The following is a 144,179-nucleotide window of genomic DNA, read 5'->3' as shown; positions in this document are numbered from 1 at the left end:
GTAAACAGAAGAAAGAAAGAAGGTCCAAGTGTGGAGGAAGTTAGGCCGGAGAGAAGGAGGAGAAGTAAAGGGGAAAAGCTGAAGGAAAAAATGTACTCGAGACGAAGGGTGAGGGAAAGGAAGAACGAGGATGGAAGAAGAAAGAATGAGATTAACAAAAATGATAGAAGTCTGTAACTAGAATTAGAAGAGAAAGGGAAGAAGACAAGAAACCCAGTCATAAGAGTCTTACTGATAAAGGAAGGAGAAAGACGACTGGAAGGAAAAGAGAATAATGCTAAATGGAGAGGCGTGGGAAGATAAAGAGGGAGGAGACAGATTGGACAAACTAGAGGAACGTCAACTTTCACTTCACACTAATGTGAGGAAGCACGACAGGTGTATTATGTCATTAGATGCGCGCGCGCGTGTGCGTGTGTGTGTGTGTGTGTGTGTGTGTGTGTGTGTGTGTGTGTGTGTGTGTGTGTGCATGTGCTTGTGTGTGTGTGTGTGTGTGTGTGTGTTTGTGTGTAGTAGTAATGGAGGTCTGGTGGAGTCTGAGGAAGGTCAGGTCGTGTTAAGTGAAAACTGAAATGATGGCGTGCCGCTTCCTCTCATGGCAATATCTGCTGCCTGTGAGACTGGGCATTTCGGCTAATTTCTGATGGGAACCTTTAAAGATGTCATAAATACAGCTTCGTTTCTGCATAATACAACTGCGTGTGCTAATTAGGAAGCATAATTTGAAGCATAAAAAAAAAATGATGAAAGCCAATCGACAACACGAGAATCTCTAAGGTAATCAGTTTTTTGCCAAGTCTCAAACTTCTCCCACGAGGCAATTCGCAATAGTGGGTCTTTAACTAGGACGACAGACAGATCTAAGTGAAGAAGAAAAATAAAGCGCAAAATTTAAAGTGGAAAACACTGCAGCGAAGGTTGATCAAATGAAGGTCAAACGGCCAGTTTTGTAAAACTCATTTGCACAAATTCACTTACACCCACATACACCTAGCAGAAATCACACATGCCCATCATCATAAACGTACACACACACACACACACACACACACACACACACACACACACACACACACACACACACACACACACCAGCATCAATACTCAAATACACCCAGCAATACGAAGATACAACCGAAGACATCATATAATATACAGACAACACAACATTCAGGCACGCGTAGCAACACCCAGACACACATAACAACATCCAGGCACCTCCAGCAAAACCCAGGCACATCCAGCATCACCGAGGAACATTCGCCAACACAGACACACCAAACAACACCCAGCAACACCTAGACACAATCAGCAATCAAACATACCCAGAAACACTCAGACATACCAAACAACACCTAGATAATTCTGTTAACATCCAGACGTCATCCACCAACACTCAACACCAGACTAACACACCCACCAACACTCAAATACAGTCAGCAACATTCAGATACACACCCATTAACAGTAAGGAACACAAACTTCCACTGCCAAATACACTCCTTCCAGTAACACCTTGTCCGAAACACAAGCCAAGTCCCTAATGTCACCCGAGAAACTGCTCAAACAAGAGAAATTTTGACGGACATTTGTTATCCCCGACCCGCCTCCTGCCGTAATTGCCAAAGTTACAGTGTTGTCTAAAACAGCGTAAGTCGTTTCAGGGAACGGGTCTCGTTTCTGCCGAGTAAATCATTGAAATGGCCGGCTGGTACCGAGTCGTAAGTCTCTCTCCCCCCAGCATCCCCTCAGCCAGAGAATCTAATCCACACAGTTGTACCCAACCCACCCCCAACACTATCTCAGTTCTGACTAACCATCTTTAAATTCATGCATATACTTTATAATACTGTCGCTTATGTCCAGGGGAACCAGTCTTATTTTTCCCATCAGCAACCACACCTAGGACCTCTAATCCACATTCTGTTATCAAGCCCTCCCCAACTTTATTTTAAACCTGACTAGCCAACTTTATATCCATGCATATACTCTATAATATTAAGGCCAGCGTCTCGCATAGACAGTCTTGTGTCCCATCAACAACCCTAACCAGACTCAGCAACATATCCTTTTCCAACCCTCACCCAATTTTATCCCATCCCTGACTAACCAATTTTATCTCCATGCATGTACCTATAGAGTCGGTGTCTTGCATAACCAGTCTTGTATCTCCCCTCAACACCCTGTGCCAGACTAATCCACATACCTGAGCCCAACCCACTCCTCACTTTACTTCTACCTCATCCACCACCAATATCATGTCCCTGCATATCCTGCATAATTATAGCACGTTATTCTTCTGAACTTAGGATATTCTTCATTATGTTTTATACTCCAACCCCCACCAGTGTTTCTCCCCCACAGACCCGTACGCAAGCCACCGCTAACTGCATCTCGTCCCCTTCACCACCACCTTTATATAACCGAATATATACGAGTATGTATGGTCCTGGATATATATTATTGACTATTCAAACCGTACCTTCTAAACTCCACCCCAGCCGGCCTATCTACTCTAAAGCCCCATTTTCAAATCTCACCTACTCTCAGCCTTGTTCTATTACCGTATGCTTTTGGACTTGTTTGATCTTTCCCAACCAGCCTTACCCTCCCAGCCCACGCCACCTCATCTTATATACTCAAGCGAAAGTGTATATTTTTTGTGGAGCCTTCACCAGATACACGAGATAGTTTTTTTTTTTTTTTTTTTAAAGTTAGTTTCGTACAATTGAGTTATCACGAAACTGCCCACATCCCTCTTCTACATTCCATCAAGCCAGCCAACCTTAACCTCAAATCCCTGCATATTTAATTCTAATCTACTATCTGACACTCTGTTTTCCTCCCTCCTCCTGGAGACAGCTGTCTTTGTAATTCTGCTTTGAAGTTTCATTCAGCTTTACTGGTTCCGCCTTAAAAGGTTCATTTGTTTGAAAGTTCGCCACCATATACATTGTGCAGGTATCATTTATATGTGACATTCCTATATTATATATCCGAGGCTCGCAGAATAGTTTCCTTCGCATAACTGTGATTTTTTTACTAGATATACAAGCTCGTGTATTAGTAGGTTTCATTTAACCCAGTCGTATATCTTCCCCAGACAATTTACACTCCCATTTCACCCCCCACCCTCCACCCTCCACCCTCCAACTTATTTCCCTGCATATGTCATTCCAGTCCATGGTTTGAAACTCTCTCTATCCCCCTGTTGGCTGAGTTTGTTGTGTATTTTAGCTGTGAAGTTTGTGCCAGGTGAAATACACTGGCTTATATGTTAGTTCTATTAATTTATATGTGCATTTTATATCAGACAAACATACAAGACTATTGGTTTGACTAACCTAAATGTGAATTTGTACTGGATATACAGGTTCGCTTCTTACAAAGTTTCACTGGGCCAAGTCGCACTTCTCTCCCCAGTCGCATCCCCTTCACTCCTTTCCCACCATGCAGTCTCTTTTCCTGCACGGTGTATCTCTGTTCCAGTTCCATGATTAAACACTCATTTCAATCTTATTGCAGGTTCAGTTCTCTGTGCATTTTTTTTTTCTGTGAATTTCGGGTCAGATATATTGCCTCACCTCTTAGTTTCTTTTACCTAAGTGTTCCCCAACTAGTAGCCACCTCCCCTCACCCCCGTCACTCTTGGAGTCTCCCTGCGTAAGGCATCCCAGTCAGTGATTCCACTCTCTCTCTCTATCCTCCTACATGCTTAATTGATTGTGTAATTTAGCTGTGAAGTTCATGCCAGATACTGACATATCTGTTCTCTTTTAGCTTTGGATTTCAGTTTGTAATACAGGATCGCGCTGGTTTCATTTATCTATTTCTTACCAGATGTACACACTTGGCTTACTAACTGTTTCATTTAGCTGTGAAGTTCGTGTCTGATATGGCTATACACATCTTCAGTTAGTCGAGTGGCAAGTCTCCGCCAGCAGTCCATTCAAACCCTCACCCTCTCATCCCCCACACATACTCAGGCTCTCTCAATGCATAAGTAACTCCTGTCCAGAATATAACTTTCTCTTCCTTCTCCTGTAGTTTCAGTTTGAGTGCTTTAGCTGTGAAGTCTGTGTCATATACACAGGCTGGCGTCATAATAAGTTTCATTTATCTGAGTCGTAAGTTTCCCCAAACCAGTCTTACTCTCCCCTCACTCCCTCCCCCCCCAACAGCTTAATCTCACTGCATATATCATGGTCCCACACACTCTCTCTGCCCTTCTGCTGACTCATTTCTTAGTCTGTGTATTTTGTTGGCAATGTATGTAAAGTCGCGGCTTTATACTGAACACCTGATGCATCCGAGGTAGGGCATGTGGCTGCCATTCTACCCCTTCTGGAATACAGGTTACTTATCCAATTACCCCGTATATGTAAAGTAGCGATGGTCTAATTACGGCAGTAAATGACTTTATATTTCTTTTATCATTAGGACGGAACGGATATTATCCACTTTTGGTGAACCAGATGTAACTGTACCAGAAAACATGTTTGCATTTTAATGGTTTGCCGTAGTTGTGGATTTCGTACCAGAACAGGCTAGCACTGTAGCTCTCCCATTACACTGAAAATCTGGATGCTGATGTACATGTTTATGGTTTCATTTAGCTGTGGAATTTGTACGATACCTAGTTTAGAGGACAGCATTTTTTATGAACAGAGTTAGCTGTGGATTTTCTCAAGATCTTCGATAGACTTTCATATAGTTGTGGCTGTTAATAAACCTACGCCTTGCCCTCCCTGCTTATTATTTTCTTATTCTTTCATTAGTGTGCATGACCAAGTTTTATATTTTCCCTGCACTAATGTTTATACCGCTATAATTAAGGTTTATGTGGATGTTCATATCCTCTGTGATGGCATTCTCTTTTCCAAACTGCCCAAAGTCTGCATTATGAGGTAAACAAATGGCTAACCCCTCCCTAGTAGAGAGGCTTTGTCCTGCAGTATACCAGACATGGACTGATGCCGCGTCTGACACGACAGCAGAATTAAATCTTAATCACTCTAATTTTTCTTCACTTAACTCGATGTTACTGTGTCTGTTTGCAGTTTCCCTCTACTTGCTTTACGCAGTTACTTAATCAGTATCATAGGACTGGATCCATTAAGACGGTCGAAATGAGCAACAGTGTGCGTAGGTCGATGTACTAGTGTAGGCAAATCATTAATTTGTTTTAATTTTATGGGCGAGTTTGGTTGAGTGGTGCACCAGATGGTTTGCAGTACTCTGATGCAGCGTACCGCCAGCTCATTAGTCATACGCGCTAATTAAGTTTGAAATCAGTGGTAATTTGCCAACTGGTAGGTCATGTGCAGACATTCTCTTGCTGAGTGTTCAGTTCGACGCCGATTACAGTTAATAAAAACGGTATCAGTGCACATTTGGGGAAAAACATTTTGATACCATTGACGATGGTTACTGGAAAATGCTTTGCCACTTTTCCCCACACTGTTAAAAAGACTGGTATAAGCATATCATAAATCGCCTGCTCTGACACTTTCTAGTCGTTGTTGCTTGCGTGTTTACACGATAACTGACGAGACATCAAGAGCTATTATGATCATGGCTGACAATTTTGATCAACTGTGTAGCCAGGTGCAAAAATTCGTCTAGCATTTCTCTTTTTCTCATTATCACTTCCCTCTACTGCCTAAAATATCTAAGTTGAGAGAGGCCTTTTTTTTTTTTTTTTTTTTTTTTAATCATCCATAGATGGGTCTTTCTAATATGATGTGTTAGTGAGGATAGTGACAATTATGCCTTATGTGCGTGAAGTAGACGAAGTGGGATAGTGGGTGAGGCTTTATCTCTGAGTGTAGTGACGTACGAGTAATACTGTTGTTTTCCCTTCGAAGACAGAAAGAAAATAATATTGTTAAGGTGGACATCTGGTTCCTGGATTGCATGTTTATCTGAATTTTGAACCTGGTTAGATGGTCACTACTTTACCTTTCATTTTCACTTTATTTTATGCAATGAAAAGTGTGAAGTTGTTTACCCATCAAAGGACATGAAACAAGAAAGGCTAACCTGTCAACGTCTCTCTCTCTCTCTCTCTCTCTCTCTCTCTCTCTCTCTCTCTCTCTTATTCCTATCACTACAAGATTATTTTTTGTTTAGTTTTATATGAATATTCTACTTGGAGGTTTAGATAAAAACTTCATCTACCACTTCATTAAGATAGGCCTTTCCTAATATGAACATCGTGGGAAAAAAGTAACAAAAGTACATATAAATTATACTTTATTGAAAGGCTTAATTCATAATATCTACATAAACTACATTTGAGAGATAATTACAGATATTTCAGATGTAATTATTGTTCCACATTTCCTAGTTTAAGTCGTTGTTGCTTTTTTTTTTTTTAACCGGATTGTGAGTTTTATAAGGTTTCTAACTCCCTGTCTCTGTTAAGAAAGTGAGAAAGATGAACCTCCGTCTGAATGTTACAGTTGTGGGATACAGCAGAGAATTTAGGAGACGGGGTGATGGTGAGTAAACTTACCACTCATTTCACAATGCACTCATTTACAACTTTTCATGCTCCTCTGTGCGTGTGTGTGTGTGTGTGTGTGTGTGTGTGTGTGTGTGTGTGTGTGTGTGTGTGTGTTTAACCTATTTTTGGATCGCGCGTGCACATGAAGTATTCTTTATTATAATCTGAATAATATGTGTTTTTACCCTCTGCCTGACAAAGTTAGAGGAAGGAGTTGTTATCATTGGGATTAGTAGGGTCCGTCCGTAGAGCTGGACGGCAAGGCAGCTGGCCGGGAGTAGAGATTTCGTTTCCGGGCCAGAACTCGGAAAGTATTCGCTATAGAGTCATGAAATTTCAAAGTTTTGTGTCATATAGTGAACTGGTGCATCCTGGTAGGCATAATGCTGTGTCTTAAGTAGTTTTTCTTTTTTTTTAAACAATGAAAAATAAAAGAAATATATTTTCTCCAGATATTTCAATGCGGCCTGCACAAGGAGTCTGAATAATCCAGGTTATGCGTCCTCAATGCGTTCTCCTTACGCCCACTTTTTAAAGAAAAGATTGGGGAGTGGGGTGAGGACCGTTTTGTACTTAGGTGTGCAGGGGGGTGGGGGGTATGTGCTTGGTCAGTTGGAGGGTTGCAACAGCATAGCGTTGCCTGTTTGATATTATTGGTAGCATAGAATTTATGAAAAAATCATCATGAACGGTAGGACACGAAAGGCCACGGACAGATACTTAAACATTCTCATCTATTAAATTTATGCAAAGTGTTTGCTGACATTAGGAAAATCTTAGAACTACGCAAGGTAATAGTAAAGAATAACATAGATAATTGAGAAGGAAGAGGCGCTTAGGAGCCTCCCAAGGCAATTAGAACATGCAATAACCAAGTTGTTTGCGCCTCCACCAAGCCAAGGATACATTATTCAACCCTTTGATGACGCCGAGGTCAATATGTCATTCATTCTAATTACTACCAGCTTAGTATATTCATTTGAAGTACAAAATGAATATCTCTTGAAGACAAGTGAACTCAATAACATTTTACTGCAACCGTGGCCAGATGACTATGTTTATTAAAGTTAAGTACTCAATCCAAGAAAGCTAAAACGTTTCTTGGCTGACCCCTTTATTGGACAGTTGAAATACAATAGCATTTACGTCTAGCTACTGCAGGACGATTTTCTTCATCTGAAAGCAGGACCTACACGACATAGTGTTCAAATTAATCTCCCATAACCTCTTCAGAAAATATGGAACGCATAGTATAACACTTCAGCAGGTGCAGACGATATCATTCATCTAAACATAGACAACGCTACACTGTTGCAACCCTTCACCTGACCAAACATATTCCCCCCACCTCCCTGCACACCTAACCAAAAGCATAACGACCCTCACCCCCTCCTCCTCTGTATAACACAGAGACATGAAAACTTCAAAATTTCAATAATTTATCTATGGCAGTAATGAAGTTATGAGGGGGAGACGGTGGCTCAATCGGTAGAGAGGTGGCGTGGGGTCCTAACGGACCCAGGTTCAAATCCCGGCTGGGGCAGGGAACAGTTTAAGGATTTGAATTTCATTAAATCAGGCTTTACTGATCTACCAGAAGACCCGCCGACATGTCGTAAAAATACCCCCGCTAATACCAATACACAAGTCCTGTATGAGACAGCCCTAGCATATATTCAATATGGACGGTGGGTGTTAGCGCCGAAGTGGTGACATGGAGAGGTGTATGGTATGTAGGAGGATTACTGGGCCTTGATAGCAGGCTGTGAAGCCTATGCCCAGAGTCGGACACATAAAAAAAAAGAAAAAAAGATACGATGAATTATGACTCGTGCTTTTATCATTTGGGCAGCCAGTTTTTTACGGTTATATGGTATAGTAGGTACTGTCAAGAAACTTTATACATAATTAGTTTTACATATAATCATTTATCATGAACAATTTCTGCCTCCTAGATGAAATTTGGCAAAGTTTTAATAGAGAAATGCATTTAAATATCAGCTTTATGTATTTTTACCATTTCATGTACAGGTGTATGATATGCAGGAGGACTACTGGGCCTTGGGAACAGGCTGTGAAGCCTATGCCCAGAGTAGGGCACATAAAATGTGGATAGATAGATATAGATATAGATATAGATATAGATATAGATATAGATAGATATATAGATAAATATATAAAATCTCACAGCATTCTAACTACCAAAAAGCACCAGGAGACATTTTAACACATATTCCTGGAGAGTTTGAAACCTGTTCCTGTATTAGTTTCTGAGTCCTAGCCCGGAATCGAAAAATTACTTTTAACTTTTTCATTATAAAAAAAACTACTTAAGACACAACATTCTACCAATCAAAAGGCATCAGTTCACCACAAGATATATAACTGAAAATTTCATGACTCTATAATAAGTATTTTTTGAGTTCTGGCCCGAAAACGAAATCTCTACTCCCGGCCCTGCCGCCCAACTCAATGCACGGACACCTATTGATATCAGCGATAACAACACCCTCTTCTGACTTTGTCAGGTTTAAAAAAAAAAAAAAAATGCCTATTTATCAATATTTAAGTTTCTATTCGCTTACCCTTTCAGAACATGGACATTATAGGTTTTTATTTTAGCTCCGTACAAACTTTTATTCATCCAAGAGCAACACCAAAATGCCAGGGCCAGACGGTTAAACCCAGCCCAGCGGACTTTAGATCCAGCCCCACCAAAGTTGTGCGTAAGTTAGTAGCGGCCCAGATGCACCAGGAGTCCACCCCACAATATTCTCGCCATAGCTCGCCCCAAACTTTGCCACCAGCTTAGGCATTCATTTCCTTGGCAATGACCCCCTACCCGCCCCCTGGCTTAGTCCTCCTCTGAGACGATTCATTTCACTACGTTCTTGGAAGACTGAGAAGTGGGATTTCGCAGGATTACTCTGGCCATCAATAATCTTCTTCTAGGAACAGTGATGAGAAATAGGAATGTAAGATTGAGAGTGTAGAAGGTACTGCATGGCAGTATATTAGTTCCAACATTGCCAGCAGTGAAGCGTGGATGATGCTTGAGGGATATAATTTCACGATGAGAGATGATGAAAGAAGATGTCATCAAGCGTGCCTGTTAGCGAAATAGAGGGATAGATAGACTAATGAAAAGATTCATGAAGTGTCAGGAGGTCGTGGACGAACTGTTGGAGAGTCGGTCTGCTGTTTTAATGGAAGCAAGTTTGATACCAGACCTGGGCAGAGAACAGTGTAAAAAAACCAGACTTTACGTCCCTACTGTAATACTCACCGCCATGTCGTAAAAATACCCCCGCTAATACCAGTGTTCCAGTCCTGTATGAGACAACCCTAGTGTGCATTCAATATGGACGGTGGGTGTTTGCTCCGAAGTGGCGAAATGTAGGCGTGTATGGTACGCAGGAGAACTGTTGGGCCTCAGGAAACGGGCTTATAAGCTCATGCCCAGAGTTGGAAACATAGAAAAAAAAGAATGATGTGGGAAAATTGACAGATACGCTGATGTGGCTTGGCCATATGGAATAAATGGAAAGTGAGTGATTGACGAGGAGAGTAGATGGGAAGAGAAGGAAAATGAGGGCGGAGAGATTGAGAATGTATGATAGTAAAGGACTGTGTCGTGGAAAAATTAGTTGTTATTGAACTGGAGGAGAAATGCCTGAAAATACTTTAGTTGAGGGCACCGTCAGAAGAATGTTGCATTAAATGATTGCTAGGCAGGTAGATTTTTTTTTTTTTAAGTAATGGGTGATCTAATGGCTTGGTTAGATTTTTTTTTAATAGAACAAAATGTATGAGGAAGGTTTGGCTGTTGACCATTGTACAGCAGGGACAGAAACACCCAGATGTTTTTATTTAATAGACCACGTTTCACAGCCTTCAGCCACAGTAAAGTGATAGATAAAGACAGAGAGGTAGGTAAGAAGTCAGATAGACAGATAGATAGATAGATAGACAGATAGATACAGATACAGGTAGAAAGAGACCAATAGCTATATTACTAGAGGGGCACTCTGTGGAACGCATCTCTCCGACAAACCCACTCTTCATAATGGGTTAGCTTTTCTCATCACTGATGAGGGTTTCGCAGAAAGTGCTTTCCGGACCCAGAATCTGTAATACTATCCGGATCGGTCCCAAAAGTTAATCTATTCCCTGGGACAATTTTTTTTTAGTAATCCTGTTAACAGACTAACAAACAAACAAACAAGCGTGAAAATATACTCTCCTCGTCGGAGAGAATAAATTCATGTATATACACCCACCATCGGCTGGTGTGATGATAAAACGTTATCCGAGTCGAAATTAACCCAATATTTTTATGAAAGACCGATAATATGGGCATAGAAATATTGGAAAAACTAAAATATTATTCGGCTTTACTGCGGATATTTCTAACCCATAGTTCCAATGAAGAGAAGACTTGAAATCAGCTTATTATTGTAAGGATTCTATAAAAAGTTTTACAGGTGAATTTGCTACGATAATGATAAAGATAACTTTAGAAAAGCATGATTCCTTAAGTACGATTATGCTCATATTTAAGGGAACACACGCACACACACACACACACACACACACACACACACACACACACACACACACAAATTAACGTTTCGAATTATGTCGCTTCTTCAGATTATACGTGAAGAAGTTGTAACAGGCAAATCGATGAATAAATCCTGAGTTCATTCTCTGCATTAGGTGATTTTCCTTCAAGCGATTACAGTTCTCTCTTCTTCAGCGACTTATTTTTTTTTTTTACCACCACACATCTTTATTCAGTTTATCATACGTAGGATTAATAATGTTACTGTTGTGAAGTGGGAAATAAATGTGTGGGAATGAGTGTTACTGTAGTGAGGTGCAGAGTGAGGAACTATGTGTAGAACCGTGTGAGGGTATGTGAAGATTACTCGTAGGTGCAAATAAAGTGTTAACTAAGGAGAGAGTCAGGGTAAAGTAAGTGAAAGGAATGGAGTGAAAGCGAGATAATAGTGGAACATGAGTTGCTTCGAGTGTGCAAGTGGTGCGGATAATGTGTACCGGTGCGGCGGGGCAGTAGTGGTGGGGAACGAAGGTAGAAAAGCAGTGGAAAGATAGAGGAGAGAGGCTTAGGTCCAATTTGACAGTGCTTTTGTACACCCTCCCAAAAAGTATCGGCCCCTTAGGGTACGATGGTTGTGAAAATGAGCGAGTTCTGCGGACACTCAAATCTATAAATCTGGTGTCTCAAAACATATACTACCAAGTGTGTGATATTTTTTTGGTGTGTGTGATTTCGAGTTATAATCATTACCAAAGATAATTTTTTCGTTAATAATCACAGGATCACCATATAGCACAATGCTTCCGTGTTTCAGAATGATACATGCCGTTAGAGGGCCGATACGTTTTTTGGGGGGTGTACATGGCGTAATCGTACCAATCCTCTGCATTGTTGGCACAGATGCAGACCAATCCCTCGATTTCGGAGTCTTTATCTACATATTTACTTGCTTATTGATATTATTTTTTTTTACAGCTTTCTAATCTTGATCGAAAGCATAATTATGGTAACGTCGTCTGCCAGTAGCTGTGCAGAAAACTATTGTGACAGCCTAACTTGAGAAGATAGTAGGCATCAGTAGGTGTCAGAATGAACAGCAACGACTATGAAATCCACCTCTTACACTGGGATTGGGGCAAACGAGTGATGTGTAAGGGCAACAGGAGAGGGTGGGTGAAGAGGCAAACATTACTACTGTTTTTTTTTTTTTTTTTTTTTTTATGTGTCCGACTCTGGGCATAGGCTTCACAGCCTGCTATCAAGGCCCAGCAGTCCTCTTACATACAATACACCTCTACATGTCACCACTTCGGCGCTAACACCCACCATACATATTGAATACATGCTAGGGCTGTTTCATACAGGACTGGTGTATTGGTATTAGTGGGAGTATTTTTACGACATGTCGGCAGGTCTTCTGGTAGATCAGTAAAGCCTGATTTAATGAAATTCAAATCCTTAAATTGTTCACTGCCCCAGCCGGGATTCGAACCTGTTTACTTAAAATGTGCCAAATTGAAAGCAAATCCTTGATTTCTGACGATAATTTATGAAACACGACGAGGCTAGAATAAAGCTAGCTTTTTTTTTTTTACATCACTGCCTGCTGCATTCTGAAATGCGAGACGTAGACTTATCAAATCCACAAATGTCCTTCAAAACAGAGGAAGTACCCCCCACCCCATCCTTCCACTATTAAAGTTTTCAGCATACCGCTTTTAGTCTGGAACAGAGCTGGCGTAAAGTTTAATGGGTTAGGCGAACAACAGAGGGATGGAAAACTAGTAGAATAGAAGTTAGGTAAGAGAGGATTGGGAGTTGTTGTGGAGTGATGCTAAAGTGAAGTCCAGTGTGTGTATGTGGTGGGACGATAGCGGAGCGAAGTTAGAGAGGGTGTAGGATGACAAGGGAATAAATTTAATCAATTTTCGTGGATAGTATGGACTGGGACAGGAGAAAGACTGCAGTGGAAACATGGTGGAAGGAATGTTGAAGGAAAAATAAGTAGAATAAGAGTGGGACTGTGAGTATGATAGTCTGGAACTGAACGACAAATCAACAGAACAAAAAATTTGGTGGGAGGGACACTGATGGACAAATAACTGAGATGGGGAGTGGGATGGTTGAGGAATGAGAGTCTGGAGTAGAATGTGAGTTGTTTACAGTGAAAATGTAGTGAAAGGAGGTTGGTAGAAGAGTGAGTAGGATATGGTGGTATGGTGTATTGGATGCGATGGTAAAAGAATGAGAGGTAATTTGAAGTGGAGAGAGAGCAGCGTATAGGGAAATGAGATGGAAGGGGAATGGATGGGACGATGACTGGGATAGTGAGTGGGAATTGGTTTGAAGGGGGACGGGTGATAACTTCCTGCTAAAATTTGATGGAAGGAGGGGAGTTGGTCGGAAAATGGGTGTGACAGGTAGATGAATGGGAGGGATCAGCGCAAAGGATGAAAAGAAAAAAAAATGGTTTATAGCGCTATTCATGAGAATAAGGTACCATTCGGGCTGGTGAAGTGGGGTACCGTAGTACTAAAAATGTGAGAAGACAGATGGTGAAAAAAACGAGTGAGATAGGACAGGGAGAGTAAATAAAATGACGATATTATGTACTGTAGAGTGGAAAAAGACACTGAAATGAGAGAATTTGGTGGAAGGGGAACTGGTATGGAAATCAGATGAATAAAAGAATGGGGTTGTAAGTTCCTGTCAGTTTGAGGAGGAACAGGAGCTAATGTACTGATAAAATGTGGTGAAAGAGGAAGGGCTCGTGGAAAAATGAATATAAAATTAATGAGTGTGATAATGGGAGGGGACAAAGGGGAGAGAGAGTGGTAGAAAAAAAAAAACACAGCAGCTGGGATGCGAATGAGTTACAGTACAGAGGGTGGGGTGGCTTGTGGTGGGGGCGGTGGCAATATCGTGGGAAGGAAATTATGGGAAAACAAGTGTGGCATTAGTGGGACGAGAATGGGAGTGGTTAAGGGACAGAGGGTAGAACAGGGAAAAATAAGCTCAGTTCGGTTGGTACGAATATGAGAATGGGGTAGCGTGGGGTAGCAACAAAAAATGTGGTAGGAACCGAGTACGATATTGGTGGGACGAGAATGGGAGGGGACAGGGCCGTGGACATAGCCTAGATAAAAAGCTTCACTGTGGATGGGATGAGAATGAGTTACCTTACGACTGGGTGGGATGAAGTGTGGTAGGGTTAGTACCAAAAATGTGGTAAGGGTGTTTATTGGAAAACGAATGTGATGTCTAAGGCATGAGAATGGAAGGGGCAGTGGAAAGAGTGTAGTAGAAACACACACACACACACACACACACACACACACACACACACACACACACACACACACACACACACACACACACACACACACACACACACACACACACACACAAAAGGTTCACTAGGGCTGGCATGAATGTGAAAATGAGTCTAAGTTTGATTGGTTGTGATGGGGTAGTAATAAAAAATGTAGGAATGAGAGTGATGCGTAAATGAGTGTAATTTTAGTGATACAAAGAGTGGGAGAGGGCAGAGGACTAAAGGAAAAGAATGGTGAAGGAAAATAGATTCACTTCAGCAGATATACGTGCGAAAATGGGCCGCTGTTGGATGGACTGTAGTAGGAGGGGTGCGAAAAATGTGAGGAGTTGAAAGTAAAGTGAGTGTAATATTAGTGATACGGGAATGGAAGGGAACAGAGGAGAGATGGTACAGTAGAGAAAATAGATTCACCTCGATTGGTATGAGTGTGAGGTGCGGAGCGGTGCAAGTGCGGGATGGGTAGTAGGACATGCTGTCAATGAAGGGTTCGTAGGAGGAATGGAGGGGGAGGGGGGCAGTTTACTACAACAGAACGGGGGAAATATCACTTCGCTTGATATGATTATGGGAATGAGTTTAGGTGGGGTGTCGTGTGGTAGAGATGGGATCGGGAGGGATGGGGATGGGGTGGAGACTGGTAGGAGTAGTCGGCGGTCAGTTAGGGGTTTGAGGGGAAGGGGAGATGGAGGTAAGAGGGGTCACTATGGCAAACTGACTCACTATAAGCCGTAAAACCAGCTATAAAAGTCATCTGGCGGTACTCATAGGCCTGGAGGGGTCATAAGCTGGGCACATCTGAGGTAGGCGGCGAGGTCATTTTGCCGCAAGCCGTCCAATTGAAATATACGGTAATGAGGGGGCTATTGACCAGATTTCGATAGTGTTTATGCAAATGTGTCAATAGAATGCACGTTTGGGGACCCCGGTGTCTCTGTATTACCCTTCTCTCCCCCATCTCGTCCCACACCACTCTAACCCCTACCCCTACCAGCCCACTTTCGACACCATTGCAGTTCGTCCGCTTTAACTTGGGCGGATATTTTCGTCCTTTTGCAAGTTTATTTCATTTTGTTCAGTGAAGGAGTATGACAGTGCTACGGCTCTACCTCTATCCATGGTATTTCTTTATGGCCAGCATCGTTTTCTAGTGCAAATCCCTTGTTCTGTTCAGCACATCAGATGGAGAGACAGAAAATTTAGGCTATATTATAGTCGACAGCGTACATTCCCGTTGCCAGAGGGTCCGGACATAAAACCGTGATATAGCCTCTCCCGGGCTCAATACTGGACCCTGGTTAAACGGCGATTTGCATATGGTGACCGAACGGATAATTCTCGCTGAGTGTTACTTTTATTTTCACTCCTTTTAGTGTTTGTGTGTTGATGGCTTGTCTGTGAGCAGGAGCTGAGAATATCGGTAGGTTCCGTTCTCTTTAGATGGAATGAATGATGATGATGATGATGATGATGATATTTTAAAATAATTTTTTGCTGTATAGCTCATGTCTTACACAAAATTAGCAGAAACTGGGACATTATAATGCCTTTGTGTGTGTGTGTGTGTGTGTGGGGGGGGGGGGGATCGATAGATGGATAAACATACAGATATAGACATGCACGGACCCCCACACCCACAAACAAATGAAGTGGAAAGACCATGTCCTTATGTTTGTGGGTGGGGGGGTGGGGGTTGTGGCTCATTTGTGCCCATAAAACGTACGAAGCCTTTTTTTTTTTTTTTCTAAAGATTTACTTAAATTTTTAATAAGTAATGCAAAACTTAAGCTCACACATCAATGACGCCTTTCTCAAAATATCACCGGGTAATTTTTTAAAACAACATATAGGTTATTGTGCATATGCTGGTGCTTTCTAATTGTACCAACAGTTTCTCTTTTATGTAATTTACGACTGTCAGCTGCAAATATTTATACGTCCAGTTGATGAGGATGTGTAAAAAACAGCAACTCTCTCTCTCTCTCTCTCTCTCTCTCTCTCTCTGTTCTCTTCTCTCTTCTTCTCTTCTCTTCATTTACCACCTTATCCCTTATCACGCCCTGCCATAGCCCCGTCATTAACTTCCCACAAGCCGGAATCTAATTTCGGCCTATCGTGAAGAATCAGACACAGGATCCATCTCGGCTTCCTACTCCCGTTGTCGGTTGGCGCAAGTCTAGGCCAACCACACCATCACGACCTCCCCCCCCCCCTCCCCGCAATAAAATTGATAAATAATAATATATAAATAAAAATAAGGCGGATGTTTTTCGTAACTAAGACAAAGCTTGTAAACATATTTTTCTCGTCACTAATATTTGTTTTTACAGGTTTCGAATCATTGTACCTCTACGGATCAAGATCCTGGTTTTAGTTTAGTAAAAAATAAATGAAATGGGAGAGGGGGGACCATTTTCTTTCGTCAAATATACCATATGAAACTGTTTCCACATTTAGTACAGTTATCTTTTATATATCTTTTATCCTTCGGTATGATGGCTTTGCAATTGTATTCCTACCATCGACAAATCGTATACTCGGTTCTGAAAGGTTTTTCAATTTCTCGAGGTTAGATATTACCTTCTGTAATCCCATTAGTATCAAAGGTTTTCCCTAAGATGAACAATATCAGGCGACCACATGAATAAATTAGAAAATAGTCAGAGAGCACATACCTCCTCCAATGCTATTGCCATTCAAAAGGATCCGGATCGGATCCTCCACGATATTTAATCAATTCATTCTTGGCCCATGGCCCACCCTTCCACAAAATTTAACTGAAATTAACTAAGAACTTTTGGAGATACCGTGCGGGATACTCCGGATCCGGATCCGGATCCTCCCCCAAATTTAATCACTTCTTCCATGTCCCATGGCCCACCCTTACACAAGATTTCATTGAAATTCATTGACAAATTTGGAGATATCGCCTGGACAAAAAGACAGACATACAAACAAAGGTGAATACATGACCTCCTCCAACTTCGTTGGCGGAGGTAGGTATAACATAAAGTCGTATTACTGGCAGGTTTTAATGAAGCCTGTTTCTCCATTTTGATATGATGTCGAATCCACATAAAAATGTGTAGATCTAAGACATATAGTGCCATATTTGCAAGTAGGCTTATGAATTCTCGGTCCCCATTGTATAAACGCATATATTTTCACTACGAATCATCTCACATTTTCATGCAATAGCGCCGTGCACTATGAAGTGAGTCAGGCCCATTTACATTTATAATTCGGAAAAAGGTTGGAATAACCGTAATGGCGCTGTGTGCTGATGGTGATATTTGTGGAGATGGTCATGATAGTGGGGATGATGACGATAAATTCGTATAATAATGATAATGATCCTGTTGATGATGATTATACTGATGATTCTGATGATCATGAAAAATAGAAATGATAATAATGATGATACTGATGATGATAAGAAGGGTAATATTGAAAATGATAACGATAATGTCAGTGTTGTTGATAATGATAGATAATATTGATAATGAACCTGATAAAGACGACAACATAATCTATACCTACAAAGGGCAAGCCAGGGATTATATAAAAGAAACACACACACACACACACACACACACACACACACACACACACACACTTTTATTAATACAGTATATGAGCAACGAAGCACGATAACTCTATTAACAAGGTGTCAGTGGCAGTGGGAGGTGCGTGTGATGAGAGTAACTAGGTGTGACACTGTTTTCAGAGTAGTGATATTAGGGCAGGCAGCAGTGTGACATGTTATAATATTCCCTCCCCCTCTCTGACTGACGTGACTTGGCTGTTGTGATAATTTCATCTAGTCTCTCTGCCTCTCTCATTCTATCTCTCTGTCTCTGTGTTTATCTCTAGCCTTTTTATATGACCTCTGATTAACCTGCTAGCATTTTATTCAGTTTTCCATCTCTCTCTCTCTCTCTCTCTCTCTCTCTCTCTCTCTCTCTCTCTCTCGTGTATTTCCATCTCCCTGTATGCTATCATTTTTCTAAATCCCCCCCCTTTTTTTTTTTTCATCTCTCCTCTCGTTCTCTTCTTTTTCTCTCTCCTGTCCCATTCCTCTCAACCCCTACTCCTTTTCTCCCTCTCCTGTCATTTCCTCTCACTCCTATCGCATCTTCTCCCCTGTCTCTTAATAGCATCTTCGCTCCTACTCTCAATCTCTTCTACCCTTTCTCTCACCTATCCCACTTCTTTCAACCCCTACCCCTTTTCTCTCACTTCACCTATCCCCTCTCACTGCTACCTCATCTTCCCCCCCGTCTCTTATTAGTTTCTTCTCCCCTAAGCCCTCCACCATTAAGATGGGACGACCTAGAACACAAACTGATACAGATGCAATGATGGGTTTAAATTAATGTTCATGGTAATGGGTAATGGTAATGATGGTTGTGGTAGAGATAATGGGAATGAAGACGGAAGAGAGAGAGAGAGGAACCGTGTCTATGTGTTAGCTTATGGTCTTTTACCTAACGCTGCTTTCTACGAGGAGAGAATCCCAACGAAAAGCCTACTCCTAAGATTATATATGCTTACTTGGTATCGACCATCTCCTTGCTACGACGCACTTTCCTATTTCCTTGTTCCATCATATGTTATTCATTAACCCAAGCAACAATGATATCCTTAGCTGTTTTTCGTTTCTTCGTCCGTCTAGTCTGACTCTTGTATACACCCCTTTGTTCTTCGTATGTTGAGGAGAGTGAAAAGCAAAAACCAAGCACCAAACACTTCCTTGTGTAGAGGCCGTCATTAGTCCCTTTCCTGCGTTTCGAAACTTCCAAAGCCGAATCTGATCTTGCAAAGCTACTCTGCAACAGTCAAATGGATTGGAATCGCGCTTAATTAGTTCTTAACCTTACTCTGCGAGATTTTTTTTGTTCAGACTACATCCACACGATGAATCTTTAAAACAAACCCCATGCACTGAACCCTGTGCGGAAGTCGAACATGGCAACTTTCTTTTCAGTCCCTCCCACAACTTAGCGTCTGGTGCCTCATTATAGCACGAGTACTTTAACCTGACAAAGACTTTTACTGTAATTCCTAGCTCAGTTGGTGACCAAATGAAGCCAAGAGGACTGATGTAAATGGCAACCAAGAAGACTCATTCCTTCTTTTTAACTAAGGTTCATCGTGTTTTATGTAGCCTAATCACGCCATAGTATTCAAGTTTGAGAGGCCCAGTCCCGTCAGGTGAAAATAAACCAACTTTTATGCACAGCTTTCATGTACAAACTGGCCTACTAACAGGACTTATGGGAGAATGTATGTTCTTCGTCTCTCCAACTGTCTTTCTTGTCACCTATAATTAAGCTGGTTTCGTGAATCTATGAGTTTCATATCGATAGATCTATGAAGAAAGCGATATCTTAGTGTGGATGCTCATTAGCCTACCTATCCATCTACTTGACCCCTTTTACCGATACACAGATGCTGCAGTTGGAGGTGCATTCGAAGTCTGTTTATAATTATTCATCTTCGTTAGTGTTGTGTGTCTTCAATACTCAGTTCAATATTTGTTTATTAACTGTTTCTCATACATATGCTGTTAGAGTTAAAAGAAATTATTTCCAAAATTGTTTGAAATGGTAATTATCTCAGAGGATGAAATAAAAGTTATCCACTCCTGATAGCGAAGCGTAGAAACACAAGTTACAGTGAGATGGAGTATATTCATAGTATAAACCCGAATGTTCAGAATTATCACGTTGTCTAAAATGATATCTCACAAAACACAGTATTTGCTGGAATACCCATGGGTGTTAACCACGACAGCTATTAATGTTCTCTGATATTATAGACTCCCTCCAGATTGACAGAGAAATGACGCTAAAAGTAATTAGGCTTATGTGTAATGGTATTCTTACTGTTGATGTATGACAGTGTTGTTTTTCCTGTTTTATGTGCAGTATTCACTGCCATTGCCTGACGCTGCTTCTTGTGGAAGATCCTGAGACCTTCAGATATCTATGTTCCTGACCAAGATGCCTGACAAACTGAATTTCAGTTGATGGCCAAATATAGTCAGACTGAAAGGTAGATGTGACTACTAATAGAAGAGACGTTCATACTTAATAGACAGGGCTCATCTAATATCACGCAACCTCGATTTATTATTCAGTTTTAAGAGCAGCCCCGATCCGTCAGGTGAAAACAAACTGACTCTAGTCAGCAAGAACCCCATTATCCCCGACACACCACCCTCACTCACGTAGGTACTCTCGCACCTTATCTCCTCATCCTATTCTCGGTCTCTCATTCTAACTAGGCACTAATTGTAGCGAATTCTGTGGATGTGATGATACTGTTGACATCATTACTTTTTTGCTCTTTCCGAGGAAAAACCTCTTATGCTGAAGGTTAATCAACGTTATATACGCTCCCCTTAATTCGTTAGATCTCTCATAGCCTAAAAAAAAATATACATACATACATATATATATATATATATATATATATATATATATATATATATATATATATATATTGTCTGGACAAGAGACGCCTAGGACTGAGTGAGCTAAGCAAATTATATTTACATAATGAAATTACGTTCATTGTGTGTGTGTGTGTGTGTGTGTGTGTGTGTGTGTGTGTAATTCATCCACATGAATAGTATCTGCCACTGTGAAGCAAAACACATAGGTACTGAATTTCCTGGTCTGATAATTTTATGTAGGAAATAAAAAGCCTGTTTATGTTTTTTCCCTTCATACCAATTAACACGTGTTTTTCTTTTAACAGAGGTGAGTGGGAGTTTTGCGCCGAGTCTGGGTAACCCTGAAAAATAAGCATTGGTGCGTACAGTATATGCATGTTTTTCTCGATCACACCAGGCATTAATACCAGCACCTGTTACATATACCAGTTAGAGTCACATTACATCACAAAGCAAGCACACACACACACACACACACACACACACACACACACACACACACACACACACAGAAAAGCTAACACATATACAGTATATTCAGACATACATTTATACACACGAGAGTCATATTTTTCATATAGTGGATTAAGTTTTCAGCGTCACTTTTATAGGGTCGTATCGTTCGTTGTATACGTATAATTCATTTTTGTTTATCCATTTTTGGCACACTGATTCTTTATTCGCTGTGAGAGTGTTATAGATAGATGTAGTCCTAATATTTGTTTCAGTGATTCATTCCTCTATGTTTGCCGAAAATTTTAAACCGAGTAAAGTACAGTTACCGTCATAAATGTCAATCCACCTTCATACTCTAAACAGTAGTGCTGTGTAGAATGCCTTTTCAAACCTACTGAACCTTCGGACCGGCACAACTTATCGGAATAGGGTGCACACGATCGTAACTCTTGAAATAAAAATGGGCTCATATATTTTTTCACAAACATACTTTCACAACAAAGACCGAAACATACACTTTTAGGCCCGTTGACATTTTAACCTTACTTAATCCTACCTCACCCACCATAATGTAACTTGCACTAATCGACTCAGTTTTATCTAATTAAAACAGATGCCTGAGTTTGGCAAGCAGAGTAAAGCATTAACAAGGCTTCTTTGGATCTCTCAAACTCCGAGTTATATTACATTGAGTTCAGCATAAATTTCGGAACTATTACAATGTAGTCCAGGATTTTCTGCACATACCGTTTTCACAGATCTACCATGCATGTAGAGGTTATATGGCTGGATAAAGTGATAAGCCGTAAGTGGTGTCAACATTGCTGTGTGTTATGTGGTAGTGGTGGGTAGGTGGCTTGTGTGTGTGTGTGTGTGTGTGTGTGTGTGTGTGTGTGTGTGTGTGCGTGCGCTCGTATACGTGAAGCCTATGCTTGTTCTCGCGTTTTCCTCCTTGTGCAGTAGCCGTTGCTGTTTGCATGTAGGTGTGTGAACGTGTGTGAAGTGTAATGATAGCCTGTACAGTGGCGATGGCTCTGTGTGTGTGTGTGTGTGTGTGTGTGTGTGTGTGTGTGTGTGTGTGTGTGTGTGTGTGTGTGTGTGTGTGTGTGTGTGTGTGTGTGTGTGTGTGTGTGTGTGTGTGTGTGTGTGTGTGTGTGTGTGTGTGTGTGTGTGTGCGCGCGCGCGCGCGCGCTCGTATACGTGTAGGCTATGCTTGTTCTCGAGCTTTCCTCCTTGTGCAGTAGCCGTTGCTGTTTGCAGATAGGTGTGTGAACGTGTGTGAAGTGTAATGATAGCCTGTACAGTGGCGATGGCGGTGTGTGTGTGTGTGTGTGTGTGTGTGTGTGTGTGTGTGTGTGTGTGTGTGTGTGTGTGTGTGTGTGTGTGTGTGAGTGTGTGTGTGTGTGTGTGTGTGTGTGTGTGTGTGTGTGTGTGTGTGTGTGTGTAATGGTCGGTTGTGACGGTATATACAACGAGGGAGGTAATTGTGTAGCAAGTGTACAGAATCATGTCCCGCCTGAAGCTGCCTGGTCGGTGTGCATTACCCATGAACCCAACACGGCTCCCTCATGTACACGCAGCTCCTGGGACATGTTAACCCTGCCGCAGAGGAGGGACTAAAACAGAGCGAGAGAGAAAAAAATGATCTTGTATTTCGTCGGCAGGTAATTCGTGTTTGAGGTCGTGGGGGAGACTGGGTGAGATAGGGGGTCGTACTGGCGTCGCATTACAGCATATTGGATTTAGGAATCGGTGTAGCATCTCTTTCTTCCCTGCTGATATCTGAGCATGAGGTGCCAATGTTTTATTTTTTTATTTTTTTTTATTGTTCAATGTTTGAAAAAATATATACCGTAACTATTAAAAAAGAGACTATTAATGTATACTATGGGTATGAAATTATGAAGAAGCCTCTTTTATCCACAGAATAAGGTTCATAGTCAGGATAACAATGTTTTAGAGTTGATTGGAAAAAGATCGAATGCCGTATGAACATGTGACTGAAACAGAGGTAGCAATGGACTGAAAGGAAGCTTCTTTGTGAGTGCTAGAATCAGATATCACCCAAACCAATATTCTGAGCGAAGGTCAAATTTGAAAATTATATGCAGAAGCGACCATTGTTCATATCTGCCATTTTTTTTATTCTACAGTCGGTAAAAGGAAATTTGGTATGTAAACAAAGCAATAAATTTCATTCCTTCTCTTGTATTGCACGGAGCTGATATTAGTGAGAATAGGAGTTATCATATTTATTTATAAAAAGATATATTGCAATATGTGGAGAGAACTTAGTGGGTCTCACGCACTCTTTTTAAAGTCAGCGGGTTGTGGTGTGAAACTTGTAAAAATCTACGCTTGCAACGTGCCGCTTGTTACATCCCTGGTCAGAAGGAATGGGAAGACAAGGGTTTGATGGGCGAGGTGGGTGATGCAAAGGAAGTGATTGGGAGATGATCCGTTACTGATGTTATTGAAACAAGTTATAATTAGGTCTACACTACAGTTGCTGCCTCCCGTCTCATATCCCAGTTACTTTGCACGCTTATTGCTTCATGTGTTGTCTGTTGTAGCGTGTATTGTTTTCCCCTAATCCATCAAAGATCCCTAACCTCTCTCAGATCAGTTGGTGGTCGGAAGTAATGAGACGAAAGCTTCGATTTGAGCAATAATCAAGGAGACTCATGCATCATGCTTACCTCATAATTAAAGCTCGATTTTCAATGAACCGCTACTTATTATTCAAATTTTGGGGATGGGTCAGTTCCATTAGGTAAAGACAAGCCAGACTACAGTATGAGGGAAGATGGTGTGTCATGATGAAAGGAATTACAGAGATGGGATGAAAATGCCTGTTTATTCGGTTAATTCTCACAGGATGTGGCGTCAGGCAAAGTGTGATTAAACAGCTTAGGATTATGAACAGAATGCCAAGGCCAGGTCAAGATTCAGCAACATAGAAAAGATATACCCTGGATAGTATTAATAGGGAAACTGAAACATCGAGAAAAAAACTAACTGACAGTGGATAGAATCAATAAGGACAAATAATAACAAAATAAAAAAAAGATACAGCACATAGAGGAGAGAATAAATAAGGATTGGGAAATAACAAGGGCAATTTGCAGGACAAAGACCGGGATAACTCATGTGCAGGTGGTTTGCAAGTTATAATCTCGGTAAATGATGGGAAATGCGAAAGAATGTAACCGAACTTGCTGCGTATATGATAGTAATGATAGGTGTATGATACCTCCTCGTTTTGGTATAGTGAGGTTAAGTATCAGTATATCTGCCTGTCTGTTTGTGAGTCAGTCTATTTCCTCGCCTGTCAATCTGCTTATCTGTCTAAGCTTACTGTGGTGGGTATAATTCTGAAGGTTTGGGTAGCTGTGCGTCACTTCCAGGATTTTGTAAAATGAATACAAAGAGAAATATTGCTGTGTTCATTTGTCTGCCTCTTTGTGTGCCAATCTATATGTCTATTCATCTATCTGTTTGTCTGTCTTAACTTACCTACTGTGTATAATTACTGTGGTTAAAATAGAAGCACAATAATTAATATTACTTGTATTTGAATATCGGTTGACACATTATCATATACAGTATATAGGTCTTTCTTTCCGTCTTTCTTGAAACCACATCCTGTTAGAAGTAGCTCCAAAAGTATGACTCAAGGTATTTTTCTCCCTCACGAAATCAATAAGAAAAGTTTCATGGCAACAAAGGTAAGGGCCAATAGCTCATTACAGATATGAAAGTCACCTGAACCTATGTACAATAACGAATTTCTCGCTTCTTTCTTGTTACCTTTAAATGCACCTCTTAAACTCAGAAGTGGCCCTCACGTACTGAAAGTGTTAACCATTTTCGCTGTCATGCATCGACTTGAGTTTTACTCTGGTCAAATTCACATAACAAATTTATAGGTGATAGGAAATACAGCAGTTATAAAGACTACACGACACAGTTTTCAACTCTAATATTACTGGAACTGCCCGTGTTAGAAGAAATTGTCTCGACCTTTTTGTTTTTTTTTGTACCATGTTCATCTGAACGTTGCCCTACTCTGACAATTTACTATCCTCTTTTTGGGAAACAAGGGGGGCGCAGAGTGACGTTTTTATAATTTGTATAATCAAACAGCGGATCCTGCTACATATATCGGTGCCACCACGTGAAGGCATCCCTCTCCACCATCTCGTCTTGTGGAAAACGGGGGAAACACTTTGATGCGTCCACAGAAAGCGAAAGAGATTAACCTTTTAACGTGGTGACGTTTATTCCTAGCTTATTCTTGTTATCTGTTGGCGATTTATTCAGCCCAAGAGAGTGACCTGTTTGTGGAAAGGTTAATGATGTCAGTCTCTAATCCCTATCGCAACAAAAGTCTTTCCTAGACTGAGTAGCCTAAAAATTCTTTGAAAGTAGGAAGAATGAAATCAGAAGTAACGTCATCAGAAAGACTGAGTAATCAAAAGAACTGAAGAAGAAATATGGCATCAGGGAGAACGAGTTAATGGAAAATTAAAAGAAGAAATACGGTACTAGAGAGATCGAGTTAACAGAAGACTGAAACACGAAATTTGGCATCAAAGAGAACGAGTTAAACGAAGATTTTAAAAAGAAATACATCATCATAGAGGATAAGTTAACAGGCCAAAGGAGATGCAGACCACATAATTTCAGGGCATTTGTGGTGCTCGCTGACTATCATCCCTTGGCTACCATTATTTTGTTGCCTCATTTAAATATCAGACGTTGACAAAGAGAGAGAGAGAGAGAGAGAGAGAGAGAGAGAGAGAGAGAGAGACCGTAGTTCAGCTGATGCACTCCATAATTATCCGATTCCGGGAACTTGGGTGAATATACTCTCTTGTGAAATTTCTCCTTTGTGGACTTATGAACTGCAGATAATGGCGATCCTGGCAAAGCTGGGAAAGAAGGAAAATAGTAATGATGATAGACGGGTGCAGGGAGGACTGGAATTATAATTTACTTCCCACAGGCTTTGAGTCGCATGGTGGAGGGCATAGAAATTGGAGAGATAATTAGGGGTAGTTTCGAGGTGAGAAATTTTAAAGAAGAAATGGAGAGAGAGAGAGAGAGAGAGAGAGAGAGAGAGAGAGAGAGAGAGAGAGAGAGAGAGACAGACAGACAGACAGACAGACAGAGACAGAGAGAGAGAGAGAGAGAGAGAGAGAGAGAGAGAGAGAGAGAGAGAGAGATTTTCAGAATAACGCTTTATCACAATTAATTTTCCTTGCCTTCTAAGCCACACTACCGAGCCATGTCCTTTGAAAAATTATCACTTAATTCATCGTCTCCTAAAGTCCGCCTTCTGTCGCTCTACCAAGGACTACAAAAAAATGTGGAAGCAAGACAGCAGTATTGGAACTTTATGAGTACTGAGTTTCATGTCGGGAGTAACTTCGATTGCACCACGAGAGATGACTGCTACCTTATCAGAATTCTGGGGCAAGCCGTTACGTATGTAATATCTTTCAATGACGAGTTTCACTTGCCTTTTCAAGTACAGTAAGTACAGTATGGAATTATCAAAGTATTTTTAAATGAATAGTTGCAATGGAAAGTGAAATAAATAAGTAAGCAACTGAACTTGCAGTTAAAAATCGTGCCTTTAAGCAGTAATTGTACTGTACCATAACTGAAACTGGCTGACTGATTGGATATTCAAAGACTGGGCCTAAGTTATAGGATAAGAAACAATTCAATTTACTTTGCCTTCTCAACCTGTAGCGTTGATGAACTGTCACATTAATTAACTCTACTGAACTTGAGTTGTGCACAAGACTGTTTATATATGACGATATCACCACTAAGCACTTCACAGTCAAATGAGAATTAATATCCGACCCCTGCAGCCAGTGGAACTCTCTTGCTTTCCCTCCGTCCCTCTCGCTCTTCCTCTCTCCTCAGTTGCACGCTGGAGTTTTTTTCTTTTCCGATCATTTTTTTTCACCCCGAAATATCTGGATTTGTGGATTTGTTTTTTTGCCTTTAGAAAGTTGAGACTTTGTAGAATAAGATGTAAAGCAGGAAGTGATATTCCATAAAGAAATACTTACGACGAGTTAAGTTGAAAGAGCTCATAAAAATGTTTGTATCACTTTTTTCTAAGCGTTTTTTGGTCACGTTTCCGAATTTTTCCATGAGTGAAGATATGAACTGGAAATTCAGTCAGGCTAATATGAGACCAAATTTTAAGGTGCTAGACGCAGATTTATGATGAATATTTCTTTGTTTGGACACGGGTTTGCATCTAAAGAGCTGGTTGGACACTTTCAGGTTGGACGCAGACCCTCGTCCAAAGACCGCGAAAGTGTTAAATGACAGTGCGAAAACAAAACGACCTGTGGTATCATTTAACTGTTATGAAATCTAGTTCATCCTTTAAATTGGTTTGCGTCGTTTATAAATATGACCCAAGGAAAGAAAGAAATAAGAATGAAAAAAAGAAAACTAATAAAGGAAAGAGCCGAGAAGCGTAGCGTGCCTGTGTATATCTGTGGCAGGCTAAGTGGAGGTTAACTTATTGCCACAAACAAAGAGATTTTCCGCTGGAGTGGCTCTCCTCCCCGGCCAACACTAGGAGTAGGGGGAGGGTTTATGGTTGGTGTGTTGTGGGTATAGTAGTCGTGTGGGTGTGTTGATGTGGTGTGAGCGTGTTGGTGTGGGTGTGTTTTTGTGTAGTGTGATATACTAGGGTGGTATGTGTGTACTGTAGTGGTTTGGTGTGCGTGTTTTGGTCTGGTGTGGTGTGCTAGTGTGGGTATGTTGGCATGGTGTGTTGTGAATATAGTAGTTCTGCGGGTATGTTGGTGTGTGCTGGCGTGGTTTGGGTATTTGTACTGAGTAATGTACTGGTGTATGCATCGCCTTTTTGTATGTTGATGCGGTTTGATATAGGTGGTTTGCTGTTCTGATGTGGTTTGATGTAGCTAGTATGTCTATGTAAATTTGTTTGGTGTAGATGGCAGGCTGGTAAATGTGGTTTGTGCATGATACTGTGGGCATATTGGTGTGATGTACCGTCTAATGATATATATAGACGTGTTGATGCGGTGTATGATAGTGGTTTAGGTATAACGGTGTGGTGTGGGTAGGCAATGCTGATATGGGTGTGCTGATGTGGTGTGGGTCTAGTAGTGTTGTGGGTATGGTAGTTGTGCAAAACAGATAAGTTAGAGCTATTGGAAGAATAATTTAAGTGAAAGTATTCATTTTATCCTTTTTTTCCATTCTTTTCTGTTCTCTCTTTTCTGTACATAATAATTATTCTCTCTCTCTCTCTCCCTCCCTCCCTCTCTCTCTCTCTCTCTCTCTCTCTCTCTCTCTCTCTCTCTCTAACATTAAAGTTCATGAAGAAACAGATTATAATAGTAATAATATTCCCATTTCATTTCAAAGTAACGTTATCAAATAATAAACTTTACAATACACAATTATATATATGCTTTTACCTTGACCGGCAACATAATTTTCAGTTTAAATCGCCATCACCTTCGGAAAAACATAAGAATTCAGTTTATAATTGTTGTTTTGAGTTATCCCTCAAAAGAGCTAGGAAATGAAATTCATTAGACCAAGCAAGGGTGAATTTATATTTTTAGATGTCATTGGAAGATTGAAAGAAGAAGAGATGGCTTAAAACATGAACTGGAAAGGACTGGAAGGGAAAGGGGCTGAGAGGAAAGGAAAATGATGGTAATGAATGAAGGAGAAAGGAAGGGAAGGGAAAAGAAGTGAAGGAATGGAAAGGAAGGGTGCAGAAAGAATTGAAACTGAAATGAAGGGAAGAAAAGGGAAAGGGAATGTCGAGTATGGAATGAAAGACACGGAAAAAAATAGCAAACTATATGAAAGGAAGAGGGGAATGAACGAAGATAAAGGCGATAGGGAATAGAAAGGAGGAAAATTTATAGGATGGGTAAAAAAGAAAAAAGCGGAAAGGAAGAACAGGAGAATAGAAAAGGGAAGAGAAGGGAAAGAAAAAGAAAAAAAGAGGGCAGAAACGAGTTGAAGAAAAGAGTATAATAAAAGAGAGAGAAAAAAGAGAAATAATGAGAGATTTTAAAAAGTAAGAAAGGGAATGGAAGAGGGAACTAGAGAGAGATGTATTCATTCTCACTCCGCCGCTACAACAGGAAAACAAACTCTTAAGGATCTTGCTCGTCGGGAAAAATAAAAACTGATTCTCGCTCCAGATTTTATCGTTTCAATTTAGTCTGTCATTTACCAGCCTCCTACTCTTTCTCCTCCGCCTCCCTTTCCTCTTCCTCCTGCTCCTCATTCTCTTCCTCCTCCTCCTCATCCTCATTGTTTCTATTTTTCTCCACCATCTTCTATTGTTTTATCTTTTTATCTTTTTCTACCCTCTCCTCTTGTTTATCTCTTCGTTTATCTTTTCTTCCTGCACCTTCCCCATCCTATCTCCCTTCTCCTCTTCTTTTTCCTTTTCCTTTTCCTCCGTTGTATCTTCTTTTTTTCCTCTTCTTCCCCCCATGTTCTTTTATGTTTTTTCTTTTCTTTCGTCCTGTTCTGCAACGTCTCCTCTTCTCCTCCGTCTCTTACACTTCCTTACTCTCTTTATCATTCTAATTTCTCTTTTCCTCCTCCTCCTGCTACTGCTACTACTACTACCACCACCACCACCACCACCAACACCACCACCACCACCACCACTACTACTACTACTACTACTACTACTACTACTGTTAGTCTTCCTTCTACTCTTCATCCTTCTTTTTCTTCTCCGTTTCCTTTTCTTTTACTTCTCCCTTCTCTTCCTCCTTCACCTCAGGGTCGTAATGTCTTCCTGGAGACATATCCAGAGCATAAGCACACCACTTTCACCAACACTTACACCCACTCACGGTGACACCACTAGTAGCTACACCACTTGCACCACTCACACCCACGCCCCTACAGCCACACAACCTACACCCACACCATTCACATTAACACAACCACATTTACATCCACTCATGCCCACACTACTCATACTCACACCACCTACACCCACATCATTTACACTTATACCATTCACACCTACACCATTCATACCTACACCACTCATACACAATCTACACCTACACCACTAGTATCACACCACTCTCACCCTCACCATTTACACCCACACCACACTGCCGCACTTACACCCATTTACAATTGTACCACACACACACACACACACACACACACACACACACACACACACACACACACACACACACACACACACACACACACACACACACACACACACACACACACACACACACACACACACACACACACACACACACACACACACACACACACACACACACACACACACACACACACACACACACACACACACACACACACACACACACACACACACACACACACACACACACACACACACACACACACACACACACACACACACACACACACACACACACACACACACACACACACACACACACACACACACACACACACACACACACACACACACACACACACACACACACACACACACACACACACACACACACACACACACACACACACACACACACACACACACACACACACACACACACACACACACACACACACACACACACACACACACACACACACACACACACACACACACACACACACACACACACACACACACACACACACACACACACACACACACACACACACACACACACACACACACACACACACACACACACACACACACACACACACACACACACACACACACACACACACACACACACACACACACACACACACACACACACACACACACACACACACACACACACACACACACACACACACACACACACACACACACACACACACACACACACACACACACACACACACACACACACACACACACACACACACACACACACACACACACACACACACACACACACACACACACACACACACACACACACACACACACACACACACACACACACACACACACACACACACACACACACACACACACACACACACACACACACACACACACACACACACACACACACACACACACACACTGCCAGCTTTCTCTGTGACTGCAGCAACGCCTTTTAGTTTTCTCGAAGCAAGATGAAACTTATGAGGGACCATATCTACCAGCACATGCCCTCTCCTTCACCTCCTCCTGCTTCCCCTCCCTCCCCCTGCTTTCCCTTCCTCCCACTGCTTCCCTTCACTCCCCCTGCTTCCCCTCTCTCTCCCTGCTTTCCCATTCTCACTCTGCTTCCCCTCCCTCCCCCTGCTTCCACTCATCCCCCCATCACTCTCGCCCTTACCCCTTCATCAAGTCCTCCCGTCCCCTGTTTCCTAGTTCCCCTTCTCCCCCTTTTCTACCCTGCCTTCCCTCCCTTTTTCTCCACTTCCTCTTCACGTCTCCTTCCTTTTCTTCCTCCCTTTTCTTTCTCTGCGCTGCCGTGCTTCTTATCTCTTCTCCCCCCCCCCTCATTTCACGCTCCTCCTCCCATCCTCTCTCTCCTAATTTTTCTCTTTTCCCTCTTCTGTTCTCTTCCTTCATTTTTCATCTACTTGTTCACTCTCTTCCCTCCTGTATCCCCTTTCTCACTCTCTATCCCTCCTCTTTCCCTAATCTTCATCCAAATCTCTCCTCTCTTCTCACCTCTTTTTTTCTTTCTTCCCAATCTCCTTATTCCTCCTTTTTTTTTGTTTCCTTTCTCTTTCCCATCTCTTACTTCTCTCTCACCTTCCTCCTTTCATCCCTCCCACTTCCCTCTCTTCCCCCTCCATGGCCCCTCGCTCTTCTTTCAGTTCTTGATTATTCTTGGTCCCCCATTTTTAACTTTCTCTCTCTCTCTTTTCCCTCTTCTTTCCTCTCTTCTTTTCTCACTCCTTCCATTCCTCCTCCTTGGCTCCTCCACACTGCTTGGCCGACGTGTGTGCCTAAGACCTCCCCCCCCTCACACACACACACACACACACACACACACACACACACACACACACACACACACACACACACACCACATTTCTTGGAAGGCGCACCCTTACCTATACGGATACTTACACTGTATGGAAAAGGGAAGGATAAAAGCAATCACACATTTTCTATTTTTATCCTCTTTACAATGATAATTACGATTAATATGAAGTCATTTTGTAGTCATAGGTCTATCCTCACCCAGACAAGCCTATCCACCCTAGACTCACTCTGTCTGTCTGTCTGTCTGTCTCTCTTATCCGAGCACTGTAGTAAAACAAAAGGGGTGACGTGCATCTCCTGTTTCGTGCCATCAAAACCATGAAAGGGCTTGACATAATTTGTTTTTATGGCATTGAGGCTGTCGTTGCACTGACCCTTTATATTTTCTTCGCTCTCCCCACCCCCCTCCCACTCTGTCACACCAAGCTTTCACAGGCCAGGTAAATGAAAGAGCTGAAAGCCAGGTAAATGAAAGAGCTTAAACTGCAGTGTGCCTAGCTTCGAATTACCTCTACGACATTTGCGCTTAATATGGCATTTTGTGTTTCTCATTCTCCATTAACGCTGGCATTTACTCTCCTACTTTACTCTCTCCCTCTCACTCTCCATTTCCCTTTCCTCTGCCTTTCCTTTCCTCCCCTCCTCCCTATTTCCTCTTTCTCCCGTCACTTCTTTGGTTCTTGGCTCCTGCTAACACTTTATCTCCTATTCTTCCACTATTCCTCCTCCTCCTATACAGCTTTAGTCCACTACGGCATTTGTGCTTGATTTAAGAGAATAAATTTGCCCTTGCACTGGCACATCCTATTACCTCTTCTCCACCCATTTTCATAGGTCACTAAATTGAATGAGAGTAAAATAAGTAACTTTTAAAAACGTTTTCGATATTCACATAACACATAAAGATATTTTGTGATTATACACCTGTCCTCGCAGTGGTAGTCTTTCATTTTCTAGGCCTGTCCTCCCACTGGTACTTCTTTCATCCTCTAAGTCTGTCCTCACAGTAGTACGGTACTTCTTTCATCCTCTAGGTCTGTCCTCACACTAGTACTTCTTTCATTCTCTAGGCCTGTCTTTGCAATGGCACTTGTCGATCTTCACCCCCCTTCTCCCGCCTGGCTTCCATGAAGCAGACAAGAAAGGAGCAGTGAAATGTGTCTAGGTGCAAATCATATTAAATCCCTTTAATCCGAGGTGTTATTTCCTAATATCATTTTTAGTACCTCCAGACTATTTTGTTCATCTTTGAAGAGACCATTTGTACTGAGGCAGTTAGAAAGTCTTCCTTATATGTCTCTCTTCGAGGTAAAAATAAAACACCTGGATGTTGCAGTAATGCAATAGAAATATTTCATTGCTGTGAAGTGGATAGTGATAACTGCACATGACGTACAGAAATTTTGTTGCTCTGGATCCCTCCTCGCCCCGCACTTCCTCTCTACCCCTCACCCCTCACCCTCACCTCCTTACCAGCCCCTTCCTGTGTCCCCTCCCACATCATCTCTCCCCACCACTTCCTCACCTACTACTTTATTCTCTCTCTATCTCCTCCAGCTCCTTACTCTCTCTACAAACATTCCAGCTCTCTCCTTTCCAAAAGCTCCCTAACCTCCTCCTCTCTCCCCCATATCCTCCACTCCTGTGACCCCCATCTTCTTCATCCCCTCCACTGCCCACAAACCCAGAACCTACACTTTCGCTCACTCTTCCATTTTCTCGCCTCTCATTTTATTCAGTCTCTTCTCTCGTCCCGTCTCCCCTTCTTTCCCCCAGTGTCGCTCAACCCCCATCCTCATCCTCTCTCACAACCTCCTCTCCCACAATTTCCACTTTCTCTTACCCTAACAACTCTCCCTCTCCTTTCACTGCCCCCTATCTCCTCCCCTACCAAAACCCCCCCTCTCTCCTCCCCTCCCACAGCTTCCCCTCCCTCCCCCGACTCCCACACTTCTCCTCCCACCTCCCCACTCGCCTCCCACAATCCCCTATCCTCTCTCCCCTCCTTCCTCCCCGTCTCCCCTCCCCAAGGCTTCCACGGGCCAGGAGGTGAGCATAAATCCCGAACATGTTTACGTAATGGCAACTTTATGGGCCATTTAGCTGGTGAGGCTGATACGAGCGGCGTGGGGATGCCTGTCCTCGCTCTGGTTTGAACCCGGGACCTCATAAATCGCGCCGTTTATCATCTTGGTTAATACACAGTTCCTCTGCCTGAAAAATATCTTGGGTGTGCAGTCGGTTCAGTTAACCCCTTCCCCTTCCGTATGATTTCTTGGGGTGTAGTTTCTTTCTTTTTACCCAGGAATATGATTTAATGGTGTGCTTGCTATTACCAAGAATAGGACACACACACACACACACACACACACACACACACACACACACACACACACACACACACACACACACACACACACACACACATCATATACATTATAAAGCCATACACAATAAAATTGTTTGCTATGAGAGCGTGCTTCGTAGAAGAAGAAGACCGTGGACTCCTCCCATCACACACACTCTACACATGAAAGAAGAAGGCATAAGATTAATATATATCTGCTTTATAAGGGCCATTAAGGCAGACAATCAGTTTTTTTGTTCCAATCTTCATTAAGACTACGACCGATACTGTAGTTATTTAGATCCCTAGTTACAGTGCTGGGTGGACAGCGACAGCCATTAGAGAATCATGCGTTTGGAAGGATTTACTAGTATATTATGCCTTGGCTGGAGTAGCTGCCATGTTCTGTACTCTCAAATGTCTGCGAATCAACTCTCCAGCGCAAAGACGTCTTCATTCTGTTATGTAGCATTAATTTTCTTAGGATGTGGCACAGTATCTTCACAGTTTACTTCAGCAAGACCTTTCATATTTTTGACAGTTTTTGTACATTGTAACAAAACTATTAACCTCAATTTTTCTATATTGACAACATTCTTTGGCTTCAACTGTGTATGAGAATGGTTGCTTTACTTTTATTCTCAGTCACACAGTTCAGATATTTGGCAGGCAAACTAGTTATATTAAAGTAAGATACTATGGACAATGAACATGAATATTGAAGCTAATTGGCTGCTGTAAAGAAAAGTTCATCTTCAGAAGTTTTATTATCATATCTCCCTAGTGTAGGGTACCATATATTAGAGATCTTAACCTATTTTAACAGTAAACACATCTTCATAGAATTAAACTTTTACTAAAACTACTTTTCGTCACATTAATTAACTCATTGATATTTGTTTCACTGTAGTCTGAGAGGAACTTGGTAAGCTGTTCAAATCAAAGCAAAAACAACACGATTAGCATGCAACATTATGCTCACTTTAAGATCAAGGAGATCTGTACGGACAGGGCCTGATGTTGTCTGATTATATCTTGGGAGGGATGACGGAGATACTGCACTCTGTGTTTCTGCCAAGGACAGAGTAGATGCTGGTTTGATGAAGGGCATAGTAGAAGTAAATTTTGATACAGTGGAAGTCGTTGAGGAGATATACTTTGATATAGAGGAAGGGAGATAGGGGATAAATTTTGATATAGTGGAAGACATAGAGGGAATAAATTTTAATGTAGTGGAAGAGGAAGAGGAAATATACGTTGATGTGGTGGAAGAGATACAGGGAAAATATCTTGGTCAGGCAGAAGACATCGAAGGATGAAGACATGATGTTCTGGTACTTGATATAGCTGAAGGAATTAAATTTCATGTAATAGAAGATACAGACGGACTGTGTTTTGATATAGTGGAAGCCACAGAGGGAATGAATATTGATTGGGTGGTAGACACTGGGAAGTGGAAGACAATATCACACTTCATACTGCCACATCTCACTCTGCCAGGTTCATTGTCGCATCTGATACATGTCTCTGTAACATTACACATTACCACGCATCACATTACCACACACCTCAGTCACATTTCACGCTTATATCATATACTGCCTCACCACATACACACCTCATATCCACATCTCACACGGCCAGGCTGGGGTCAGGGAACACTATGAGTGCTAAAATTTAATTTTAAAAATATCCTTTGTCTTCCGCCTCATTAACCTAAACGTCATGAAAACACATCTGCTAATTCCATTTACTAGAACCCTGAACGAGACAGCCCAAACAAGTGTTCAACATGGACGGTGGATAACACCGCCGAAGTGGCGACATATAAAGGTGTACGGCAAGTATGAGGATTGCTGGGCCTCACGGAACAGACCGTAAAGTTTATGTTCAAAGTCCGACACATAAAATAGAAATATCATACTGTCACGTCAGAAGCACACCTCACATAGACTTACTTAGCCCTGCCATATTTTATACATGCCTTAAATGCACACCTCTCGCTGTACACATCTTTTACGCTCTTCACACTGGCATATTACACACTGTTATACCTTACATTTGCCTCATATTTACACATTAACACATCTCATTGACACACACCATACACAAACCTCACACTGCCTTAGTACACATCTGGCATTGCTCACAAACGCTTTATAGTTACAGTTCACATTGCCATACCTTGTGTCTCTTACTCCACAGAGATTTTCAGAAGACCTTGTGGGAAAAGAGGTAGAATGAATCGTTTCGTATCTTGCCAAATACTTCAGACTGCTACTTGGAAAATTAGGGAGTTTTGTCGCAGTGGCTAACCAGATTATTTGTTGATATGGACGAAAGCACTGTGTCCTTTTCAGTTTTATGCCACTCTTTTTTTCCAATACGTTAATCAAAATGTCATTATTCTTTTTTTTTTTCTTGCCGGGCAGCCTATCTGTATATCTACCTACCTCACTAGTAACTTGTCCATTTTTATATACAGTATCTAGATATTCTTATCCACATTATACCTCTCTCAGCTAGACTCTATTATCTATTTACCTGTCTGTTTCCATCACCCTATCTATCCGTCTATCCTCCTTTGTTTATCTATTTGATATCTATTTCTCTATTGGTCTACCTGTCTAGTAATCTGTCCATGTTTCTATTTAATCATCTATCCATCTATCTACTTGCCTTTCTGTTAATGTGTTTTGGAAATAGCAAACAACATAGAAATCCTTCCAGTCCGGGAAGTCAGCCCTAAAAAGCATCTAACAGAGTGTATCTTCAATTTTCTGAAACAATCTGACACATTCTATGCACTACCTTTCAATGGAGGAGTCCCAGGTTAATTCCTACTACACTTTAACTCCCACGAGGTAATTTTCCCCTCCACACGCTCGCACTCCCTCGCCCGCCATTAGGATCGAGCAGGTCGGCCGAGTGACAATAGCAGCCAGAACTAACACTGTGCCACCCCTTTTGTCCCCCCATTGTATTCGACACCTCCAGGCTCGTTTCGACACCATGCAGGCTGCCTCTTAGTCTCGGGCAAAGTGGGGGGATCGTCTCTTTTACCTCATTGCCTTGTCTCTTGGGTGAATGGGGAAGGGGAGGAATAGGGGGTGTAGGAGGGAGAAAGAGGTCGTGGCGGGGTGGAGGAATGGAGTTGTAGGAGAGGAAAAGATGTGGGGGGGGGAGGATTGGGGGGTGTAGGAGGGGAAAGAGAGATGGGTGTCGGGGGTCTTGCATCTAACCTGACAGGAGGCGCTCAGTGTTTTTCTTCCCTCATGGCTCCCGTGCAGTTAGCATAAAGTTCTGCGTTGCACAGGGCTGCGAGGATTCTGAGGAAATTGAAGGCCTTTTGCCAGGATAAGAATGAGTGTATAGAGAGTGGTTAGGAGAGGTGAGATGTGCAAATGAGACTAGAAGGGTTGTGTGGATGGGGTTAGAGCGGTGGTGTGGGTGAGAGCGGTGGTGTGGGTGAGAGCGGTCGTGTGGGTGAGACTAAGAGGGTTGTGTGGGTGGAGTTGGATGGAATGTGTACACAGGTTACTAGGGCTGTGGGGATGGAGTTAGGAGAGCTGTGTGAATGGGTTTAGGAGGGTAATCTGGATGTGGTCAGGAGGGTCGTGTGGGAGTGGGGTTAGGAGGGTTGCGTGGATGGAGTTAGGAGGGTTGCGTGGATGGAGTTAGGAGGGTTGTGTGGATTGGGGTTAGGAGGGTTCTGTGGATGGAATGAAGTAGGTTGTATGGGTGGGATTATGGTGGGTGTGTGGATAGGTTAGTGGCGTGTGGGGTGCTGTATGGAGTTGTGTAGGTGGGATTAATGTGGATAGGATTAGGGAGGTAGTGTAGCTACACTTACGAATGCTGTTTTGGTGAAGTTCATATGGTTATGTTTCTCGGGTAAGGAGCTCAGTGTGGGCAGCTGTTTTGGAAAGATATGGATATTGTTAGCTTGGATATCTCTATGGATAACTAAGGTGTGTGTGTGTGTTGGAAGAGGATGTTGGTGGATATCTGAGTGGAGCTAGGGAGACAAATAAATGATGGGTGTGAGGTCTACATTCACTGACAGATGCTATAACATGCTTATAATCAACATAGTCCTTTCCTTTCTCTTTCATTCCTCTGTCCACTTCCAGCCTCTCTTACAACGTTTGATCCCACCATGCCCACCGTCTCCTATCACCTCCAAACCTCTCCTACTCACAGTACACACCATCCTACCTACAACTTCCGTCCTCTACTTCCGCCTTCAACGTCTCCTGCCGTTTCCTACCTTTCCTTCAACGTCTCCTGCCGTTTCCTACCTTTCCTACCAATTTCAACTTTTCCTACAACATCCAGCCTCTCTTAGTACTGCCGTTCATTCAACGCATTTCCTTCCCACCGCCGGCAACCTCTTACACACAACAGACACCATCCTTTCTTATCCTTTTTAAGTTCTTGTTCCATTAAAAAGGAAAAAAAATCACCCCTCCAACCACTCATACAAACGACATACACACTTCCGTACTAGAAGGAGAATACCTGTCTTCTACACCCAGCACGGAAAGTGTACCGACTTCACACAAACACATCTTTTTCACGTCTCACTCTGTTCATTGCACAACATATTTCATCCTGTCTTACCTTCTGAACACACACACACACACACACACACACACACACACACACACACACACACACACACACACACACACACACTAAGCTGAGACCAAGTTGAGCCAAACACGGCAAACACGCTTCTGGCTGCCTGGCTGGAGGGAGGTGTGTGTAGGTGACCAGAAGGTGTGGACGGTGTGTGTGTGTGTGTGTGTGTGTGTGTGTGTGTGTGTGTGTGTGTTGTAGAAGAGGTGGATATGCAATAGAAATGAGGGGAGGGCGTGTTGGTGTGTGTGTGTGTGTGTGTGTGTGTGTGTGTGTGTGTGTGTGTGTGTGTGTGTGTGTGTGTGTGTGTGTGTTGTAGAAGAGGCGGATATGCAATAGAAATGAGGGGAGGGCGTGTTGGTGTGTGTGTGTGTGTGTGTGTGTGTGGGTGTGTGGGTGTGTGGGTGAGAGAGAGGGAGACGGGGGGGGGGGGGCGTGGAAGTTAGAGTCCCTGTGCTTCTTGTTTGCCGCCTCTCAGATTGTCACAAGTCTGGCTGGAATGTTGGGTGGATGGGCTGGCCGTTTGTGGGGAACTTGGTCCAGTCTTTGGTCCGCCTATGTTGAGCGCAGGCACAGAGGAGTACAGGGTGAAAGTAGACTTTGCATTATCTTTCTTGCATTTCTAAATCTTGGGGAAAGAAAGCTTGAATATAAGTTGTACTAAAGGAAACAAAAATTCGGTCATTAGTCCTACTTTTCTATCCATGGACTTGAAATTAAGTCTCTTAGTATCCAAAGAAATGGATATTGATGACATTATGGCCAGATAAAATCATAATTATCAGTTGCTACGCGTGGCACTAATTTTCAAGGTTCACTCAGAGGAATGCAGAAGAGGTGACTGAACTTTTGATGCCGTTAGTACAGTCAACAGTACAACAGACGTAATCAAATGTGACCAGTAGTTTGGTACTCTTGGAACGGCGACATTTCTCCGTATGTTTGTACATTCTGGCAATACTGAGTAATTCAGGTTGAAGGCAAATTCTTCACTGCTTGTCACAGAAGAATATAATACATTTTTTTTTTACATTAAATATATAGAAGTTTATTTCAAATTCATTCATTTTGTGTTTGACTTATGTCACATGGCGAGTCTGGATTTTTTTTTTTTTTTTTTTTTTTTTTACTTCAGGGGCTTGGATGGAATGATGGGGAAACTGAGAATCCAGGAACATACGAGGACGGTTTTGCAGTAGGTAATTATCTTTTTTCCAGAATGTTGACGGACAGACAGACAGACAGAAAAAGTATTGCAGATTTGCAGAGATGAATTTTAGTAATATTCAGAAAAACGTATGAGCACAGAAACCATTAAGAAAGAAGAGTCAGAGAAAAGTAATCAGAAAGAAAACGCAAGAGTAGAAAGACAAGTGAGTGTCATCGGAATATAAAGATAAAAAAAAAGAGCAGTTAAATGAAAAAAAAAAAAAAAAGAGGAGAGCTATGGTATGTATCTATCCACATTCGTATGTATATTTTATATCTTAAATTGTTCATATCTGTTACTATATTATCCTAACTTTTGTAGTGCCTCCATGGTAAACAACTTCCTCCTCCAAGCATCAGTCTCCAAAACAAATGAATACCTCACTCTTGTGGTAATGCATTTGATATTCATTCTTGCCACAGACAGACGACTTCATTATGATTAGGAAAGAAATTTCGTGGTAAAAGAGTAAGTGGCGAAAAAAAATACCGCTCTATCTTTGAACCATTCACCTCGGGGACATCATATGATTTTATTCTTCCCTTCTGCTCACGCCTGTATTCGGATTAGGAGAGATATTTAGAAAAGCAGTAGTTACCCATAGCCTCCAATAATCTCTTTAGTACAAAACTGCTTTCCAGTATGGTATAAGAATATGTGGAGAATGAACCAGTGAAATACGCCATCGGACTGAAGCCTCTCCTCATCACCCAATCGCGATTCCTGGAGATTGGACGAGACATGCTGTCAAAGGGGAAGGTCACGACTCGCAAGAACTTCCTTGGCTGGGATAGCAGAAAGTTTGCTTCACAGCGAGAGGAAGAACCGAATGAGTTCACTAAGTCGACCGCAGCCTTCCGCGAGTTTCCTCATTACAAGGCCAACGTGAACTTCTCGTCAGAGGTCATAGTTCCTTTACATATCTGAAATGTCGAAGCCACGTAACGAATCCCTAGCCTTAATAATTCTTTGACTCTTAGGATTTTCCTAGGACAAACCAAATCGTCTGATCAAACTAATAATCTATGGTGTACTGCATATAACAGAGAATGAGTTGCTCGAGGTAATTTGTGACGCCAGTTTACCTATCGAGCTAAATCTAGTGACGGCAACCACAACAAAAGGTTAATGCTGTGTGTATTAGCTGTCAGGTTTAGTTATATTTGATACTGTTGTGAGACAGTTTAATGAAACCTTTAATCTGGATCTCCACATAATGCCTGCCTTGGGTCGAAGAATCACCTTCGTTTATCAAGTATTGGAGCAACTAAAATGGGACTTGAGGTTACTGACCTAGATGTTAAGGATGAGCTGATCAAGGCTTGGCGTTTCAGTAGAGATTAAAGGAAAACTCTGCCTTGCATTGATTATCGATGTTTTTGCCAGCTTATTTGGCATGGCATAAAATACAGTACCAGAACACTCTGTCCCGATTAACGTGATTAATATGGAAACTGTAAGGAAGCCAAGTGTTCATGAATAGTATTAAGTGATTGGCAAAATTTCTAATAAACTTATATTCAGTGTGGTTGTATTGAGACAGAGCACGAAAGTATAAATAACCCTCGAGTTTTGCCATAGATAGTGAAACATATAGCAGTGGAAAAACATGTCAGACATTCTGTATTTTTCCTGTTTACACTCTGTAATGTGGGATGCAGGCTGAACGCATTTAACAAATATGAGTATTCGACAGACGACCCTAAGAATTGGGGCTTGCTTAAGTTGTTGTCTAATCCGTTCTTACCAGTGCGCCTCTTTGTCATCGAATCGAATATATTAAACAACTGCCATAAAAGTATCTGCCAGTAAAAGAAGTATGGAGCAATAGGGGAATGTGACTGCATAAATCTGTTGACGCTAGTGACAACATGCAGTACTTTCATCACTGCAAGCAGAAATAATTTTGACCCCTCCACCCCAAGGATGTATGTATGCTTCCTGTTGGTCTTGGTATCTCCACACGAGCTGTTCAGGGGAGAGTTTTAGAACTAAAAGGGTTAGATATTGTATATAGTCTTAAATTCCTTCGGTACTAGAGGTAAAAAAAAATATATAAAACGTGGAATGAAGTTGTTTGGAGACAGCAAGAAGACGATATATTTACATTATATCCAGGTTAATCCAGTATCAACAAATAACGTTTCCATAATTTAGATGAGAAATATTGTTAACCTTTGGAGAAGCAGTTTTTCCCAAGCTGAATACAGTAATCTTGCGTTAGCCAGATTTAAATACTAAAGCGCGATTTCTCTCTGAAATGGGAGAAACAGGAGCAGAAGACGTTTCCTTAATCTAACTCTGTCTAGAAGAGTGTGCTGTAGTATAAAACCATTCCTGAAGAGACTGATATACGAAGTCAAAAAAAAAAAAAAAACAGACAGACAGACAGTTAAACAGAGGGACTGATATAGGTAGATGTAAATATACAGGCACACATGCTGTGTATATATACAGTATACAGGAGAGAGAGAGAGAGAGAGAGAGAGAGAGAGAGAGAGAGGATAGGTAAATAACTACATATAGTAGACAAACAGATAAAGAGAGAGACAGAGGTATAGATAGACAATTAAGCACGTGCAGTAGACATAGATTATAAGGTTTAAAAACAAAAGTAGCTCAACATGCAGACAGTCAGATAACTAAACATACATACACCCAAACCATATAATCTACCACGCGATGTTGAGCATATAATCATTTCCTCATTGCATCATTATATTGAGATGCAGAGAACAAATGAGCTTTCCCCACTCTCAGTCCCTTGGCATCGGAAGAGGGAGTTAATGGGAATAATGAATGGAAATGCGAGCTAAATGACAATGGCTGAATTTATTGACGAGTCCCTAGGGATGAGGGGGAGGAAGGTGTATTCTTTATTATATTACTCAGGTTTCGAAGAATGAGTGTTGTGGAACTCTCCGTTGTGTCAGATGGAAAAGAAACAGTGGGTTACTGTTGTGTTACATGAGAAGGAGAGAGAAGTTTAGACTTACGTTAGATGAGAAAAATGGTTTAGTTTAGTGTTGTGCTAGATGGGAATTATAGTCTAATTAAGTGTTATGTTAGGTGAGGAAGATGACATAATTTATTGTTGCGTTAGATGAGAAGAATAGAGTAGCAAAGAGTTACGTTAGGTGAGAAAAATGGCCTGATGTTCTGTTACGTGAGAAAGATAATGAAGTTCAGTGTTATGTTAGATCAGAAAAACAACGACTTTAGAATTACGTTAGAAGAGAAAGATGGAATAGCTTAGTGCTGGGTATCTGTACAGCAAAAGAAGAGTGTGTATTACGGCAACTGTTAACTACTTCATATAGACGATTTTTTTTTTTTTTTATACATGTTATTTTCAGGCGATTTCGTGGAGCTTAGTAATGACTTTATGAGCTAAGAAAGTTTGGGGCATCCTTTATCAACCAACTGAATGCGACATAACTTTCCTGTATTGAATGTAGTCCAATAAGAGTAGGAAGAGGTAAAATAAACAGATATAATCGTAATAAAAAGGTAATTAATAGTATCTTTCGTACCTCTCGGATTTCTCTCTCCCTGCTCTTATTCTTTTTTTCCTCGTCCCCTTTTTTCTCCTTACCTTTACTTTTATCTTCCTTCCTCTTTTCTTCTCTTTTCTTTCTACCCCTTGCTTCTCTCTTCTACCCTTTCACTTGTCTTCTCGTCATCTCCCTACTTCCATTTCTTCCTCTATGTCCTGACTTTCTTCCTCTCTCTCCTCTCTCATCCCTGCATCTTCTTCCTCTCTTCTCCCTACTCGCTTCCTCCACATCTTCCATCTTCGTTTCTGTTCCTCCTTTTCCACTACTTTCCTGTATTTCCCTCAACCACTCTGTCTTCCTTCTCTTTCTCCTTCTCTTCTTTCTTTCTGTATCACTTCCAACTTCTTCCCTCTATCTTTCGTCCCCCCCCCCATTTCTATTTAATTCTCCATTAAAATCCACTTATTCCCTTCCTATCCTTTGAATCTTCCCTCTCCGTTTTTTTTTTTTTCTTCTTCCTCCATTTCCTCCTCTCTCCCTGTTTTCTTCCTCTCTCTCAACTTCTCTTCCCTTCTATTCCCCATGATTACTCTTTTTGCTGGATTTTCTTTTCTTATTCCTCTCAGTCCTCTAGTTCCCTGCAATTATCGCTTTCTTTATCACTCATCCCTCATCTAGCTTCCTCCTTCTCCTTTCTAGAAAATCAGATATTGTACACCAGTTTAGATGAAGAAAAATTAATGCTGTAGAAATACATGCATGAATTGATGACCCTGAAGGTACACTCATTAGGGTGGAAGGAAATAAAATTGGTATTTTAAAACTACACACAAGTACGCAGTTGAAATTCAGTATATGAAGTAATGGATCTATTATAGTCCTTTTTGCCCCACCAGGAAAGAAAAGGCCCAAGGTTATGCTACTCAGTCTCGTCCCATAAGGCATTACTGACCGACCTCACTTGCCCTTGAGGGAGATTGTGAGCAACAGCTCCAACTTCCCTCGGGTACCAAACCCTTCTGGACCCCATCCGCTCGAAGCACTTTAGTCCACTAGACCACCAGGAGTCATTTGGTTACCACCCAACTCTGTTACAGGAAATAATTGTCCTTGTCACTCAATGCAGAACACCTGAAGGCTGCACTAATTCAAAATGGTGCTACCCACGAAGACGTGGAAAAATGAGTATAGTTAGTGAATTTGAGGAGCTTTTTTGAAACACACACACACACACACACACACATATATATATATATATATATATATATATATATATATATATATATATATGCCTTTTTATCCTTATTTTTATTTTATTTTTATTTTCTTTCCTTTTTTAACAAATGGAAGGGAAGAATGTAGGAAGGTGGGATAGGCCAAGGAAAAATGTGAGAGTATGAAAAATAGAGTAGAAAGATAATGGCCCAACCACATTCCAGTCCTTACTGTATGCATGTATGCATGTATATGCATATTTATATATTCATACCCAAGCACTGTAGAAGTCTGCATTGTCAATATGACTAATGTAATCAATTATCATACACTGGACCCTCGTAAAAATGACATGCAGCGGGGAGGGTGAAGCAAGACGGTAATATATCAAAGCGAACTCTTCTTCATTATCGCAACTTCGGTAATTTACTCATTTCACCCCGGTGCCTCGATGCAGAGTGCCGTAATATCCTATGAATATATTATACACACTTAAGAAAGATGTGATTATAGGGAAGATACAGCAACTCGCATCGCCTGAGACACATTTAACGTTGAACAGAAAGAAGCTAAGTATTTTTTTTTCTTGGATGCGAGAAACCTTAATTTAATTCTGGGTTGATCTTTGTTATTATATTCGTTATGATCGGCATTATAGAGAGTGAAAAATTGAAATACAGTCACCACTAACCCTGTCACGTCGATAAAGAATAGCAGCTCCATTATTTTTATAAGTTCTAAGAAATTTCTAAGAGATTTTTTTTTCTAATAAAGAGTTGTTCGGCTTCGTTCGCAGTAAGTAACAAAACGGTCTTCTGTGACCCTGTCATGATATGAGAAATCTTAACTACTTTATTCTGACCCGCTTATACGATTTTATTCAGTTGAAGAATTGTTCCCATTAGATTTAAGCACTTCAGTGTGTTGACGGATTATTTGTACTTGCTACTAGCAAGTTAAAAATAATATTGTGATAGATTTTCTGAGCAAGAATGGTAATGTATGATTTTCATTAATCATCCTAGTGACAGAGGCAATCATTATGCTCTTCCTGAAAAAAAAATAATAAAAATATATATATATATATATATATATATATATATATATATTGAAAGAGAACTGCTCGTAAGGTTGCGTCTCCGGACAGTTGTCTGACTCTCAGCTGCATAAAATCGCATGACATCAGTTTCAATAGGTACCTTGAGTTGTCCTGGTATTGAGGGATAATGATGCCAATATTTAATCTCCTGGGCTCCGTTACTTACTCTCAGCTGAATAAAATAATCTAACTTTAGCTAGAATAGGATAATAGCACCGTTCCAATCATAAATGAATTAAGTGTACCAGTATTAACACTCGAAGACTCCTGTGACTTACCCTTGACTGAGTAAAAGAGTTTGGTGTTGTGTGAAATAGAACTCCATGGTTGTTAGGACTACACAAGCGTTTCTCGGTTAGTACCTTTGCCACATAACTGGTTGAATGTACCTTGATTAGAGAAATGTTTACTTTACAGGTCTGGGGTTGCATGCCATGAAAATGAGACCCTAGTTATATTCTCTCATTTATACCTGTCCCCGTCCCGAAGGGGCGCGGGGATGGGTATTGTTTTCACTCAGTTTGTCTGTCTGTTTGTCTGTCTGTCTGTCCCTTAGCAACTTTACGCGAAAACTACCGATGCGATTTTTACTAAAATTCCGATGGGCTATGACTTCTATTCACCTGAAAGAATTTTGGGTCAAATTGGACCAAGGCCCAGGCTGTAGGCCTAAAAAATGTAAAAAAAAAAAAAAAAAAAAAACTCGTTTATTCGCCATAACTCCTCTCAAGTTCGTCATTTCGACATGAAGCCAACACCGTAAGGTGCATCTTTCAAATTTGCATCCTGTAAAATGCCTCATTACATCAGGGGGGTCACCCCCCAGTTAGCTGAAGAGGGAACAATGTCAGGAGGATCGGGCCTAAACTTTCAAATGGGCATAAAATCGTCTTTTTTCACCCGATTTACTCCAAATTTGATATGCGACATCTTTGACTTGGTATCTTGTGTTTATATGTCAGCACTAAAATGACTGCCGGGGACGGTTTTGCTGTGTTTTGGCGCCGCTTCTTGTTTTGGTTTATATTTATCTGCTTTTTTAAGTTTTTCTATCGTATTCCATCTTGTGGTATGATTAAGGTTGACGATGAAGATGAATTTTGCTAACATGGCAAGGTCTTACTTAAGGTTGATATAGTTTTGGGACAATCCAGAGAAACACCTGACTGTGACTGACTAGAAAGTGACTGGTGACCACGGCTGTACAAAAGACTGTTGACTGACGACAAAGTGACTGGTAACTTAGTAGAAAGGAAATGTTGCCCGAAGAAAAAGTGATACTGACCGCAACTGAACAAGAGGGATAATTGACTTAGTACAAAGCGGAAAGCACAAATTGACTCTTGACAGCGACTCTGTTAAAATACTAGTGACCGTAACTGTACAAAAGGACAATAAACTCTACTGACCTCGATTTTACAAAGGAAGTATTAGCCTTCTTGACCACAAATATACGAAACGGCTACTAACTCCGCTGACCACGACAATACAGAATTTGACTAAGAGCATCCTTAGCTCAATAAAATGGCCTAATTGTAACAAAAATATACGGCATAAAGACGTCATCATACTGAAGGTTGAGAGCCACAGCGCCAAAATTAAAGCAAGGAGACAAAGGAAAGGAATGTAATATTAGGAGGCGAGGAAATCCTTTCGTTGCTAAAATTGCTTAGTAGAGTTGCATTTTTCTTTTCTTCTCTCTCTCTCTCTCTCTCTCTCTCTCTCCCACCTGACGAAAGAAATATGGCGGCATTTTTCTTGCAACTCCCGATATCGCGCGAGGATTTAGGACTCAATAGCAAGTGCGAGGCTCTGAACAAGATGGCTATTACGACACTATTATTAAAACTGAGTACACGAAGGTGTAAGCAAGTCTCTTATTTATGAACGGTCATTTATGGAAGATTGGTAACTGTTAGGTATGGTCAATTTACTTCCTAAATATTACAAAGTGTACTTAGCAACGAGGTAGAAAGGCCATATATGTTCCGTCTTTAGCACATGTTCTAAAAGTGACCGAAAAAGTAAAATAATGTAGTCCTGTGCACACCTCCACGTTCTCAGTTTTTATTCATTCACTGAGATTATATACTTTCTTCCGCACTTTTGCTTTCTACGAACGATTGTCTCCAATTCTGCGAAAGATCTTTGGGCAATAAAGGGGATAATGAAGGATGTACAAGTATAAAACACCTTCCTTTCGAGATGTTGCCTTAATCTCAGGGGAACAGATAAAAGGCACTAAAAGTATAATTCAAATGCTTCATTTCTGAGAACGATTGAGGGGAGGGAGGATGAACTGATTTGTTGTAAAAGAAGCCTTATATTCAGAGCTGTTTCTATTTTACATATTGTTCTTAAATCCTTTTTTACCTTCTTTTAGTTTATTTGTGCTGCCCCAGACGATTTCATTCAATTAAGGAGGGATTTCATACATGAGAGAATCGTTACAGCCTTCATTAATCACATCACTGAGGGGTTCTTTCTAAATGAAACCAAATTGTCTTTGGGTAGCAAGAATAAACCAATGAAATGTGTCACCGGTGTGAAGAATTTAATTGCTCCCTCCCCCCCATTTTATTTTCTAATGCCATATCTTCCACAAGCCAACGATTTAATTTTGATGCTCTCATTTTATATAATGTCATTCTAGTTATTTCCAGAAAATTATTTTCATCATCGAAGAAGCTTTTCGAAAGTTTTTCGACTGTCTTTATTTACCTCATCAGCAAAAAAGGCAATTTTCAACTTGTGTAAAATTTTCTTAAGGTAGCCAGGATTAACAGTGTACCTACTGCACATTCTCCCATCCAGTTCGTCAATATAACCCTTAATTTTTCACTATTTTTCCCACGTATATAGATACAATAAATCATGGCAAATCAACACAAGCGTTTATGTCACTCGGTCTGTCCCTTTAGCCTCCTTCATCCTCCTTTCCACTTCATTTACTGGCTTGTACATCATTTTGTCCACTTTTAACTCCAGGTAAACATATAGCAAACAATCCTTAGCAAAAAATATTAGTGCTTGTGTCACTGTCTTTTGCACAGACTTCCTTACCCACCAAACTGTCTCTCACTTCATCTTCGTACCTATTCTTTATCCACATTTATGTTTTGATGATTATGAAGCAGACAATCCCCACGCAACAACACTAGTGGTTATGTTGCTTTGTCTTTTGTTTACTGTTCTATACTCCCACCATGTGCCGACTGTAATTATCCCTTCTTAATATACGAGGTTGTTCATTATTTTTTCCACCTTTACATGTAGGTGAGTATGTAGAAAAAAACTGTCACACAACACCAAAGCCTATCTCACTTTGTCATTTGGCCAGTTTCTCGCTCGCCCACAATGCATGCGTTGACATCATCTCCCCTGGCCACCGTCCACTTCACTAGGCTACATATAAGTTGGCCAGTAAACAGCGCTCCGAAAGAAACTCGCCTGATGCTATCTTGTATGTTGCAGGGAAGACTTAATTTGCTATGTAGGTTTAGGAATGGCAGTGGTAGTAAGAAATGAATGATATGTTAGTTATTGATAATGCAAACTAACCCATCTCCACAACACAAGAGAAAGCACCTGGTGGAATGGAAGAGGAGAGCTATATCTGTGTCATCCTATATACTGTATATACTGTAACAAATAATCCTCGCACAACAACACTGGTGTTAATACCACTCTGTCTTTTGGCCACTGTCCGCCCCCTCGCCCACCAAGTGCTTTCTATCATCATCCCCCTGATCATCCTCTGGTCTCGGCAGGTGCTCCGCGGGTTGTCCCTGTGATCCCTTAACAATCTACGCCGCAGGGGCTCCTTCGATCAGCCTCCTGTGGTGTGGATATTAGGGGAGAGTGGGAGGAGGACAGGGCAGGGAGGGTAGGAGAGAAGGGAGGGTAAGAAGGGGCGAGAAAGAGTAAGGGATAAGAGTAGGAAGAGGGACGGAAAGGGGAATCAAGAATAGAGGAGGAAGAATGAATGGGAGGAAACAGAAAGTGACGCGGAGGAAGTGAAAAGAGTTGAGGGGAGGGGGTATGGAGAGAGGGGAGGATGGAAATGGGAACATCAGAAAAGAGGAAAAGACTAAGAATGGGCGGAGAAGTAAAGGAAAAGGAGAAACAGAGACAGAGGAGAAGAAGGAGGAAGCTGAGTAGAGGGGGAAAGGTAAAAAAGGTAGTGCAGTAGAAAGAGAGATCGGAATAGAAATGACAACAAGAATGGGAGGGAAAGAGGAAGGAAAGTTGGAGTAAGAGGAGGAAAGCAGGAAGGTGAAATATAAGGGAACAATAGTCAGGGACAGAGAAAGTTGAGTGGGTAGAGGCAAAAAAAATGAAGAGGGGTGGAAAAGGAAGACAAGACAAAAGAAATAAAAAGAAGAGACATGGAGAAGAGAAATTTGATAAGATGCTTCACTTTGGTGTTAATTTGTTGTTCTTGTGACTAGTGGAAAAGTGTAGAAGTCTAAAGTAAATCCACAAGGATAATATGGTTGAAAAGAGAAGCAGATTATGGACAACTTGCGCAATGACTTTAAGGATATATATATATATATATATATATATATATATATATATATATATATATATATATATATATATATATCTATATATACCTACATACACAGAAAGACTAAGAGAGAGAGAGAGAGAGAGAGAGAGAGAGAGAGAACCATGCTCAGCATAATTGCGTAATTAGTTTATTTTTTATTAATGGAAACTTTCGATCCCAGCATGGACCGTCATGAGGCCTATGTACAGACTCTAAAATGGAACAGTAGCTCCAGTGCATGATAATGTACTGTACGTAATGTAAAGTTACTGACATAAAGTTGTGTTAGGAGGGACAAAAATCAGAGTGCTGAAGTTATAACTGAGGTTAAGCCCAATAAAATCAAAGAGCCGATATTGATATAATTCGAGAATCTGGCACCAGTGATAAAAAGGGAGGTAATGGAAAGCTATGGTAATAGTGAAAATATAGTCTATACGATATCAGCAGATTCAATAGGTTAAATAAATCGCTGAGGATGTGAATATTACAGATATAGAAGGCATTGCTGCCCTTTACGTGTTTAACCTGAAAGTAGCAGCCGTTGATACAAAATCTTGCCTTTTTATTTGTTGCTACTAACAATGTTTTAGAATAGGAATGCCTTGCTACTATCAACTGTAAGTGGTAAGCAATTTGCCAAGGATGTGAATGTCACAGATACAGAGAGCTCTGTTCTCATGTTGGCGCTTGATCTGAAGGTAACGACCGACAACTGGTTTTGCGGAAGACAGTGTCACCACAGTGCCTGGTGTCTCCCCACCGCTGTATGTAGCAAAGATGGGGTTGTTGTTGTAGTCGGTGTAATTGCCTAAGGTGATTTCAATTTCCCTGAAGTTTTGTTGGGAGGAGGAATTTTTTATTCCCACTATGATACTAGAGACCAAATGTGGTGATCCGAGATCTGCTCTCCAGAATGGATAGTCAGAAAGTCCAGTAACAAAGCAGGATGTATCCACGACCTTGCAGTAGTAGCCGTCAATTGCCTTTTGTGGTGAGTGAATGCCGTAATGTGATGAGGCTGAGATTTTGGAGATGGTGAGGGTGATGTCGTTGTTGTTGTACCAGGTGAAGCAGGTGTCATAAGTCACAGATGAATCAGTGTAGTCCCCTGTCCACCAAGGTGAGGCCAGGGCACTCAATAAGGTACACTTGATGCCTGTAAAATAATCTGATGAGCGAGGCTGAACCGAGTAATTGTTAAGCCTTCTACTTTGACGACAAGTTGTTTAGTTAGTTCTTACTATCTACAGACACTGTAATTCAGCTTGGGATAGAAATCTAGAACTAGAGCGGTTAGATATAGCCTGCATGTTCCCTTTCAGCACAAGAGGTATTTTCTAATGTGAATAAACTTGTTACGAGCAGATAAAATATGCGTAATCAGATTGAACGGGTTACACAGTTTTAATTTTTTTTGTATTTTCTTCCCAATGACGGTAATTTCATTTAAAATTTATTGCCATTAGAAAGAAATACATTTAATTAATTAACTTTTTCTACACACATGAGATACAAAGCTACTTCCATTCAGGAATTCCGTAAATATATTGCTAAAAAAAAAATAAAATAATTGGGAGATGTCTAGACTCCCCGGATCCTCTCTCTGGATCTGCCACTGATGAGGCACTTAGACTAACAGTGATATAAGCCATAAATATGTTTCTAGAATAAGCTATTCCATATAGAGCTTTATATTTACTCAGGCATAAAATATTTGACACTGATACAGAAAGCCCCTAAAACAGGAGAGTTTATTTAGTGCAAGAGAACACTGTGGTACCGCAGAAAAAGATGATTGAGCGATAGGTCGCTGGTGTTCTAAGACTACTTATTCAGCCCCATGGTTCATTGGAATAATTACCATAAAAGAGTATCAAAGAGACAGAGAAAATAAAAATTAATACAACTCATGCTATCTGAGGCCATATGATGCCTTTTCCATTGTAATTCAACATGCCTTAATTTGTTAATACATACATGAAGAACTTATACAAAAGCTAGAAAATGTTCAGAACTGATACTGAGAGATACAGCCTAAGGTTAATGCTGTACACCCATTGCCTTATTTCCTGTTTGTGTACGCTTACCCCTGAGGCAGTAGAGGCGACACGTGGCTTTGGTGAGGCAGACGGCAGCACAGGCGGCTGGAGAAGCCACCGCGAGAGTAACTTCCATGAGCTTGCAATAACTCACATCATATGGAAATTTTGGGTTAACCTGCATAACACAGAGACAGAGCACGCAATCATTTTATTTCATCAACTTGTCGTTGATCAAAGCCTAAGTTTATAGCTATGCTCTCTCTGATCAGGAAAACAAAACCTTTTGGTGGTGGCTTAATCCACCCTCCAGACTAATGAACAAAACATTAAAATCATAACAATTAGAACAGAAGTGAACAAAACTGCACCTAATATCGCAAATACTGAAGGATTTTCTGGTCTCTTGCTGCCATTTTTGCAGGGAGGTGGGGTGGGGTAGGGAGTTGGGGTGGGAGATAAGATGGCAGGAGAGAGAGAGAGAGAGAGAGAGAGAGAGAGAGAGAGAGAGAGAGAGAGAGAGAGACACACACACACACACACACACACACACACACAGAGTCAAGAAAAGGGTGGGAAGAGGGGACATGGAAGGCTAGTTAGAGCTGTGCATTCATGGCAGAACAGTTTGGCTTACTCATATATCCCACTGCCTGAGAAGTTCAGCATAGCAATTTCATCAAAATCTATGAAAGCGATAACGTAATTAAAATACAATATAATAATTTATACTCACCGGCAGGCGACTTATTGAGAAGAACACAAAATTTTGTCCTAGCCAGGGATGGGTTAAAGAACATTGTTTTATAGTTTGTTCTACACATGTACGACACTTTTTTTTATTTGTTTATATAATGGAAAATTTTACCAAGCCCTAATGCTATTATTATCCTTGCTGCACTAACTGTTTCTTTAGATATGACACCTAGCCCTACCAGGGGCACACGCATCACCTCAAATGATGCAGTGGGTCGTCCATCCACTGCATGAAGTGAAAAGAATTGCCAGTGGTTTAACATGCCTACCTTTCGTGAGAGATGAGTGGACACAGGGGAATCAGAGGCCATCATTATCGCAGTCACCATCATCATCAACACCACCACCACGATTCTCATCACCGCCATCTTCATCACCAGTAACACTGGCCTGTAAAATTATAGCTTCCATGCTACCATGACTCAGCCTCAGTTGAATATTATCGTCTGGAGTTAGCTGGAACATACTGTTAGCGCTGTTCCGATCGTGTGAGATTTAACAGGACATTATTAAATCTTTCAGGGCCCTATGACTCACTCTTAACTGAGATAAAATCAGCAACATTAACTGAAACTTAAAATAATAATTGTTCCAATGAGGAGAAGGTTAATGGTAACAGCATTAACTCTTTCAACATTAAAATAAAATGAAATTCCAGACGATTTTCTTCTTAATTTACTGAACATTTGTTGTTTCAACCTCTCATGATCGTTTAATCTCAGCTATCACACTCCAGCTATGCCATAGGATATTCTTTCAAAAGAAGGCGAGTTAAAGTAGCCTAAGTGTATTAATGTCAATTCTGGTGCTAGTAGGACAAACACAAGATTTTTTTTTTTTTTAATGAGGGTAAGTCATCACAGCTTGATGGGCGTAATACTGTCTGTTATGCAGGATCTCTTGGTGATTTATTATGCCTAATACACTTTAATGTTCTTATGTTTGGCATTTATTTTCATACAATATACAAATGGTTTGCAATATCAGCATAAGTGAATATTAAAATATCATGTCAAGAAAAGAATGGGTAAGGAAGAGGTATTAGTTAACCCACGAGACTATAACCCCATTCCAAGAATGGTGAAAGCAGTGCCACAAAAAAATAGTGTGAACACGAACCTGTGAAGGAATGAAAGAAGTGACACAAGGATGCAGCGTATCTTGTAGTTAGGGAGATGTTTAGAACCTCCACCTGTGCGATTTATCTTGCACTGCACCCCGTTATATACTATTATGCATTACTTCTTTTCCACGTCCCCAAAGTCCAGAAAACTCGACGTCAGATGATTTTGTTCAGCTGAGTAAATCATAGGTGGCTGGAGTGTTCATATCAATTTAGTCTGCAATAGCGTCACAAGCGAGAAAGCTAATTCCACAGTTGCAAAAATAAAGCGGGTAGGAAAGGGGACTAGACAACCTTACAAGCCGATGAAAAAATTAAAACACAAAGGGTCATATTCTCGTAACGTTTGGAAACATAGTAACACCTCTTCCTCTTAGCTATTATTTAATGTGCGACACCTTACTCTTCTTTGTTTGGTATTCATTCATTCCAGATATATATAAAGACTGATTAAGTAACATAACAAGAGAATAATAACGCACTATACACAAAAAGAAGTTGGTGAAAAAGTTTGACTATATCATATACAAGATGATATTAACGCCTTATACACAGAAATAAGCTGGTGAGGAAAATTAGATATATAACAGATAATAGAATATCGTGATAGACACAGAAATAAGCTGAGGAGAAAGATTAGATATACAGTATAACAAAGGAGAGAATACTGACGCCCCATTATAAGCTAATGAGAAGATTAACAAAAGAACATACTAGAGAATATTGATGGTCTATATACAGAAATAAGCTGATGATGGAGAGATGCTACAGGGAGCCTGGTGAGCTGACGAGAAGACGTGACAAGAGGGAGCAATTAGCTATCCTGAGGGAAGGGAGGAGTTCGTGCATAATAGATGGTGAACTGTCAGGGGGAGCAAGTCAGGTGTGAGGGTGAGCGGGGAGGCGAGGGCAGGTGTGTGACAGGTGTGCCAAAATGAGAAACCGAGAGTTGCTACAGAAAGGTTACCATGCTTCGTCCCTGTCTATATTTCTGCCTGTCTTTCTGTTTTTCTGTGCCAGGCCACACCATCCACTGACTTATGATCAATGACCTGATGCATGATCGAGTAAGTGGTTACAGTGAAGCAAATATCCCTGCTCACGGATTTGTCAATAAAGCTTGAGTGTTTACACGATGGTGTAACAAAGCAGCGATTCATTGTCACGTAGACTTCATGTCTTACAGAAACCATGATTCAGTGTCAAGCAAACTTCACGTTTTATTGAAACCGTTATTGAGTATTACTGAAACTTTACTTCTTATAGATTTTTTTATTCATCGTCACGCAAGTTTCACGTCTTATAAAATTTCAGTATTGTAAAATAAATCTGAAGACACTTCTACGGAAGAGGTCTCACGAGATCTCCTAATATTACGAAACACGGTCCAGTTACCTCCCACGACACATCAACTTCCCTAAAAGAGATAGTCCCTCATCTACTGTATATCGCAACATCTCGTTCTCGATCTATCTCTTCCTCTAACCATCCTGATCTCACACAACTTCCAGCGAAACAGCCCTCCTTTGTATAGTCCATCACTTATCACACTACCTTCTGACTTCTCTTCTTTTCCCAAACACTCCCATTGACTTGCATTTCCTTCATATTATGATCCTCCACCTCGTTCACCGTCTATCCTTTCTTCTTCCAATAATCCTAATCTCACATATCCTCCCATGAGACGCCACCTAAACTTAGATAACACCCATGCATCTCTCTCCACCTTGTTCCTGATCAACTACTTCTTTCAACCATCCTCCCCTTTTTAGTCCCCCCAGCTTATCACATTATGTTGCTCAAAGTCTACCTCTTCTTCCAGCCATGCTATAGTCTTTTTACCGCAATCTGGCCCAGATTTTTGTCCTGCAGCAACTTATCTCACGTAGCTTGATGTCTGAATAAAGTAGTACTATGGCTCTGCATCTTTTCCATTGCACATCTTCATAACCAGCATCACAGTCTAATGCTAATCCCATGTTACAATTTAGTGTTCAAGATGAAGCGAGGGCAATTTTAGGTGATGTTAGAGTTAAAAGAATATAGTCTTACCCACCCACCCATGATACACTTTCCTCCCTTACATCATCTCCCACCAGGTCACTATACCACAGTTTCAAATTACGTCCCCTTCCAAGCATCCTAGAACCATATTCGTGTTGACTTTATTTCATATCACCTCCTCTGAAGCAATTTATTTTGCCCATTACTTCATAATATCCTCAAGTGCGTTGCCATTACGTACTATGTCGATATTTAAAAAATGTAAGTGAAATGCGGGAATATTAGATATAGATAAATTGCCCAGGAAGAGTGCTACGAAGTGAGTTAAGTTCCCTAGCAATTTATTTCTGGATGCAGCACGGCAATACTGTCTATTGTTCTCTCCGAGAAGGAGAGTATGTTTTCACCCCCTGTTTGTTCGTTTGATTGTTTTTTTTTTTTTTGTCTTTTTGCAGGATTGCTCAAAAGCCAAAAGAGAGATTTGGACGAATTTTGGTGGGTAGATAGCCCATGTCCCAGGGACCGATCGATTAACTTTTGGGACCGGTCCGGATCGTATTACAGATGCTGGATCCGGAAAACACTCTTTGCGAAACCCTAATCAGTTATGAGAAAACCTAACCTTAATGAAGAGTAGTTTGGAAATTACTTTGCCCTTGTCGGAGAGATGTGCTCCATTGATCCCCCTCTAGTTATGCATGTAGTCTATGTCTTTAGTAAAAGGACATGATTAACGTACAAGAGAGTTTTGGGCAAAATGTGAAAAATATATCGCTGAAAAAGAGGCGATAGAAAGCTTCCTGAGTTGTCAGAAATATGGTCTTTAACCTCATATATCCTCCCATGACACGCTTTCCTCCCTCATATATACCCAGCCTTACTCACTCTTTGACAGGCCCTCTGTTTGACAATACTCACCGATCCGTAATGTATGCACAAGGGCGTCTGAGAGGGGGTGGTTGTGTCTGTGTGGAGGAGCGGGTGGAGGGCTACTGACTGATCATCTACCAGCTATCTCTGTTGTGGGAAGTTGCTTAGAGATGGTGGTAAGTGGTGTGGTTTGGTGTCCAGTGGGGGTCGGAGGGGGGTGGCAGATCTTTGTTTAATTTTTTGAGGAGTATTTACATGGAAAATGTTAATGGAAGTTGATGATGATGGTGATAATAATAATAATAATAATAATAATAAAAAATAATGATAATAATATTAACGAAGTTACCATCACCATCACTGTAACCTATTTTCCCTTTATTTCGTAAGGTGGGGATACTTGTTGGTTTCTTCAGGAATATCAATTAGACGCAGATGTAAAACAGTAATGGCCATGGAAGAAGAACAGTGGGTGGAACTAACAGCACCTTTTGACCAGTGCCAAGGCTTGTGTGAGAAATAGAGTTTGTATACCATTTTTCATTCTTGTGGTCTATGGACCTCGTCATATTGTGGATGGAATCGGATATACTGTGTTCTGAAACAAATTATCCGACCTTGTAGGTTGGGGCAAAAGTTGGATTAAGAATACTCCGTGTCATTGGACCACATTTACTGGCTCGCTGCTGGTCCAGACCTTCTCGGAAAGAGAATGACAGCCAGAAGTAATCCTTTGAGAGAGTAAATATATCTTCTTGACTGTTTACCGTTTTCGTGTTCCTTCGTTTACTGAGCCCTGACTCTATGTTCATGTACAATTCGGTGTTGATGCTTGGTGTGAATAGGTACTGATGTTTGACGTGAATAGGTACTGGTGTTTGACGCCATCCTTGTGAGCGTGACTCTGCATGTAGACCTAGTGGCGCATTCCCTGAGTCTCAGCATTATTCCTGCGGGGTACACACCTTCAGAATTAACAACTTCGGCTCTATTACCACTGTCCTTATTGAATACGTGCCATGGCTGTCTCAGAACGGTGGGGTAGTGTTGGTGGGTTTTGTGGAAAGGTCTGTTGACACTGTCACCCTGGACACTGTCTGTGTGCCCTTCTTTTTCAGACTGGCACACAGCACTCGATTATTCACCATCTATCAATTATTTTGTGCCCACTTAACTAATGCGAGAGAAATATAGTATTTATGTATTAACCACTTAGTAGGTTGGGAGGTAACCGTATAACCAAATGAGTATCTAGTGGGTTAGACGCTCTCAACCGGTGTCGTCCATAAAGGATTACGTAAGAGATATGGTTGGAGTTTATCACTCACATATCACCCGAGGCCGGGGGTAAACAAGTCACTCACCTTGAAAGTGTGAATTAAGTAGCCTAGTCCTGGAACCCTATGCTCTTGATGTGCCAATAAAAGACTGGATGATACGTATAGCAACACGACCTATGATCATTACAACAGCCTTCTTTTTCTCTTCTTTTCTCCGTCTTATGGTTCCTAACCCTCCAAAAGCGGCGCATATATATATATCAGTGAACGAGTGCAGAAAACATGTCTCACAACTTTATATTTTCTAGGAAGTAGCAAATTTATTGGTCCTTGGTCCTTTCTTTCTGTTCAGCTTGAGGAAAAAAATTGTGCACAAATTGCAAATATGATTGATGATAGAGAGAGAGAGAGAGAGAGAGAGAGAGAGAGAGAGAGAGAGAGAGAGAGAGAGAGAGAATATATAAAAAAAAATGAAAAACTGCAAGGCAAAGTAAAATTCAAGCTCACCTGTCCGAACTACTCCGGCCTCAGTCTTCTCCCGGTACAAGTGCGAGTCTGCTTCTATTTTTCTTTGCCTTCTGTACGTGAGAGCCTTGCTAAATGGTTGGCTTTGTTCCCCTCTGTACCCCACCCACAACCCTGCCTTCCTCCCCCCTCCCACAACCCTTCCTTCCTTCCCTCCCCACGACCCCGTCTTCCTTCCCCTCCCACAACCCTACCTTCCTCCCCTTCCCACGACCCTGCCTTCCTCCCTCTCCCACAACACTGCCTTCCTCCCCCCTTCCACAACCCTGCCTTCCGTCCCCTAACACAACCCTACCTTCCTCCCCTTCCCACGACCCTGCCTTCCCCCACTTCATGACCTTACCTTCCACCCCTTCCCACGACGCTGCCTTTCTCCCCTTCCCACATCCCGTCCCCACGTCCTGGCCTTGTTCTCCTTACCACTATCCCTGTTGTTCTTTCTGTATCAGTATCCTCACTTTTTTTTTGTCTGTTGTCTCTCCGTGGGTCTTTTTGTCTTTGTGTTTCTCTGTCTGAATCTCTCTCTCTCTCTCTCTCTCTCTCTCTCTCTTTCGTCGGAGGTAATGTAAATTATGCTCCCTGGACAACCACTGGCTCTAATGTCATTTTCTTTTTTGACTAGAGTGGGCGGTGTTGCTGACGACCTTTTGCGGGGAAATCTCTGTCTGTCTGTGTGTATCTATCTATCTGTCTGTCTGTTTATCTATTTATATATCTAATTGTCCATCTATCTAATCTTAATCTAAGTAGCCATCTGTCTTATTTTCTCTCTCTCTCTCTCTCTCTCTCTCTCTCTCTCTCTCTCTCTCTCTCTCTCTCTCTCTCTCTCTCTCTCTCTCTCACTATTGATCACACAACCCGCCGCCGAGAGAGAATTTTCGATATTGGCAATTTGGGATGTTGAATATTGTAGTGGGTGTCGAGGTGGCGGCATTGTGTGGGCGAGGACACTTCAACCCCCTTCACGGTACTCACGTCGACTGCATCATCATACCCCGATCTTGAAACTCGGTGATGATTCGTGTACTACAGACTGAGGCTCCCACTGAATATAGTTCGTTTGCCTTTAGTTAACCTTGATTTTCGTCCATATGCAACTTGTTCCATGCAGCTCAATGGAATAAATTAATGCCAGGGTTCTTTGCGTGCATCAGTTTCCCGTGATTATTACATGCGTGACGGTTTGTGTATTACAGGCAGGCACTCTAACTGAATTTAGTTCGTTTGCCTTACTTTGGAGTTAATTTTAGTGTACTTGCAGTAAATTCCTCTTAGATTAGTAACAACAAGACTACTGATCTGCTTTTCTCTATATGGCTTTTTCAAGACTTTTGTTCCTCCACTTTACCCTTCCGTTGATTTTCGTCCATTTGCAGCTTATTCCCTGTCGCTCGCTTTCGGAATAAATCAATACAATGATTCTCTTTCTCTGCCAACGCCATCATACTCCGATCTTCAGAGCAGCCACGGTTCGAGTATTAGGGCACTCAGACTGTGGTACGAGTGTCTGTTGTTCGTCCACCTAAAACTGCGGGAGGATTTTCGTCATTCTGCAGTTTGTTCCCCCTAGCTCAGTAACAGAATAAGAAAATATGATTATTCGTCCTTTCTTTAGCACTTCGTAACAAATATATTGTTCTATTGTTAACTTGGCGAAAATTCTCGTCCTTTTGTGACGTTTTCATGTAACTCAATGGAAGAAAAAGACCAGATTGAACAATATTCCCCTCCCAACATTAACGTACTTCCAGTTTTCAATGCAACGACGGTCCAGAAGGGGATTGGGAGAGTTGAGAAAAAGGAGAATTGGGGGTTCAGAGAGGAAGAGGTGGGGGGTTGAGAGGGGAAGGAGTGCGGTCGAGATGTGAAGGGATGGGGATTGAGAGAGGTAAGGAATGGGGATTGGGAGGAGGCAGGGATGGGGGTTTAGAGGGGGTAGGGGTTAGGTGGTTACTGGGGTTAAAAACTAAGGCAGCCAGTGTCAGGTGTTAACGAAGGCGAAAGCTGGAAATCGTGGCAAAAATAAGAGAGGCAGTGTCAGTTTTAGGGGAAATTTTTATAACTCCTTCAGTCCTGTGCAGTCTTTTTTACTATCTTCACTTTTCCTTGTTTCAGTGAATTAACTCAGCCACCAAGAGACAGCTTCTCTACTGTGGGAGGAAAGACATAAAATGGATACAGTCTTTGTTAGAATCCTCAGGACAGAAAGCCTAAATCAAAATATCATCATGCGACAGTTGGTGAAATAATGATGATGATGACGGCGTTAATAATAATAATAATAATGATAATAAAAGTAATAATAACAATATACTACTACTACTACTACTACTAACAACAACAACAACAGTAATAACAATAATACGTTCTCTGGCAAAAGGATTTAATTCCTTCAGTCCTATTACTTTTTTTTTTCATTTTATTCTTGCTACTGTGTGACAATAATACTCAGATTAGGAGAGTAACTCAGTAATGAATGGCTAAGAAAGGGATTATAATTATAAGCTCTTCATTTCCCTGGTTCTTATTTGCCTGGCTAAAATGGTTTGGATATATATATATATATATATATATATATATATATATATATATATATATATATATATAGACACACACTATATATATATATATATATATATATATATATATATATATACACACACACACACTATTAATATATATATATATATATATATATATATATATATATATAACTACATATATATATACATATATATATACACACACACACACACACACACACACTATAATATATATATATATATATATATATATATATATATATATATATATATATATATATATATATATATATATATATATATATATATATATATCCAGATATTTCAATACGACCTGCGCAAGGAATCTGAGGGGCTCAGGTTATGTGTCCTCAAGGCGTTTTCCTTACGTCCACCTTTAAAAGAAAAGATATGGGGGGGGGTGAGTGCGACTTGCGCAGGGAGGTGAGATGGGTATGTGTTTGGTCAGGTGGACTGTTGCAACAGCGTAGGATTGCCTAATTTATTTTTCTACTGCGGATGATTTTATTATTGTTAGTTCCATATCACTGTATATGCACCTGTCAGACAATGACATTTTTCTTGTTACTGTACAATTTAATCCTGTTTTTCTATTATAGGCAGTTTAATTTTCATTTGTCAAAACTGAGCCATTCTCAGAACTTTAATATTGTCACAGCTGCATGAAACTCAGTCATCCACTTTACGAGTGAATAATGAGTTTCCTTGCTTATCAATGAAATTTATACTCCATTATGATTACACCTGGCTAACAACTGTGCTGAAAGAGGTTACGGATTTTTGTCAGATGAGACTAAACCGGCTGGAGGATTTTATTATTGCCCTTGCCAGACGGTGCCATCTTTAAAACTGCCAGCAGCTTTTATTCGCACCGCCATTCAGACGATTTTATTGTTAACACTGTCAAACGGTGTTGTTCTTCCTGCTTGCAGAGGATCCCATATTGCTTCCATCAGATGACTTGACTCCACCTACCACCAGACGATACCATACTTACCGAATATTAAGATTATCGTCTATTTGGAAGAACGATTTGGTGCTTCCTTTATTTTACTTCGGTCAGCATTTCATCATTTCCATAGTCACTTCGCTATTTCATCTACTAATTATTTCTGAAACAATGCTGGCACCGTCACGCGTGTTTTATTCAGTTCCGGAGAGACGTCAGTGATCAGTGTAATGAAGGTATTGCCAGTGTCATAAGGCACTGTCATGATACCTTTCTACCATAGTTATTTATTTTCTGTGTAGTGTGTGTGTGTGTGTGTGTGTGTGTGTGTGTGTGTGTGTGTGTGTGTGTGTGTGTGTGTGTGTGTGAACAGAACTATGGTCAGCTTTGTCTCTTACGGGGCTTTTGTTTGGAGTTGCTTAATTATTTCAGGCTATGCATTGAAATTAATTGAATAAAAGGCCTCAGTTAATCTGCAGCAACAATCACCAAGTTAAAAATAGGCATTTCCATTACACAGATAATTAATTTTATGGAGGGACAGCATGGCACACGGCTGATAAACAAATATGTCCATTTTTCGGTGTAATATGTATGGTCCAATAATGGGTGGGCAAATTGCTTCCACTTCATTAACAAGCGAGTTCTAGAGATCTGTGTCAGTTGGGGACAGAGCGCACTGTGCCACTCACGATAAGCTTTCAAAGAGGCGATATTTAGGGCTGACAGCAATATCACGCTCGGAAACTTTCATCATTTCTCTCCCCTTCACCCCGATGACGTATAGCATATTTCCTTTAATTCTTACTACCACCAGGCGACTCTATTCAACTTGAGAAATATCTGTCTTATTGAATGGGTTTATGAGTTCTGTGTCTAACCTCTCCATGCCGGGATTCTCTCTTAAATTGACCAAGCGGTGGCAACAGGAGAAAATTAAATATATGTCATCAAGCTAAAAAACTACAAACCGTTGAAGTTTACGTAATCGAGCTACACATATACAGGTATTGCAGTAATCCCCGCTCTCAGGCTCCTATGATTCACCCTCTCGTGAATAGAATCACATTAGATGGAATAAAATACGAAAGAAGACTCGACCAAAAGAGGGCTGATGGTATTTAGGCAAATGCGACTTACCATCAAATACATAAAAAGTCTGCAGTAAACTGTAGCGGAATACGAAAGTTGACCCGGTTATGAGTGGGTTAAAAGCAAGGATATAAACATATTCGAGAATTACATATGTATACTTGCTCTGCACGACTTCACCTATTTGTTGATAAGACTAAATACCTCTTAGTCAACTTTTTTACTTATCACAATTGTTTGCTTAGTATTTATTATATACTGTATGTGTTTATATCTATCACCCTATCGTTGTCCATCTGTTTACTTATGATTTCATCTGTCTTACTTATCCACATGTCTAATACATTTCTTATTTACTTATGTACCTAACGTGTTTATCTCTTGCCTACATATCCACAGTACGTTTCTCTCTATCTCGAGCCTAAGTATCTATCTGTCATGTTTTTTCTCTCCCATTCTTGTTTTATTTTCTAATGTTGATCTTTTTACCTGTCTATACCTGTTTGTCGTCAGCTACTTAGTTACCCATTATCTCTGTTTATCTCTTGTTTTCTGATCAATCTACAACTGTTTACCTACGAGTACACATTTCTTGCCTAATTCGTCACCTATTATTACCTCAGGCTGTATAATTATTTGCATATTTGAGCCCTTGTATGTTTCTTTTGCCGTATAACTACAAAATGATGATGAATGTGCCAGTGATTACATGCCTTTGTCTACTGTATTTTGTGCAAGGTAAAACGAACCAAAGACTGCAACCTCGCCAAGTTTCTACTTTACCACAGAGAACTTAAAATAAAGCCACAGTCAACTTCAACGCTCATGTGCTATCCAAAACACAGCTTTATGGCTCACGACAGTACTCTACCTGCCTTTCCTTCCTCTCTGCCTTCCTCTTCTTCCCGTCTACCCAACACAAAAATACGGACTCTAAATTTTCGGAACCGCGATTAGCCTGGGATTTAAGACGTAATAACAGTTGCCTCTAAAGTGGGGCAGATTAATACCGGGGTTAACACAGGGGGCCCTACGCGTAAGATTAACCCTTTCAGCACGATGACGTACTCCTTATTATATGCATGCTACTTTCTGGAAATTTTATTTTGTATTAGAGAGAATTCTCAGACTAGATGGGTTAGATAATAGCCTTCATTAGCTCAGTATTAAAGAGCTCTTCTAAGTGAATCGTGGCTAGTCCCAATGAACCCTGGCACTCACCTTGGCACCAGTAAACTATGACACTCCCCAATGAACTGTGGCATTCACCTTGGCACCGGTGAAGACTAACACTCTCCAATGAACCCTGGCATTCATCTTGGCACCAGTGAACTATGACTCTACTCAATGGGCCCCTGGCATTCATCTTGGCACCAGTGAACTAAAACACACCCAATGTGCCCTGGCATTCGTCTTAGCACCAGTGAACTATGACACTCCCCAATGAACCCTGGCATTCATCTTGGCACCAGTGAACTATGACACTCCCCAATGAACCCTGGCATTCATCTTGGCACCAGTGAACTAAAACACACCCAATGAGCCCTGGGATTCGTCTTAGCACCAGTGAACTATGACACTCCCCAATGAACCCTGGCATTCATCTTGGCACCAGTGAACTATGACACTCCCCAATGAACCCTGGCATTCATCTTGGCACCAGTGAACTATGACACTCCCCAATGAACCCTGGCATTCATCTTGGCACCAAGGAGGACTAACACTCTCCAATAAACCCTGGTATCCATCTTGGCACCAGTGAATTATGACACCCCTCAATGAACCCAAGCAGTCACTCTGGCACCAGTGAGTCGTGATAATTTTCGGTGAACCCTGGTTGAATAAAATCGCCCGGAGACAGAAGAAAATAATATACTGTATATCAACGTGCTAAGGGTGATAACATTCTTGGACTCCTATATCTCACTCTCAGGTGAATAAAATAGCTTAACGTTAGTTAGAATCCTAAAGTACAATTCTCCCGTTTGGCAGGTGAGTTAATCGTGATGGCTTTTGCTAATTCCCACAGTTTAGGAAAGACATTTCAAGCCTAACCTCTACAGCCCGAGGACGTCTTTCACTTTAAGTTATTGCTATTTCCGGACGATCTTATTCAGTGCAGGGGAGTCGCTTCCAATTGGAGGGAAAAAGTGTTGAAGTACGATTAACAAATAGCTAAAAGCATTATTTATTTTCATACTCTCTGTCCACAATGACTTAGTCTCACCTGAATAAAAATAGTCTCATTAGGATATATCAAAACTGGTGGACGGAATAACTGTGACAGTATTCATTCTCTCAAACTCCTACGTTTCATCCCCAGCTAGGATACATAAAAGTGTTTGGTGTTAACTAAAATTGAATACTAGAGGTGTTCCGACAATGACAGGGTTATTGGTGACAGTATTAACTTTCTCAGGTTTCTATGACTCATTCCCAGCAGAGTATAATCGTACGATGTTAACTGGAATAATATATATATATATATATATATATATATATATATATATATATATATATATATATATATATATATATATATATATATATATATATATATATATGTACTGTACTCCCGAATATGAGACGGTTCTTATTTCTAAAAGGGTATACTACTTTACACCTGACTTACATTTCATCTTAAGAAGGTTCGTGTATATGCATTCATCAATCAAGTTACAGTTTGCATTTTACCACCTATAAGAATGCGTAATGAGCAAGTTTCACGTTTGCTATGAATATTTCTCCTTGATTATGGAGATGTATATCGTGCAGACCGTGACCAAATTTCTCCTTCTATTCCGTTGCGTTTATTTCAGACGTAAGGCATGTCTGACGCTTTCCTCCCTGACGCACCGTAACAAAGAGAATCATCTATGGGAAGAGAACCACAATAAGGCTCTCTCATCAAAAGATTAAAAGCGAAGAAGAGAAAATGAGAAATAAATGAAGTGAAATATTATGCGAACTTTTGCCCCCGTCTCTGCACGACTTAGCATTCAGCTCCAGGTGGTTCGTGTAAATGCATTCATGATTCAAATTAGTTTTTTGCTTTTTACCAGCTCTATAATTCATGTGTTTTAATAAGCCGAGCAAGGCGCACCGCTATGTTTATGCAGGCACCCGCACCCCTGGTTATGAAACTGGAGAGAGCGTTGAGGAATATAATTGCAGAGCACATAGTCAGAGTGTTTGGTATAATTAAGTGAAGTTAAAAAATTGCCTGAAATATTAGCAGTGTGTTCTTTGGCCCACTCATGATCGGGACAACTTCCGCAAGCCACTTATATTCCAGCCAACGTAGACGACATTATTCAGTGTAGGGTAAGCTATAGAAACCTGAAAGTGTTAATACTAGTGCCACAGTCTCACTCAGAATATGACTAGTATGCTGTTCGAGCTAATGCTAGACGATTAATTTCAGCTGGGGGTGAATAATCCGAACTTTAGTGCTATTTTCGGTGTCATCAACTCTCCCATGTCGTCAGAACAACTGCATTATTGTATTCCTGCTAGCGTCAGACGATTTTATTGAAATACGATATACAGTATATACAGTATACACACACACACACACACACACACACACACACACACACACACACATATATATATATATATATTCTCTTGTGGATGTTTTACCTCTTGTTAGCCAAAGAGATATATTTTAGATGAAGGAGCATAATTGATGTTGAGGGAAGGTAGACATTGGGGTGGGGAAGGAAGTGGGGTGGAGAGGGAATGCTATTTAAACACTGACGACCCTTCACTTATGTGGCACATCAAACTTTGCTTTATATATTGTTTCCTTTTTTCCAATACTCTGTTGCGAATCTGAGGACATAAATATCGATTCACCTTATTATGGTCACTAACAGGACAGTGGGTAATGATTCTCGAAATCCTGTATTACGGCCTTCAGAACTCTATGAACTTATTAGAATACTGGGTTAGGGTTTTGTGGTTATTCAACTAAAAATTAGGTCGATATTACTTTCAAATTTATACTTTACACGCACAAAAAAGTCGTCTTTCATGTTTTTGTTAACAATTGTTTTCTTGTTTCAGTAAGCGTACCTCCAATTCTGTGGGTATTTCGTCTCTCACTGGTAAACCGCATTGTATCTGTCTTTCTGTTTCAGTATCTCTTATTCCAGAACTGTGCTTTCAACTATCACATATTTTTAGAGAACGTCGGCTCTTCTTTTTATTTTTTTTTTCAACACACTTTCCTCCCCAGCGTTTTACCTCAAATTGCGGGAAGTATTTTCTCGTTTAGCTAGAGTGCATATATGCCCTTTCTATATATTTTTCAAATATCTTTTCCAGTACTGTGCTTCCAAGTGTCCAATATATAAAAACACGGCATGTTTTTCTTATTTCTACCAGCAGTTATTATTTTCATTTTTTCTGGCTTCAACTACGTTCCTAATTTGTCCACTGATGGAGCATATAGAAATTTCCTTTCTATTTTTTTTGTTTTTTCAGTACTCCTCTTTCAACTACCCTATACATGGAGGGTAATGTCTTTAAACCTGCCTATTTTTATCAACATGTATTATTTCTCTTCCATATCTTTCTTTTTTTTTCCTTCAGGAACATAATTTAATCCTTCATTTATAAGGCACAACAGTTGATTATTTTTAAATTATTCTCTCTCTTAATAATGCTTACTTCTACCCTATATGTACAAAGTATATTATTACTGTACATCAAATGGTCCTAGTTCCTTTAAGAAAATGTAATGCTCTCTAAAAACCAAACAGATAACACATAACCTTAAAAATAAGTTTACAAAAATAACTAAACTAACTCATTACTAAAGTACTAAACGGCTTGTGTTCTCGCGTCGCAGGCTCAGAAATAGCAACGTTTAAATGGACTCCTGGCCATATCTCCACACAGAATTTGTATACCCATCGAAGCCTAACACATTCCAAGGCTCTGGACATATGCATGGTTTATTTGTCTGGGTGTACTGGCACATGTTTTGAAGCCCGTATTCTTGTTGGCTAAGGAAATTCTCCAAGATCCTTTTCTGACCAGCGTATTCCATCAGGTGACATGGTAATTTTGCCTTCTTTGGTGATCCATTGCACCTCTTCCAGGATAAAATATTTCTTCATTTGACATGTTTAATATTGGAGTCTGGAAGCTAGTTAGCACCTCTTCCATGCCTGAGTATTCCTTCATATGACACGGTAATATTGCCATCTGGAGACTCTCTAACACCATACTAGAATATTCCATCACATGACATGCTAATATTGTCGTCTGGTGACTCTGTAGCATCGATTTCTGTCCATAATATTTCTTCATATGACACGTTGATGTAATATCTGAAGTAATCCCATAACACCTCTTCCTTTTACAGTGCATTCCATTACTTGACACATTACTGCCGCCTGGAGGCTCCATGGCACCTCCTCCCGACCAGAATAGTCTTTCACATGACACATTGATATTCTTGTTTGGAGGCTTCTTTGTGTTTCATCGTGTAAGAGGATAACAGGAAATTATTTCTAACCTCATTAATTCGATGAAATCTTTATGCAATATACTACTGTGATCGCCAAACGATTTTCTTCAGTTTCTAAGAGCCCCCATTGTGCTTAAAAGGTTGAGCGACCTACGAACCATTTCACTCTTTTGACAGAACTTCTATATACTTTTAGGGAACTTTATTTAGCATAGAAAAGACCCCAATATTGCAGAGGATAAAGACTTCATCACACCCATTTAACTATCTTACCAAGCCAGGCAACTCCACCTCCCATCCCTACCCGTCTTGGAGTATTGTAGTGAGTGGGCAGGGTGGTGGCACACAGGCGGTCCTCCCAGAATATTGGCCCAGTGTGTCTTGCATCAGCTGTATACTCCAAAATTTCCGAGGCATCATAAACATAAGCGTTAGAAATCCGGGCTCTGGAAGGCAAGGAGAGGGGGAGTAGGGAGATCATGCCACTCTCCTTTCTCCCCATCCACCCTGCCTACTTATTGTCTTCCTCCCTATCTACCTACCTACCTACCTTCCTACTTGCCTACATAATTCTGTCTGCTTCCTCTTTTAGACCATGTAACTCCCTATTTACCTATTTGTCTTCTCCTTTTCTCTGTCAGCCTAACGACCTATTTCCCGACTTTGGCCTACCTGCTTAGCTCCCTACTTCACTTATGAGCATTTCTCCCACTCTCCTTACCCACTTATTTATCTTCCTTCATGCCTACGTACCTACCTACATACCTACCGCCCTACAAACCTACTTACTCCCTCTTCCTATCGACCTAGCAATATCCACTTTACCTCTTTATCTGCTTCCATGCCTCCCTGCTTCTCTTACTACCTTCCATCCTCTCAACCTACCTTCTTCCATCTACCTACCTACATACCTTCCTCCCTGTCTCCCTGCACCCCTGTCTCCCTCGCCCTCAAGCCCTACCTACCTCCCTCCTTCCCTCCACCCCTCACTCCCTACCATCCCCAGCACCGAAATTGCTTTACTGGCCAACATTTCTACACAAAATAGCCATTTAAGGCAGCCAGGCGCTTTAATGGTGCTCACAGCCAAATTAAAGCTCAGGGGGCCGGCGCGTCCATGAATATGCATGTTTACAGACGATATGGCCGATTGTTTGGTCAAGAGAGTGGGAGAGTAGGATATAGGAGGATATAGGTAAAATAATAATAAGCAGGGTATTAGTAGGCTATCAGTAATATTAAATTAACAGTAGCAGAATTAAAGTGGTAGTTGTAGAAGTAGCATGTTACGAGCTGTCTGTTGTATACATATCAACAGACGTTATGGCGGCTAGCTGAGGAAGGCAAGTGGAGTTTAGGATCGTTGAGATATAAATGATATTAACTGGATATTAATTAAAAGCAGGATTAAAGTAGGATATAAGTAGCGTCCCATGAATATGCATGCTTACCAACTAAATAGCCGATTGTCTGGAAATACAAGTGGGAAGTATGATAAGTTGGATGCAAGAATGTCATAAGTAGGAGAGATGTAAGTCGGATATTGGTAGGATGAATGTCAAGTACAATATAAGTAGGATACAAGCAGCATAAGCGAGATGTATGTTGCATATTAGCATAAGTGCGCTATAATTGAACAAGCAAGACAGCACTACATGAATAGGACTACTGTGAGTATGAGGTCTCTTGAACACCAGAGGATGATAGGAATGAGTATAACATGTCTGACCAAAGTCATGGAAGGCTTATGAAATGTATGAAACAGTCACTAAGATATTAGCACACAAAAACATTTTTCATCAGGAAATTTGCGCAAAAATATATCAATCACCAGTGAATTAGCACCCCCCCAGTTTTTGGTAGTTATGACTAGGAATTTTGAACATCAAGAAAAATCACTCGAGAAGATCGTGTGTTAACACTGTCGTCAGTACGACTTTCGTGGCCGAGATAATGGCAGCCTTGTTCTTCAGGTGACATCAAATTATGTTATTCAGTTAGGAGCGAGCCATAGGACGCTGGAAGTCTGAAGCCGCCTTTATTTAGGAATTAACATATCAAAAATGAATGAGCCTACAGTAACTAGGTCTTTTACAAGAAAAAAAAAAAATCAAGTGACCAGGTCACTAGGGAATTAACACCCCCTAAACAGTCACTAAGGAATTAACCCTCAAAACATTAATCATCCCACATTTACTAAGGGAGTAGCACAAAAAAAGAGAAATCATAACTACGTGAGATTTAACTCCCATCAGAAAAATAGCCTCACAGTAGTAGTGAATTAAAACGCCAGAACTTTTATTTACCAACAGTCAGTAAATAATTAACAACCAAAACTTTATTTACAAACAGTCATTAGGGGAAATAGAACACACTAATCACTAACTTAATTTTCCCTGAAAACCCTAGTTGCCGTCACTTCTGGCAAGAGAGTAATTGCAGAAAAAATATTTATCAGCTACAGCTACATTAACTCCATCAACACCATCAATATACCGACAGTCGATACATGAACACTAGGTTTCATTGACAACCGAAGTTGCAAAAGTTACCCTACGAATGACTTGGAAATGGGCATGTAAAACTCATCAGCCAACATATAAAGCCAAATTAACACCGAAAACGGTCAATTAACCAACAATCATTAGGGAAACTAGTGCACATCAAAACACAACGTCAAACCTCCTTGATCGCCAAAGTTGCCGTCACGAATAAAAGTTGGTCGGACGCGTGACCGAAATTGTTTCAGAATAACATGTCGCCTGGATGAAAAAGTTTGGCACGATATTGGTGAATGGGATATAAATTCAGTGGACTATTGTTTCAGTTACTTTTTTTCCTCACTACTGCTGTTCCCGTAGATGGCTTCATTAATTCGGGGTAAACTAGATCATGAGAATTGTTTAATCCTGAATTTTATCGCAGACAGAATGTAATGGTTTGTGGTTATCTCTCTCCCTGTTGGTTACATTTTAATCCGTCATGTGCGTCAGTGTTGGGGAGGGGGGTTGTGTGTGTGTGTGTGTGTGTGTGTGTGTGTGTGTGTGTGTGTGTGTGTGTGTGTGTTTTGGAAGGTGTAAATTACCATGACAGTGAGCTCCACAAAATCCACTTTGGTACCCAGTGTAACATAACCTTACTGCAACCTCATTTCACGTTTACATTTGTTTTGGAATCTCTCATCATACACGCACTGTCAGTGATTGATCGTCGTTCGTACTACTTGTCCATAATAGTTCCAACACCCATTAAAATTTCTGAATCACTAATAGAGCACATACTTGAATCATGCTCGCCGTAACTCTTAATCCCTTCAGTACTTTCAATCTTAATCAGGTTCAGGAGGATCTCGAGATATAAACTGGCTATTTAAGTTTCTTTTTAACACATTAATTTTAAATATATTCCCTTGAGCTTAACAAAATATAGAAATATGCAATCGAGGTAATGGATTTAATCAGATTCATGATGAGCTCTGCTGCCCTTCTATTCATCCAGGAATATAAATAAAATCTTTAGTATTTTCGAGAAGAGAAAATGTTGAAAACAAATCCCACACAATATTCTTTCTTTTCCTTTTTGTTAGCTATTCGATGCTAAATATCACAGGGAGCGTATTGTGGCTGGGTTTAACTGTATTGTTGGCCTCAGTATATTTGCAGTGGGAGAAATATTGAACTGATCCACACACACACACACACACACACACACACAAAGAGAGAGAGAGAGAGAGAGAGAGAGAGAGGGAGAGAGAGAGAGAGAGAAAGAGAGAGAGAGAGAGAGGGGGGGGGGATTGTACTGCGGTGGTGGATGCAGAACAATATCTCAGGGCAAGGTGTGTGCTCTTGCGGGGGTATTATTAAAGGGTAAGGTGTTGTTTGGCCGCAGAGGGCAGATAGCTGTTCTTCGAAGCCTGTACATCCTTATATACCTGTTATGTACTCGTTTATTTACTTGTTCTTTTACGTATTATGGTATTTATTTATTTATTATTTATTAATCCATATACCTATTTATTTATTGAGATATTTGCTTTTATATACAGTGATTTCACATATATTTTATTCCCCATTTATTTATTTTATTTTATTGTTCGGTTTATTTATATAATATTGTTGTACATATATCAGTATGAGATACTGGGACGTGACAGCAGATAGTACACGAGAGAAAGAAGTCGGTCTTTACACGAGTCGTGTTGGGCAGTATTTTCTGTTACAGTTATTTTAGGCATTGCCTGAGGGCTGTTTTGGGAAAATTGATCTGCTGATTGTCTCAGTTATTTAAAAAAATCCCATGATATCTCTGCAGGCTCACTTTAGTAAATATTAACAATATCCAAATCCAGTCTCGAAAACTGGGCTTAAGACAGCGGACGTGGTGGAGATGGGATGGAGAGGCACTGTGTTGTGAGTTGCAGGAAGGCAGTCTGATAGTGGCTGACAGGATGACATGAGAGCCATTTGTCTGTGGCCACCCCTCTGGGATTTAGGCTTCTGGCTTTACTATATACACACTTACTGTATAGAAAACTCGCCGAGGTTGTCTCAAATTGATGTGTATGGTTATTATGATCAGTATTATAGGTTGAATCACAGCATGATAAAAGCTTGTAACGAAAAATTTATTGATATGTCAGAATTTGTATGAAATGAAACTCCGATAAACTTGTGGCGAAATTGCGTTTTGATCAGAATCCACAACACTGCCCTGTTTATACGTTTCTACCTGTTTGCGGTTAGATGACTATTTATTTATATTCTATTCTTGGTACCCCAGACGATGTTATCTAATTTAAGCTTTCCAACCAAGAGGGATTAGATATAATATTAATTAACCCTTTCTTCATTAGAATATTTGCGTTCTGCAGCCGTTTTATGAATTTTAGAGGGCTCTCTCATAGCAAAGGGGCTAAATCACCACCATTGCTGGTTTAGTATTAGATTTCCCAACTATTTCACGTCAGAGACGACATTTGTGTCATTCTTTCTACCAAAGCACTATTTTATTCTGCTTACATGAATTTTCTCGAAGGACTGGGATTAGTAAGATTATTTATTTACCCCTTCCAAGTAGATCTCCCAAAGCCTGAATAAAATCGTCCAACAATAGTAAGCATAGTCTAGAATGTCTCACCATAGTGAAGGGGTTACAAGTGCAGTTACTAAATCGCTCACCTCTTCAGCAGAACGATGGTATTTCAAAATTTCTTCATGCTTTTGATCAAACGATTTGAACAGTTTAGTGATCTCTCCAGCTGAAGGGATTAGAATAGCATTTTCGTAAATTTGCAGGTAGCTACTTTCGACTACAAAATTTTTCACATAAATTTTGGGGATACTTTATGTCATCATGTTACTTCGCCTTACCGTGTGTGTGTGTGTGTGTGTGTGTGTGTGTGTGTGTGTGTGTGTTCTTTACTAGAGTATAGGTTCACGGAGCAGAGAATCAGGATAGAAAAAGCAAAATTCACACCGTGTTCTCGTATTCTGGAAAAAAATGACAAACTAACACTTGTGCGGTAATAATATCAGGAGTTTCTCCATACAACAATACATAACTTTTTCTTCACTCAGGGCTAGATATTAGGAGAGTCTAAAATTGCCTTAAAATGCAACTGGGTCCTCAGTCTTACTCGATTGGTCAGAAATCAGTGATACCTAGCAATTCATACCAGCCAGGAGGATGGGAGTTGCCACCACCACCACCCTTGGGATGTGTTGGCTTGTACCAGTCGTGTTCTACTGGTACGTTTGTCAGCAGAAACAAAAAAATATGAACACACACACACACACACACACACACACACACACACACACACACACACACACACACACACACACACAGCTATCGCTCTTTCGTATATCATCATCACATATCAAAGAGGATGTGCTAGGGTTACAGGTCACAGATTCCTGAAAAAAAAAACAGCCAAGTTAATTTCCATATGTCGTGTGGAGCTTTTTGAGTAACCGCATCTGCTTTACATTATATCTCAGTACATTCTTGCACAGTCGTATTAAAGACAGTCATCAAACAATAATAATTTGAGTGTACCAAAAATGAATATTAAGAGATGGTACCATAGTTAAACCTTTCTCGTTTTTTTTTTACAATCCAGTCTTTCCTTTTGGAATGCCACTAATTTTCTTCTGGCTGGTTTTATTTGGCTCGTTCAAACACTGCCGGCCAAAGAGTTAACTGATTGACGTTTTATGTGCGAAGTTGTAATTACTCGCCAACACTGACATAAAATTAGTACCAGTTAGACTGACGTTTTCAGAGTTGCAGATACATGGCCCCAGTCACGTCACCATCATCATGAATGGATCTTAAATTTGTCGTGTTTTTTAATTTTTTTTCTTGGAGGGAATAACTATTCATGTTTCACACTTTTGATTCTTTTTTCACTATATTAGAAGAATGCAGCACTACACCAAGATATCTTGCCCTCACCTCCATCAGAAGCTGGTCTGATTATCACTAGTCTGTTACCATTAGCACCATTGTACCATTACCAGATTACCTGACAATTCATTATTATTATTAATTATTATCACTGTCATTATTATTATTATAATTATAATTATAATTATAATTATTATTATTATTATTATTATTATTATCATTATTATTATTATTGTTGTTGTTGTTGCTGTTGTTGTTGTTATTATTATTATTATTGTTTTTTTGTTTTATCATTATTATTATTATTGTTGTTGTTGTTGTTGCTGTTGTTGTTGTTGTTATTATTATTATTATTGTTTTTTGTTTTATCATTATTATTATTATTATTATTATTATTACTCGCTTAACGGCCGCCTTCCTCCTCGCTTCCTGTCGTCAGTAGAAAGGTAACAGAAATTTGAAGTACTCATGCTGTGAGCGAGACGGAGCTAGGAATTTTCCCTTATTTTTATCCTGCTGGGATACCCGTTGAGGAGAGAGAGAGAGAGAGAGAGAGAGAGAGAGAGGATAGTAGTGTTTGCTAGTTTACTAAATTATACTAATTATACAATTTTAGGAGCATAAGGAGGTTTTGCTCTGTCTTGCAATATTTTAAGATATCAAAACTTGTAATTCATTCGCTAGTTACTCTACCTCCGTTTTAGTCCCATCGATAAGTACTTTTATATCCGTTAATGTGTGATGGAAAGACGACCCTCCTTTAATAAATTATACATCCACTACCAGTTTCTCGAATTTAATATGGTTTTCACTCCCACGTCCTTTTTCTAATTATGTTTTCATTTTTTGTTCATCGGTAATTTCTCGTCATGATAATATTTGAGAATCCTTTCTAATTCACAACAAAATATAAAAGATACCTACTAATAGTAACTGTTACCTTTAAAGATTGTTCCCCAGTGTCCCCCTGTCTGGTACCTAGAGAGGGATGCCTTCATGTGGTGGCATCGATATAACCAGGCGGCTCATCTACCTGATTTGCAAACGTCCCTTAACTCTCTCCCTTTAACCTCATCCTGCAGTCCACTGGGTTTAAATTCAGATGAGCCTGGGGTCGCAGCTACTAACAACAACAACAATCCCTTTGCATCACAAAAGCGAATGGAAAAAGCAAAAAGTTAATTGAACATATTCCGTACGTCTAAGGAGAATTTCCTGCTTTCCCCTTTCTCGATTCGTGTCTACCATCGCATTTAATAAAACTGCGGTACAAAAAAATCAGGGTGAAAAATATAAAACAAGCAGCTGCTAATCCTCGTCGGGCCTGGCCGGCATCGATCAGGGTGGACGGACGCATCTGGTGCCCGCCATTGCATTAGCATACGTGGCTGCCCCTGGGAGCCTGCATTATTGCCTCCCCTGATCTGACCCCCCCGCACGCACATCACCTCAACACACGCTCCTCGCTAGCAGAGGGAATTTAACACAAGACATAATCTTTTACACTTCAGTGCAAAACATTAAGACACTCCTCATTCTAAGATGCACCTCACCGCACAAACTTCATTGTAAGTTGCACCTTACCAAAATGTGCACCTACACTTCACTATAAGTTGCGCCTCACTAAAATATGCACCTACACTTCACTGTAAGTTGCACCTCACTAATATATGCACCTACACTTCAATGTAAATCGCACATTACCAAAATATGCACCTACACTTCACTGTAAGTTGCACCTCACCAAAATATGCACCTTAACACACATACCTCATTATGAGACGCACCTCACCGTAAGAAGCATTTCGCTTTATGACATTTCAGTGTAAGACACACCTCAGCACAAGCTGCAGCTCAACATGACACACTCAGCATCAGCTGTGCCTCATCGTAAGATTCACTTCAGCAGATGAATACACTTATCATTGAACTTCAAGCCACATTAAATTCGTCTACCTTAACTTTCAGCGATTTTCGTCCTCTCATAGCATTTTCCCGTATTGCTCAGATAATACCACGGTTCTATATCTTTTTCATGGCACTTTTTTTTTTTTTTCAATGAGCATTTTATTCTGATGTCAATATATTGTTACAGCTCAGTGTACAAGATGGAGAGCTGACAATTATAGACCAAGTTGAAATGGACAGTATGGAATAAGGGCTCAAGGAAAACGAAAATTTCCATGCTTTCTGCTTTACTCTGGGTATTCCTCTAAAGATCAGTGAGAGCAGACCTCAGTATCATGGGTTTGAAAGAGCTAAAACGAGAAACTTTCAAAACTGTATTTCCGTGTGTCTAACTCACTCAAATGAAAATGCAGTTCCTCACTACAGCAACCACTAGCTATTGCCGATTGGTCATCATTCTAACCCTCCCTGCCATAAATATAAGGGGTGGTATGATTCCAGAAATAGGAAGAGAAAAACGGAAAACCGAAAAAAAAAAAAAAAAAAAACTTTGTCGCCAAGTAAAGTAGCGCCGCCACACAAAACATCCACTCATCATTCGAGCCTTTGCAATCCTCGGTTCTACCACACAGGTCAAACGACCCACACAGAATTGTGCTTTACAATGACAAAAGTCTATGCACCTCTCCTGTCTCTCTTCATCGCTAGATTCACTAACTTGTGAACGTGACATAATGGAAATTGGTGCATATCATCATCCATTTGTGGATGAGAATTTTCATCTTTGTCCACTGCGTGTCATTAGAGCATCTGTATCCAACGATGAGAGGCAGGAATGACGAATGGGGTATATCTGAATGTACATTTCAGTCACTCAGAAAAGGATGCAGCCCTTGTCGTATACTTTTAAATACAAATGTCCATTCTTCTCTCAAGCGTCTCTCATAGCTGGAGTCACAGATGCTTGAATAGCACGTGGACAAAGGTGCTTATTATCAACAACAGATGGATGATGATGTGTACTTTTGTTCACCATTTAACATTCAAAAGACTGTTTATCAAGCGATAAAAGAGAGGTAAGAGAGGTGAACGGACTTTTTTAGTTGGTTGTGCAAGTCAGTTTTGTAGAGACTTCATCAATTTATCCTCGTCGTTTGTTAGTTCTTTTGCCTCCTCAAATTGCATTCTCCAAATACAGAACTCATACAACGAAAAACCCTGACTAGTGCTTCAACACCCACACCCATACTATGCACCTCAGTGGCTGGCTGGATTACTATTTTGTTCTCATAAATACAAAAAGATTAGCTTCCTCGCTCAGACATAAACAAAGTCAACAGCTGCTCTCAATTCCCTCCAAACGCCAAACTGCATCATAATATCAGATAACATGCGTCTGTCTTTACAACGTTGAATGATGAGCTACCTCTTATCAAAGGTGAAACTTCTCCTCTATTGCTCTAAGCGCCAATTAGTTTCTGAAGTGCATAGAAGTAATTAGCAACATCTGACATCTTAAAAAATCGCAAGCTCATATGACTCATTCTTAATTGAATAAAATCAGATCCGGTGTTAGCTGGAAGACGCTTGCACGAACTAGTTAACGAGAATCTGAAATTCACCTTTCCTTGATAACACTGAAAGAGTAATACCGCGTTTCTGTTTTTCCTCATTGCCACTTCCTCGTTCTCCTTTACCATCATGCGTTATTCCCTTCTCAGAACTCTTCACCGATCCTCATCCTCTCGACCCCTGCTCTGCATAAAATCCATTTACCGAAAAGGAATTAGTGCTTAACCATTCCCTTTGCGACCAGGGAAAAACAAAATGGTTGCTATACCCTTTCTCATCTCGTTCATTTTACCTAGCCCTATATGCCATTCTCTTACTTTGTTTCCACCCCTCTCTCACCCTATCTTTCCCCATCCACACTTCCCTCTGATGCTGGAAAATCTTTCAGTATTTCGTGTGGGAACGTCCTTCCTCCACCCCCTATTATTTGAGGTTCTTTCAATATTTCGGGTGTGTGTGTATTTGTTATTAGAGATTCATTGGTTGTTGGGTATATATTTGCCATCTCCAAATGCCGTGTGCCTGTGGTTCTTGTCATTCGTATGTGCATTTGCCACCTCTTCCCTCAGCTTTTGATGGTTCTTGCAATATATACCGTGTATGTATCTGCAGACTCCTCCCACCATTATCAGTGATTGATCCAGAATTTCGTGTGTGAATCTACCATCTCTCCCTGCTGTTGCTGGTGATTCTTGCAATATTCATGTGTATATTTCCTGTCTCTTCTAGCAACGAGAAGCCAAAGAGCGGAAGATTATTTAGATGACTGGAGAAGTGTAGTATCAAAGCTATTGTTGTTGTAGCCCAGGTTCTTCTAAAACGGGAACCCGGAGAACTGCAGGCTTAAGTTGCCCATCTACTGTAGTCCACTATCCTCCTTTTCGGGGGACAGGCAACCAGGCAGTTGATAGACTTGGTTATAGCTCTGCCAGGACATGATGGCGTCAAATTCCAATAGGATCGTAATGAAGAGGTTAATCATCCCTTTACAATCAGAGGAAAGTGTTAGTAACTCGTTCCCTTTCTCTTGATCCCACTTCTCCCTAACCCCATCCGTTGCTCCTTTATTCCATTTTCACTCTTTGCCTCTCTATATTTCCCGCATCTAAACCTCCCCTGGTTTATTCGCCAAGCGTGCAATATTTCGCATGTGAATTTGCAGTCGTTTCCAGCCACGCGACGCCAAAGCCAGGAGGATGATTAGGATGATTGGATGGGTAGTGTTTGACCAATTGACAAGCCATTCTAGTGAAACGAGTTAAATCCTCGACTTGGTGTATATAATTGGCAATTAACTGGATCACGAGATTGCGATGAGTACGTGTAGTTCACGCAGGGTATTAATATAACTTCCAATATTAATCTTAACGTTATTGTGTGTGTGTGTGTGTGTGTGTGTGTGTGTGTGTGTGTGTGACAAAATTTCCACTTGAATAACTTCTTCACTTAATGAACTACGTTATATTTTATTTTAGCTACACTTGACTATGGTTTTTCAAGCTGAGAGATTTTCCAAACTGGAGGAAATAGATACACTTTTCATTAACACTTTCATACAGAAATCTTCCCCACGTTCATTAAAGTCTCTGAATGGTACAGGAATAATGTATAAAGCGCACCATTACGCTGAATATGTTAACAGGTTCTCGGCACTGTGAATACTTTATAGGGCTTTCATGAAGGATGACTATTGCCCCTTGCAAAATATTCGTTGTTTTCGTCTCGTATCAAGATTTATGACAGATGAGCTTGGCGTGAACCGAAATGAATTTAATTCGGCGCTGGAGTTACACGTTCATTACTTTCACTTTCGGATTGGAAGCCCCCGGTTAAATTCTTCTAATATTTTGTATAAATAAAGGTTTTCCTCGTTTATTAACTCGGGTAAATTATACACAGCAATAAAGAACCAGTACATGAGAAAGGAAATTTTGTTTATCACAATGATCAAAATCCTATGTTTTCCGCTCAGTTAGTGAAGTGAATGTTCCACAGTAGTTCAAAATGGATAAATAAGGATGATTATTTATTTCTTCTTACCACGAGTAGAATTCTACTCTTTCTCCTCATCTGAAGAAAAAAGAAGTCACATGTTGAAACACATCTCATTTTTTGCTTCCAAATTTTAACAGGATTAAACGTATAGGCTGCCATGATAATCCATACATAACATTGAGCATTATCTGTCTCACCATGAGCAGAAGCCTGCTCTCCCCTCCCCCCTCTCAAAAAAAAAGAAAAACTTGCAACTTCTGAAGCATTCCAGCTAACTAAGATCTCTCTTACTGAGCTGGAGTGTCCATGATAATGAAAAATAAACGTAAAGATGAAAACTTCATCTCTGACGATGATCAAAATCCTGCGCATCTACCTTATCTCTGGGAACAAAGGAATATGAAAAAGTCACCGCTGGTAGAAATATATCACTTCACATATTTTCCCAATTTAAGGGAAGTAAAGACAGTGGCAGCGATATACAAAATGATGAAAAATTTATTTGACATCAAAAGCAGATTCCTTCGCAACCCTCGTCTCTAAAGAAAAATAAGTAATACCAGTATAGTGCGTTTTGTGAGGGCGTTACGAGCGACCGAGAGTTTGTAGATACGCCTATCATCATAATTTCCTCTTCGTGTAAATTTTCAGCATTTCTGGTGAGGTAGTTGAACAATAACTAAACAATAATTGAGATAAAATATTTACTTTCTCATGTTTTCTCTCTCTCACGTTTTCTCTCTGGATGTGCGTATAGCTAGACGCAGTAGCATTTGCCACAATCGCAATATTCAGTTCTCTGCTCCCCACTCGCCATGTCAACGAACTGTGTCGGTAAACGCTTGGCTATTGATCGAATGATAAAACCCAGAAATGAGGCGATTATCCTTGTCGATTTCACCCCCTAAACATTGAAAAAACCTCATGAAAAATTATGAGCGTAATATCCGATATTTAATTACTTGAATTCATGAAAGAAAACATAGTGTTACAACAGGAAATCTTTTTTTTTTTTAAACTCGATTTCATAAAAGAGCATGTCAGCTGAAGCCCCTCTATACATTCACTTGGAAAGCTGGGATTCCAAGGGGTTTCTTTGGTCTTATGAGTAAATATATAGCTAATCAAAATTTATTGAATGTATCTTCTCACTGCTGAAGGAATCTCTTCTCTGTCTCACATAGTAAAAAAGTTATTAGTCTCTGAAAAGCATCGCGGTCAGGCAGTGTCGGGTCGGGCCAGGTCGTGTCGGGCCGCTCATTTCTCAGCTGAACGTAAACATCGCTTCCCTCGCTGAGCTAGCTCGTTCGTAACTACGGACGCACCAGCCGCAACATTTGATTTAAAATGATGCAAATTTATTTTGCTGATTAAATATGTTGAACGCGATCATATATAACATTTTGTTTTCTTCACGAATAGTATCCTACGCCTCTCCCTCATCTTTCAAGGGGACAAAACATTGTACGGTCGTAGAAGCTGAAACATTTTGCTTAATATTTTTTTTTACACAATGCTACTCATACGGCAATGAAAGGAAACATCTTTCACAGTGAAAAACATTTCATACGCATCCCATCGCACTAAAAAAAAAAAATAAAAAAAAATAAAAAAATACAGTCATGGGAGCCGACACATTTTATTTAATTAATTTCCATCCGTTGCCCTGGGGATAATTGCCTACGCCTGGCCAAGTCTCCGGGTGCGAAATAATTTCCGTGTGGGCCTACAGCAGTCTTACAGGATACAAAGAGCCACAATCCCATAATCTCTCAAAGGATGCCATGAAGCCCCCTCATTAGGTCCGACAAGAGCGGATAATACCGAACTGATGCGCTGTGTTCGGTAATCCCATGATCAAACATTCCCTTTATCTGGCTGATTAAAACGACGTCCGGCCAGTGATATGGAGGAGCATCAACGAGCCACACTCAATTGTTTTTACCTGCTACCTCTGTTACCTGACGCCTGATTTCAAGTTAGTTAAGGATAGCTAGGACCAAAGACGCCTCCAGGCCTTTCTGTCCTTATTTATTTTTCATCCTTTTGATTTGGAGGAACATAAACTAGCTACACTGAGACTTTATGTTTGTCTGTCTCTTGGCCTTTTTGGCACCTATGTGCCTCTGTTACTAAACGCCTAATTCCAGACTTTATCTACGATTAGTAAGACCTCCAAAATCTCTGTCCATACTCATTTCTCCCCCTTTGATATGGAGGAAAATGAACTAGTTAACTCAGACTTTTGTTTTTTTCTTTCTTTTCTTCTTCTTCTGCCTACATCTGTTATTAGACAACTAATCCCAGAGCTTATTCACGAACAAAAAGGCCTTCAACCTTCTATGTATTCATTCATCACTCCTTCCTTTGGTATGGAGAAACATAGCCTAGATACACACAGTCTTTCTCTATCTACCTTTGTTACTGGATGCCTAATCCCTGAATTCATTCAAGAACAATAACGCCCCTAAGCCGCTATCATCACCCATCAACTTTCGCACTGGAATGCAGGAACATCTAGTTACACTCGGGCCTTCTTGTTACTGTTCTTCTTTACGGTTTTGTGCATACGGGTACCTGTTTTGCTTGATTCACAAACCAAGAGTTCACCCAGGGACAAAAACACTTCAAACGCCTCTAAACCTCGCCATTGTTATTCATTCCTCGCTTCCGTCACTACAAACCTCCCCCTCATCACTTCCCTCACGCTCTTCCCATCACGTCACTGAGTCTGCGTTGTTTCATTCTTCCTTCCGCTTCATACTTTTATTCACTCTTATTTAGGTCATCAGTGTTCATGTATTACACAAGTCCACATCGCCTCAGCAGGTTTTCTGTACCCCCTTCACTACGAGAGGTGTCCACTGATCGTAGTAAAGTTGTCTCATAGTAACGAGAATATAATGAAGAATGACATCATCGAACTAACTTGGTAATTTACAGCATTTTCTTCACCTCTGCATCCATTTTTCTACTACCAATGTGAAGAGACATCAAGTAAATGCAGTTTTTCCTCCACCACACCCATGTTTTCCACCTGATTGAAACTCATCCTCTAATTATAACTGAGAAACACGAAGTATTTTTTTTTCACTTCCACATCAGCTTCATCACCTGGTTAAAATGCTCCCCATCTGATATAAAGAGATGTCAATTAGGCTAACTACTATAACAGTATTTTGGGGGAGGGATGGCAAATGGTGAAGGAGTGCTTTGTTTGCGTACTTTTTAAGGTAAGGGAGCTCCACAAACACATTCATGCTTGAGCAGCCCGATTATTCTTCGATATCATTATCAAGATCTAACTTTCATTAATTTACAGGGAAACAAATGCATTCATACCCAGATTATATCACTTTCCCTGTATGACAAATTACCATTGGTTGATTTGTTTACGTGTCGGGAGGGCTAAAGCAACGACAGAACACATTCAGTCTTCTAGAATTACACTGATCTATTATATTTTTTCTTATGCCCATCCATTAATATTTTTTTAAATGGGTATGTGAACTTAACCAAGACAAAAACACAAACACATCTTCATACAGAGAGTTACGATTTTTTTCTTTACCACAAACCATCACTGCTTATGTTGTTTACGCCGTGCTGGGCTAAAGCGGTGACAGAACACATTCATAATTTACTACAGCAGCTGCAATCAGTATATCTTTTTTTTGTACCAGGTTCTTAGATCTCTCTTGTTTATATATTCCTGAAGCTGAAACAGGAACACCAACACAATCGAGGTATACGAATGACACATATTTCTTGATGCCACAGTGTTAGGATTTCTCTTGTTCCTGTGAAAATGAAATTTAAAAGAAAACACAATCACATTAATGTAATTATAATGGCTATTTTTTTTTTACGAATTAACACTCCGTTGCTAATGTGTTTATGAGGTTTATGACATGAAAACCAATACATTCACACTTGATCATATACAAGGACCACTTTTTTCCTGAAAGCCAAGACTGCAATGCCTGTTTTCTTTACGTCAGTGTGAACTTAGCTAAGCCAAGGACGCAAAGACATCCACACAACAACAGTGATTATTTTTTCTTAATATCAAACCCTTAGTGGTTATAATATGTATGTATTGTACATACGTGCTATAGAACTAAATGGGTTACGGAACACATTAGCACTACGACATTTGCGAAGAATACCTTGTTTCTCTATGCCAAACAATGTGTGACTGCTTTGATAGTGTGTTTGTGAAGCTAAAGCAAAGGCACAGACATAATGACACATGAACGATGACAATTGTTTTATGTAAAATTACTAGGGTTACTATTTTTCATGTGTCTCTGGAGATAAAAGCGACAAAAGAACATATTCACATCACGACTCTTGGAATGGGCACTTTTTTCCGAATGCCAGATCATTAGTGTCTTTATTGTTTATGCATTTCTGAGAGCAGGACAGGGGCACAAATACAACAGTTAGGCAGTTAAAACGACAACTCTTTCTGTATGCCCAACATCTTTTTAAGCATGTGCAAACTAAGCTTATGCACTAGGACACAGACAGGTTCACATTTCTATAGTGACCTTTTTGTTTTTTTCTTAAGCAAAACTGCTAGTATGTCTGTTGTTTCTGCGACAGTGAGGCTAAAGGTGTAACAGAACACGCTTGCATCACTGCAGATATAATGGCCACTTTTTTTCCGTTTGGGATGGAGTTACCTTTCCTCATGTTACCTTCAGACGATTTTTCTTTTTTATGTAAGTGAAAATCTCTCGTCGCGAATAGGTTAAATTCCCCATGGAATAAACGACAACTGAGAATCTGTTGCTCCTCATACTTCCAATTCGCAGCCGACTGACGATCCTATTATGCTCATGATGTACAGGCAAACTTCCTCTCTGTAAAACTGACAAACCTCCTAGAATATGACCGTTTCCCAGGTTGTTGTACTTTTCACAATCTGGTTCGTTCCGTGTTGCCTTTCCTGCTCCAAGCCAGCTCGGGCCGCGGAACTGCATACTTTCAATCTGCCCGGCTCTTCCGGTGCTGGACAGGCTTATGCGAGTAGATGTACGCTGCCTTTCCTGCCCTTCATAACCAGTGCATTTCTGGATTCAGAGAGCTTGAGTCTGAATTAGGGCACTGGAGGAGGGAGGGAGGTGTGGCTCTCATATGCCTGGTAACTTACGTCACAGGTATAATTTAATTTTATAGATACAGAAGCCACTCAGCGTTGATAGTCTGCAGTATTTGTCCTTTCAAAATAATAAATAAAGAAAAAGAAATCCAAGTTCAAAATCCATTCATTCCTAGTTTTCTTAACATGTTGCATTTAAGAGGCTGGAAGTCATAGGTAGTGAGAAGACTGATTATGGAAGACAGTTCCTTCAGTTGGTCGTTTGCACATATGAAAGACTGGGAACAAGCTCATACTTAGAGAGCTGGACAGGAAAGAAATGGGAGTGTGTAGTTTGGCAGGTGCTGCATGCCCGCCGAATGTCGAGGTTTCTACTCTGGGCTAGTTATTTATTTTTATTTTTTTTACGATAATGCTTTAGGCGGGCAAGCTGAGCCCTGTTTTGGTTAAAACTTCAGAAAGATTGGTAGGTAAACAATAAAGACTGACACCAAGCTGAAAGAGCGTATCATGATTTCCAAACTATGATCTTTCAGCTTTGCCAGCAATAATTTAATAGTTGTGTGGAGGAGTAGTCATCGCATGACAAGACATTCCCTGTGTGTCGGAGAATGTGACGTTAATTAGGAACCTTTATAACCAACGCAGAGGAGGGTGTCAGGTAAGGAGAAACGTTATCAGATAGGGTGAAAATGTTAGAGAGGGAGGAATGGCGATACATATGACGAAAAAGTTGGAGATAGGGAGGAAAGATGATATGCAGGGGGAAAGGGTGGGAGGAAAGGTTACAGGTACGGAGGCAAGGAAAAAGGAAGCAAGAATATGGTATTGGAACAGGGGTGAAATAGAGGAGAGTCAGGAAGAGCTAACAGGTATAAGAGGGGAGGAGAGGTCAGAGTATCAAATGTCAGATTTTTGAGGTTATTGTTAGAGTTAAACAATTCACTCCTAATTCGCATTCTTTAATTCAGTTTTACATTCAGATGATTTGGTTTAACCTAGAAGTTTTTTAGAACATCAAAGGTAAGATACAGGCTTCATTAATCCCTACAAAACATGAGATTTTTCCATAGATGAATAGTGTCAGCAGGAGGGAGCAATAATAAAAGGTCTATCTGAAATGGCTAAAGGTGTATATACCAATGGTGATGAATTTAGCTTTTCCCTACGAATTTTGGTACACGATGCAAATATAAATTATGGAATGGTTGAGAGAGCCTCGACAAGCGAAAAAGCATGCTGACAGAATGAGAGAATATGCGAGGAAAAATAAACAGAGAGAGAGAGAGAGAGAGAGAGAGAGAAAGGGAGAGGGAGGGGAGGGAATAGAGCAAAATTCAATCATATACGGTAAGGGTGGCAAAATACGAGTATGCAAGAGGACAGGATATAACAATCAGGGAAAATGCTGGCACAGATAATAGATTTGTGCCGGCCCTGGCCCCCTGGTGGTGACATAAGAACCAACCCAGGCAGAAGTTATACTAAGGCGAGTGTCTGAGGTCCTACTCCAGATGCAGCTGACATGACGCCGCAATTATAAAGAATCCTAACCAATTTACAGGCTAAGGAGATGTCTATATCACTGTTGATATGGATCACTTTGGCTATCGTATTTCTCATTTTAATATTTAGTTTAGTTTGACTGAAAAGTGATTGATGGGTGATGAATGAAGGTTGAAATATAAGCAAAGAATATAAGAGGAAACTTTAGGTTAGGAAGGGTTTGTAAATACAGCCCAGGGTGAGGTGGACAGAGTGGCAGAGGCAGGGCGAACATACACAGGACTCAGACACAGACACAGGTATACACACACACACACACACACACACACACACACACACACACACACACACACACACACACACACACACACACACACACACACACACACACACACACACACACACACACACACACACACACACACACACACACACACACACACACACACACACACACACACACACACACACACACACACACACACACACACACACACACACACACACACACACACACACACACACACACACACACACACACACACACACACACACACACACACACACACACACACACACACACACACACACACACACACACACACACACACACACACACACACACACACACACACACACACACACACACACACACACACACACACACACACACACACACACACACACACACACACACACACACACACACACACACACACACACACACACACACACACACACACACACACACACACACACACACACACACACACACACACACACACACACACACACACACACACACACACACACACACACACACACACACACACACACACACACACACACACACACACACACACACACACACACACACACACACACACACACACACACACACACACACACACACACACACACACACACACACACACACACACACACACACACACACACACACACACACACACACACACACACACACACACACACACACACACACACACACACACACACACACACACACACACACACACACACACACACACACACACACACACACACACACACACACACACACACACACACACACACACACACACACACACACACACACACACACACACACACACACACACACACACACACACACACACACACACACACACACACACACACACACACACACACACACACACACACACACACACACACACACACACACACACACACACACACACACACACACACACACACACACACACACACACACACACACACACACACACACACACACACACACACACACACACACACACACACACACACACACACACACACACACACACACACACACACACACACACACACACACACACACACACACACACACACACACACACACACACACACACACACACACACACACACACACACACACACACACACACACACACACACACACACACACACACACACACACACACACACACACACACACACACACACACACACACACACACACACACACACACACACACACACACACACACACACACACACACACACACACACACACACACACTCCAGCTGAAACCGAAACTCACAGCGACCACACTCTTCCGAAATGGTTTTTGTTCCCCACGCAAATTTGGTAAAATGTTTTCACCCTGCAAAAGAATACGTCCTCTGTCTTTTTTAGAGGAGCCCCTAAAAATGGGTCGAGTTTCCAGGTTTAATCCCAATCCATTAAGGAAACTAGTGGTGGGAAATTGTATCATCCTTGGAAAAGAATTGGAATTCACGTGTTCGGCCGTCCACAGAGATTGGTTTATCATTCGAAACACTTTGAAGAATGAAAGCAACGTTTTTTGTTCTGACAGTGATTAAAGATTTAAAAAAGAATATTACTCGTACCAATTTCAAATCAATAGAGAAGATAAGTTTGTAAGGGTTATATTTAAGCAACTCAAGTAAAACATTATCATTCCCCAAAGGGGGGCGATATGATAAAAAAAAAAAATGCTGATAAAAATAACTGAGAGGTATACAGACCAACTTTAGTACTTGTAAGATTGTCACATAATTTCTCGAGGTTTAGGCAGTCTTAACTCTCTTACTACAGTCAGCGAATAAACTAGTAAAAGAAACTGCGATATTGACTGCAGTATTAGTGTATGATATTCCTTGGCCTCCATATGATATTAACTCCTTCAGGCTTGTCTGACACTCTTTTAGTTGAATAAAATCGTCTTGCTCTTGCTTTAGATGAAACAAAACATTGGAGTTGCTCCGACCATGAGACTATTATTGATGAAGCATTAACTCTCTCAGGCCCTTTTGACATACCCTCAGTTGAATATAATCGTCTTGCCTTTGATGCAATGAAATAATAAAGTTGTCCTGGCCATAAACAATCAGTTTTGCTGGAAATCTGACATATTTAAAGAACCGACGGAAAATTCAATTACGCGGCCAAATATGAATATTAATATTATCATTCCTGTACAGTGTCAGCCCGCCAGACTAAATGCATACAGCCATCCACAGAAGTCATTTCTCCGGCAACAGTATAAATATGGCTTTATGTTAATGAAGATCAGAGGGTGAGAAGGTGCTCGGTAGTGGAAATGAGGACCTGGATTGTCGACTTGACTTTTGTGGAAGACTACCGTGACACAAAACTACTTTAAGTCATATAAAATGTCTGAGGATAGTTAATGAAACGTTCAATTCCCTAGCAGAAGGAGTTAACTGAACTCTATGATGACGCCTATTATAGTTAATCTATCTACCAATATACCTAGGCTGCTTCCCCCAAGGAAAGGGAGGTAGCCGAGACAGGACGACGCACTCCCCATTTACTCATCCATTCAAACACATTCATTCGCATCTTAGTTAATGAAATACTAAAAACAACTGTGAAAGTACCTGCAGTCCTTTGTAAGAGTTCCCTTCCTTTCCCCCATTTTTTTCTTTCCTGAGCTCTTGTTGTAACGCCGAAACCGATCCAAGAAACTTATTCATAGAACATTGATTGGCCAGTAGCCTAAGCCACCGTTGATAATCTGGTGTTCTTATTAGTTTTATACAGTCATTGCATGATAATCTGAGCTGCTAGAAAATACAGTATACATTTATCGTCAGAGACGGCATATTGACAGATTTTCATAAATTACAAGTTTTTACCGCCGACGTAGAGCATTAGGAATGCCTTTGATTGCTCATATTTGTGCGTCTGTCTGTCAGACTGTATGGAAAATAATTTTTCAGGACCCTGACCTAGAAACCAGCATTGCTGGTTGGAAACTCTTACCTATAAGTAAGTCAGGTTCGAATATGAAGGTCATTGATCAAAGGTCAAGGTTACTCATGTGAAAAGAATTTTCAGAAGATTATCTCCGTCTCAAAGAACCTTCATTTTTTTTTTTTTTATTCCCATCCACGAAATAATAGCTGATTTTTATAAACATGCTATGCAGTCTCTGAATATTGCAAGCAAGTTCTATAGCAGTGCTGTATAAAATTACGTTTTATTTTCATAACAAAAAAATAAGTGGAATACGAGTATAACCCTTGTGGCAATTGTTACCGACAGTTATGTTCATCATATAATAATCAGGTTTGGAGGTAATTTTAATTTAGTCATGAGTCCACTATGAATGTGGAGACTGGTTTTCTTTGTCAGTACGTGAAAAATAGTAATACCAGTTCGTACCAAGAAATTTGACGCAGAGTTTCAGCCGGTGTGTCTCTTCATACCATATATTTAATGCAGTGTTACCTCCAGGTAACTACACTGAGTTACAAGCCAAAGGGTTTCCTGTAACTAAGGAATTCATTTACTACTTGGGTGGTATACATATAACAAAATAAATCAAACAAACCCTGGTGGACTGATGGGCTATGGAATTTTAAACGGATGTGGCTCACACGGATTTACATCCAAGCGGTGGTTAAGGTTTATTTCTCATAGGGAAGTCACTCAGGGGAAGGGCAACTGGCAGTTCTCACACTAAATATTTTGAATAAGTAGTCTAGCGTTAAGTCCCTGCGATACTGAAGCCACGATAAAGATTTAATAACAGATAGACAGTTTTTCCCCGGGTCTGCAATTCTCATCAGTAAAGTAAGACGCTGCTTCAGTAGAAAATCCATGATGGTAAATATTTCGACGTGATTAACTAGGTACCGTATTCTTGACAGCATAATGCTTTCGCTGTTGCCAGAGGGGCCAAGAAGGAAACAAGAAGCGTTGTTGACCAAGAAAGTTCTCGGGTTAAAAGTTGAGCAAGGCTCTCTTGTAGGTAATTGCTCAAAGTCTGGCAGCATCTAATTACAACTTCCCATCTCATGATTAATATCGCAGTGCCTTGTTTTCAGCAGGTGCAGAATCTTGCTCAACTTTACGACGAGATCATCCGGCAGGTGCTTCTCTCGGGGGAATGGTGGGATGGGGTAGGCGGTGAAGGGGAAAGGAGGATGGCACTGGAGGGTCACTGCAGTGGGTGGGAAGGTTTGCTACTGGGGGAGAGAGAGGAGTTCACAGAGGGGGAAGAAATGGAAATAGATATTTTGGAGAGGGTAGGAAGGAGGAGAGAGGTTCACTTTAGGGGTGGTATAATGCAATATAATACTTGTGCAGGCTAAACTAGTTAGATGTAACACTGTCTTCCGTCTAACAACTATTATATTGCATTACAGCTACAGGTAAATCAGAATGACCACACTCGGAGCTAGACGGGAAGGGAAGGAGTTCACAAGTAGGAAAGAGGGTTCATTGTCCCGGGAGGGACTGAGGGTTTACTACAAGGGGAATGGGAGTGAGTGGTGTGGGGTGGAGGTTCTCGCTGCAGCAGCCTGGCGGCATCAAGTATGTCAGATAATAATACAATCATAGTTATTTCTTGATATTCATAAGGGTGGTCGCAATAGTTCCTGAACTAATTCAGTACTGAGGTGTTCTCATCTTATTTAAAATGTTTATGCTTCTCAAGAGAGACTTTACTTTTCTAACTGGAGGAGTTAGATATAGCCATTATTAGCCATTTCTGAGTCTAAAACATTTTTTTTTTTTTTCATTTGAATAAATGAAACTGAAAGTAGTACGAATACTTCATAACAAGCCGTCATCGTAATGAACGATATATGTATTTTTTTTTTTTTTTACCGTATGTAGCAGTTAACGTTTAGTGAATGCTGAGCAGGGACCATTTTTTTCACAACCAAGAAGAAATGTTGAGAATGAGCTTCCAAAGTCAATATCAAAGCTGCCTGTGATACAAAGTCTGCAACATGAATCAGGATTTAAGCTTTTAAAGTTGCTCCAGATATTGTCTGTTAGTGATGATAGTCTACAGTACTGAGAATCTAACGAGTGTTCCTTTATTAATAAGTTCATCCGTCCAAAAGATTATACCGTTTCTACTCTAACTTGGCTCAAAGTTTTTATCTCATCATCATCTTTACTTTATTGAAACAAGAGATTAATAGTAACATATCAAGAAGTGCTATGAAAGGGATGTAGCGCAACAGCATTGTCTTCTTCTGTCATTGCCGTACGTGCAAGAAGCCGCGAAAGGGTGAAATTCTAGGCCAAGTTAATTAAAATGACCACAGTAAGAGCTGGCTTGGGGATTCTTTGACTGATATGGTTGTAAGTTACGATCTCCTTAAGATGTTATGGCCAAATCACGTTTAGCCCAAGATCCTCACGCTGTCAGGAAGGGAATGGCGGACTTTTAATAATAATTCTCCTCCAAATTTTCTGGAGGACTGAATGGCCAAGGGTAGCGCACATCATCCCTTTGGGCTTCTCCTTCCCGTATGAATAGATCCCTCGGTAAAGAAGCGCTTTTTATCGTCCGATTTTTTCCCTCTTATATTTTTATTTCCAGTCGCCTTCCATGGTTCTTCTTACCGTCTTGCCAACTTCTTTGCATTAATTCATCATCTGCTCCTAATGATGTCGGCTGTAAAGAAGACTGCAGCTTTCTGGGGCGAATGGAGAGTAAGAGGTTGACGAAGAAAGTAAGTGGGATGAGAGTAGGCGTGTTTGGAAGGACGAAGTAAATAAATAAAAAGATAAATAAATAAATAAATGTGGGCAAATAAAAATCATTGAAGGTTCCTTCTTGTTGAGATCACCCCTCACTGCATGTGGCGCAAGGCAAAAAATAAATAGGAAGATCGAAGAATCTATTAATGAAGTATAGAGACAAGACAGGAAGGGAAAAAAAAAAAAAAAAAAAGACCCACAAGAGCTCCTGGAAGTCCAATTTTCGAAGTCACCTTCACTGGATGCGGTGTTAGGCAAAAATACAGAAAGGAAAAGGGACTGACAGATAGATAAATGTACAGTATAGACAGAAAGACAGATATATAGGTAGGTAGGTAGGTAGGTAAGGAGGTAGATAGCCAGACAGATAGACAGATTGGTAGACAGACCCAAGGACGAAGTACAGGGACAAAGTAGATAAGTGTGTGAGGGAAGATGATGTGTTTTGGGACGAGGGATCATTACGGAATAGGGATAACGCATGGAGGAGCATTTGTCAGGGCAGTCCCTCAATGGATGCGGGGGGGAAGGGAGAGGCGTCACGTAGATATAGATAGATAGATAGATAGATACACTGTAACAATCTCATAGACTGCTAGATTAATGGGTGTAACTTTTAAGGAAGACTGTTTTTAACCTTTTTTGTACAAGGGATCTCACGTACGCTGATTAACTCTCTCTAGGTCGCGTCTTTTCTAGCATTATTTTTTCGAAGCTGACGTTAGATAATTTGACTCGGCTGATAATAAGTTACAGGAGCCTACGAGTATCAGTCCTGCAACCATTAACCTTGTCACAGTAAGGAGACCTCTGGAACTATTTCAGCATACATCAAACTATTTTAATCAGCCGACAGTCAGTTATTGGGCCCTAAGATTTTTACTAAGTATAAGCATAACAGGCATCATGTAAAAAGAGCAACAAAGCATACGGTATCTAATCATCTGTAGCCACACTAATTGCTGAGGGGTGTTTGGGTCAAAAAGCCTCCAAGCCTCTCTTATCAGCGCAACTCATAATGCATCACAGGCGAGGGTCATACTCTCCTCAGCTTAGGAGGTTTATTAGCAACTGTTTCTTACCAGCTTAGTTCTGTTTGTGGCATTTTATACTGCACAGTAAGCCACATATGCACTCTATGTCGATGTAAGGGAAGCATGAGTTACATACCAGAGAATACCAACATGGACCTTGCATAATACATGGCCAAAAGAAGTGGTGTTAGAAAGCCTCCTAAGATTACAAGAACCCTGCCCCCAGAGTTCGGTGCTTCCAAGCCAGTGCATTAGAATAAGTTTATCTCTTGACATAAATTTTCGTCTTTTAGTCGAAGAGGCACTTTATTTTATCTATTTATTATTTTATTGTATGTAACTCCTGCCGCTTCACTTCAGCCATAGAAAGATTTCACTGACAGGTGAGTGACAGCGAGTCAAAAAACTAATCTCTCTTGTCTTCACACAACCCTGCCTGCACTGTATTTCACTGAGCCTGCTAAAAGACATCTTTTTTTGTCTCACTTTTTCTGTCTAAACTTTTTTTTTTTTTCGAAGAAAAGGGTTTGATACATCCTCCACTAACCCTCTGACTACATGACGTTTCCCAAAAGTTAATAAGATCACCTGCAAATAGCAATGACAATTGAAAGTACGACGCTGCGCTGATGAGGTTAATGTGACGAGGAAAATTTACATTTTAATCTGACTCCCTTCGGCCGATTTAATTCAGCTCAAGGATGCCCTCTCTGAGTGAAGGCACATTGAAGACAATCCACAGCAATCCCTTCAGCTAGATTTTCATGTTATCATTTTACCTTTGCTGCCTCCAGTCGATTTAATAAAACTCAAGAAGAACCTCTCCTACCAAATGGGCGAGGTAAAAGTACGTAGCACCGTTATATAAGGAGCCATTCAAATCGGTTTCCATATAAAAATAATTTTGGAGAAATGCATTGTAACTTACTAAATTATCCCAGACAGTGAATATATTCTGTTCATCATTAGATGACGTTATTATGTGGAGGGAATTTCCTGTCAGATAAAATGTTCTTGGTTTAATTCTTGTTACCTTAGCTATTATTTTTATTAACATGCCTTTACAGAGTTTCCATTATCTCTCTCACACACACACACACACACACACACACACACACACATTCAACCACCCCAATCTCCCCACACAGACCTCCCTCCCAAACACACACACATTCAACCCCTCCACCCTCCCACACATCCCAACACACACATTCAACTCCCCAACCTCCCACTCACCCCTACACACACATTTAACCCCCCCAACCTCCCCTCCCCCCCACACACACAAAACCCTCCACTCCATCCTCACCCCATCCCCCCAACATACAGATTCACATCAATCTTTCTGTACATACACACTCACACACCAAACACACAAACTCTACTGAACACACGCACACAGAAAATACATACAAACACACACAAACGCTACAGATCACACGCACACAGAAAACACACACACACACACATCCACCCCCCCCCCGCTACACACACACATTAACACAATCTCTAAACAACAAAAACACACACTCACACACAAACCCCTCTCCACACAAACCCCCACACACTCCTTCCCACCAAAACGGAAAATCCACTTGGCTCTGAGAACGGTAATACGCTGACTGTCCAACTCTGCCCCAGCCTTATCTCAGTTTACAATGAGCCCTCCTGTCCGTTTTTACTGTTATCTCTAAGTCAGTGTCGCTTTCATTCCGGCCCGTTGACCTGGAGGGGCCAAAATATAATATACAGAAACGTTTAAAACACATACACAGATACGTTTTAATACCTCTCTTTTTGTTTTTTTCAGAGGAGTGCTTTTTTTATTACTGGTTACAGAAACGTTTAAAGCATACAGAATAAATTATTTTTGTATTTTCCTTTTTGTTAATTTGAAATAGCTTTTTTTTTTTTTTTTAGAAATGTACTGGGCCTGCTTTTATGTTTTCAGCCTGTTGAACTGAAGGAACCAAAATTCAGTATACAGAAACGTTTAAAACATGTGCAGAGAAATGCTTTTTTTTTTTTTTTTACTTCCTACTTGTGGTGCCATTTTGGACGGTTAGGTTTTGCTGAAATACTGGGCTTGTTTTATTTTCAGTTCGTTGAGCTGGAGGGACTAGAATGTACTATATAGAAACGCTTAAAAAGTATACAAATAAATGTTTTGATATTTTTCCTTCTTGTGTTATTTTAGAAAGTTTTTACGGAATTATTTGGCCTGTTTTGCTGTTTTCATCCCGTTGAGCAGGAAGGATCAAAATTTAATAGACAGGAATTTTATAAGCGTACAGTAGGAAACGTTTTGATATTTTCTGAATTGTTAGTTTTCATATATTTTCTATTAAATTCCCGGGACTTTTTTTTTTATATATTTTTTTTAGAATTACTGGTGCCTATAAATCAGTGTTGCTTTCATTCTAGCCCGTTGAGCTGGAGACCCAAAATATGAATTATAGGGACTTTTTTTTTTTTTTTTTTTAAGAGAATGCTTGAGTAAAATGGCTATTTTTTTTCCTCCTTTATGTTTCGGTCTTGCTACATAGAGATTACTTCACTACGCCTGTCCTTCACGGTATCTTGTTTTACTCTTGGTAACCCTAGACTGTCTTACTCAGCTTAAGTTCCATTTTATTTTTGCTACCAACAAACGGTTTTATTAAATTTAAGGTATGTATCACTGAACCAGATAGAATATGAAAAATGTTCCCCCAAACCTAATAAAAACTCCATCCCTACATGCTATCTCCTGTTCCTACTTGTTTTCCTCCCTGCCTGCCTACCTACCTTCCCACTTATTTACGTACCTGCCAACCTGTCTACTTACCTACCCACCGACGTACCCTTCCTGGCACCTGTCTGCTCCTATCTACCCATATGTTCATTTCTTATAATCCTGTGCCACCTATCTACTAACTTTACTCTCTCCCTAATGACCTCTCTGTCTAGCTATTTCTCTAACTATCGATCCACTTACAAAGGTACAAATCTCTCCTACCTATATACCGAACTCTCTGGTTCCCTACTTCCCCACTTTTCATACCTAGATAACAACACGCTTTCCAACCTACGTACAGCAGCGTTCATGATTCCCTGAGACACCTCTGATGGAGGGTGATTGGGTCATTCTACCCTTATCGGACGGCAGGTAGCTGAATCAGACTGCCCTATCAACAAACACGGTGAAGCTGAGAATGGATCTGCTTGTTCTAAACGAAATGTCATGAAAATGAGATTGGTGGGGTTAAACATTATTAATGGCCAGTATTTCTGCATAGGGTTTTAAACCACGAAGTAAATTTACTGGAATAATTGCACTATTGATTACGTATAGCTTGAAAGATAAAAAAAAATGTTATGCGGTTTGTTGTCTGCCATTCAACTCCTCAACACTTTCCTACCTTAGAGTGAATAATGCATAAACAATTTCCTCAGCACTTAAGCATCATTCATACTAAGATCAGAAAGTGTTGGTGAGTTGAATGGGGGACAAAAAACCACATATTTTTTCATCTCTCAAGCTATATGTATTCAACGGTAAGTGAAACTATTTCGGTACACTTATTCCGTGTTTTATAACCCAGTGTAGTAATATTGTTCATTATTAATGTTTAATCCCACCCATCTCTTTTTTCATAAACCTTTCGTTTGAAAGGACTGGATCCATTCTTAGCTTCACCGTGTTTGTTGGTCGGGCAGTCTCAGCTACATGCCGTTCAGTAAGTGTAGAGTGGCCCAGTCACTCTCCATCACAGGTGTCTCAGGGAATCATGAACGCGGCTGTACTTAACCATCGACCCACCTATCTACCACACCTATTTTCTTCTATGACCAACCTCCACCTCATTTTTCCCTTCTTACCTTCCTCCCTTCATATCTACAGTACCTACCTTCCACCCGCCCTTTCTCATTAACAAAAATTCATTCACTAGCCCACTTTTTTTCTTTCCTTATTTACCTCCCTCCCTCCGCTACCCTACCTGCACACCCACCAGTCTAGGCTTTTTTCCCCTTTCCCAACCTTCCCATATCCCACCTCCCCCTGCCAACCTAACTCTTGCCCTTGCCAGTGTCACTCTTCATCCTCTCTTGTTTGCCGCCCTACAGCCTCCCCCACTCCTTATATTTTTTTTATCTTGTCACCACTTCGTTTTTCCACCATTTGTTTCTGTTTTCTTTTCTAGTCTGCCTGTCCGTTTCACTGCTTGGCCACATGTTTCTGTTGCTGATTTTGAGTGAATCGGCTCTTCTCAATGTAGGGATCATATTTATCTGTACTTTCTGTATATTTTCGTGAATGCATCTGTCTGATATATATATATATATATATATATATATATATATATATATATATATATATATATATATATATATATATATATACTGTCACTGGTGTAGTTACCCCAGTAGCGAATGGTGAAATAGGAGATAAGGTGATAATGACAGGAGACAGGCGAACCGCTAAGACCGATAAATCTTTTCCTTATCAGTTTTGCTGGCTGTAAGGGTAACCCTAGACCTCAGCTCTGTTTACCCAGCGGTCAACTTTGTCTTCCGGACTGATAACACACAAGTTGTTTTTCCCATAAATTACGCAGAAAATCCTTATGTCCTTGAACTTAGTGAGTGTAACTTATATGTGGGAGGAGCAAAATGAGGGTATTTGCCAGTAGAAGCCTAAATAACGCTTTCTTTGCTTTCTTGACGGCACGCCATTGGTTTTGTGTAATATGTGTAAGGTCCCCATGGGTAGCAGGTGCAACTATTGTTTGTAAGTGGCTGGAGATTGCAATTAAGACAGCCTAGTGGTTGGTTAGCTAAGAGAGGCAGAGTAAGTTTGCTTTATAAGCTCGAGGACAGTGTGAGAGAGACACATTTGTACACATTTGTTCACATTGTCATTTGTACACCTTTTGTAACATTTTCACATTTTCACTATTTTTTTGTCACAGTCATATTACACTTTTGTCACATTCTGTTGCACTTTTCCTCATTTTTTCACACATTAGCCTACTCAGTACGTGACTTTGATTACAAAACACACTGTTTGTGCACCATTTCCCATTTTTGATTCACTCCTCCATTTACACTAGTGTGTGATTTATATCTATCTGGGTTATATCACCGAATTCTCCAAGTTTCCTCGAGCTTTGTGAGTAATTAGTTTCCTCTTTTGTAAAACGGGTCCTGGTTTCTTCTTTGGTGTGTTTATGTTATAGTGTACAGTAAAGTTAGTTTTCTTGTGAGCTTTACCTTATCCCTGTTAGTGATTAATTAAGGGCTGAGTGCACCGTAATATAACCCCAATCCCAATATATATATATACTGTATACATATATACCTGGCTCAAGGAGTTAACTTCTTTTTAGGGGGGGAGGGGGAACGGGAATAGCTAAGCATTACGAATACGTCTGTGTGGAGGCTTATGTTACATTCAGTATTTAGGATGCGTATTGCTTGAAAGGGTTGTGAACAGGGTAATTACCGGCCTTTAGATTTTTTCGATTTCCCAATTGGCAGAACATTATGGGAGGCGAAACCAACGCATCTCTGTGTCTCACCCAGCCTGAAATCCTAGAGTCCCTCGATACTGTGACGGGGGAAGCGGAATAGTAAATCACTGAGGTTGTCGTTTTCACCGGATTAGCAGCACATAAATTCTAGGGGGAACTATGAGAGCGTCGGAGCCAAGAGGAGACGATCATAACTGAAAGGGGGTTCTTATAATTCCAGGTCCCGCTGCGGCTCGCTCTCTCTCTCTCTCCAGGGTGTTTTGTTGTGGGGAAATGGAGCGAGAGGAACAGAGGAAACTACTCCCTCTCTCTCCCTCCTTTCCTTCCTCTCTTTCGCCCTCACCCTCATCTCCCTTACCTCAAATTTCCATCTCTCTTTCCCTCCCCTCTTTCGACCTTTCCCCATCTCTCAATTTCCCTCCCTTCTTCACTTCCCTCTCCCTAGCCCCCCCCCTCTCTCTCTCTCTCTCTCTCTCTCTCTCTCAGTTTCTACCCAGTCTCTCTTTTCCCTCTCCCTCTCCCCCTTCCCTTATGTTCACCTCATCCCTTTCTCCAATTCTCATTTTTCCATTCACCACTTCTTATCTACCTTGTCTTCCTTTCCTTCTTTCCTTTCACTTCTCCTTCCTCTCCCCATCTCCCCACCTCCCATTGTCCCTCCCCTCCATCCCCTCCCCTTTTCCTTCCCTCCCCATCAGCCTTTCTCCCTCCCGTCACTCACCGCCACACAAGAATGAGAGGCAAAGTGACTGGAGGGAAAGGTGTTGCGGTCGAAATAAAGGTGAGAGAGAGAGAGAGAGAGAGAGAGAGAGAGAGACAGAGACAGAGACAGAGACAGAGAGAGACAGACAGACAGACAGACAGACAGACGGAGTGTAAGAGAATCGAAGGCAGTTTGATGGGAATGGGAATGTGAAGATTGAGGTTGGAGTGGATGGGGTCTGGACGTAAAGTGAACGTGGTCTACTCCCACCCCACCATACATTTTGACGAGGGTGGACGTGGAGGGAATTTGAGAGAGAGAGAGAGAGAGAGAGAGAGAGAGAGAGAGAGAGAGAGAGAGTTAAAAAGATACCTATACCACACAGATATAGAGGTCCTGTATAGGTGGTCAGAAGTTACAAGTTCGTGGAAAGACTTTGTTACAATTAGCATGGACAAAAAATTCTTCAAAACCCCTGCTACCGTACAGTTCAATCGTCAATCTGCTTAACATGTGTTTGTATACTATTGGTTCAACCAATGAATCCAAGAAAAAATGTTAATTTTCCTACTGGAGCCAAAGAATTTAATATGAACTTTGCAGCGAAGAAGTTATTGATTCATCACAGACTAAACTAGACGGGCACTCAGTAAAGCGCATCTCGGCGACAAGTGCAACCACTCTTCATAATGGATTAGGTTTTCTCATCACTGATTAAGGTTTCGCAAAATGTGTTTTCCGGATCCAGAATCTGTAATACTATCCGGATCGCTCCCAAAAGTTAATCTATTGTTCTCTAGGACATGGGCTATCTACCCACCCAATTTGGTTCAAATCTCACTTATAGTTTTGAGTAATCCTGTTAAAAACAAACAGACAGGGGTGAAAGCACATTCTCCTTGTCGCAGAGAATAATATCAATCTCCATGACTGCTTAGATCACACATTAAAATGATTAGTCCTTATTCATAATGCTCAAACCACGATTCAGATTTTATGTCCACCCATAACTTCAGAAATGCTAAATAAGTTCACCTTTCAGCGAGAGAATCAGTCGATGCTTTGAGGGTTCGAGAGTAAAATTCTATCCATCCTCAAAATTCCCTATCCTTCACTTCACAATATTCAGTCCATTGTTTAAAATGCTCAATTAAAATGCTCAATGTGCCCTCCAAATGTTCAGTCCTCCCTCAGAAATGTTCAATAATTTCCCCCTTGAGCGAGAGAAATAATCGCGAGTTTTGAGGGGAACGGGAGGAGGCTGACCCGTGAGAAATAACAGAGGGTTCCCGAGCTTCAATTTTCTGGTTCTCCGGTCCCATTGTTTGGATTAATTGGGTGGTTGGCGTCAACAGTGGGTAGAGGAGAGGGTGTTTGGGTAGAGAGAGAGGGGTGACGGGATGTGGGTGAGTGGAAAGAGGGATAGAGAAGAGGAGGTGAAAGGGGCTGCCAATAGGGGTGAGAGGTGAGAGGATGTGGGTGTGGATGAGAAGAGTGAAGGGTTGTCGGTGGGGATGGGAAGAGGGAAAAGGGGAGGGGTGGAAGGGTGTGTGTAGGTACATGTAGGAGGAGTGAGGAGGGGGTGGGTGTGAGTGGGAAGAGGAAGAGAGAGGCCTGAGAGGGGTCTGCTGTTAGAGGGAAGAGGGATGAGGGAGAGGGAAGAAAGAGGCTGAATAGATGTGTGTCTGGGTAGAGGAAGAGAGGTGAGGGAAAGATGTGTCTAGGTAGAGGGAGGAGAGGTGAGGAAAAATGTTGTGTGGGTGTGGATGGAGGGAAAATGGGTGAAAGAGGGTATTCTGTGTGTGTGTGTGTGTGTGTGTGTGTGTGTGTGTGTGTGTGTGTGTGTGTGTGTGTGTGTGTGTGTGTGTGTGTGTGTGTGTGTGTGTGTGTGTGTGTGTGTGTGTGTGTGTGTGTGTGTGTGTGTGTGTGTGTGTGTGTGTGTGTGTGTGTGTGTGTGTGTGTGTGTGTGTGTGTGTGTGTGTGTGTGTGTGTGTGTGTGTGTGTGTGTGTGTGTGTGTGTGTGTGTGTGTGTGTGTGTGTGTGTGTGTGTGTGTGTGTGTGTGTGTGTGTGTGTGTGTGTGTGTGTGTGTGTGTGTGTGTGTGTGTGTGTGTGTGTGTGTGTGTGTGTGTGTGTGTGTGTGTGTGTGTGTGTGTGTGTGTGTGTGTGTGTGTGTGTGTGTGTGTGTGTGTGTGTGTGTGTGTGTGTGTGTGTGTGTGTGTGTGTGTGTGTGTGTGTGTGTGTGTGTGTGTGTGTGTGTGTGTGTGTGTGTGTGTGTGTGTGTGTGTGTGTGTGTGTGTGTGTGTGTGTGTGTGTGTGTGTGTGTGTGTGTGTGTGTGTGTGTGTGTGTGTGTGTGTGTGTGTGTGTGTGTGTGTGTGTGTGTGTGTGTGTGTGTGTGTGTGTGTGTGTGTGTGTGTGTGTGTGTGTGTGTGTGTGTGTGTGTGTGTGTGTGTGTGTGTGTGTGTGTGTGTGTGTGTGTGTGTGTGTGTGTGTGTGAGTGTGTGTGTGTGTGTGTGTGTGTGTGTGTGTGTGTGTGTGTGTGTGTGTGTGTGTGTGTGTGTGTGTGTGTGTGTGTGTGTGTGTGTGTGTGTGTGTGTGTGTGTGTGTGTGTGTGTTCCTATGATGCCACGCTTTATATTAGAATTTCCTTTAACTTCACTTAAATATACACTGATAACCTGAAATATTATTACAAAATCACCCAACTTCCTTCAGTTACATCACTTGGATATAAGACTGCGTGCAGATTAAAAGCAAATTATCTTTGTGAAAGTACAACTCGAAAATCAAGCACAAATATTAAAGTCTCTCTCTCTCTCTCTCTCTCTCTCTCTCTCTCTCTCTCCCCGCATCTATATTTTTTTTTCGAGGATCGACTTTTGAAACGACAAGAGATGAGAGTTGCTGAGTCCGCCTTTAATTATGCAAGACGAAGAAACGTGGGATGAGGGGTCACGGTCTTAGAAATTCTCCACCAGAAGCCAACGTGGAATTAGCAGAACTCAATTTCCTCACATTTTGATTAATACCTTTGGTTTCTGACTCAATTTCAGCTGAAGTAAATGTTCTGTCGTAAGGAATGGTGAAATACTGGAACACTCCCGCCCTTATTGGTTATCTTATTAACTCTCTCATGATCCAGTTTTCACTCTCAGCTGAATAAAAACGTCTTGCGTTAGCTGGAATAAAGCTGAAGAATTGGCCCGACAACATGAGCAACAGATTCTAAGTCCTTCATGTTCAGAGTCATGAGGCATAGGAACACAACGGATGAAGACCTATGTTGACCAGAGGAAGTGATGATTTTTTTTCTATGTATCCTGCAGTGCTTCGGGGATTAACTCCCTGAGGCCCTTGTGACTCCCACGATGTATGACTTGGTCTGGTATTAGAAGGAATATAGAATTTAAGCTGTCCCACTCATGAAAATGTTAATGGTGGGAGTATTAACATTCATGTTCCTGCAATTTACTCTCGGCTAGACAAAGAGAATAATCGTCTGGCTTTGGATGGAATAAAACATCAGAACTGCTCCTTGTATGAGAGAGTTCAAACTTCACTCCATCGGACGCAAAGATGGTAAAGGAGATTTTGCTACCCTCATATTTTGAAGAGAGAGGTCGTAAAGCAGTGGACTGAACAGTACCTTGGTGGAGGGAATAAAGATACATTTTGACGTACATTACCCTTGGTACAAATGAGACAGTCCTTTGTCTAAGGCGCAACAGACCTAGTATGCCCAACATAGTGCTCCAAATACCTTCACATGTTATCATGTGGGCATTAATATTCGTCGTCCACATGAATGCATGCCGCAACTGTTCCACTCAGGACCGTGTTATATTCACCCTAACATGGCCTAGATTTTGTTCTTTTACAGTCAACTGAAGGTAGCTAATAGGCAGAAAAGGCAGTATTACGGCCCTATATCCCCTTCATTCCACCTCCTCGTGACTAGCATGATAGTCCAGTGTTAATTCATTGTCATAACTCCATATTCATGATAGAGACATGGAAATTGTGGCCAAGTTAGAGTAAAAAGAGTAAAGTGAGATGATAATTCAAGGGGTATTTTTTCGACATCGGTGGGTTTTATGGAGGAAGAGTTATGGCTGCTGTAACGAAATTCAAACTCCCAATCTCTTCCCTACGTCTTTTTCTTCCAAAACTCCACAACTCTAAACTCGGAGATAGATTTAACGTTGCCACCCTAAATGAATTCTAGGATGAAGAGATAGAAGTTTAGTATTAGTTATATAAACATCTTCCGCTGCCCCTATCGAACGAAAAGTGCACCAGAGTTATTTATTTATTTTTTTCTTTGGGAATATTACTAATTGCACTTTTTTTTATTTATTTCAGTCAATCCCGAATTATTGGAAACTAAAGAAGAAAATTAATTACTGTCAATATCAGTTATAATGTGTTGCTGAAATGAGATGATGTCGGGGAGGGGGGGAAGAGAGAGAGAGAGAGAGAGAGAGAGAGAGAGAGAGAGAGAGAGAGAGAGAGAGAGAGAGAGAGAGAAAGAGAAAGAGAGAGAGAGAAAGAGAAAGAGAGAGAGAGAGAAAATTAATTGGTCTGAAATGGGAAAGGTTGGGGAATGAAAAACATAAGAGAACTGATGTTTTAAATGCGAAACGAAAGAAATAAAGCCTGGAAGCCTTCAAAACTTGTTTTTCCCAGAGAAAATTCAACAGCCAAAATTAAAAGAGTGGTAGGTAAGAGAAAAAGAGGGGAGTGGCGAAGAGTAGGGCGAGAGGAGAGTGGAAAGAGAGCAGCTGGTAGTGGAGAGGGAGAAAGGGCACTGATGGAGAGAGATATGATGTGGTGGAGAGGGAGAGAGGGTGGCAGTGGAGAGAGAATAAGTGTTTGGCAGTGGTGTGTGTGTGTGTGTGTGTGTGTGAGAGAGAGAGAGAGAGAGAGAGAGAGAGAGAGAGAGAGAGAGAGAGAGAGAGAGAGAGAGAAACGGTGTTGGTAGAAAGGGAGAAAAGACGGATGTGGGGAGAGAAATAAAGAGCAAGGGGGAGGGGGAGTGGAGAAGAGTGGCGAGGAATTAGTGTCATAGAGACAGTGTGGGATTTTTTTCTCAGCGAGTCCCTCGGCTACAAGTTTTACATACTTTTCTTTCAGGCATTTTGGTACGAGGCCACTAGAGAGAGAGAGAGAGAGAGAGAGTGGGGGTGAGGAAGGACAAATCATGAGAGGACTCAGTGGAAAAAATGGAGAATCCGTTCCCTGTGGCCCAGAAGTCCTCCTACGGGCTACACACCCGCGTATGTCACCGTTTTGGCACTAATAAGCAACACCGTACACCTAATGAAAAGAGAAGACTTTTAATTCGGAACTGCTGTGATGGTATTAGCCGGGGTATTTTTATGATATGCTGGTGAATGTGAGAAGTGAGGAAAATGAAAGGAGAGAAAGATAGCTAGGATGAAGAGAGGAGGAAGGCAAGGGAAGGGGAGGAAATGAGAAGAGGTAAAATGACAATAAGAAGGAAATATAGGACAATGAATGAAGAGTGGAAGGAAATGGAAAAGAAGAAGAAGAAGAAGAAAGGGTGAGAGAGAGATAGGGGGGGGGGAGGCGAGGCAATGCCAAAAGTGAGGGGAGGAGGAAATGAAAAAGAAGAGTAGGGGAAAGTCAGAGGAGAAAAACTGGGGAGAAGGAGGAGAAAATGCTAGGGATGAGATAGAGGTTGGAGGTGAGAAAAGGAAGAAGAAAATTGGATAAAGAGAGGGGGGGGGTTATGTAAGGAGAGAGACTAAAAAAAAGAATGATGAAGGGAGGGAAAAATGAAGGGAGAGAAGTGGATATCAGCGAAGGAAAAGTACAGAGAGGGAAGAAAGAATGCCAGAGTTGAGCGAAAGCGGAAGTTTGAGAAGAGAAAGAGGGAAAGCTAGGGAGAGGGGGAAGTGAAAGGAAAGGTGAAGGAAACAGTAATGGGAGAAACAAAGAACAGTGAGAGGCTTTTGATGCCATCCCCCGCCACAACGTGACAAAGAAAATAATCAACACAAACATGCACAAAAACACAAAATGATGGCTGGCAAACTTTTCAGCAGGCAGATATGCAAATTTAACATTTGCCGGTCAGTCATCGAACGTCAAAAACTTTACAAACGGCTTCCTTCAAGATCTGTTTTGTCCCCTACACTCTTTAACCTATACATGCACGACGTACTCACACCCCACACACCACAAATACACATAGCTTCCTATGCAGACAACATAACACTAACATGTTCACACCAAAAAGCAAACACAGCCGCAAACATCATCCAACCTTACCTCAACACACCACAAGAATGGTTCACCACATTCAGACTCAAAATAGCCTCAGCCAAATCTACAGTGACCCTTCTCACAAACTTGACAACAGAACATTCCACACCTCACCATAAGGAACACCCCCCTACCACACATACACACACACACACACACACACACACACACACACACACACACAAAATCCTTGATGTTATATACATCAATGTCATTTAAACAACATATCACGAACATTACAAATAAATTAACACCAAGACTCAGTGCCCTAAGGTCACTTGCCCAAGGTCACTTGCCCATACAACAGTCAGACACAACAAAGAAACCACCACCACAGCATACAAACAATATATACGTTCATTGATGAATTATGCAAGCCTTGCTTGGGCTTCTAACCTCATTGAAACACAGTGCTACACCCTACAGACCATACAGAACAAGGCCCTAGAAATAATCACAGGCTTCACAGCTGCAACACCTACAGACCACCTACACTAAGAAGCCAAAGTCCTCAAAGTCAAGGATCATCTAGACATGAGAGATACAAATTCTTGCAGCAGCCTCCACAAACCCACACCATCCACTACACTACATGGCAACACATCCACACACACCAAGGAACATCAAAACAACACCTAGCACAAGATATCATACACAAATACTGTCATCTCTTCCCCCTCACCCGCCTCAGACCAGCTTCCACACGGATATCCATGCTCAGATCACTCGCTGCCCCATTTAGCCACTCGAAGACAACACACAGCTGCATGCACGGCCTCCTGATATCCACCCTTCTGAATCCTACCTCTCTCGTGAGGACAGGGTCAACATGGCCAGCCTGAGATGTGGGCATCATCCAGCCCTCTTGAGTTATCAGAAGAGGCTGGATGACTCCGTCGATGATGCCTGTCCAGGATGCAACACAGCATCCCATACTATTAGGCACGTTATGGGAGACTGCATTGCACACAATTATCTGCGCCGACAACACAACATACGCTCCTTGAGGGCTCTGTAGGAAAGCCCGATCTCGGTTGTGGCCTTCCTTAGGGACTCGGAGCTGTTCGGCCAGGCAGCCTAGGGAAGTACTACTACAACTACTACAAAGAACAGACAGAGGGCAATGCAATAAGGATGGGGAAATAAAAAGATCATGAAGAGAAAATTATAAGGTAAAAAAAAAAAAAAGGTGAAAAGGAGTGGAGAAAGGGGAAAGAGCAATGTAGGTGGGGAGTAAGCAAAGGAAGGGGCAAGTAAGGGGAGAGAAGGAGGGGAAAAGCAAGGACGAGGGGCGAATAAAGGGAAAGGGACACACGAAATTCAAAGCAGGCAGAGTGGAGAGAAGGGAGAGGAAAATGCAAGGGGAGAGGAAAGGTGAAATGGCAAAGTGGGATGAGGCGAAAGGGAAGGAGGAAGGGGAAAGTTAAAAAAAAAAAAATGGTTCCGGCGTGGAGAGCGAAACTAAAAGAGGTAGAGGAAGAGGAGGAGGAGGAGGAAAAGGAGGAGGAGGAGGGGGAGGAGGAGACCATGACGAACTGCGTAAAACTGTGTGAGGGGAGCAAAGGAGACAGTGGGGGAGAAAGGCAGCAGGAAATGAGAAAAGGGTCAGAAGAAAAGGAAAAGGAAAGGCGAAAGGCGAGAAAAGGCATAGAAGAAAGGGATTTGGGGAAAGTAAAAGAGAAAGGGGAGAGAAGGGAGGGGAAAAGGACAAGAGAAAAGAGGGAGAGGAGAAGAAAGGAAAGGAATATAGGGATGAGAGAAGGGAGGGGAGAAGGGTGAAGAAGAGAGAAAGTAAATGGTAAGTAGCATGGACATAGAGCTGAGGTAAGGGAGAAGGGAAGCGCGAGAAGGAGAGAGAGAAGGTGAGGGAGACAGACGACGGAAAATTAAGATGAGGAAAGAGTGGGAAGAGGAACGGGAAGAAAGAGGTAGTAGTTGTAGATCATCCCCGGCCTTTCTGGTCAAGCAGTCCCATCAATCGCAGGCAAGCTATCGCCCCTGCATGGTTGGCCTATGTAGTGAATCATTGTTTCTTTGCGGTGGATAGCGCCTTGCTGTGGCGAGGCACGGGGAAGTGTATGGAGGTATGGTTCCTGGGTAGACGTCACATTTGCGTCTCGCCACTCAGTTAACGGGGGTATCATAAGAGGCTGTATAACATCCCTTCCTTTGATTTTATGTTACCACCCAACGTTCTAAATGGCTTCCTAGACTGTAGAGAAAACGTTAGTCTTGTCACTTAGTGTAGAGTCATCCAAGGTAGAAGTAGGAAGCGCTACATAGGCTGAGCGGATGATGGCGGCCATTAGCGGGGTGTTGAGGGAAAGGTCTAAGAAAGAAGACGGCAAAGGATAACAACTGACCGGAGTTAAGAAGAGGGAAGAGGTGAAGCAAAGGGGAAAGAGAGAGCTGGAAAGAGAATGAGAGTGAAAAGAGAAGAGGAAGGGAAAGAGGGTAAGGATGGAGCGAGATGGAGAAGGGAAGAGGCACAGTGAGGGAAGGGTTAGAGAAAGAGGAGGGTGTGAGAGAGAACTAACTGAGAATTAAAATGGGAGAGAGTGAGAGGAGAGAGGGAGAGAAAGGGGAGGGAGAGAGTGAGAGACTGAGACAGAAGGGAGAGAGGTGGGAGGGGGGAGGCAGGTCGAGGCCATGTACCCGTTAATGATTCAGCTCTGCCTCCCCATCCATTTCTCACTGCCTATATACATTTCGCCTCCAACTCCTGATTCAACCCGCTTCACCCTGCCTGCTGCTTCACCCTGTCCCACTCCGTCTCCTGCCACACCCTGCCTCACCTTACCTCCTCCCTCAAGGCCTTACCCTGCTTTTTTTTTTTTTTTTTTTTTTTTTTTTTGAGCTGGATGATAAACCATATAACCAAATAATGGGATGATGTTGGGCCTACCATGGTGCCCCTGTTAACTGGGTGGAGAAACAGATGCGGGCTCCATTCGGGATCCAAACCTCCACATTCCTGCCCGCGCCTCACCGTGGTGAGGCACCGTCTAGCCTACAGCAAGGGAATATCATTTCACTGCACGATCCGGCCCTGAAGCGATGATTGATTACCTGCGGCTGATGAGTCTACTCGGCTGGACACTCCAGAGTTACTCAACAACAACAACCCTCCTTCATATTGCCTCCCATTACGTCCGGTCACATAATCAAATGGAAGAAAACATCAGAATAATGAAGATGATGATGATGGTGACGACGACGGCGGCACGACGACAATGATGATGATGAAAATGGTGATGACAAAAAGGGGAAGACTATGAAGAAAAAAATTACTGAAATTCGGAAGAAGCTGAAAATCACGAGGGAATACAGTGCTCATCAGTATCTCCCAGTACCCATCCATATCCATCTATAGCTATACCTTTGAAAGCTTTCCCCCCTCTCTGTAACTCTCTCACAGAGGGTTGGCCATGACAGAAGGGTGTCCTTGTTCCTATGTCCATGCACACACATTCTCTCTCTCTCTCTCTCTCTCTCTCTCTCTCTCTCTCTCTCTCTCATACACACACACACACACACACACACACACACACACACACACACACACACGATTCCTGCTCGTATGCAAATAATGTTCGGGGTCCCGCCAACTGCGAAATTTTCGACCAGAACTCCATAATTATAGTGAGTTGAGCAAAAATATATTGTGGGCAAGTGTGTAATACCATTCCGAAGACGATGATGTACATCTGGAAGCCTTTTGTGGTGATCATTTGACTTGGCCTTATTGCCGCACTGGACACTGCTTTGCAACTCTCCTTTCGTTGTTAAGGTAGATGTGCTCTCCAGAGACTTCTGTAGCTCCTCTATGGGTTGTTTATTTTCTTTATTTATGTGCGTATATGTTGCAGTAGCGCATTTGTACAGATTATATAAAGTATTGCCTTATGTCTATGCGTACGACAATTGTGACAGAGAAAATAACGTCCCAGGAAAGATATTATGGGTTTGGGAATCTGGCAACTCTGTTGAAGCATACGAGCACTTGAAGGGAGCAAGAAAGAAATAGGAATGGTGTCATTATAATAAAGGGGTTTACAGAAATAACACTGACAATAAAGTAATGCTTTTCCATAAACTTACGCCCCAGTTTAAATTAAAGTTTAAGATGTAACCTCGTCCTGGTTAAGTGCGTCTTTTTTTTTTATTGATATAGCATCATCATCATCATCCAGACCCCCTTTCCAACCCCAAAGTGGGATGAAGTGGGTTTCAGAGACCCAGGAAAACCTAGACAGAATTAAATACCAACAAAAATTTGCCAAATTGAATGAACGAACCACATTCCCATCCTCTTGCCAATGAAGTCCACGAAATTCTGGCTCCACCTGATAGGTCAAAAAGCATACAGCAGGTAAGAAGAAGAGTAAGAAAATTCGTCATAAAACTGAAGGTTAAGAATCACTGCGATGATCATCTACACTCCTGCTGAATTACTAATGAAAGCCAGCCAACCCACCCACCCCAGCAATACATCACTGCTTTCCTCAAATTGCCAAAGTTCAGGCTCTTCCAAATTGCAAAAGTCATCCGAAAGTGAAAGGCAGATACACAAACTCATCATAAGTCAGAGGGGGAAGAGATATGGCTCGGGTTTTGCGACAAGGTTATGGCCGTGATTTCTGTGATTTTGTGTCAGCCTGTGAGTTATGGGAGGGATAAAAGTGAAGGGATGGAAAAATATGGATGGGTACGATATGGAGGGTGGCTTGGACAAAAGAAGAGTTTAGGAATGGAATAATGTGAGGAGGGGAAATGGAATAAATGGATGGATGCATGAGAAAGGGTAGCTTGGGGAGAAGGTTTATTGTGAAATGGAATAATATCGATGGGTACATGAAGGAGGGTGACTATGTGCGAAGGGGTACTGAGGAATGACAATGTGTTTTGGGCCTATGAAGGTAATTGCCATAACTGGAGTGATGTTGAGGAATGGAACTATATGGACTGGTATATAAGGAAGGATATCTTAGGAGGTAGATGGGATGAGAATAAGAAGCACGTAAATTAGCGGAAGGATACACTGTGCAAGAGAATAAGAATCGAAGCCTAAGAGAGACTGTGAAACATGTCATTTCTAAGGAAAGATGAACAATTTGTAATCAGACTCAAGATTCTTTTGGATCCATTACATACCGCATTGTGTTTAAAGACTGGAGTTCAAAGGCAGAAAGGCAGAGTGTGGCATACAGTTACAGAGTTGACCAACTGTGTAGAATATAATGACCTGAAATTACTGGTTATCTATTGTAAACAGTTACAGTTGAGATTTCTGTGATTTGGAGTCTGCTGGTGAGTTATGGTGAGGTCGTCTTTGTTTTGGGAGCTTATGAAAGAGGGCGACTTGTGACTGAATGTAAAGGTACGAAAAATGAACACAAATTTGAACCTTACGTTACAAAACTGCAGCTGCAATTCTTATGATTTTGTGTCTCTTGGTGAATTGTAGGGAGATCATCTACCGGTATGTTTTGGAGTTCATGAAAGAGGGTGGCTTGGATTGGAGGGGATGGGCTGAGGACGAAAAGATCGAGAATGAGTAGGGAGGATGTATTTGTAGGATGTAGCTGTGAATTTTGTGATTCTGTGTCTCCTGGTGAGGTACTGGGAAGGATACATTTGGGAAAATATACGCGGAAGAGGATCTTGAAATACAGGGATGAAGAGGAGAGGTAGACCAAGAAGCAGATGGAAAGAAACAATTTAAGACTATTGTTACGATTAAGTAGCCTGTCGGTGAATAGAAAGATATAATTCGCAAATTGTAAGAATAAAATAAGAGGAATGCATAACAAAATACAAGTTGAAGTGGTGAAACGCTCAGACCTATAAAGAGTTGGAAAGATACATTGCATATACTCCTGAGTTGTAAGATATGGCTCTCTGATTTAGGAATGACCTTTTAGGAATATGAGAGGTAAGGTGACTTGGAGGTAAGGTGGAATAAGAAAAGTCAGACCGAGAACAAGTGGAAGGATACATTGAACTGACTAGCTGACTATGAGGTAAGCTTCCATAATTTTAGAAACATGAGCTTTGAGTACAGTACATGGAGTTGGGGTGCAAGGAGGGGAGGTGGAATAAGGAGATAGAGACCGAGTAAGACGTGCAAGGGTAAAGGACTGCGTATAAGGGAAGTTGGTGGTAAGAAAATGCAGAAAAGACATTATTTAGAAAATTAGATGAAATATTGAGAACTGGGTTGGAAGTGACTCTCTCATGGTAGGGACAACTCTAGCATTCTCTTCCTAATTTCGGACTTTTTTTATTTTTATTTTTTTTACTTAGCTAAGAGGGTTAATAATGGTCGTCTTCCTCGTCCTCTCCCTACTGCCTCGATGTCCACACTCCTTAGGAAACAGTGTCAACTTTGTGGACTCAGTTCCCTCCTTTTCCCTATTCATCCATCACTACAGGAGGGAATTTGGATGTTAACCGACTATTGTGAGTCGTATTCCTGGGGAAGACTGAGACTTAGGAAAAGGCAAACACTGTCTGTCTTCCTGAATGTCTCTTGTGATCCCTGTCGATCTCTCGCCATGTTGATCTGAACACAGTGACATAATCCACTGAGCGTCATTTTCATCCCTCACTGACCTTGCCATTTCAAGAATCAGTAATCTATAAATAAGTAATACCTCATCGACTTCTGTACCTCATCCCAACAGAGCAGCTTGTCACAGAACTTCAGGTTTAGGAGTGTGGGGGCGTCCGATAAACAAAATGCTATACGATATTCTGTCTTTCTTTGGCCGCATGCGTAATCCAAAATTCCATTCGAAGTAGCCGGAGTTGCTCTGTAGCACCTCTTCCTTAGCAATTCATATCCAGTTATTTGTACCCTATCATCCTGTTGTATGCTGTTTGCCTCATTTTAGCATCGACATAGTATGCATCATATATATATATATATATATATATATATATATATATATATATATATATATATATATATATATATATATATATATATATATATATATATATATATATATATATATATATATATGAAGACATTGAGGCGTAGTACCTCAAATAAATAATTTAAAAACTGGTGTTACGAATTTCCAAATTCACCTACAATACGGCTCTAGGGTCCGTATGATTATACCTGTATCGTAACTCATACACCAACTAACCATTTCAATACCAAAGCAGAACAAAACTAAGTAATAACGCAAAAAAATCCGAAATGAATCATAGTATTAAACTGTTGTGTAGACTTTAACTCATGAACTGGCTAAGATCCTTTATAAAACCATCTACAAGCCATTATGTCGCAGTTCATCAGCGAGCCACCAGTGTACAATCGGCAGCAAAAACCGTGTCCCCTCTTCTCTTTTATCTCAGTAGACTTTAAAATAATTCCATGAATCCGCAGCAAACGACCCTGACATGTAGCCAGATAATGGCTTCAGTGTTGGTTGCTGCAGATTCGTTAGACTAGTGTCCAGATTCAGTGAAGAGAGGAGAGAACACAGGATTTTTGTTGGCAATAGTACCTTTCCTCCTATACATTTTACTCCTGTTAAAAGTACACAACGGTGCATGTGTGATGGCGTGGGGGCGAGATTTGATAGCACACCATATTTCAAACTGGATGGCTCATTGTGATGCTAGGCTGTCGGTTGTTAGATATCCAGAGTTTCGATAGCGTGCTTTTTTTTTTTTTTTTTTTTTTTTTTTATTAGTGAAGGTCTCCTGAACTTTGACGTTTCTGTAAATCACTGAAGCCTTTTTTTTTATACAGACATCAAAGCTCCATACTTGCCTGAACTGGTCCATTTCATGCTCTCATCGACTCAGTGACAGTAATAAAAGCACTTCAGCCATGCCGTTAAAACCGTGCGTAATGGAGTGTGAAAGAATTTTGACCACTTCACTTCTTTTGACTAAATGGAGTCGCTGAGTACATGGAAATATAATAGGTAATAAAGAATGTGATGAACAGTTTTTATAGAAGAAGTTATGAGAAAATGAGAGAAATGTGTTAGAGAATGAGGTGAAAGGATAAAACGCCATATTCTCCAAATCTTAGGAGGCTTTCAAGCACTTATTCCTAAGCAATTTCTTTGGCACATAATACCTAAATACTCTCTTGCATTGTTACTTATGTCTCTTCATTGCCGATATAGACTGCATACATAACACGAAAGACAATATCTTTAATACTGGCCTATTATAGCGAAGAAATATTGTAAACTGGTAAGGAAGGGGTGCCAGGAAGTCTCTTTACCGGACGCGAATATGAATTAAATTGCCAGAGCACATAAGGGAGGGTGGCATCAATTGGTGAAGGGAAGCGAGTTGTACAAAGGAATACAAAGGAAAGCAAACAGCAACATGCCTAATGGTCCTCTCTAGTCCATCGGTTACGGGGAGGACTGTGTCTGTGATAGGTATTCTTATGAACGGAAACGGGGATAGTGAAGAAAGGAAGCCTGGAGTAATGTGGTTGCGGCACCCCAGATGAGCTCTGGGTTTAGATGTATAACAACAGACACATAACTAAATATAACAATGGATCACTGAACAAATAATCTTTAAATACATAAGCACAGAAAAATGAACCCCTTTATCCGGAGGGCATCGTCTTCACACATGATTTTGTTCAACTTTGAAGAGGTTTTTCGAACAGGAGTGGTAACATACAACTATTATCAATCCTTTACTTACGACAGGTCTCTCTTCAACTGAATAAAATTATCTGTTGGTTCAAAGAATACATTAAGGTATTGGAGTGACGATGATAAGCCAAATATTCGCTGGTTATCCGTGTATCTCTCTGTCGCTAAATATTTACAGGGTATCCGTCTGTCTCTGTTACCAGATACCTGATCCTAAATTCCACACTGGATGGCCATGATAAAAGCATATACATGCCTATTATATTTCATGGCCATTTCCTCCTGCCAACCCACTCGACCCTCTCTCATGAATTCCTCAACTTTAACATTTCCTTTCACATCCACCATTTATCAGTATTACGCTTAGTATTATTCGATTATTAATGCAGAGTGTGCTAGTACTGATAAGCAGTTCTATGCCTTTAACACATGATAAGGCTGCAAGAACTTAGTTATCGTTGATGATGTAGCTAATTAAATCGTATTTCATTTCTTTAGCTAACACACACACACACACACACACACACACACACACACACACACACACACACACACACACACACACACATAACCACAGACGACCAAAAGGACGTGCGGTATTGTGGTTAAAAAGGGATTCCCATGGGAAGAATCACTACAAGGTAACGATTTCGATTGGAACTGAAACGCAAGATTAGAGTTTTATCGCTGCGTCTGTGAAAGTAGTAAGGAAACCATCATTCCTTGCCTGTGGGACCCTAGAGATCTCCCTCCCTCGCTTTGTTCAAAGAGGTTCAGAAATGTTCACAATTCTCCTGCGGCCATTTGTTGGTGGTGCTGTGTAAGGTCTGTGAGAGAGACGTGGTGGTGGGGGGAGGGGTGGGGGAGGGTTAGAGGGGTGAATGGTGGAGCTGTTTTGGTGAGACTGTGAGTGAGGCTTGGTGTGGGTAGTGTGGTGAGTGGTGGGGGTATGTTCCAGTGATGAGGGTGAGAGAAGTGTAGGTAGCTGAATGCTTGGTGAGGGTGCAAAAAGGTGATGAGAGTGGGGGGCGAGGGTGTGGGTAGCATGGGGAATGGTGAGACTGTGATGAGGTGATGAGGGTGAAGGGTGGTGGTGTGGGCAGATGATGAGTGCGATGGATGAGGGAGGGGTAGAGGAGGGGTGAGCAGGTGGTACGTAATGCTTTTGGAAAAGATGTGGTGAGGGGATGTTGGGTTGATGGGCGTAATCAGTGTGGAAGTGGTGAGTGTGGGTAGTGGTGTCTTGAGTGGACTCTGTTTCTGTGATGAGAAGGGATGGTAAGGAAGGGATAAGTAGGTTTGTGGTGGAGGTTTGGATAGTTGGGTGAGTGGTGGTGAGTGTTTGGGGTAGTGAGGGGTAGTTGTGAAGGAGGGCTGACACAGTGGAGAGGGTTAAGGGTGAGAGAGAGGTGTTTTTGAAAGGAAAATTTGAATTTAATGAGAATAAGGAGTATGAAGGAAGAGTGAGGGGGGGGGGAATGGGTGAGAGAGTATTGAGAGAGAAAGTAATGGACCGCTGAAGGGTAAATGTAGATATATTCAAAATGAGGGGTGAGGAAGAGGAAAGAGGGGAATGGTAAGGCAACAGCGAAGTGGAGTGGATGTTATGAAGTTGCTATGGATGTGTCATGGAGATAGGTGAAGGTGTGGATAGTGTGAGGATGTGGTCAGGGAATGGCATGAGCGTTTACTGGAGTGGTTGAGAGGAAGTTAAACCGGACTTGGTAATTTACAACTGTGACTGGTGCTTGAATGGTGAGTGGGTAATTGGGGTTCTCCTTTTTTATCCATCCAACAGAAGGAGTAGATTATACAGTAATGGTGGTGAATTGTTGATGTAACAATAATTAACCCCTTCACTTCAAAAGCTCTTTTCATCTGGGGAAAATAATAGTCAAATACACAGGACATCCCGCTATTGAATGTGTTAATGATATGTTTCGCCCGCTCTCCGATATTATTAGAAGCCTGTAGATATATTGATGAATAGATAGAAAGACAGCAAGATATAAGGGTAGACAGAAGGGCAGACCGGTAAACAGATATATGAAAAGACATTAAAGACACATAAACAAGGTATCTAAAACAGTGACTCGATTTTATTCTCCTGTCACACTGTAACTCCAGGCGGGAACTTAAATCCTATGCTGTGTATACTATTCCTTACTCGGGGAGGTTCAGTTTGTTCCCGCTGAGTTAGAGGTCGTTTTGGGTCACGCTATCTCGGTGTCGGTGGCGGGATGGGGATGGGGGGGAGGGATAGAGAGAGAGAGAGAGAGATTGTGAGTACTGTATGTATGTTTGCCTGTGTGTGTGTGTGTGTGTGTGTGTGTGTGTGTGTGTGTGTGTGTGTGTGTGTGTGTGTGTGTGTGTGTGTGTGTGTGTGTGTGTGTGTGTGTGTGTGTGTGTGTGTGTGTGTGTGTGTGTGTGTGTGTGTGTGTGTGTGTGTGTGTGTGTGTGTGTGTGTGTGTGTGTGTGTGTGTGTGTGTGTGTGTGTGTGTGTGTGTGTGTGTGTGTGTGTGTGTGTGTGTGTGTGTGTGTGTGTGTGTGTGTGTGTGTGTGTGTGTGTGTGTGTGTGTGTGTGTGTGTGTGTGTGTGTGTGTGTGTGTGTGTGTGTGTGTGTGTGTGTGTGTGTGTGTGTGTGTGTGTGTGTGTGTGTGTGTGTGTGTGTGTGTGTGTGTGTGTGTGTGTGTGTGTGTGTGTGTGTGTGTGTGTGTGTGTGTGTGTGTGTGTGTGTGTGTGTGTGTGTGTGTGTGTGTGTGTGTGTGTGTGTGTGTGTGTGTGTGTGTGTGTGTGTGTGTGTGTGTGTGTGTGTGTGTGTGTGTGTGTGTGTGTGTGTGTGTGTGTGTGTGTGTGTGTGTGTGTGTGTGTGTGTGTGTGTGTGTGTGTGTGTGTGTGTGTGTGTGTGTGTGTGTGTGTGTGTGTGTGTGTGTGTGTGTGTGTGTGTGTGTGTGTGTGTGTGTGTGTGTGTGTGTGTGTGTGTGTGTGTGTGTGTGTGTGTGTGTGTGTGTGTGTGTGTGTGTGTGTGTGTGTGTGTGTGTGTGTGTGTGTGTGTGTGTGTGTGTGTGTGTGTGTGTGTGTGTGTGTGTGTGTGTGTGTGTGTGTGTGTGTGTGTGTGTGTGTGTGTGTGTGTGTGTGTGTGTGTGTGTGTGTGTGTGTGTGTGTGTGTGTGTGTGTGTGTGTGTGTGTGTGTGTGTGTGTGTGTGTGTGTGTGTGTGTGTGTGTGTGTGTGTGTGTGTGTGTGTGTGTGTGTGTGTGTGTGTGTGTGTGTGTGTGTGTGTGTGTGTGTGTGTGTGTGTGTGTGTGTGTGTGTGTGTGTGTGTGTGTGTGTGTGTGTGTGTGTGTGTGTGTGTGTGTGTGTGTGTGTGTGTGTGTGTGTGTGTGTGTGTGTGTGTGTGTGTGTGTGTGTGTGTGTGTGTGTGTGTGTGTGTGTGTGTGTGTGTGTGTGTGTGTGTGTGTGTGTGTGTGTGTGTGTGTGTGTGTGTGTGTGTGTGTGTGTGTGTGTGTGTGTGTGTGTGTGTGTGTGTGTGTGTGTGTGTGTGTGTGTGTGTGTGTGTGTGTGTGTGTGTGTGTGTGTGTGTGTGTGTGTGTGTGTGTGTGTGTGTGTGTGTGTGTGTGTGTGTGTGTGTGTGTGTGTGTGTGTGTGTGTGTGTGTGTGTGTGTGTGTGTGTGTGTGTGTGTGTGTGTGTGTGTGTGTGTGTGTGTGTGTGTGTGTGTGTGTGTGTGTGTGTGTGTGTGTGTGTGTGTGTGTGTGTGTGTGTGTGTGTGTGTGTGTGTGTGTGTGTGTGTGTGTGTGTGTGTGTGTGTGTGTGTGTGTGTGTGTGTGTGTGTGTGTGTGTGTGTGTGTGTGTGTGTGTGTGTGTGTGTGTGTGTGTGTGTGTGTGTGTGTGTGTGTGTGTGTGTGTGTGTGTGTGTGTGTGTGTGTGTGTGTGTGGAGGGGGGGGTTCAGTTCGATTGCAGTTGAAAGCCGAGTACATGAGAAAGGGTGATTCAGAGTTATAATAACCTTTGACAAATAAATTTTAAGAGGCATTATGTTACAGCCACCATATATGAAGTGTGAGATTAGGCATATGACAAGAGCGAGAAGAAAATTTAATCCTCTCAGCTAAATGAAGTGTTTTGTAGTGTTTTCTTGCTGATACATATAAACTTTCTGCAGCGTGTGTGTGACTTTACCAAATGGAAGGTATAGATATAGGCTTCATTAATCCCTTTGCTGCTAGACAACGTTCTCAAATTAAAATGAATCGTCTGGAGGTAGCAAGACAAAGGGAAAATATTAGTCCATGTAGTGAAGTTATCCACAAATATCTCTTTAAGTCTTCCCGCTACGCCATTCAAGTAGACTACTCTTATCAGCTCTCCTCAGTGGCTATTCTCTTGGTTTTATTTGCAGCTTTTATTCTCAGACAAGGAATATTACAGTGTCGTTCATGTTATATGCCGGCACTGTGCATTTTTGGTGAACTGAAATAGTAGGCAATTCATTTATCTTTTTAGTAACTCTCTTTCTCCCTCCCTCCCTCCCTCTCTCTCTCTCTCTCTCTCTCTCTCTCTCTCTCTCTCTCTCTCGTTACTGTATATTCTTCTAGCCCTTCTCAAACCTTCTTCACCTTGACGACAAGGAGGGAACAAGTGGGTTTCGTTTAATGTTTACCACTCAGAGTAATTAATGGCTTCCTTGGTTTACAGCACTCCATTTTGCTTGTCATTCAGTGTAGTCAACTGAGGATAGATCTGGTTTCAGTGAGCAGATGATAGGCTCTCCCACTTTCCACAACGAATATGGGTAGTGTGAGTTGGAGGGAGGACATCCTAATCGCGGAGTACTGGGTGGTGTTGAGATTATTAGGATTTTTGTGTGTGTGTCCCCTTTCTCCGGGATAAAGCGTCTGGCTGTAAGCAGACAGATAGTTAAATAGATAGGTAGAGAAATAGATGGATGAATGGATGGGTAGATAGATAGAGAGATAGATGAATGAATGGGTAGATAGGCAGATAGATAGATAAACAAATAGATAGATAGGCGGATAGATAGAGGTAGGTATACTGTAATATAGAAACAATCCGAAATTGGGGTTCGGTCTGATCAAAGCCACCTGGGATTCGAACTCAGATACCCTAATAGATAGACCGAGGACAGATAGATATTTTCCAGGGGTTGACTTCGCCGGTGCCCACATTTACGCGTGCTTGGAGCGTGTTTACGACCTCGTTTTCTCTGTATGCTCCAATAAGGGGGTACTAAAACTTTAAGATATGATCGTATACGGTATGGAATGTTTATGTCTTCCTCAGTGACATAAAGTTGGCAGATAACAGTTTACAGGTTACTAAAGCCTGTATTATGGTTATGGAAATGATGTGGGGATGACTCGTTGCTCTCTTGGTTTTGGTGGGGGTTAGAGAGAGAGAGAGAGAGAGAGAGAGAGAGAGAGAGAGAAGAGCGAAAAGTAGAAAAGGAAAGAGAATGAAATGCATGCAAAGATAAAGAAGAAGTAGAGGAAAAGAGCAGGAATGTTAGAAATCCCTGGAACGAATACAAGAAATCCGACAACTATATGACGAATGAAGGAACTTATAAGAGTCAAAGCACATCATCATCATCAATAACAACATCAATACTTGGCTGGAGGTGGTATCAATGAAAATGGGTTGGGGAAAATACAGAAAATAAAACCGCAAAAGCAGGAGTGATATCACCAGAGAGCATATAAACAACTGCTTGCATATCAATTCCTTTGGTATTGAAATCTACGAAATTCAGCTCGAAAAAAAAAAAGGGGGAAATATGCAAGGTCGTACTCTCTCTCTCTCTCTCTCTCTCTCTCTCTCTCTCACACACACACACACACACACACACACACACACACACACACACACACACACACACTTACACGTACACTGAAAAGAAGAAAAAAAGAAATGCATAAAACATATACGATAAAAACCTTTGACAGGAACACGGAGGGAAGAATACTGGAATAGCAAATGATTGCTTCTGGAGAAAAGTTTACTAAGTCATATATGAGGGTACACGCAAAGGGAGAGAAAAGCAACATCCATCGAACAAACAGTACCAACCCAATCATACGGAAGACATCCAAATATCTCTGTCTTTCTCTCTCTCTCTCTCTCTCTCACTCACACACACACACACACACACACACACACACACACACAACAGAGAGAAAAAGAAGTAAGTAAACATACAATATATAGACTCATCCTTAAAAATGTAAAAAGAAAATTCTTAACACAATAGAACTCTGAAAAAAAAAGTATCTAGAAGCGAATAAATAGAACAGAGCACACAGTATTATATACATTGGCACACGATAAAAGCAGCAAGGAGAAAAACCCAACGAACGAGCACGAGAGAGAAAGAACGTGCATAAAAAGACGGAACAGCACACAGTGTCCTGCATAATTGTACCTTAAAAAATATCAAAGGGGGAAAAATTCCACGAAAAGAAGCACAATAACAAAAAAAGGTTAACCTAGTTAACGAACTAGGAAGGTAGAGTAAGTAGACAACAGAGAGACAGCACCATCCACAGCCACACGAAAAGAAAGGTAGAAGAAGAAAAATTCCAGGATCGGGCAACAGGGTGTGAAAAGTCATAAAAGAGACTAAATATAAAACAGAGTACATAAAATCACCCCCGAAATGAAATTAACAAAATCGCAAGAGAGAAACTCCATGAAAAATCTTCAATGTAGGAAAAAAAAAAGGAAAGAAAGGGAAAGGAAACCGTGTCGTGCTCAAGGCCTACACAAAAAAATAAAAATAAAGCAAAAGAGCAGTCCCACGAATGAGAAAGCTGATAACAGAAAGAACGAGCGCAATCCACGAAGTAAAGAAAAAGGGAAAACCGATAACAAAAACATACACTCTCATAACATAAAAACACGAAAAAGTTGTAAGATGGGAAAATGAACCACACGAACGAAAACCCCGATGGAAAGAGAGAAGTTAAACAAACTTGGAAAACAAAAGATGTTTGGTAACATAGTAAAACAATAAATATCACGAAAATAAGTAGATAAGGAAGATAAAATTCCCGGGGGTAGGAAGACACTAATAAACGATAATGTAACAGACACCCCAAAGGTAAAGCAACAGAATGAAAATAAAAAGTAGGGCAGGCACACGGTACCACACAATGTAACCACAAAACAAGAAAAAAAAAAAACTCAGTGAACCACAAGATCGCACAAAAGAGAAACCCGATGCAAGAAAGAGGGAGCTGAGTCGTGAGAAGGTGGCGTATGGAGGAGTAAGAGGCAGCTGGGTATGAGAGATCATCTTTAAAGAAAAAAAAATCCCGAAAAGCCGCTGGGGTCAACTTTAAACGCGGGCAGTGCAATTCGGCCGAAATGGCAAAGTCGGCTCGAATGACAGGCTGGGACAGAAATGGAATATATACACAAAGGCAACGGGGAGGAGGAGGAGGAGGAGGGAAGGAGGAGTGTGTGACGGGGTGGGTTGGGGGTCTGGCTTTAAAGGGGAAGGGCAAAACATTGTGAAATTTGGACACAGGTACTCGTGTGTGTGTGTGTGTGTGTGTGTGTGTGTGTGTGTGTGTGTGTGTGTGTGTGTGTGTGTGTGTGTGTGTGTGTGTGTGTGTGTGTGTGTGTGTGTGTGTGTGTGTGTGTGTGTGTGTGTGTGTGTGTGTGTGTGTGTGTGTGTGTGTGTGTGTGTGTGTGTGTGTGTGTGTGTGTGTGTGTGTGTGTGTGTGTGTGTGTGTGTGTGTGTGTGTGTGTGTGTGTGTGTGTGTGTGTGTGTGTGTGTGTGTGTGTGTGTGTGTGTGTGTGTGTGTGTGTGTGTGTGTGTGTGTGTGTGTGTGTGTGTGTGTGTGTGTGTGTGTGTGTGTGTGTGTGTGTGTGTGTGTGTGTGTGTGTGTGTGTGTGTGTGTGTGTGTGTGTGTGTGTGTGTGTGTGTGTGTGTGTGTGTGTGTGTGTGTGTGTGTGTGTGTGTGTGTGTGTGTGTGTGTGTGTGTGTGTGTGTGTGTGTGTGTGTGTGTGTGTGTGTGTGTGTGTGTGTGTGTGTGTGTGTGTGTGTGTGTGTGTGTGTGTGTGTGTGTGTGTGTGTGTGTGTGTGTGTGTGTGTGTGTGTGTGTGTGTGTGTGTGTGTGTGTGTGTGTGTGTGTGTGTGTGTGTGTGTGTGTGTGTGTGTGTGTGTGTGTGTGTGTGTGTGTGTGTGTGTGTGTGTGTGTGTGTGTGTGTGTGTGTGTGTGTGTGTGTGTGTGTGTGTGTGTGTGTGTGTGTGTGTGTGTGTGTGTGTGTGTGTGTGTGTGTGTGTGTGTGTGTGTGTGTGTGTGTGTGTGTGTGTGTGTGTGTGTGTGTGTGTGTGTGTGTGTGTGTGTGTGTGTGTGTGTGTGTGTGTGTGTGTGTGTGTGTGTGTGTGTGTGTGTGTGTGTGTGTGTGTGTGTGTGTGTGTGTGTGCGCGCGCGCGCGTGCGTGCGTGTATCACAGTTTGAATTATGTTTGACTGATTACTTTAGCTTGAGTTAGGTGAAGTTAGGTTTGGTTATATTAGGTATGGTTTTACCAATGATCAGGTGATTTAAATTAGTTTACGATAGGTTATAACGAGGTTTGGTAGGGCTGTGTTAGGTCTGATTGAGTTGTTTCTGCTATGGTATTAAAAAGTTTGGTACCATGTAATATATATAAAACCACCACATTCCCACACTCCCAGATCTTACACTACCACACCTCATTCTAACATACTACACACTGCCAGATCTCAGTCGCACCTCACACGCTACACCACTCGCTTTCTACAGCAGATTTTGGATGAAACTGTAAATATGGTTTGGTTAGATTTGTGTTTTGGTTAGTATTATGTTAAGGAACAAGTAATACCGACAGGATAAGACGAGGTAAGAGAAGGCTAAGTTAGGTTAGGTTAGGATATGGTATACTGCACCTCATCGGCTTCACTTTTTCAATGATTTATACACACACACAGACACACACACACACACACACACACACACACACACATACACACTTATATATATAAATAGATAGATAGATAAAGATAGATAGAGAGATAGATAGATATAGATATAGACAGACAAAGATAAGGAGATAGACATATAGATAGGTAGATAGACAGGTAGCTAGATAGATAGATGTACGCTACCGCGCTTATATTTTAGAATGACAGAATATGCCAGAGGAGAAAGTTATAATACAACTATAATTGCGGTCAATATAATGTTAAACTGAGCTGGTTATTTCCGCTGACGTATTGTGCATTGCCTTCATTCGTGGTTCAGTTGGAACGCAAATTTTCACCACGGTGCATAAGTTGCGTTTTTTTGTAATCTGGTGGACAGACAAGAAAGAGGACAGCTAGACATACAGGGGAGAAACAGGGGACGAACAGCAGACAGATAAAAAATAAACAGGCACGCAGATAGACAGGACAAAGACACTCAGAATCAGAAGGAAGACAGGCAGACAATACTGATGAAAGACAGACAGACATAAATTAAACAGAAATAGGAACGTACTGTAACAGTGAGAGCACAACTTGCATCTCACCTTCTGCAGAGAAAATAACGCTAGATATAAGTAGATCAGTGAGTTACCCTAGGTCCGAAACAGTACGACTAATGAGCTTTGTGATTTATTCACATTAAAAAATACTCGAACCTGCCTCTTAGATCTCACCACCTAACACTTTGAAATACGGCCGAAGAATGATGATACATGAAGCGTGCTGTGCTATAGGTGCTAATACCATAATAGGTATTTTATATCATTAAGAACTACATAAAACGGCCAAATACAATAGACTGTAAGCTATAATCTGAAGTACCAGTTTAATTAATCTTTCTGTCGGAGGGGCGCTCTCAGTTCATGTCCGTTGAATCCAAGGACCCTTTTTAAATGTCTTTTTATTTATTTATTATTTTTCTTTCTTTCTCTCTTTCTTCCTTTTATTTATTTATTGGGCGCACAATGTTACAAGAGTATATAAAAAAATAGTAATAATCCTCTTGAATGAAGGGATAAACTTTATCCCATGGAATAAAAACTGATGCATGTCCTTGCGTTCTGTTCTCCTATTTCACTTTAATTTAGACCTCTTTTACGTTCCGCATCCACATTATTTCCTCCCCACTGCATCATGTGCAGTAACCTTCGCTCTATATTATCTTAACCCTTTTGCGTCACCGAGGTAATGTCCGCGTTTCTGTTTCTACTTTCTTGTGATTATATTCAGCCTATTGAAGACCGCTGGTTGTGTGAAGAGTCAGTGTTTTGCATATATTATTCTGCAGCATAAACTGTACGCTGTAACACATAAGAGAGAATAAACGGATTGCTTTGCAGTGTGAATTTGATAATTGTAAGCTACGTTCGGTGTGTTTCTGTCTTTGTAGTAATCTCGTTGGTGCTTTTCGGTGGGAAAGGGCTTTGACGTTACGCTGCCATGATCAAATGCAGTAATCGGTCAGTACTGAAAAGTAAGTAAAGTAAAATAGAATACAATATAAAAGAATGATACGAATCCTCGCCTTCGTTTCTTTCACACCAATTTAATTGCAACCCGTTATGTCAATTCCCTTGCCACATAAAATTTGCGTCGGGAGCTTACACCCAGTAAGCCTCACTCTGGCCGGCTTTTAAGGGATGATCTGCTTGTCCTAACTAATGTCATATTGAGTTTTTCGTGGTAGCACACGGTTATACAGATTTGGCAGTACTTCGTTGGATTATTGTGTGTGTGTGTGTGTGTGTGTGTGTGTGTGTGTGTGTGTGTGTGTGTGTGTGTGTGTGTGTGTGTGTGAGAGAGAGAGAGAAGCAAGCCATTAATATACTTCCTAACCATAAATCATTACTAAAACAGCCAAACACAAAGCAGACCAACATCTATCAGACCACATCTCATCCTTATCTATACTCCACCAAGCCATCAATACAAGATCAAACCTCTAACCACATGACCCTGACTTTTGGTCTGCGTTGGTAAAATATCCATCTGCAGGGCTTCTCTCTTCCGAAAGAAATCAGTAAAAGAGAACTGTAAACACAATTTATCTACCATCTCAGCCAAGACCTTGAATTAAGCGACGTACTTTGTCAGTTTATTAATGATAGATCCGCATGATTTATATTCAGCTTTGAGGAAATATTGTGACAAGGATAAATGTGGTTTTAACACAATCATCTTTTTACTAATGTCTCTTCTGAACTGAATGGGATAGTCTGACAACAGGAAAAAATGAATAAAATAGTATATCTTCAGGCTAAATGGATTAAAGTTAGTTAAAAATTTTATTCGTGTCAATCGACTGCAATCACTATTAAGGCTGAGAAAAACAACGAATTTTAGGGTCATATGCATAAACCCGAAATCGAAATGTGGGATGCAGACCTCAAAATCTTGACGACAGTTTTGATGTACTTGGAAATGATGGAACGTGTTTGGCCTTCATATAATGGTTTCCAATTGCAAGGTGTAGTGTGGGATGCTAGCTGACCATACGATACAGATCTTTTATGAATGGAGGACACCAGTAATCTAGTGTATGGAATTACTGTATTAATTTTTTTTCCTCCCTCTGTATACCTTCGGTAGAAAAACGCACTCACACACACACACACACACACACACACACACACACACACACACACACACACACACACACACACACGCACGCACGCACGCGCGCGCGCGTTTTTATAAATGACCGTCAGAAATTAGGCTTTTGCACTCCAAACTCCACTTTGCGATGTACGATTTAATCGCATGTCCTTCATATTTGAGAAGGGAGTCTGTTGTTTAATGACTCCCATCCCTGGCTAAAGGTTCTTTTGTGCATTACATTCATTGTGAAGTTTCTCTCTGCTGAATAATATCATCTGAAGTCAGTGATAGCATAAGTCCCCCACCTTACAGAGGCCGAAATTCCCCCCCCCCTCCCCTTTTGGGGGCATTTTTTTCTTTTCGTCTCTTTCAGTGACAGAAAAATCTTTTGGTAACCATAACACTTTTACTTGATTAGCAACATATACCAGAGCTAGCTTTTTGGAATTCACTTATCAAAATGCAGAGTTGGCAATTTTAGCCGAAGTTAAAGTGGAATGAGTAATAGCAGATGATGGTCACGGAACTGAAAAGTTGGTTATACCATACCGATAAATATTCTCTAACTCTTTGCGTGCGGTTTCTTGCTAATTAATAAAGTTATTTGTAGTTAGTATGGATGAAATATTTACCTTTGCTCATTGAAGAAGAAAGTTTATGTTGATTTCGTTTATCAAAACTATTCTGACAAATATAATCACCTGAAATTTGTGAAAAATAAAGCAGTGTATTTGGCTGGTAAAGTGAAATTATTACATACATTATGTAACTGCCTGACAGGGCGAGGTTGTTTTCTGCTAAATAAAGTCACCTGGATTTATTGTATAGGAAATACTAATGTGTGTCAGCAGACGTGGGAAGATTTTTTTTTTTGTATTAATTAAATCTAATCTTTCTCCGATGGTATCTTTTTCTTTTATATTCTTGACATTTACTCACTACTGGATTTAGATGAGGAAAGATTCTCTAAGTGGGAAGGTTAGGTTCAGCTTTCAATAACCCTTCAACACGAGAGATCTTTCCAAAGCTGAATAAGATCGTCAAAAGACAGAAAAAAAAAAAAGTAAAATGCGTAGCCAGAGTGAAGTGGTTAACCCTTTGGCAGTGTACATGTTCTCCCTGCTGATTAGTCATGTGTGGAAAGTGAGAGTAAAATGTATATTTGAACAGTTAACAGTAGAAATTTTTTTCAGCCTTCTTTCTGTGATATTATCCTATGACCTACTGACACTGTATGGAAAAGAGTTGAAGGGAGTGCTTAAATAGCAATACATGATTAATATTTACTTACTGGGTTCAAATACATTTCTTGAGTTTTTCAGACTAGCAGGATCTGGTCCTATATGGATACATGAATTAAAATTCTGCCGCCCAATGTACTTTAAAGTGAAAGCTTTATGCAATCCCTTTGATAGCATGAAGTTTCCCTATGGCGAATAAAGTTACCTGAAGTAAGTATGACTGAATTATATGTTTGGCCATTGCACCAAGGCTTTGATAGCCTAAAATCCTTTTGACTGCACGAAATTTTTCTCTGATGAATAAAATGGCTTGTAGTCACTTAGTATAAAATATCTGTGTTTGTCCACCAAAGTAAGGCACATATATATATATATTCCCTTTGACTGGAGAATAAAGTCAAAAGTTACTGTGAAGAAAATAATACTTGTTTTCCTCAATGAAAGGGCTGTTTATAAACATGAACCTAGCCAGATATTCAACAACATTTTTGCCTTTTGCTTTGTGTTTGTTGTTGTTATTGTGTACAGAGGTGAGCGTGGGGGATGTGTGTTTTGCTGTATTGCCTCCAGGGTATAGCTATTTCTGCTAGTGGTGCAAGCTCAGTGCAAAAAGATATTTGATTATTCACTCTTTTTCTTTCCGTTCTATTCGAGAACTCTGTCTCACATTCTGCCTTGCTACCGCTCTCTCCCCTCCCCACCTTCTCTCTCTCTCTCTCTCTCTCTCTCTCTCTCTCTCTCTCTCTCTCTCTCTCTCTCTCTCTCTCTCTCTCTCTCAGCTCAAACCCACACAGAGTCACACTTTTCCTCACACAAGCCAAGCCGATCAACAAATGAACCTCGCTGTTATCAAATTAATCTCGCAGGAACGCATGAAAAAGACCCACAGAATCTCACGCGGAAATTGTGAGCGTCAGGCTCGGGTACACAACACCATTTTTAAGCAACCCCCTTTCCGATTTCTCTTTTTTTTATTATGGACGCAGAAATAAATATTGTGTTGACCGGAGTTTGACACGAAATAGAAAATAAGAAATGGTAATTGACATATGAAGGTCTCTTTTTACTAACCCCTTAGCCCTTTCATAGATGAGACAATTCTGGTATTCCGTTACATCTAAGGCCAGGCGATTTGTATTTTGTTGAGAGTAAAAGTGTTATGCTTAAGCTCTAAACGGCAACGTGGAATGGAAACCCCCCCTAATTACTGAAGGTCATTTATGGAACTCCTGTGGTTATTAGGTATGGTTAGCCTGCATCCTATATTACAGAACGCAGTCAGCAACCATCTAGGAATACCAGTTACGTTCCATCATCATCACGTCCTTCAAAAATCATAACAAAAAATTCCAGGTCTCCATCCCACATTGCTTATTTCAGATTTAAGTATATGAGCGTAAGTCACAGGACGCTGACAGAACTAATATTGTTACCATTAATCCTTTCATGGTAGGAACAACTACGGTTTTATAATTCCATCTAACACTAGACGATTTTATTCAGCCGAGACTGAGTCATAGGAGCCTGAGTTAACTACGTATGCCTTTTTTTTTTTTTTAGTGCATCTTGAGCTTATGGGTAGATTTACTGAAATGGACAGAGTTACAGTAGGTATAGCTTTAGTTATTTCCTTCATTACTATCGCCTGAATTAAACAGCTGAATATAATGATTTGTCGGTATATAGTTAGATTAGTTTCAAAAATGGTTTTTGAGAATGGAAATGGTAATGCTGGCTTTGCGTCTGCTTGATGTAAGAGAGAGAGAGGAGAGAAAATAACACAGGGAAAAAATACACCACCAATAAACACCAGTATTACAGTTGCAGTGATAGTTGGTCTCAAATTAAAAGCAGAAATGGCATTTATAAATCAGTTGCGTCTTTATTTATTTCATCATTCTCGGCATTGTCAAGAAATAAGAGAAACACAAGAACACAAAGTATAAAACGAATAAACACAGAAATTACATGATGTCGTGGCTGGGTGTCATCAAAAGGAAAATAGATTGGGGAATTAAAAGTGAACCACATCTTTTTTCATTGCTTTCAGTCCACACACACACACACACACACACACACACACACACACACACACACACACACACAAAAGGAGAGAGAGAGAGAGAGAGAGAGAGAGAGAGAGAGAGAGAGATAATGTGATGGCTGGGGCTTGGTGGCATCAAACGGAGAACAGATTGTGGGATTATAAATGAAATGGTTCTTTATGTTGACATGCGGCAAGCAATGATCCGTTTGTTAGCTGCAGTCCCCCTAGTCCCTCAGTCTCTCTCTCTCTCTCTCTCTCTCTCTCTCTCTCTCTCCAATTTCTGTCTTTCTGTCTGTTTGTCTAATATATATGGCTGGATTCTACTTACATCTACACATCTATCTATCTGTTTCTCTTTCTCTAACCATCTTTGTATCAGTTGCTGTATATCTATCCGTCTATCTGTCTGTCTCTGTCTGTCTGTATGCCTGTCTGTCTGTCTGTCTCATTGTGTGTGAGTGTGTGTGTGTCCATCAATATTTACTCTGTCTGTCCATCTACCTACCTACCTAACCTCTGTTTATCGAATGTATTTCTGTATATATATATATATATATATATATATATATATATATATATATATATATATATATATATATATATATATATATATGCAGATATGTCTGTATGACTATATCATTTTTCTTCTGTTTTATTTCATTCTGTTCATCTATCCGTCACCTACTATCTTTATTTATTTATCTGTCTCTATTTATCTGTCCATTACGCTGCATTCTTCAGTCCAGTTATATTTCCTTAATTATTTTTCTGTCTCTCCATCTGTCTGTCCATCTATCTATCTATCTGTAATTTATCTGTTTCCAGCTGCGTAAGCTGAATTTTTCTTTATGCTCACAGGCAACACGCAATACTCTGGTTGTTAGATAATCCCTCTTATATATCGCTTTGTTTAGTGTCGTTCATGAGTCTTTCAGTAAATCTACCTATGTATCTATCTGTGTATTTATCTATCTTTCTGTACGTCCATGTATATGTATACATATTTATCTATATTATTTGAATAAGACAATCACATATATTCATTTATCTTATCGATCTGTCTATCTGTCTAACGATGTGCCTTTCTATCTATCTGTTTTTCATATACCATTACACACACACACACACACACACACACACACACACACACACACACACCACGCATACAATCTTTAAGGACTGGAACCACTGGACTGCATTTTACATAATGCAATCAAGAAGCAGGTAGAAAGGTCGAGCTTCTTCTACGTTTCATCGTTTCTTTCAACATTTATGTAAAAGAAGTTAGTATTTGCTTCCCCTTCCGTGATCTATAGAGTTTAGAATTATGATAGTCTTTTTTTCAGCAACGACTTCATAAAGAAAACCTGAAATGTAGGCTATGAGACTGACAGGGTTCGATTTGATTGGACTGATTATGTAGGCTACAGAGTTCTGCAAGAGTTTGGCAATTTTTCATTTGATAAATTGCGGACTGGTTTAATTCGAACTACATCTGTAATCAGGAATACCCTAAAATATGGTTAGACATAAGGCTGCACTTGTTACCCGAGAGACAGAAGTGATACTGAGAGGAGGAGGAGGTGATCGATTGGACAGACCTATCATAATCAGAACGTCTCTAGTAGCCTACTTTTTTTCATCTAACGTCAGACATTTTATCCAGAGTTTATTATGCGAACTTGTGGAAGGAAACTAAGTACATGTAAAGGAACAAGTGATACAGGCTCAAAAATATAATCAAATACAGGAAAACTCATTCTGATACATTCGGCAAAAGTTAGTGGGATATAGGTAAAGCAATGAATGATGCGGGGTGCAAAACTTGATTTCCCACAGGTAAAATTACACGTGATACGGGTGGCCAAGGTTAATTTGATGAAGGTAAAGCATTATTGTTTGCATCGGTGGTTGAGTTTAATCCCCTCATGGTCTGGACAACTTTAGTATTTTATTCCAGTGAACATCAAAATATTTTCATAAGCTGAGGGTTAATCGCCAGATCCTAAGAGTATTGATGACACCATTCACAGACGCCTTTATTCAGCTGTGAGTGTCATGGGGACCTGAGAGTATTAATGAGACAGAGGAAAAATCAGTTGCATATATTAAAATGGGTGACTCATAAAGATAGAGAACTTGAGGACGGGTGGTTTGCACTGGCGGGGGGAAATTGAGATGTGCCGTGTACGTAACGCTCTCAGGCTCCAATAACTCACTCTCAGCTACATGAAATCGTCTGTCATTAGCTGGAATAGAATACTAGAGTTGTCCCGACCAGAGAAGTTTAACAGCGTTTTTGTTGATGCCATCCTGGTTTAACTGTAAAATTAGGTGACTGATAATAGTTTAAAAAAGGGAAAACAGTGTCCAGAGGCTCTTGTTGATGCCAGGGAGGATGGTCTCTAGATTAATTATTGAACCTACGTATTGGATATGTCATTTTGATTTGATATTGGAGTTGAGTATTGGGGTTGATTATTGGATGTACAGTATATATTGGGATAAAGTATTTTGATTAGGGAATGGGATTTCATATCTTGATTAAATACTGGGATTAGGTATTAGGAAAAGGTATCTTTATTAAGCATGGAAATTAGACATTTTAATTAGGCATTGGAATTGAACACTTTCATTAGATCCTGGCACTAGGGAATGGGATTAGGTATTTGGAAAACAGTAAAAGACGGGTAAAAAATTGTATCCACTGGCGTTTGGTTGCAATCATCCAGGATGACCTTTGAAATGAAATGTTGGTCAGTAGAAAGGAGGATAGAGAGCTGTAAAAGAAAATAAAAGCTTCCGGAGTCCCTCTTTTCTACAGCGCGGATTTGCAAGGGCAAGCCCGACGTGGAAACAGTCATGTAAACATGCGGGATGATGGCGCTGTTAGCCTGTCGACCAAACTGCGGAGGCTGGAGGAAGGAAGGGGGATGGTAAGTCGCAGGGCATTAAATTTGACTCATACTTCCTATCTTCGGCTCGACTGTGGGTTGGGCCTCATCAGCCTTTTTAAAGGTTAGTTGTCATTAGGCTTAGGTCTGATGTAGTTTGATTTCACAGTGCCGATTATTGATGAAAAGGAGGAATTATAGCTACATAGAGAAAAGCTCTCTGTTCAGATGAATGTGTACATATGTTTACCTTCAAATACAGTCAGCAGCGTTACCAGCGCAGGTTCTGTAATATACTAGAATTACTACATTTGGTAATAAAAGAGGTACAAGGTAGGGTAGTGGATGTTGGAGTGGCCCTGGTGAGAGAGGATAGTGTTTGGAAACTCCCTGTACTGTTGTTTGCAGATGATACTGTGTTGTTGGGTGAAGACGAAGGGGAGCTGCAAGGCTTGGTGGATGAGTTTGGGAGAGTGTGTAAGAAACGGAATCTAAAGGTGAATGTAGGGAAGAGTAAAGTGATGGTCTTTGAGAGAGGTGAAGTCAGTGAATGTACAGCGAGGTTGGATGGTGAGGAATTGGAAAATGTGAGTACATTTAAGTACTTGGGTAGTGTGATGAGTAAGGATGGAGGTTTGGAGGGTGAAGTGCTTGAAAGGGTACAGCAGGGAAGAAAGGTTGCTGGTTCTTTGAAAGCAGTAATAAGAAACAGGGAAGTGAGCATGGAAGTGAAAAAGTTACTACATGACAGTATTGTGATACCAACTCTAACGTATGGAAGTGAAGCTTGGACGTTTTTGGAAGGACACAAGTCAAGAGTGAGAGCAGTGGAAATGAGTTATTTAAGAGGAGCCTGTGGATTCACATGGAGAGACAGGCTGACGAATGAGGATATAAAGGAGCGTAGTGGTGTGGATGTGGATGTGATAGGAAACGTTAGGAGGAACACACTGAGATGGTTTGGCCATGTGGAGAAGATGCAGGATGAAAGACTGACGAAGAGAGTGTATGTGAGTGGGGTGGAGGGGGGGAAGAGGGAGGGGGAGGCCGAGGATGAGATGGAGGGATGGGGTGGAGAGGTATATGAGAGAGGGGGGTGTGAGTTGGGAGCAGGGCAGTGAAATGGCGGGGGACAGGGCGACTTGGAGGCGATTTGTTTGTGGCCACCCCAAACGGGATTGAGGCGTCTGGCAATAGATAGATAGATAGACTACATTTGGAAGTACTGTAATGGTATTAGTTCTGATATTTTTACTTTATTATTTTTTTTTTTTACGTGTCCGACTCTGGGCAAAGGCTTCAGGGCCTATTTCTCAGGGGCAGTGGCCTATCCTAAGGCCCAGTAGTCCTCCTACATCTCCACATGTCATCACTTCGGCGCTCACACCCACCGTCCATATGGAATACATGCTAGGACTGTCTCATACAGGACTGGTGTATCGGTATTAGCGGGGGTATTTTTTCGACATGTCGGCGGGTCATCTGGTAGATTAGGAAAGTCTGCGTTTAGGATATTCAAATCCTTAAACTGTTCCCTGCCCCAGCCGGGATTCGATCCTGGGTCCATTAGGACCGCAGGCCGCCACTCTACCGATTCAGCCACCGCCTCCCCCGTTATGAAATCAGGAATTTAAGGGCGAAGCGTTCCTACCACCCACCACCATCATAAGCAGTCATGCCTTCTCTTTCCCACCTATCCTACATTTTTACTACCTCCCCTAACTCCTCCTACAGATTGAGGTTTTTCCAATTCTAGTGCAACCCATCACACAGCACCGATCTTCACAGGATATACTCGGCCTGCTCTACCCCTCAACACACCACCGTCTCAGCCCATCATATATTTTCTTTTCTGCCCAATTTGACGCGGCATGTCAGCAGATCCAGAGCACTAATTTTACAGCAAATATTATTCCCAGTATAACCCGCCACGCACCAGCATTTCAATCCAACCTGTTCAGTGTTCTTTAACTCCATCCCTTCTTGTTCAGATGTGATTATACTAACTACTGATAGGATAACCAGTGGCATTCAAACCATAAAAATATACATACATACAGTACTACATAGTACATACATAAACACACATAGTTTTTTTTTTTTTTTTTTTTTTTTTCATTTGTTGTTAGGGTATTCGTTGACTGCTTAGTGACTGACGCCGCTGAGCAACTGTAAACCCAAATGAGCGTGAATCTAGCGTGGAGGGTTTGGAGGAGGGAGCACCACATTAAATCAGAAGAGTACTCGTTAGCCTAGCAGCGGGTTGTGGCTCTTGCTAACGAAGGGCAGGCAGATTCCCCAACCAACGAGACGTGCAGTCGGCAAAACGGGAGATCAGAACAGCTGCGTACCGTGGATTTCAGAATGAACATTAATTCTTCTGTTATCTCGAACTGGTTGAGATCTCTGGTTGTGAAGGTAACATGTCATAAAAGGTCATTATCATATTTAGAGCCGGAAACATCATAATCTTTTATATTTATGGGCTAAGAGAGCATTTTTCAGAATTATTCGTTCTTTTTATTTCATTGTATGACACTTGGGAGGTTCGGACAAATTTCTTGCCGACTGTAGAAGAGAATTGGATGATGACAATTTGCAATCACCTAGGCTTCTGGAAAGAGACAGATGTGATGATGCCGAGTCTACCCTTGAAAATTTAGAGGCATAATAAACATGGGTTGAAAGAAAAGAAAAAGCTGAAAAGGGCGACATAAAATCGTTAACATTCCGTTCGTTATTATTATCTCTTCCATATTTTACCATTTGAGACCAGGAAATGTATAATGTAGAATAAATTTAGTAAAAAAGAAAGACCTTGTACTCAGTCAGTTTTATATATATATATATATATATATATATATATATATATATATATTCTCAGGATTTCCAGTCTGTAGCCTAATGCGTCGTTTCTCGTTGTTTTCCTTTACAACTTACTGACGAGAAGTCTGCAGGATAGTGGAGAGTGTCTCTTCTTACACTTCTCTGACTAGGTACTCAATATTACTATCAGTGGAAATGCAAGCCCGTCAAACTAAGACTGGAAGGTTCTCTCTCTCTCTCTCTCTCTCTCTCTCTCTCTCTCTCTCTCGTGTGGTGTAAGCCCCTCCACGAACCTCCCAAGAGCAATGAGTGCCAAATTAAGCTGATTATTATAACTACTCTCCCAGGATTCTGCCTCGCTCATTGCCACTCGCAGTTGTAGCAGCTGGTCGGGAGAGGACGGAGGGGAGGAGTAGGGAAGAGGTAGGAGGAGAGAAGGGGAGAAGTAGGGTAGAAGAAGGGGAGGAGAGAGAGGAAGAGATGGGGGGAGGGAATGGGAGAAGTGGTAAAGGAAGGATGGGGAAATGTGGTTGGAGGAGAGAAGGGATGAGGTAGGGAAGCAGGAGGGGAGGAGTGGAAGGGTGGGTGAGAGAGTGGGGAGAGGTGAAGTGACGAGAAGGGGTGATAGGAAGCAGGGATGGTTAGAAGCTCGTGGGATTCTGTCAACCCTCCTACGGATCAGATTTTTGCTGTTATTTTTGTTGCCACACAGTTTAGTGCACCTTAGTAGAAGCTCGCGCTGCATAACGATTAAAATGAGTTTCCATTAGGTAATAAAGGGGGAAAGAATCTTAACTATTTCATTCTCACTGCCATACTTCGCACCACCACATTTCACACTTGCACCTCACATTGCTACACCTCACAGTTATTCTTCACACTGTCTCAGCATACATTGCAGTACCTCACGGGCATGCCTCATTCTGCCACACCATACTGTATGTTGTCTCACCTCAGGCCCATTTCACACTACTGTGCAGCATACACTGCCACACTTCACACTGCCACATTATACAATACCACACACACACACACACACACACACACACACACACACACACACACACAAATACTAGTGTGCATAATAAATTGAAACGAAGCTAACAAATAACGACCCGTGGTAACAATAATTAACTTTCATGGAAACTTGTTTATCCTGTAAATTGGTTGGCTTCCTTTATCAATAAAACCTCTGGCCTCTGTTTTTTTTTTTTTTTTTCTCTCCTCAGTTGGATATAAAGGTTTTGTTTGCCGATTGGAAGACAAAAATACCTAAATGCAGTGGAATAATAAATGTGCGCCATGGCGATGGAAAGGGTAAATTGTAAGGTGTATTGTTGTGTGTAGGGTATATACTCGCAGTTGATGGTGGTGGTGATGATGATGATAAAATAATAATAACAATGATGATGATGACGATGATGACAGTGAAAATAACGATGAAGATAATGACGGTAATGACAAGGATGATAAACGTATGTACACTAAGCCGGTAAATAAACTTAAAAAAAAAAAAAGTAAGGTAATAATGACTGTTATGATAATGGACTTCATATTTTTCACGAAACGCTTGTAACTTTGACATATGAATTTACACATAAGGGTTTAATGAAAGGGAAATGATGGGAAACACTTTCATTATGGTGACATTTTCTTGTAGTATATTGTAGTTGCTTCCTGGTCACTTGATGCAGGTTAAAAGAGCTTGCTGGTGGTGAAGGATTTAATGAAGGTTATAATTATCTAACCTCTCCATTTCAAAAACTTTCATTTTTCATTCATTCATTGCCAGACGCCATGTATCCCAGACAGGGTGGCCAAGGGCTTAGAGTTAATTGTTTTTACAGGGAGGGGCACTAATCCTCCACCAACCCCACTTGACGTAGGGATGCCAACAGCATCTGGTGTTCCCAGGCGGTCACCCATCCAAGTACTAACCAGACCCGCCAAGGGTAAATGCAGCAGCGGATTTCAGGCTGTGCCACTGTGGGATCGATTCTGACAATACGAGGAAGGAGTTGGGTCTAGGCTTCACAGTGCTGTAAATTATTCAAATGGTAGAAATTACTCACATAGTCCCATACTGATATTGTGTTGACTGAGAAGACACCAACTTCAGTTTCGGCATGATGTGATACCTAAGGAGGATCCAGATCGGGTCAAACCTGTTACGTTTTTATTTTCAGAATGGTCTTTTAACTTAAATATTTGGGTTAAATCTTCACCAACTCGATGTACCGTCTGAGGATGTGAAGTCTGCTAACTGCATTTCCATGAGCCCCACTGTCACACACACACACACACACACACACACACACACACACACACACACACACACACACACACACACACACACACACACACACACACACACACACACACACACACACACACACACACACACACACACACACACACACACACACACACACACACACACACACACACACACACACAATCTTGTTAATATCACCATATTAACTTTAAATGTTATATCTCTAGCGCTCCACAATAGAAGAGATTTTGTTCTTGTTTACAGACTGGCCCTGCATGTGAGCTTTGTGTGCCAGGCAAAAACAAGGTTCACGTCTAATTAACCCATTGAAACGGTGACGTCTCTTTTTCAGTGTGATATTATTCAGCACTATAATCATTTTTTTAACGGAAAAGAAGGGCCACTTTCCAAATTGTATAACTCGTGACGGCATTTCATTCGATTACTCTAGTTAAGATATAGGTATGGGTTTTCTTGGAGACATGTCCAATCTCAGTGTAACTGCACTTGGCCTTCAACCATGCTCAAAGGGGTGAGGGATCTTTGTCAGGTAAGAGTTCACGCGGAGTAATTACGCTTATCCGTCTCTGTGTTTAGTAGTATACGTACTATCAATGAAATATGAGAGAGAGAGAGAGAGAGAGAGAGAGAGAGAGAGAGAGAGAGAGAGAGAGATTATAGATACAGATATAGATATAGATATTGAAATAAATTACTGCAAGACGTTGTATATCAATCTATCTTTCGATCTATCTATCTATATAGATAGATAGATATACAGTATATATATATATATATATATATATATATATATACATTCAACTGGGGAAGATTTCCAGCCTCGGACATAAAAACAGAACTGTTTCATTAGGTATATATATATATATATAGATAGATAGATATACAGTATATATATATATATATATATATATATATACATTCAACTGGGGAAGATTTCCAGCCTCGGACATAAAAACAGAACTGTTTCATTAGGTTTAATAATAAGAGAGCGAGCAATGGCTTTCGAAACCCAGTTATGTGACCTGCGAACAACAAAAGTTTCATTTTTAATTTTTAATAACAATCGGACTCAGACTTGGAGCAGTACTAATTGTACACAACTGTGCTAAGTTAAATGTGTTTATACCCAGGTTTCTCTTCACTAGGATCCTGAATAAGGCAATTCCGATCCATTCGTATGCCTAGTGATATTTACATCTGCTGTGCATCTTCAACGCTTTATTAAAAACTGTTGGTTCCTCAGAGAACATACAGTTCGTTCAGGAACAAAAGTTCTTTTAATGTTTCACCTGTTACCCAGTTTCCTCTACTAGTTAATTATGCCACGTTAGAAGAGGCTTCTTATGCTTATGTGTACCCATAACTGATTCTTTCTTATATGAAGGAATAGGATCAAAGTGACGGACAGGTCTAAAGTCTGAAGCAGATGCTGTCTAGCAGTATCGAAAATTTCTGTCCCTGTTTGACCATGTTTACAGTAGCGGCGGTTTCATTTGTTTGTCAACGTTCGAGCTAGGTGACGTGCGAGAAGCTTACTGACTTCAGCGTAAAACCTCTTATACAGATGAAGGGTATTAGCGAGGACTTTAGGAAACAGTGAAGGTTCAGTCCGCGACTAAAGGTGGACAAGGTCGCTGGTGCTGCTTTCATGTGGCGTCAGAGGGAGGCTGTGTGATCAGGTTATTTTCTTTGAATGAATAAAATTATTATTTCAACACTATTTTCAGTCCTATTTCGTAAAAGAAAAAAATCCTTATGTAAGAGATCACCTACGCAGTTAACGCGTTCATGGTCTCGACTTTTCTAGCATGGCAGTCCAGTCAGTGCCAGGCGATCTTACTGACTGTGAGCGAGTCACAGGAGCCTCAGAGTGCTAAGAGGAGTGAAGCGAAATAGAAAGGGAAGGGAAAGTGAAGGGAAATAAAACAATTATATTATTTCCTGTCAACTGCACAGGGTTATCGGAGCAGGAAATCCTTCTTCACTAAATCTTACTCTTGCTTTAGAATACGAGTCTAAATATTCCAGTTTACATTCAAGCCCCCGATTGTACTCCTAGGCGAACAAGAGCAAGGGGTACACAAGCTATGTGCAACAGTCTGTCTAATGTGAGAGTCAAACTTGTGATCTTCTACGAGAGAGAGAGAGAGAGAGAGGGGGGGGGAGGGAGAGAGTAAACCTGTGTGAGTGAGCGGTGGTTGGTATCCCGGCTGCTGTTATGTGTGGACTGTAATAAATTTAAGTAATGAGACGTTTATCACCGGCTTGCCTCATTAAATCAGGGAGTTTTTTTTTTCTTTTTGCTAATGGAAGAAAAAGAATAATAAAGCCCCTTTTACCTCTAAAATAAAATTGTCGTTAACCCTCTGACGAGACAAAACAGTCTTGGGCATTATATTTTTGCTGGTGATGTTATTCAGTTTAGGATTAGCTTCTCTTAGTGGTAACAAGCACAGCAAAACCGTGTAGACCCACTCTACATAGAGGATTACAGCAAGCGCAAATAATAGTAATGGTAGGTCAACAAAAATGTCCGCAACAAAAGCATAACACTAAAGCCAATACCATTTTCTGTAACGGATTGCTCAGGATTGCTTGGTCCAAATTTCTGTTATATCCTCCTCTTCTTCCTCCTCCTTCTCCTCCTTCTAAATGAGAGTGCGTATTGTCCTACTCCTCTCAGACGCTGAGGAGTAGGAAAGAAAATATCACCACTAACCCTCTGACGTCAGTAGTTATCATTAAGCCCGTCCACACTATGCTGCGCGCTCTGTTGCGCGTCATATTGTACAATTCAGGTTTTCGCGCCGCGGAGGGTCTGTGCCGGGCGCTTCTGACAAATCTCAGAAATCTGGCCACGGACATTTCATGGTGACAACGCGCGCCACGCTGCCCGCAGCATCCTTGTGGCTTTCGTTGAGAGCATTTGTATTGTTACCTCTTTTTCTCCCCCCCCCCCCTCTCTCTCTCTCTTTCTCTCTCGTATGATGCAATGGTAGAAGAACGTACAGGTATTGAATGGTCAAGGGGCAACTCCTTACATTTTATGGAACTGCTGAAGATGAATTCATGTATCTGGCAGGTGAAAAACAAGCAATACAAGAACATGAACTTAAGAAGTGCAAGAATTTAAGAAGAGCTCTTGCTGAGATGCTGTCATGTAAATTAGTATCCTTCTTTAGAAATGTATGACTCTAATTTCTTAAGTAATCATAAAATGCAATTATCGGCATTCAAGTGAAATTTTCAGTCTTTTTCATTTTCTGTCTCGAACTCTAAGAAAATGTGGTTGGAACTTCCATTGAAATTACGTCGAGACAGCCACTGCTTGCACCACATCATTTTTTTCCTATTCATTTTCTTTCGGGCACAGCATAGTGCCACAATTCTCCACATCACAGTCTCCTGAACTGTTGCGGTGTGGGTATCCATCATCAACCTCTTGCAGCTCAGCGGTAACTGAAATGCCTTACCCGTTGTACTAGTGTGGACATTACTGGTCTCAGCAACAAGAGTTGGACAACATGATGCGCAACAGAGTGCGCAGCATGACCCCTAGTATGGGCGAGGCCTTACAGTCTCAGGCTCCTATGGCTCACTCTCACGTGTGCAAAATCATCTGATGTTAGCTGAAATAGAGCACTGGAATTGTATTGACCATGAGTGGGTAAATGATGATAATAGTAACACTGTCAAGTTCCTGTGATCACTCTTGCTAAATATATTATTAAGGCATTAACTGCATTAGAATCTTGGAGTTATCCCAGTCATGAGAGTGTTAACTATTTCATTTCATTGTTGCTACCGTCATATATTATTATTCGATTCTGCAGTGGCCTCTTGTTAAAGATTCACACAGTGTGACTAGCCCTACGCCAGTAACAACAATCTTCCCAATATTATTGCTACAATCACACTTTTCTTTAACGGCTAAAGGCGGACTACGTCATACAGCTTAACAGTGGTCCGTAATGGCGTGGATATTGAGTAAAAATAATTAAGAATATTTCTCTATAACGATAATTAAAGTACCGAGTTCTTTAGCACAGTCAGGTTCCTATGAAGCTATTCTCTGCAGGATATGTACAGTACACCGATAGCTGGAATAACATGTTATAGTTGTCCCGACAATAAGAGCATTAATGGTGACAAAATTATTAACACTCAGAGGTTCTTGTGGATCACTCTCTTATGAAAAAAAGAAAAAAAAAGCTTTGTTGTTTGCTGGAATCACTTGCCAGAGCTGGCTCAACCATGAGTGAATTATTGAAAATGATGATTTTGCTGTCTTCTTCCCTCTCCTCCTGTCCCATGTCCAAAAGAAGTAAATAATAAATAATAAATAATTCCATTGGTGTAGCTTATCACCAATATAACGTTAGTTTAATTCTATCTTCTTTCAATCTCCAGATAGGATCTGAATACATTCCGAACTTGAGTGGTTTGTTGTCGTCTTCAGCTAGCCCTGCAATAAGAAAAGCCTTTCCTTAGTGGAAGAAATCTGGTTTAAAGTAGCAAGTACATACAATTAAAAATCAGCGCATGTCAAAAGATTAATTAATTTTTTTTTCTGCCATTTCAAGTCAGTGATGTCCATTGCATTACTCCTACTATTGACGGATGATCTTTATTGGCTTAGTAAGAAATATTGTAGAATCGAGGTTAGAAACAGTACGGAGAAGTTCCTCTAGTAAACTAGCAACTTTTTTCTTTTTTCTTACCACCGACAGAAAAATATATTCAGCTTAAAAAAGACATCGTGGTACAAAGTGGGAAGGACTGAAGATTATTGCTCAGCTTAAGAAAAAGAGTTCGCAGTGAAATGGTTTGTGGAAGTAACTGAAAATAATGCGTCGCAACGAGAAAAAGACGAAAGGAAGAATAATAATAATGAAAATCGCAGTTTCTTTAAGCCCCTAAGCGTTT

This window comes from Coenobita brevimanus, chromosome 96 (genome assembly GCF_032717465.1).
Source record: "Coenobita brevimanus isolate Jiangsu-jjx chromosome 96, ASM3271746v2, whole genome shotgun sequence".
In the NCBI taxonomy this organism is placed as follows: Eukaryota; Metazoa; Arthropoda; class Malacostraca; order Decapoda; family Coenobitidae; genus Coenobita; species Coenobita brevimanus.
Note: the sequence above shows the minus strand (reverse complement) of the source record.